Source organism: Cryptomeria japonica, chromosome 3 (assembly GCF_030272615.1).
Source record: "Cryptomeria japonica chromosome 3, Sugi_1.0, whole genome shotgun sequence".
Classification (NCBI taxonomy): Eukaryota; Viridiplantae; Streptophyta; class Pinopsida; order Cupressales; family Cupressaceae; genus Cryptomeria; species Cryptomeria japonica.
Genome location: NC_081407.1, coordinates 178,625,049 through 178,762,890, shown reverse-complemented (window position 1 = coordinate 178,762,890; position 137,842 = coordinate 178,625,049). Strand labels below are relative to the sequence as shown.

The 137,842-nt window shown below is 36.8% G+C and overlaps 1 protein-coding gene across 1 annotated transcript; it reads left to right on the top strand.

The window, feature by feature from the left end:
• Positions 1-30,129: 30,129 nt before the first annotated feature.
• Positions 30,130-86,234, top strand: LOC131037323 (uncharacterized). Its single transcript, XM_057969428.2, has 6 exons — positions 30,130-30,746; positions 58,427-58,513; positions 66,839-67,030; positions 67,163-67,249; positions 67,367-67,438; positions 83,793-86,234. The coding sequence occupies exons 1-6, from the start codon at positions 30,576-30,578 to the stop codon at positions 85,827-85,829; spliced, it is 2,646 nt and encodes an 881-aa protein (XP_057825411.2). The 5' UTR covers positions 30,130-30,575; the 3' UTR covers positions 85,830-86,234.
• Positions 86,235-137,842: the final 51,608 nt, after the last annotated feature.

Here is a 137,842-nt window from a genome sequence, read left to right as displayed (position 1 = left end):
CACCCATATTGTATTATTTTTTAATTTTTAAAAGATGAACGACACTTCGTTGCAAATATAAACATTCAAAATAACACTTTTTGAATTATAATTATAATAATATTTATTTTATTTCTTATTGTATTTCCTTGATTATTTGGAATGTAAAATTAAGTGTCATGAATATATATAATTTATAATATAAATAATGTAATATTTTTATATTTGAAATTTTAATAACTTCTTATAAGATATAAATGGACAAATTGAAAAATATTCAATTACTACTATCATATAAAAATAAAATATCTTTATCATAATACATATTAAATCAAATAATTTTATTTATTTATTATTATTTTTTTAAAAGGTAAGTGCTATCTAGTATGGGGATAGCGCCCTCTATTAAACTTCTGAAAAAATACAAACAATTACGCAACCCACATATGACAAAAAGCGGGTGAGTTGAATCTTCCAAACATTCCTAAATCAAATAATTTATATATGTGCGAGTTAAGATTAAAATTTTGATTTTTTTAATCAAAAATTATATTTAAATATTAAAATGACTACTTCATAGCATCCATCCTAACTATTATAAACTTAAATTACAAACTTATAAACAGATTGATCAAATCAATATAATAGAGAAAAAATTCAAAAAAATTATAAATTATATAAATATTATAAGAACAACTCAAAATATTTTTAAACTTTAATAAATAATCAGATGAAGACATTGCAAAACAATAATGTGTCACAAAAAGTACAGCCTGAGTTGGCCTAGTGGTGGAGAACTCGTGCTCTTGAAAGAGAGGTCACAAGTTCAAATTCCACAAGGGGGTAGGGTATGTACACCTCTCTTGGTGCATGCCAGGCTAAAAATCCTTGCTATTAAACTATAAAAAAAAAAAATAACGCATCACAAAAAAATTCGTAGAACTTGCCCAAACTATTACATTTTTTTGTACCTAATTCTGAAAAGAAAGTAGATTTGTCATAACCAAATACCCAAATAACCAACTTTCAATTTGATTCCCTCAAAGAAATTTAAAACTACTCTTATTTCTAAGATTACACAAATTATTTCCAAAAATCACTCATCACTGACAAAGACTTTCAAAACCAAATTTTTTTTTACGTGAAGTGTTATAAAAATGAAAATGTCAAGTTAATTTCACTTGGTTTGAAAACATTGATCAACACAATTGTTGAAACCATGGAAGCCTCGCTCTATCTTCTATGTCTCGTAATTTTATTGGGATGTTTTTCTCCACTCTTAGTAAAGAATTTGGACTTGGAATGTGACCTTCAACAGCTCGTGTGGAAGGTAAAAGTCTTGTTTCTTTTCCTCGTTCATTTGCGTGTTTTAGTTTTGATTTGGGTAGAAGGAGACAAATTCAATCAAAATGTACCTAACCTTGTGACTGACTACATACTGTTTTAGAAGGAGACAAATTCAATCAAAACATACCTAACCTATGTACCATTGACAAAATTGTAATATCCACCCTTGGACACTACAATTTTTTTTTTTTACATTCACGAGTACCAACTTAATCGACCAAACTTCTTGATCCAGCTTAGAAGTGGCAACTTCTTAATTTCACCAATTGTCATACCCTTGACAATTTTATACCACCACTTATGCTTGCAATCAAAGGTGGTAAGCTCTTGAGGTAAGGATCCCTATTAGACCTAGATTAAGCCTCGAGTGTTCATTCCCAATGACCCTGCCTATGTATCCCTTCGAGGGAAGTCAAAGGCTTCGTAGTTCGCCCTTGAAGTTTAGAGGGGGTTCATTCTCCTCTCCTATGAGATCTTTGATCTCTTTAAACTAGGACTATTTATTAAAATTTAGCCCAACAATAAATAAGCAATATCTCATTGTGTTCAAATATTGTACATAAAACAGAATCCCACTGGGGTTCATGCACTTCCAAATTTTTTGATTCCTTAAAGAGTGATTCGATCACACTTCCCACTAAAACATGGTGATTAGCTCGTACACATCACACACATGATGACTAGCTTTGCCTTACGTCACATATACAAAATGACTAGCTCTAGCATACATCCCTTGTTCATAAGGACTAGCTTCAATATACATCTCTCGTAGATAGTGACTAGCTTCAGTAGGCATCCCATACCTAGTGACTAGAATTCACACAGTTAGTAACTAACACATCCATAACAACAAGCTACCACTTGCCCATAGTGCGTCCTAGATAAGAGAAATATAAGTGCATTGCACACTACACCATGGGACACATTCTTTTGTCTAGTCTTTTGCAACAACGAGCAAGTAGAAATATGGTTCGATGTATCCCATGCTACATCGAGTGTCTATCCTGGTCCTAACAAAGCCAAGTATACCATTTCCACATCAAGATACGTCCAAAACTATACACTAAGATTGGTCCAATTATTACCTACCTATTCTTCATTAGAAATTCTCATCCTTGCAGTCCATGGGATGGCTAAGCAACAAGGACATCCATCGTCGGCATGCAACTGGCCCCCAAGCCTACATGCTCCTAGCAGTATCTATCCAATTACCCTAGGTCATCACACGTATCCCTCGCTTGCATGCAACTGGCGACATCCACATGCTAACTAGGTGGTACGACTGACAGTCTATTGGCATAGTATGCTCCTTGGCTACTAGCAATCTCAAGCGAATAAGCTTATCTTATGTGGTCCATAGGATTTATTCTTCGGTGATCACCTCAGATAGAAAGGACTAATCTATGTGCTAGAGGAATAGAATCTTCTACCTATGCCCTCGTAGGATCCTAACTCTATCCATTGTCGTAAAAGTCGGCACTTGTGCATGGCTTAGCACTATAACTGGAAGAGAGGTTCCTAATCTAGAATAAGTAGATTATAACCAAGATAGGTCTAGGAATATTCACAAAATGGCTTATAGGTCCACGATTAAATTTCACTTAGATCCAACTCAAGATGACCTCTACTCAATAGATAAACAAACCAACTATAAGGTGGTCTACCCTTTCACTTAATCAAGTCAACATTCAAAAACACAATATATATTAAATACGAGTTATAAGGCTTTCTTAAATATTTCATAATCTTCTAATGCCTATTCAGTCCCATCTAAAGACTACTAAGAGGAAAGGTCAACAAATTAGGTAAAACCCCAAACCTTGGAGTTATTCCCCCTCAGACCCTACACCTACGAACTTGAGGTCACAAGGGCATTCTTCACCCGAGGACCACCTACGTTACTGCTTCCAAATGGGTCAAAGTCACAAGTAGTTCTCCTTACGAGGTCTCTAAAAGGACACCTACACACATGTTCCCAAGGTTTCATCATATCGACTTTTGGGCTAAGCCTACTACTCAACACAAATTACCTTAGTTCAGACCAACTCATAGGAAAACAGTTCTATTTGGAATACATATATTATGTTCTATACTAAGGTTCTTCACTGAAGGGGTCAATAAAATTTCTTTACCCCAATAACCAAATACCACTCTAAAATTATATAATATGTCTTATTATTTCATTAAGAAAGGAAGATAAAATAACATTAAATGAGCTTCCTACACATATTGCCACTAAAATTGGTTTTTTCAATACTTAGTTGATCAATATGGTTATGTCTAACACTTTTCCAACTCGATTAATTTGTTGGTCACATATACCCCAATATAGGAGTACAAAACCCTTCAGAGTTTTTCGCAAAGGATACAATGCTATATATATTGATATCAACGCATATGATAATTAATGCATCATCTTAGGTTGAAGCTTAATAAGATAGTGGGCTATATATATAAGATCAGTTTACGTTAATACCCACATAATATCCAATCTTATCAAATAATAGTAGTCAAATTTCATAGCTACCTATTAGGACTCCTTTCACTAATTATCAACTATGATTAGTGCTTAATAATATGTAGAGAAAGTCAACCCTATTCCCAAGTTAAGATAATATATATAAATACTTTGCAACCATTTTGTTTCATACATGAGTGAGATATGTACCTTGAGGTTCCACAATCCTTGACAAATAGTTACCCTTGAGAAACCAAAGATGGTCAAGTAATGAATGAAGACCATGTAAGGAAAACAATAAGAACACATATACAATGTTACTATAATGAATTAGTTCAATGTGAGAATGGGCATTACTATGATTAAGATCTCCAAACTTCTTTATATTCAATAGTCACAATTGTAAAACATCTTATAATTAACTAAGTAGTGAACCATCACCCATCTTCAATGACACACTTTAGACAATAGGCACTTATAAGGACAACTTGCCCAAATCAAATCCCTACACATAAACTAGGCATAATAGAATAGCTAATATAAAATTAATCTAATTTATTTGTAGTACCCATCCTACAAGTCACATGATAATTCTTATATCTAGGATCTCATCTTCAAGAGGATGATAGACCTTTCAATCACATAAAGCCTTTACCGTGGTATTAAAAGATTATCAAAGTACAAAGTTTTAGCATTAGAGATATATTTAGTAAGGTTTGGTTATAGTGCCACTATACAAGTCATCCTCACAATATTGTATAACTAAGAGTCGAGGCACATACTAATTATATCTTATGCTCGATTCATACTATAAGGTTATCTTATACCTAAAGAATTCATCTATAACTCTTTGCCATCTTGTTTCTCTTGAAATTCAAACATAAAGTTATTCAAATTATTGACATTTTGTTATAGTAAGATCTTAGTTAGTAAATTTTCCTCATTATATCCTAAAGGTTTATCTCCATAACACTGAGGTTGGGTTGATTACTTAACAAGATTTCTCATAGTTTGCATGAACTGTACACAATCATCGGTCCATGACACCATTCCATGTAGTGTATGACTTTAACATGAGGTTTCTTTATTGAATTCATAATTACCACATCCAAATGTTATGTTGTATTTCCAAGCCATGTAAGGTTTAATTGGCTAGCACACAAGGATAAACAACACCTCATGGGTATCATATATATGATTGAGATCCTTTACTATTCTAATTCAACATGTCACTAATACATTGGAAAGTACCATTTACAACATGACACCCTTCCATCACAATCCATTCCTAAGAATTTATGATGAAGGTGAGGTCATCAAGTTTGTATCAATGTTATGATCATGATATGGTGTAGACTTTTATAATTTCTACGTGATAGATTATCAATATCCACAAGAATGATTTATTCAAACTTAATTAAAGTTCTATCATGATGCATATCCATTCATCACTTCTAAATTTATACATTAGTAATAGGGAACCCATAATAGACATGGCGGATATCCTTGAATTATAACAATATTGTGTTGCATGTATAATATTATATTCATCTCTCCAATAAATCATTAAATTGACCTTGACATTAAAATTTCACTATTTTATGATGCCTATAACCTTACTTAGGAACTATCATAACTAATCTCTATTGTTTGTCCAACTAGAAGTATTACAATTGTTGTTCACATAATCAGCTCAATATTTGCTAGCTTAATAATATCATTCATACATTATCATAAGCACATGCCTTTGATAAATTTATCACAATATCATCTTAAACAAAAGTTATTCAACTCCCATCATGTAATTGACTATTTTCAACAATGTATATGTGTGAATGAACAATCCATTGTCATTTATAATGAGCAACACTATGGTTTAGCATCTAACTTGGCAGCACCTAGTTCTCATCTAGGAGTATGCTGGCAGCTACTGCAGAGCCCGACTTTACACCTACGAATTACATTTGATTAAAGTTTCCAAATCCTTTTCAACAACTCTAAATTGTGCATATCTTACAATCATCGGATTCCATGAAACCCCCTTTCTTTAAGGCATTCTGTCAAACAATTTGCATGCTTTGTCTATGCTTCTAAAATCTATAAATAGGTCTACCAGAGCAATTGCCACTACAAGGATTGGCAAGATTTTTCTTGCACTTGTCTTCTCTCCAGCTTCGACTTTCATCTTTGTGATTTTATCCTCTATGCTCTGATGTGGGTTTACTCCCCATTCTAAATCTCCCATTTCAGCATACACTGGGAGGGTGTGGGCATCAACTATGATATTTGACATTTACACTTGCCAAACCTATTCACTGCAATGAATCTCTTTCATTCATAGGCTACCCTCTATTCCTTCCATTCTCTCTTTTGGCACTCTCTCTTTTCTCTACATTCTCCTCCTGTTGCTCACATTGTGAGATGTTATTTTTTTCTCTGCAAATATTGCCTTCACGTTGCTCCCATTTTCTCCCCTAAGACCAATCTTTTCCTTTCATTTTTGGCTTTTCAATTACTGATTGCCTTTATCTAAAATATTTTGAGCCCTCTTTCCCAATCGATTCACCTTCTTCTTCCCTTCTGGCATCCCTCTTTGAAATAGACCTCAATCCCCCTCCATGAATAGGGATGCCATGCTTATTAATGGCTCAGCTTCCCATTACAAGTTGGACGAAAATAATGAAGGAGATTAGGGTGATATACCTTATTAAATGCATGGCCATCCCTATGTTTTATTGTGCGTTTCCTCCTAATTAAGATGTGTCTACCAGTCATCATTCCTCCTCTTGATCGTTGATGGTAGGGATGTGACAAAAATGAAACAGAAAATGGGAGAAAGAGCGCAGCTTAAGAGGGTCCATTATGAGACACCTAAGCGGTCAAAGCCATGTCAAAGCTTAATGTGTGCTCATTAAGTCGGGTCTTAATCTGCGCCCATTGCTCCCTAAGCAATCTCAATGCACAAATTTACAATATAAGGATAAGGAACTTGAATCTCGAGTTCAAATCAATAAAGAAAACTGATTATAACAAGAAGATTAGGGGATTCTTTATTATAACAAGAAGATTAGGGGATGCTTGTGATGGATGAACATTCTAATGCTTCATGCCATATTATTGATGTTTTTTTGGGTTGTTCAAATGAAGGAAAAATTAGATGATATGTTCCATAGTATTGGCCTGGCTACAAGTTATTGAATTGCAATGTGCTCTAATTTAATTCCTCCATCACTCTATTGTTTATAGAATTGTTCTACTATTGGGCCCACCACTTGGATGGATTTACATTATACCTTATTTGATTATGTCAAGGTCTAATAGCTATTGCTATCTCTCGTATATTGTATTAGATCTTCAATTGAAATAGTGTTGCAAAAATTGGGAATCTTTCTTGCCCATTCGAGAGAGGAGACCACAATGGTGCAGAGCCTTTGTTGGTGGGATATCTGAAAGCTTTAGAATGTTGACCATTTATGCTCAATAGTAACCTAAAGCATGCATCACTTAAAGGCAAGAAATTAGCGGTAGATTTGAAAGCTTCAAAGTGAAAGTTGTATTCACACATGCAGACACTCAATCAAGACAATACTTATTATTGTGAGCACAAGATTTTTGTTAAACCTTCATATCTTGCTAAACAGATCACATTAAGGCCATGGTCTCTACATTGCTCAAACAAAGCTGGTTACAAACCTAAAATATGTAGTTATGCAACAAAGAGTCAATAAATATGAGACTCATAGCATTGTAAGGGGGGGGATTTTTGCAAGGGGAAATTCTAGAGAAATTATTCAGAGATATTTTGAAAAGCTTTATGTTTACACTATGTACAAAAAGGATTTTGGAATTGTATAATTTCAAAGATAATGAAGAATGCAGTTTAGTTTGTGTGTTCTAAATGTTTTCCTATGTTATCATTGTTAATTTATTGTATGTTAAGTTCACAACCCTTTTTATTCACATGTGTAAACACATTGATTATCCGTGTGATTGATGTGATGAAACACACTCAGCTCCTCGTATCTTGATTTGGATGTGCTTGTATGACCTATTTCTTCATATGTTGAGGTTGTTATTTTTCTTTCGCTATCATTACACACAGCCATATTTCTATCCTAAAACCCTCTTGTGATATGTCTTCATTTATGGAATCCTACTAGGTATTTGTATGTCTTTCAGTAGGGTTTTTGTTATTCATCCTCTTTTAGTTTTATGTTTTCTCCTTTATGTACTTTTAGGTTAAAAGTACGCAAATCTTTAAAACCCCTATCATATGAGAAAGTCGCCCCTCTCAAACATAGAGGAAGATTGTGGTTTCACCGTAATCTCTCCAACTGTTGGAACATTTGTCACTATTCTTCAAGAAAACAGGGTCAGATTTGGAGAATCAATCGCAATGACAAATTTGTTTACCAACAATTTTATTTTTTTTGTGAAGGAGAAAAATGGGATTGAGTAAACTAGGGCCTAATCCCACTTTCATCCATACATTAGAATATGAAAGAGCCTAAGGAAGTGATTCACTTTGACTTTCTCTTGTGAAAGAGAGTCAAGGAATACTTTTAGGGTTTCTATTCCTTTTTTGATATGAGGGAAATGAGTCAAATGTAAAGTAATGATAAGCTAAGCTAATGAAATGTATGAAAGCAATTATGTTAGTTGCAATAACAAAAATATGCAGAAATGAAACTGAGACACAAACTATAGATCTAATAGAGGAATTCTAATGTGCACCTGGTACTGGAAACTGGACTTGATTGAGTAGGACCAGAATGTTGGGCTCTCTGGTCCCTGTTACTATACTGAGCTAAGATTCAAAATTGTGCAAATTTAAGTCCTAAAAACCTGAACTGACAAAACTTGCCACCAAAGGCAGAGGACCAGGGTGTTGGGTGCTCTGGTCTCAAAGATCTGAGACCCTCTTCTAAATTTGGATTTGTACCTGTTGATTCTGGCTTCTCAAAAGTTTGCAGCTCCATCGGAAACCCATGCCTATGCCTGCAATTTGAAAAATGGTGTGTAGGTGGCTATATAGGGTTTTGCCTTAGTCAAACCCCTTTTTTTGGTGATTTCCACCTCCACAAATAACCAATAAAGTATTGAAAAGTGTGTGTGCCCTAGAATTTCATGTGTTTGTAAGATTCCTAAGAGCTAAAATGCAAAAATAAACTTCTACCCTATGTTTGGAGTAAAAACCCTAAATGAACATAATGTAAATGCTTCAAATCACAAATGCAATATGGATCCAAAGCAATAATGTGAATTTGAATATGATATGTATATTTGAAAACTCACATAAAGATATGAAAATAACATGAAACCATACCAAACCCTAAGGGAAAGGTGCAAGCCAATCAACAGTCGGTGATTTCCTTATTATTCTTCAATATCTCCTAAGCTTCAATGGATGTTGAAATTTTTTTACGAAGACTTGATTGATGATGAATTTTATGATTGTAGACTGTAGGATTTGAGAAATACAAATCCACAGAACCCAAAAGAAACCTGCATGCAAGAAACCTGTCACAGAGAAAGAGAGAGAACGAATACAAGGGTTTTGGCTCTGACAAAGAGAAAAGATGTATTATCAGAGAAAAAATGAATCAAGAATATAAATAATACAAGAGATCAATCCTTATAAAGGAGATCAACACCAAAAGGAAAACCTAACCCTAAGGTGAGAGCATTTAATAATTAAATATTAATTATTAAATGACTAATGTATGCATAAAGAGAAATCTTAAGAGGAGAGCAAAGTTAATTAATTACTTTACTCTAACAACCCCCCCTTAAGATGAGCTACAATGCAGCTACAAACAATGCAGAAAAAAGCAAAGGAACTACAATGCAAAAGAGGGTCCCGGCAACAAGGCCTGATGAGGTACCCGAATACAAGAAAATCTCTATAAAGCGGAGTAAAGGAGAAAACCCAGTGGGAAAAAACTCCTCTCCAAAAAGAGATAAAGAATCATGCTGAAAAGAAAACATGAAGGAAGGAAGGCCTCACTGAGACCCCCCAAGGACAACTTCCTTCACCCCAAGCATTGAGCGCAACTGAAGATAGCGCGGAGATGCCAAAGGTTTAGTGAAGATGTCAGCAACCTGCTCCTCTGTAGGAATATACTCCAAGATGAGAGAACCATCCTGAATCAACTGTCTGATGAAGTGCATGTGGATTTCAATATGCTTTGTCCGCTGATGCTCCACTGGGTTGCGTGAAATGTGAATGGCACTCTGGTTGTCACACCAAAGAATAGTGGGACAATCTGGAGGAAACCCAAACTCTGTCATCAACTGTCGAAGCCATAAAACCTCCTGACTGGCTAACACTGCTGCACGGTACTCAGCCTCTGTAGATGATAATGCAATAGCAGATTGCTTCTTGCAAGACCATGTGATAGGACCAGAACCAAGGCAAAAAACGAAGCCAGAAGTAGACTTATGATCATTGACATCACCAACCCAATCGGAGTCAGTGAAGCCAATGATGTGAGGGGATCCTGAAGAGTAGTGAATGCCATAATGTGTGGTGCCCCGAATATATCTCAAAATACGTTTGGCTGCTTGCCAATGGCTCTCATGAGGATCATGGGAGAACCGAGAGACAAGGCCAACCGCAAAGGAAAGATCAGGACGAGAATGTGTCAGGTACAACAGACTGCCAACCAACTGCCTGTATAAAGTGGGGTCTACTGAAGGAGTAGAGCAAGTGGAAGACAAAACAACACCTGACTGAAATGGAGTGGGGGCAGACTTGCAATCAAGCATGCCAAATCGCTGAAGCATATCAAGAGCATACTTCTCCTAAAAAATGGAAATCCCATCCGAAGACTGAATAACCTGTAGACCCAGAAAGAAGTGCAAGAGACCAAGATCGGTCATCTCAAACTGCTCCATCAAAGCTCTCTGAACACTCTGAATCATGGAGGATGAGCTACCTGTAATGATGAGATCATCTACATATAGCACTAGAATCAAAAGATCACCCTCCTGACGCTGAATATAGACTGTGTGATCGGAATGACAGCGTGTGAAGTGCGAGGAAAGCAAGAAGGAGTCCATCTTCTCATACCAAGCCCTGGGGGCTTGTTTGAGACCATATAATGAACGTCGAAGTCTGCAAACCAAAGAAGTGTCCTGCACAAAACCCTGAGGCTGCTCCATATAGATCTCCTCATGTAGGTCTCCATGCAAGAAGGCACTCTTCACATCCATCTGAAACACTGGCCATCCCTGTGAAGCTGCAAGTGAAAGTACCAGGCGTATAGAATTCATCTTGGCGACAGGAGCAAAGGTCTCAGAGTAGTCAATACCCTCTACCTGAGAAAACCCCTTCGCAACAAGACGAGCCTTATACTTATCAATAGAACCATCTGCAACATACTTGGTACGATACACCCACTTGCACCGAACCAACTTTCTTCCCTTAGGAAGAGGACAAAGATCCCAAGTATGATTCTTCATCAAAGAAGAATACTCCTCATCCATGGCCCTATCCCACTCTGGGTGTCCTGTCGCCTCTGAAAACTTTTGAGGATCATCTGAAAGGGTATGACTCAAAAGACTAGAACCAGATGTCTGAGCACGAGTGCGACGAGTATCTGAAGGATCACCTGCCAAAGAACCAGCTGCATCAACAGTATCACGGGCCCACTTCGGCAAAGACGGAGCAACTAGTGGTGGTGGAGATGGTGGATCATGATCTACATCATCCTCAAGAGATAAGTAATCCTCAAGAGATGAAGAGGAAGGAGTAGGCAATGAGGGAGAAGCTGGTGATGGAGAATCCATCTGAGGATAGCACTCATCAAACTGGACATCCCGCCGAAACAAGACCTCTCTGGAATCAGGATCAAATAACCTGTATGCCTTAACATCCTCATAGTAGCCAACAAATATGAGTGGTCGGCTCTTCCTCTCCATGGCTATCCGCTGAGCATCAGGAATAAATGCCCAAGCCTCACTACCAAAAACTCGGAATGTAGAAACATCAGGCTTGACATGGGTCCAAGCCTCCTCAGGAGTCATATGTCATAATGCCTTATGGGGCATCCGGTTCTGAATATAATTGGCACAATTGACTGCCTCAGCCCAAAATAAAGAACTCATAGCTCGAGACTGTATCATACAATTTGCCATCTCCCGTAAGGTTCTGTTCTTTCTCTCAGCAACACCATTCTGTTAAGGGGTATAAGGAACTGTAAACTGATGCTGTAAACCATGCTCAGTGCAAAAATCTCTGAAAGTCTGATTTACATACTCCCCCCCATTATCTGTGCGTATCCTCCTAATAGAAAGTCTAGATTGCTTCTCCACAAATGTCTTAAACTTACTGAAAGAGTCAAAGACATCAGACTTGTACTTAAGAAAGTACACCCATGTACGTCTGGAGAAGTCATCAATAAAAGTGAGTACATAACGGGCCCCTGAAAAAGAAGGAGTCGGAAAGGACATAAGATCACTGTGTACCAACTCTAGGGCTGCCCTAGCACGAGAGGCTCGACCCTTAGGAAAAGGATCTCGATGATGTTTGCCAAGGACACAACCACGACATACACCATCTGTACAAGAAATCTGTGGAAGCCCAATCACAAGTGCTTGTGTACTCATCTGCTGTAGATATCTGTAATTGACATGACCAAAACGTTCATGCCAAAGCCTGCTCACTGAATCTGCATGTGCTATAAGAGAGGAACCAACAATGTCTGAACTCTCAAAGCCATCAAAACTATATAAGTGAGATGCAGAATCCACACTCCCAGTAGCCACAACCAAGTCAGGATCATGAAGATCTCGAATAACCACATCATGTGGAGAGAACTCAACTGTCTTACCAGAGCCAGAGTGGCAAATCTGATAAACGGATAGAAGGTTTGTCGAAATGTCAGGAACCAAAAGCACATCCTGAAGACAACCACCATCCAATGAAACAGTACCTGAACCCTGAACGGAAAGTTGTGCTGAGTCACCAACTGCAATATGTCTAATGCCTGTAGGAGCAAGAGCGGTGACCAAATCCTGTGTGTGTGTCATATGGTGAGAGGCACCAGAATCTAGAATCCAAGTGGACGCTGAGGACAATGCTCGTGCAGAAAGAGCATGACCTTTCCCTGTGGGCTGTGAAGGAGGCTGTGGTGCACTGATATTATGCTGCTGCATGGCTTCCTCCAAAGCCTCTAAACGTTTCCAACACCTGGAAACGGGATGTCCTTCCTTGCCACAAAAACTGCAAGGATCACCTGATTTCTTCTTAGTCTTGGAGGAAGACTCACCAGACTTTGAAGATTTGCCCTGTTTAGAATTGAATTGTGGTTTTGAATCAGACTTAGGTGGTGGCTTGGAGGGATTCTCACTAGCCTCTGAATCTTTCTTAGGCTTCGATTTCTGCTTCTGTTTTCCTTTGGAGGATTGGGCTACCAATGCTTGGTTCTGTGAACCTGAAAGTGAATCCAACTGCTTAAGCTTAGCTTGCTCACGAGTCAGACGATCACAAAAGACCTCAAAAGAAGGCATGACATGTCGAGCACCCAAGGCATCCATGGTGGAATAGAAGGTCGAAGAGAAGATCTGAAATGGACCCCGAAGCTTGGAGAGAATCAAGAAAATGCACTCTGTATCAGTCTTAGTCTTACCACAACCCTGCAAGATAGATCTTTGCTGTTTGAACTTCATCAGAAAGTCCTCAATAGAAGGAAATGAATCAGGTACCAAGGAAGTTAACTCTGCCTCAAGCTGCAAAGCTCTGAACTCGTTGACAGTACCAAAAAGTCCCTCAAACTTGGTCCAAATGGCTCGAGGAGTGATACAACCTTCAAGATGAAACTGGAGACTGTCGGAAATGTGTAAAGCCATCAATCCCATAGCCTGATCCATATTGTTCCTGTGCTGCATAATCTCAAAAGGACGCGTCAACTGAGGCTGAACCTCATCCAAACAGGACCATAACCCTTTTGACTGGAGAAGAGTCATCATGCGACCCTTCCAAGTGTGGTAATTATGCGGTGTGAGAGATTCAATAGGTCTGTCTGCCATCCTGTGAACTGTGCCTCAACTGCTCTGAATTTTTAATTATTATTAAGTGGTCTTTCAGAACTAGACAGAAGATGCAAAAGGGGGTTTGATTTTTTTTGTATTGGTGTTTGTAAATTCTAGTTTTCTGATGTAAATAACAGAAAGCAAGAGAAAACACCCCCCCACAATGCAAAAAACTAATCCCCAGTACAAATTGAAAGCAAGAAAATGATAGAAACCAATAACAGGTTGAGACAAAATTTGGAGCACCTGAAGATTTTTCTGATGAAATAGACTGTAGATCTGGAAAGAGCACAGAACCACCTTTCCGATGCCTATTCGCTTTCGAAAAACGGAGTCCGTATGCAAAAGATATGGCTCCTGGAGTGCAAAAAACTTGTTCTGACTTTGACTGGCAAAAAACACTACAAAACAGCAAAATCAGAAAAAAAGTCCTGCATTAATTAGATCGGGCTCGGAACCAGCTTTCCAACGCCTATTCATTTTCGAAAAATGGAGATCGGACGCCCAAGTTATGCCCGATTTTGTAAAACTGCTCCTAAAGGGACCCAGATGGGCCTTTAAGCCCTCAAGGGCTTAAAAAAAATAAGCCCCTGGTCCTCTGGGCGACCAGGGGCGGGCGCAGGGGGCGGCGGCACGGGGGCGGCGCTGCGGGCGGCGGGCGGTACTTTCGGGCGGCGGGCGGCGCGCAGGTGGCGCCCGGGCGGCGAGGTCTCGGCGGGCGGCGCGGCGGGCGGCGCCTAGGCGCGGGGCTGCGCGTGGGCGGGTTACCGCTAGCGGCGGTGGCCGCCGGGTGGCCGCTGGGCTGGGCGGTGGCTGCGCCCAAAATTTTTAAAAAAACTGCATTTTTTTGATTTTTTTTATTTTTTTCGCCTCGGTTTTTGTGCCCTAGGGTCGTACGGCCTTGGGGCCAAAATTTTTTTTTGCCTCCTGGAGCAACTGTGTCCAAATCAAACGAATTTTATATGGAAATAGGGGTTTTTGGGCGCTACGAGCTCAACGGTGAGGTCCGTTTGGGCTCAAAGTGCACCGAAAAAAAAATATCCCCCTATTCCAAAATAAAAAACAGAAGACAAACACAGATCTGATGCAACCAAAACCTGGATCTCAAAATCTTTCAAAAGTCTGAACAAGCTGCAGCAGATCCAGCTCTGATACCATGTAGGATTTGAGAAATACAAATCCACAGAACCCAAAAGAAACCTGCATGCAAGAAACCTGTCACAGAGAAAGAGAGAGAACGAATACAAGGGTTTTGGCTCTGACAAAGAGAAAAGATGTATTATCAGAGAAAAAATGAATCAAGAATATAAATAATACAAGAGATCAATCCTTATAAAGGAGATCAACACCAAAAGGAAAACCTAACCCTAAGGTGAGAGCATTTAATAATTAAATATTAATTATTAAATGACTAATGTATGCATAAAGAGAAATCTTAAGAGGAGAGCAAAGTTAATTAATTACTTTACTCTAACATAGACTTCACATAAAACTTGCACTTTCACTTCATAAGAGTCTCCTTCAATTGCTTGATTTTGGATCCTTCAAATGAGGAAAGAAAAGGTTATATATATGAAACCCTAAGTTTCATTTTGATCATAGGCCGATCTAGGATTGATATAATTTTGCACAAAGCGAGATTTGAATATTATAATACTGCCAAAACATGATCCTGAAATTTTAGGAGAAAAAGTCAAGACCGGTGAGGTGGCCACACACTAGTCCAACCAACTTTCTTCCAAATTTTTAGGGATGCAAGGTATCGCAATTACAAAGTCAAATCCAACTTGGTGCATCAATCCAAGGTGTTTAGATGAGTTTTGAAGGTCAAAATAGGACTTTATTAGGATAAAATAAAAATTAATCAATTAAAGAAGATGAAATAAAAAGGGGCACACTCAGGGTTAAGGGCCCAATTTTATAATGTGTGGAATGACAAGGGGGGACCTTACATTTAATTAAATTAACAATTAAATGCTTAAAAGTTGTTAAAATGACAAATGCAACATGCTAAGGTGGGTGCTAACCTAAGCGTGAAATGGGACAACCCTAATTAATGGTGTACAATTTTCGACACTACAATTTCTTTTTTGGTAAACAGATTTGTCACTACGGTTGTTTCTTTGAAACTGACATTGTTTACCTGAAGAGCAATGACAAACGTTCCAAGATATTTGGCGACTCTACTAAGGATTCAAAATACCAATACATTATATTCCTCTGAATTTTGAAGTTACCTTCCCTGGAATGAAAGTTGGAGACTCTATTTGAAGTGATTGGAATATTGGACTCGACATAATGGTTTGGTATAAAGGAATCAAATCAGAAAGTGAGACTGATAGTAATGCTAAAGATCAATGTTTTTCAAGTTACTCTTCTTAGACAAATGAAGTTCTTGATGATCCCAATAAATTTGAATTCTTAAGAAGCTTCTATGGTGGCATACATCTTGCTTCCAATAAGATTCACCCTTCCTTGCTGCAACTTTTACAAATAATTGATGAAAAAAGATAAAAAAGACAATCAGTTTCTCACTCATTATCAAGAACCTTTATTAGAAAGAGGTCTTCAATGCAAAGATAAAGAAAAAATTGTTGAAATGCATCATTCACCTCAATTGGTGATGCATAATAATATTGATGAGGAAAATGATCCTTCTCTCACATCCTTTGGTCAAGAGAACCAGGTACTTGACGATCCTAAACAAGTCAACTTTTTGAAGAGTTTCTATGGTGGCTTGCAACTTGCTCCATATAAGATTCATCCTCCTTTTCTTCAGACTTTACGAAACATTGAAGGGAAAGATGGAAGGGAAAAATAGTTTCTTGCTTGTGACCATTCACTTGAATTAGTGATAGACAACAATAATGTAGAGGAAAGGGATCCTTCTCCTGTGCCTATTCATCAAACAAATTGAGATCTTAATGATCCTAAAAAAGTTTAGCTTTTTGAAAAGCTTCTATGGAAATGTGCATCTTGCTCTTGATAAAGTGCATCCTTTGTTGCTTCAAAAATTGCAAAATATTGAACAAAATGACGAAAATAAGAATCATCTGCCTAATAACAAGATGTCTTGTGAGAACAACATTGAAAGAAGTTCATTAGGATGCATAGTTCAAGAAAAAGGTCTAAAATAAGTAAGGGAGGTGGAAAGGGGAGGTTGCATTGTAGCATGCCATAAATATTACAAAAAAATTCATAGCAAAGAAGAAGTCTTCCATCAACCTTATATCAAGGAGCATAATGAAGAGATATCAAATATTTTCAAGACTTGCATACAACATGAACAAGAAAAGAAAGATGAAGGAAGAATGCTTTAGGAAGAGCCTCATGAAATTTGCATTCCTACTTGGTGTCTAAATGCTTATGATGATGAATTTCTATGTGGAAAATTGTTGGCAACACTGGAGCAAACTGAGAGGGGGGGTGAATCAGTTTACTCTCAAACTCTAGACAACTCAAACTTAAATTCAAATATGATAATGAAAAGTAAAAGCATAAACCATCACCACATCAATAACATGCATAACACCAAGATTTTTGACGTGGAAAACCTGGTTAAGGGAAAAACCACAGTGGGAACCTAGCCACAATGAGATAATACCCTATTAGGAGTAAGTGTGAATATTACAATGGGGAATGCACATGCATTCAGGCACACTGCCTAGAGCTCACTACTCAAATCACAAAACAAGAAGGGCTACAACCCCGGGGAAGGCTCATTGCCTTACAAAAACATTCAAATTACATCTGGAGGATCATGAACTGATGAAATAGCATCTTCTCATGCCTGGTTACAAATTTGGTTAAGCAGAAAAATTAAACTATGCTCTTCCACACTTCTTCACACTTCTCCTCTGCTACTGAAAGATTGAGTCAATATTTGCACATGCAGATACCAAGCAGATACATCTGCAACATGACAATTACATATATTTATACAAATCATCAATCTATATTTCAAGGTTGGTTAAACCCTCAACACAAATTGCAAAACAATAACCTCACATGCTACAACAATACATGCAAACCAAAAAAATGTCATCTAAGACATAGTTTGGACCTAAATCAACACCGTACGCAAGAAAAACTTCCAAGAACTACGCCTCGAACATTCGCAACATGCTACAATCATCATGAATATCACATAACACGAAGAACACCATCAAATCAATAAAATGATCAATAACGTGCACAATGATCAATGCAGACCATCAACATAGATAGAACATGATCTAGAAATATCCACAAGCAACGTGAATCACCACAACAACAACCGCAACATCACCACTTACTAGAATCTTCATCATCATTATATCGAAACTCAAGAATATACGTTGAACTGACTAACAAACTGAAAGATTCACTTGTAGACCTCTAAATCATGAACCATCTAAATTAAGGACACATATGAACGTCCCAAACACTCTGCCAAATCCGCAAACCATGATATTGCAATTTCAGAGCAATGTAGAGCAACATATAGAATACCGAATAACACAAATAACTAAATAACCAACCTCAATACCGCATCTCACAACTCGATCAAATAACAATGCGAACCTCTGAAACTTTTGTTGAATCAACTAGAGATAAGTATATCTAAACCCATTAAACCACAATAGCTCAACTGCAACACATTGATCAAACCAACCCATCCAATCTGATTGCAACATTGGAATACACAAAAGAATGTGTTGACATTAATGACAACACATTATTCTAGCAAACTTCTCAACAATATCCAACTAGAAGATATTCCTATTCATCTATCACCAATCACTGACGAGGAAAGATTTATCAATGAATCAAAAGTATGCCACCTAATAGAAAATCTTGTACTATCATGATCGATGGAGAGACAAACACAAGTGAAATATTGCCCTTCTTCTCCTTAAAAAATGGAGACTTTTACTTTTGAGGATATCAATGAACTTCAAATAAGCTGCAAAATTGATAAAAAAAGAGAGTCACAGATCAACTCCAAAAAGAAGAGAATGAACCATCAAGTATCCAATTTTTACCATACATGCAACCTGAGTATAAAAATTCCAAATATTAGGCAGGGTGTGATGGAGAAGGATTAGTGAGGCAAGAGAACATAGATACCAACAAACAAGTTGAGCAAGAAAGTTGTGAAGATATATCAACACATGTATTTGTCTCGATGAAAGTGCAATTTGTGTTTTATGGAGCATTCAAAGTTCAAAGCAATCCTCTTTTAAAATCTTTAGATCAAGTGTATGCCCCTATATCAAAGGATATTTTTGGGGACTATATCAATGATGAAGCAAAGAATGAGGTAGTAGACAATCTAATAGAGGAATTCAATGAAGTTGAGTCTCATGATGTATGTATCTGAGGTTGGTGCTTGAAAGGTTTAGATGATGACTCCCTTCGTGGCCAAGGTGTCTACCTCAATCCTTTATTTGTGGATGAGTGCATTTCTACAAATGATTCTCAAGTTGACATTCAATAAAAGGATTCAATGGTTGTGTCTATGCAGGTTCCTTCACATCACAAGTTATATGAAGGTTGTCCAATTCGTGGCTTGATTTCCTACAATCCAAACAATAAAAAAAATGTTCAGATCGAGGATATTGGCAATGCCTATGTGAGAAGCTATTTTTCTAATGATTGTTGGTATTTAGGCGAAAATCAACATCCAAAAGAAACAAAGGAAGAAGATCAACTTGTGCATGTCAAGGCTAATGAGAAAGTATTTTCAAATCCAAATCTCGAAGTCATGGAAATGGAAGAAAAAGAAAATTAAGCATCAAAAGAGAAAGATATTATTGATGATCAATTAAGAGAATATAACATATATCATGCTCCTATTGGTGTATCTAAGGTATTACATAAAAGTTATTCTTCCTCTGACAATCTCTTTTATATTGACCCAAGCCGCTCAATTGTAGATCTAGATCATCAAAGATGCATTAAAAAGTTTGAAGTTGTAATACTTCATATCATTTAACAAGAAGTGATCATTAATATGAAAAGGGAGGTTTTGTTGATTTTATATTCTGATTTTTTTTATGGGCACTGTTTATTTGGATATGTTGCCTCTTGCAGGGAAGCTACACATGCCAGAAATATCAGGACTCTAGTTCAAGGAGAAAACTTACAATTGAGTTCACAGGTACCTCAAACTTGCCACCTATTATTCCGCCATGGAATGTATTTCTCTTAGCCAGTCAATGGGTTTGCATAATCCACGCGGAGTTGTTCTCGAGGTAGGTGTACCTACCATGTATACATTTTTAGTCAAAATTTTGTTGTGTGGGTCCCATTTTTTGTTTATGTCAAGTTTCTCCAGAGAATCCCTATGTTGTGTCTTTTGGTCTTAGCGATTTTATTGCCCCATGGATAACACATTGATCTCTAATGAGATTCTAGGTTCATTCAACATACTTTACAGAGTTTCATCCCCAACAGAGTCACCAAAAATTTGTTGGTAAACAAATTTGTCACTGCGGTTGTTTCTTTGAAAATGACCCTGTTTACCCGAAGAGTAGTGACAAACGTTCAAAAAGTTGGAGAGATTATGGTGAAACCACAATCTTCCCCTGTGTTTGAGAGGGGCAACTCCCTTGTACGATGGGGGTTTTTGGTATTTTTGTGTACTTTTAATCTAAAAGTACATAAAGGAGAAAGAACAAAATTAAATGAAGATGAACAAAAGAAACCCCAGTGGTAGACATATGAGTACCAACTGGGATCCCACAAATGAAGACAATCACAAGAGGGTTTTAGGATATAAATATGGCTAGGTGTGTAATGATGGTGGAAGAAATATAACAAACCATAACATACAAAGAAATAGGTCATACAAGCATATCAAAATCAAGATACCAGGAGATGTGTGTGTTTCATCACATCAATTACATGGATAATTAATGTTTTACACGTGCATAAAAATGGTTACCAACTTAGTCCTGCAACTATAATGTCCCATGCCAATTGGGAAGGGAATACCATCTACTTGCTTACTTTTGTATTTTTTTATCATTGACTTCAAGAGTTTTTATTAATTTTAAACTTCTCCATCTATGTTTTTGGTAAAATAAAGCAACTTATCGATAGTACCCTTATTGCCAGTGGTGTTCAAATGGTAATTTCAAAACCAGCTCACAACTTTCCTCATTTCGGTGGTCTTTACAAGTTCGGCAACATCGAATACTTTCATAACTTTGTGAAAAGACCAAAGACACTTGATTAAACTTCCTTATCGACAGAATAAAAACTTACCAAAAAGAACCTCCCACGATGAAGAATCAAGAAAAATTGATCATTGTTTACCCGAAGAGCAGTGATAAACGTTCCAACAAGAACTTATTCCCAAAAGTTTGGCCTGATTTTTCCAGACCCTGGTCGTTTGAATTTTGCTTCTCATTGTCAACTCTTATTAGAATTCTTGGGTACAACTCCTAAGCATGTTCTCTGCACACAAAATGAGTAGACGAATGTTGTGGATAGGAGTTTTCCTTAGGTCAAACCCCAATTTAAGAATTAACCTTGAATGAAATAATGTAAATACTGAAGTAAATGCTAAGGAGATATACCTCAGATCTGCAATTGTTGATAGAAGGATTGATGATGCAATGGTATTTAGATTTAATCACAAATTTTGAATGTAATGCATGACAAACACGTGAACATGAAAACCCTAATCAAATATACACGATTGCAAGAAGATTGATGTAACTTTTCTCCATAATGCTTGAAGGATGAAATGTTGTCTTGAATCTCTGAAAACGGCTGATGATAAATGACTCATAGATGCATGAATATTATGGATAGGTAACGGATGTCAAAATGAATTGATAGGATGTATTTATATAGGGTTCCCTCAATGGTCAAGTATAGCCACAGAGAATGGAATTCATCGGGGAGGGAAAGGGCTTGCCCCATTTCAAATTGGGGCCTATTTAAGGGGACTGGGGTATTTTGGGGCACCTTGGTCTAGGACCATGGCACTCCATGACTTGGTCCACCAAGAAAAAAGACCCATCAATCAGAAAATAGGAAAGAGATCTCCAAGATGGGCCCCACTCAGCGGTGCTCATGACATCAAAGTTGGAGAAGGGGACCAAAATGGACCTAGAGAGGGGGTGGAGATAGGACACACTAAAGTAGGAGCACAAACATGAGGTTTGAATTGTATCGATTACAATTTACGACACTACATTTATCCCTTACTTTAATGGAGTATGAGTCTATGCAAATACTCTTAGTAAAGTAGAAAGATGAGAGAGAGGAGCAATTAGGAGCAAGATCACAAGGAGACAAGACGTAACTAATTTCGAGGAACCAAGCCCTAAATCTTAGGATCTTAACTCACACAAAACAATACAAAGATAAAAAGATACACAAAGACAAGCAAAGACAAAAGACACACAACACAAGGGGTTAGTACTAAAAACAAAAAAAGCTCAAAGTCAAGTAGTTGAAGAGACTAAAAACCAAAAGGCTCCAAGACAACTAGTTGAAGAGACCTCGATAATCAAAATGTCTTGGCTACTAATATCATTTTTGGAATGCTATTACAAGAACTCAAGTGATCCCATGAAAAGAGCAAGAACATGCATCAAATGATAAACCATGATCCACAAATATAAAATCTATGAGCTCATGGGGAAGATAAAGGGGAGAACATGGATGCCATTGGCTAGAAATTTGTGTTGTGCTAGGTGATCCATGAGAAGAACAGAGAGGTCATGAAATCAACATTCTAGCAAGTTGTGTTATGCTAGGTGACCCATGGGAACATGAATACACACAAGACAACAAGTTGTGTTATGTTGTGTGATACATGTAAAGAAGAAGTGTCAAAATAGTATAGCAAGTTGTGTTATGCTAGTTCCACTCACTGCACAAGGAAGGTTGAACGGTCTATAAATTTGTGTTATAATAGTCAACCTACCTAAAAAGGAAAGAGTTGAATGGTTTAACACGTTGTGTTATGCTAGTCGACTCACCCTACTACATATATCGAGGTCTAGTTTTAGGAGTTAAGAATCTCATATAAGACTTGTACGTCTGGTTTGGAGCATGAAACAATCTGTATAAGATATGTAATAAAAAAACAAACATAACTGGTTTTGGGAACATCTTGTACATAAGAGCTAGGGTTTGGTTTTGAGAATGTATACCTTACATAAGATATATAAAGAAGTTGTATCTGGTTTCAAGAATGAAGCATCTCATATAAGACGTGAAGGTCTGGTTTCGAGAATATACACCCCATATAAGACATACAAAGTATAGTACAAAGAGGGTGATATGTATGACTCCCCCTTAAGATGACAACATAAATATATGTTGATGTCTTAAGGAATCTAGAAACAAGGATACACACCTTCAACACTGAGGAGATATCCTTTTGGTAACAATGTACATAAATCCAAGATAAAGAGGTATAACTTCTTATAAGCAAGGAAAAGATGGTTGTAAAAGAAATATCCTACAACAAGTGTACATAGAATCCCTAGGAGGAGGAGAAGGAATAGATGCTCAAATATATCTACCTCCAAGAGGAGATTTTGAACAAAAATAACATCATTGACCCAAAAGGAAGGAGAACAAGAATTCTCACTGTCTTCCTATTGCTATAAAAAGGATTTCTTGATGAAGGATAACACACTTTTGACCCAAAGTGAAGGGTTTGTTTATAATAGATATACATTACCAAGTGAAGAAAAGGTTGTAGACAAGGATACACACCTACTGTATAAGAGAAAATCCTTGAGAAAACAAACAACTTCACACAAGGAATAACATCACATCATAGGAAAACATCACTCAATAAAGGAAAAGTGGATCCTTACAAAGATTAGGAGAAATCAAAACCCCCAAAGCATGGGGACAAAGAGAAGGACTACACAACCTTCAAAGATAGATTATACATAAAAGATGTAACGTTTCAAGCAAAGGAAAAGTCCTAAGCAAGGATCACACATGTAGTCACAGGAAAGAAGATTCAATGCAAGAAAAAACATCAAGACATGCAAGATACATCTCAAAAGAAGAGGTAATCTTCAAAAAGAAATAGAAGAAGAATGCATTATCCTTGCTCCCCAAGCAAGAAGACAAGGAAAAATCATGTTGCTACCCAAGTATAATTGTTATTGAAAATGTATCACCACTCATGACAAAGATCCCTTGATGAAGTGAAACCACTAACATTATAGGGTGAGGAAGCAACATTACAAGGTGAATGGAGTGTTAAGGCAGTACCTCTTCACTAAGAAAAATTGTAAGGTCGGTTGTAAAAGCTATGCAAACTCAATCATATTGGTATCGAATAAATTATTTAAAAGCCTTATAATTTCCAAGAGAATGAGACTAACAACAATGAAAAAGACAATACTCATCACTTTGTTATTCTTACAACTATATTTTATGAAAAGCAAAACAACACTCTTATCATACTTCAATCTCCAAAAGATTCTTGTAGCTAGATTTCCTTAATTTTCAACAAGGGTAGGTCTTATCTCTTGAGATGTAGGACAAGGTATGATAGAAGGATAATGATTGTTTTGTATTATTTTGATAGTTCCATTATTAATGAATCCCTTTATTCCATATTTAAAACCAGGACAATAATTTGCACGATGATCATTAGTTTGATGATACGAGCAGAAAATATTATTTGAGGAAGAACCACCTTTAGATGGACAATAGAGTTTATGTTCTAGAAATTACTCCTTAAGCTTTTGAAATTTAAGGAGATCATCCATAGGTGAATGACGAGGATGTCATAGATCTTCTGTACTAAAGGAGGGTTTATAGGGACTTTGATTCCTTGTTCATATTTTCCAAGTCTTTGTCAACTATAACCTTGTTTTAAGATTATATTCTATCCGCTCCTATAATAATTTTTGAATTGTGAAGAAGAAAGACTATTATCACAAATTTCTTTAAAATTTGCAGTGTAAGGACACATAGAAGAGTCAAAGGGAGAAGTAGATGAAGAAGTAATATCCTTTGTGGAGAGATTATCCATTCTATCATCATTCATTTCCTCTTTGGTAGGTTGGGAAGAAAAGTCCTTATCATCTAAGGCTTCATCTTTACTTAATGCTATGTGAGGAGATAGACCATGAATAAAAATGCATAACATCATCTTCTCTACAAACATGTTGATGATTAAGATAAGATCTAGGAGAATAAGGAGGATCTAAAGAGGTTGATACACCAACATTTTGATCTTTCCCCCCTTGCACTAGAGTGATTGTATGAGAAGAAGATGGTGTCATGTTTCTCTTCAATGCTTGCTCTCCGTTAGAGAGATCGTTGATATGAGTATTGACTTTTTCTTAATTCTCATGAGACACCCTAGGAGAGGTACAAGTATTAGCTTTTTCAATGTCATCTCTAGGATTATCTACAAAATCTTGTATGTGATATACACATATAATGCATTTTCTTAAAAATATCATCACAAAACCACATGCAATATCTTTGAAATTCTAAAGATGTAATATACAAGAGTACTCTAGGTGAAAAGAAGTAATGTAAAGCGAAAGAAACCATTATCCAACACATGATTTTGATAAATGTAACTTAAAAGAAATTTAATCATATGTGAAATGACAAACCAATCAGATTTAGTAAATTTCATTATGAAAAACCCCAAATCAGATCTGAAAACACATTGAACAATTATGCACCCACAAGCCAATATTGTTGATAGAAGGATTGATGATGAAATGCTCTTTAGATTTAATAATGAATGTTTAATGTAATGGCATGACAAACACATGAACATTAAAACCCTAATCACACACACATGCTTGCATGAAGATTGATGTAACTTTGCTCCATAATGCTTGAAAAATGAAATGTTGTCTTGAATCCCTGAAAATGCCCGATGATAAATGCCTCACGTATGCATGAATATTATGAATTGATAGGATGCCTTTATATAGGATTCCCTAGGTAAATTACCAATTAGGCAAACCTGCAACGATCAAGTGTAGCCACAGGGACCAAAAACCATCGGGTAGGGAAAGGGTCTGCCCCATTTCAAATTAGGGCATGTTTAAGGGAAACTAGGGCATTTTGAGGTGCCTTCATCCAGGACCATGGTGCTCCATGTCCTGGTCCACCAAGAAATAGGACCTTCCAATCATAAAACATGGAAGAGATCTCCAAGATAAGGCCCACTCAATGGCGTTCATGACATTAGAGTTGGAGAAGGGGACCAAAAAAGACCAAGATAGGGGATGGAGATAGGACACTCTAAAGTAGGAGCATGAACATGAGGTGTGAATTGTACTATTTGTAATTTATGATGCTACATATATATCCCACTTTAACGGGAGTACGAACCTATGCAAATACTTGTGGTAAGTAGAAATATGAGAGAGAGGAGCAATTATGAGCGAGATCACAAGGAGATGAGACATTACTAATTTTGAGGAGCCAAGTCCCCAATCTTAGGATCTTACCAAAATCAAGATGAGGGTTTTTGGGGGCAATGCCCCCAAGACAAAATTTCACATATAATCTATCATTGTAAATCTTGACAGTTTATCATTAGGTTACAGATCTAACGGTGGATATTTTGAGCACTGCATTTCCCTTAGAAGGTAACCCTATTTTAAGAGGGGATTGTATATTATGACTATTGTATTGTGATGTGTTATCAAAGTTTGATAGTTGTTGATTTGCCTTTGGATCCTGTTGGTGGTACTCTTGTAAGAAGCTTGCTTTGTAGGTATATTGTAATTTGTTGTTGATTTCTGAATAATATATTGGATGGCTTTTGGAGTGTGGGGTTTTTCTCCCAAAAGGATTTTCCCCACATAAATCACTGTGTTGCGATATGCATGCTATTTATGTTTATTTCGATTAAGTTTTTATCGTTGTTGTAATGATCTGTAAAAGTTTTTGTATTACCCTCCTCTCAAGGTTAGTGTAGGAAGTTGTTTTACTACTTAACTTCCTTACATATACAACCAATTATTGAGATGCTTGGATTTTCCCTAGACGCTCCATCAAAATTGAGTTTAAACTAGACTTTAGGGGGATGATCCATCATATTCTCTATCTAAATTTTATTGTGGGATCGATGTTAGGATAGGGTGACATTAACCTTGTAAATACTTTGTTATTTATGTGTCTCCACGTTCCTTGGAAAGTGTTCCCTAAAACATGAGAGAAAAATATTTAATATTTATACTTATGGAAAATTATAATTGGATTTTCAAGAGGTGAACATGTAACAGTGATAAGAACAAGATAAAATGGATAAGATTGTAAAAATTGATGATCAACCACAAGAGCCAAGAATCATCTACAAGCAAAACACCTATCACACAAAAGAGATCAAGCAAATGTTGTATGCTCTATAACAACCAAAGAATTATGTATTATTGCACAAAAAAATTGAAGATTAAATATTGAAGGTACGATGTTGGAAGCACTATTACAATGAGTGAAAGAATTGCTTTATAGAAAGCAAGAGATGCCCTAATCCTAAAATTAGAAGAAATAAAGAAATGCAAAGTAGGAGCTAAATAAGCTTAGCAAGAAGCTAAAAAAACTAACTAGAAGTGCCTCTAAGTGAACTCAACTAAAAAAACATAACACCTTGATAAAATAAAATACCTAAGTTTAGCTTAAGTGAAAAGGCAATTAAAGGACATAATTAATAAATAATTAGATAATTGTCCTAAAATTACCCCAACAAAGGTTCCCTCTTCTAGGCATCCACCTTGGGGTATGAAGAGTCATGCTTTGGATGCCCAAGATTGAGAGTTGAAAGGTTGTTCGTTGGGTCATTAAAAGAGTCATCAAGGATTTACGAAGCATGGAGGAAGCTAAATAATTGAGTGGGTATGGTTTAGGTGCCCACGTTGGATCCATTTGAAATAAATTAATATTTTATTATGTCTTGTGGTTGTCCACTTTCCTAGGTGTGGTTTTTACAAATAATTATCTACTTCTTATTTTAGGTTACCACTGTAGTTTTCCCTCCCCCAATTTGCTACAAATTTTAGACATGGTATAGTAGTTTTTTACAATTTATTTTAAGGTATCTAGATGCACTTAGGTTCGATTTGACAAGTGAAGTGAAGTGTATTATTGTAGAGATCTCTTCTTTAAAGATTAATAATATACTTGCCCTCTTTATCTAGTGGAGTTTTTTGTCAAAAGGGTTTCTTCACATAGACATAGTGTCTCATATGCTTGTTGTTTTTTTACTCTTGTTGAATTTTTCAATCACATGTTTATTTTAGTTTGGTAATCTAATTTTTAGATTTGCAATCTATAGCGTCACAAATTGTCATCAAGCCAATTTACACCTCATGTTCCCTACTTTGACATCTCCTATCCTCATCTTCTATTTAAGTCTGATTTGTGCTCGATCTCCAATTTTGATGCCATGTAAACCCACTAATGAACTTCTGGAGGGGTATCCTTCTTCGTAGGGCTTGATTGTGGCCCCTTGCTGAGAAGGACAAGGGTGCCCATGCATTCATTCTAAACCAGAGCACCCATGTCGTGGTCCCTCTTAGTTGGGCCCTATTTTTGAAATGGGGCAAGGGTTCTATCTCTCCAACAAGAATTCAATTATGTGGCTCTGTATGGTCGTTGAAGGTCAACCTAATTGGTAAAAGACCTAGATACCCCTATATAAAGACATTTGATTCAACCTAATATCAATTCAACTTGAGGGAAAGAATCTAGGCACATATAAAACCCCCAAAATCTAATCAGAATCTAGATCTATCAAATTCTATCTTTCCCTAATGTAATTGATCCCTGAGCAAAATTAGTGGTTTTATTCCCTTAGTGGTGGAAACCCTAGTTTTCACCACCTTTACACAATCACATAAAGAAGTTAATATTGCAAGCTTTCTTCACCTTGTTTTCAACAATCAATTCCAATATCCATCCCACTATCCCCACAAATGAGGGAATAATATCTAGATACATTACTTACATATACATAAAAATAAATATATATGTATAAAAGTAATATTTTTCACTTATATATGTATGCTTTATTGTGAATGATGATAAGGATTCAATGAGGGGCATCACTACCTTAGGATATTATATAATTTAGTTTGATGAGGCTTTATTTTTGATGAAATTTATAATGACTATCGAATCACCCTTGTCATGCACTTGTTTAAATCTATATTATTCACAAGTTTGAAGGGCTAGAAGAAGTGCTTGCACTTCTACTTCATTATTGGTTCTTGGCCCTAGTTTTTTCAAGGTTGTTCTAACTGTTGTCCTCTTATGATCCCTAATTATACAACTAGCTTTTGAGATGGTAGGATTTTCCCTAGATGCTCTATCAAATTCGAGTTTGAACTAGCCTTTGGGGGGACAATTCATTACATTTCTTGTCTAATGCAGGTTGTTGGATTATTCCCACTATCCCCATGAACATGGGAATAATATCTACACAATGCTTACACACACACACACACACACACACACAGATAGATAGATAGATAGATAGATAGATACATACATACATACAATAGTGTTAGGTTTTTTTGAGGTTGTTCTAACCATCTTCTCTTAGTAATCCCTAATTATACAACCAAATCCTGAGATGCTAGGATTTTTCCAAGAAATTCCATCAAAATCAAGTTTAAACCAACCTTTAGAGGGGATGATCTATCACATTCACTATTGAAGGTATGCCATACATTTTTTGGTTGGATATATTAGTAATTATTTTAAAAAAATCTATGTAAAATATGCCAAGAGATATCATATTAGAGGTACTTTTTTTAGTTAGATTTATGATTTAAATGGAAGAAGTGTCTAAAGAACGATACCTCTTATCATTATTTATGTAGATTTTTCAAAAACTAAATATACTAATTTATGTGAGAAAAATTATTACTCATAAATATTATTTAAATAATTGAAACATATTGATTAAATCTTTGTATTTTTAAAAATTTGACTTAATGTAAATATATTTAGAATTTGATTAAATCAATTCCATATTTAAAAACAAAATTATATCAAAAAAATTGAAGAGGAGATTTTTAAAAAATTCTAAAAAGATAATCGAAATAAAATGTACAAATAAATATTATATATATTTTTAAAATTTTAATTATTAAAAAGATAAAAGAATTGAAAAGGAGAGAGCATCCCACAAATCTAAACAAAAAGTTTTAATTTAGTGTAAAATAATATGTGATAAAATTTTTAGTATAAAATATAAAAGAATGATATTATCCTAATATATGAAAAAATATGAAACTGAGAAAAAAAAAACGAAGTCAATGCAATGGCAGTATCAACTCAAAATTAAAAACAATCAATCCCAGGGTCACATGAAGCGGAGGAGCCAGTCGATTGCAATTTCATTTACACTCCAATATAAATATGCCAAGGGAGAAATATAGAGAGGCAAAGGCAGCCTCTTTTCTAGATTTGCACAACAACACGGACAAATGGGAAAAAAAATACACAATAATGGAATGAAGCCTGTAGCTGTTGGAATCACAAATGTCTGCTGCTAAATACCTGGAGCCAACTTCGCTATAAGTAGTGGAGATAATTACTCCTGAAAATTTGAAGTAGCTACATTTTTTTCCAGCTAGTGAAGCCGCAGCGGCTAAGGAAAGGGATAAACAAAAAACAAAAAATTAAGGGAAAAGAAGAAAATATTTGTAGGTTTGCTGTGGAGGTCGAGGGTTCGAATCGTTGTGGATTTCTTTTTCCCTAAATTTTGATACAGCTTTCTGGGTATTTGTTTGATCCGGTGATGGAAAGTTTGGAGCCCGTGCAGAGAGAAGGTTCGCCTGAAGGTGATGGTAATTTATCGGCCAGTGCAACCCTAGCAAGGGACGCTGCCGGTTTGTTTCAATCTGGGCACTACCAAGAGTGCATTGGCGTTTTGAATCAGCTATTGCAGAAGAAGGAGGACGATACTAAGGTTGGTCTTATTTTTCTTGAGTATTTCTCGCTTTTATGTCAAGGTAGGAAGGATTTGGTTCGTGGGAGGGTTTGCTTTTGTCTGCTTCCTTTTTAATCAAGATTGGTTATTTGCTTCTTAATTACATGATTTTTTGTACTTACTCTGTCAAAAAAAAGTGAGCAGAAACATTCGAATTTCATACTCAATGCTCAACTGTTGAAGCATTGAGTTGCAGGCCAAATGATTTTCTGTCCTTAGTGCAGGACATTTCTCTTCGAAATCACTTGATTTGTTTGACAATCAAAAGAATAACAACTTTGAGAAATTACTCGGGATACTAAGCAATCGGAAGCATGGCATTTGAGTGCAAATCTCTCAGGGTATGTTGTATAATTTCTCTGTATGTACGAGTTAAACGTTATAGAAGAAATGGCTACTCTTTTCTCTTCTAAGAGATTGCTCTCTACTAGTAAAATAGGAAAGATTTCCACGAAGATAAAATGTCTTAAAACGCAATATATGTCGGGCTAGGGTTTTGTGGTAATGTTGGGAACTGATCCCTTTAATGATCTAGTTTCAAAATCTGATAGATGGTGAACCAATCACTTGGAGATGTGGGTGTGGTGACTGGGATGACGTTTTGAAAGAGACTGAGATTATATGAACAAGGTTGTAACTATACTACTTTTAAATGTAGTCATAATGAAATGTAGGTATGTCTACGGGGTGGGATCATGTATCGGAACCCAAGCTTCCTGGTGACTGTTACATAGTCAGAGCTCTGGTGCATAGTGGTACATCAGGTCTTTATCATCACCACAACAAGCCAGTTTCAAAATGTGCTGGATAAGAAACATTTTAAAGTGGGAAGGCTCTAGTCTAGTGTTAAGGCTTGTCTCTTAGTTCTACAATGAAATGGAGTGTCAAATCCTGGCAGGCTAGGAATACTTTGTGATGGGACAACTGTGATTTAGTGGAAAGGTGGGGCACTCCATGTTGCCGCACTCACCTAGTTTCAACACCTGGTGGATAAGAACCCTGCCAACATTCTAGATTGTCTGATGCAGGTTTTGGTTTCCAACACATAATTGGTTATTTTCCTTGTGCATTACTTGATTAGAGTCACAAAAGTGGAACCAAATGTTCGCATAAATTTGAATTGAACTGAAATATATACCAATAAAGTTAGGTTTTAGTTTGAGTTAACAGCCAAAACTAATAAAACAAAACTTTAATTAAAATATTATTGTAGTGGGTGCTGATTTTAGGTAATCAGATGTTAATCTAGTTACTTAAGTTATAAACAGATTGAGAATAAGCAGAAATAACAAGAAGAACACACAACACAAGACACAAGTACCCTGAGAAAACCTCCCTCTTGGAGGAAAAACCCAACATGAAAGATTCAGATCAGATTCTTAATTATGAGCAGATTACATGAATCAGATTACTTATCTGATTTGGTTGCCAATCTAGGGCAGACTGAACCTAGCATATGCAGCTGTAGTGTGTCTTCAGGGAGAGTAGAATATCGACATCAATTGAAGAGGGAGATTACTGAAGTATAGCGCATCACCTTGCCCAGCAAGTTGCCCAATGGATTCGCTCTCTAAGATGCCTGATTTGCTGACTGTTCTTGCATAAGGCTGATCGCACTTTATTAGGATATTTGTTGTGTAGAATGAATCTTGTTTATATACAAGATTCATGTTCAAGTCTTCTAAGTTGGCCTTAACTAATTTCCTTTATTTTACATATTTCACTTTGCACTTTGGCACCCAATTTGGGGCCTACATAACTTGCAACTTGTGACACGTTTCTTGTTTGGGGCCCAACCCTATGAAATGCTTAACCACATGTTTCATTGGGGCCCAGCCCTATAAACATAAATTGCTTAACCACATGTTACATTTAGGTGTGTGTTTCACACGTTTCATGTGGAGGAATACATAATGTGTTGCGTGTGAACATTTATGGGTCCACACGTTAGGAAATGGTCCTGTCATAATACAACGTATGGTTATTGGGCCCAGCCCATTACAAATGAACAATACATAACTAATTCACACGCCACATAGTAAGAATGGGTCCAGCCCTATTACTTAAATTGAATTCTAATGTTGCCTTCGGCAATCAGAATTCAACTTTTATTTTTGTACCTAGTTACAAAAACCAACACTCCCTTTTAACTAGGGAGGAAAATAAATACATAATCAGAATCTTTCAACCAGATTACATGATTAGGGCCCAGCCCTAAGTAATACATACAATATGCAATTTGAACACAAGTTTACACAATATGGACCTTTCCATGAAATTCCTCTTGCAATGCCTGCAAAGGATGAATCCAAAACTTCATAGCTTCACACTTTCCTGGGACCTGCATATATCATCAGAATTTCATGATCTTTCTTCATGCACATCCACAAAGGAAGAAAGAGACCTTTCCTTATGCATTCCTGCAAGAATGAATACTTAGATATATACATAAACATACAACATGAATCATGCACAACCGCAGAGGATACAATAAGCTTCTCCACTGAGAAGAACGACCTGCCACACCGCAGAGGGTGAACTCACCTTGCACTCTGCAGAGGGTGAGAAAGAATTACCACCTTGCACTCCGCAGAGGGTGAGAAAGAACTACCACCTTGCACTCTGCAGAGGGTGGATGATACACCCAATGTATCATAGAATAAAACAAGAACACCCGTTAGTTTCAACATAAAATATGATAGAAGAAAGGAAATAACTTTGCTATAATCAAGTAGAGATCATACATTAGACATATTCTATTAAATCCATCATTAGAGCTGAAACACAAAGTTTAGAAAACCAGCAATAAGATTTACTGAAATAAGGTATTTTGACAGTATCATGAGACTCCCTCTAAAACCCTATCTAGATGATAAATCCACAACAAATTTCCTCACTTAAAGTTGGAACCAATCCTAAATCTAAAATAGAATTTATCAAATTTGTATCCTTAATAAGGAGAAAGTTTGAGTAGACTTTCAAATCTAAATCCGATGGCATGAGCTGAAGTGGGCCTTTTTGGATCATGCTTGTAAACCTGATAATTTTCCTTCTAGAACAGCTGCAAGGATTAGTTTCCAATACATCATTACTGAAATAAAACAACAAGATCAGAAGTTTTAACTTAAGGATGGATCAACAAATCAATAGATCAAAAGAGAAAATCTTCACGATTGTGGGGATTTGATACTTCATTTATGTTTGCATCTTCTTGCTTGTCCTGAGTTTGACAGTCCCTTGCAAAGTGGCCAAGCTTGTTGCATTGGAAGCATCAGATGTGAGATAAGTCTCTTGGTCTCTTCCTTGAATAAGTGGTAGAAGAGCTGAAATCTCTATTTCTCTTGAGATCATTCTTCTTCCAAATGCTGCCTTCCTTCTTAGCCAAGAGGACATGTTGCTCATCATAAGGGTTCTTAATTTTTCCTTTCGCAGCCAGCCGAGACTCTTCTTGAATGCAATCTCCCATTAATTGATCAAACTTAGGAAGCTCAACTCTGGCACTGATTCCTTGAACAAACGGTTCCCAAGAGGGAGGAAAACCATTTAGGGCAGTCATAGATAAGTCACTGTCTTCAACGCTCTTCCCAACGGTAGCAAGCTGATCTCTTAGCTCAGAGATTTTCATGAAGTAAGCAGCAACAGGTTCTTCTTTCTCTAATTTGATGTAAGAGAGCTGATTCCTTAAAGCAAGTATGTAGCTGGTATTGTTGGGGTATATAACTTAACATATCATAATGCAGAACACATCATATTATTTCTTTCTAAGTCATTACATTATCAATTGACAATCAAATACATCAGAATTCTGTCCTCTTAAGGTGTGGAACTAATCCCTAGAATGACCCAGTTTCAAAATCTGGTGGATGGTAATGACTTAGAGTTGAGGGTTTGATCATGACTGGGATGGCATTTTGAAATGATACATGATTAGATGAACATGAATATGACTGTTTTACATTTGGGAATGATGCTAAGGGGATGTGATTGCATGCCTATACCCAAGTTTCATCGTGACTGTTACGTAGTTAAAGCGCTAATGTATGGTGTCTCAGCAGGTCACATATCATCACCACAACAATCTAGTTTCAAATTGTGGTGGGTAAGAAACATTGTAAAGTGGGAGGGATGCAACCCTGCCAACTTTCTAGTTTTTCTAGCGCAGGTTTGGGTTTCAAGCACAAAATTAGTTATTTATCCTAGACATCCCCTGATTAGAGTCTCAACAATGTAACTAAATGTTGGCATAAAATTAATTGGAACTGAATTATATACCTACAAAGTTGTTTGATACTGTTAACATTCTTAATTCAGAACACAACACATCATTTCTTGATATGTCTTTATATTATCAATCAATATTCCAATACATCAGATTTCTGTCCTCTTCTTCTTGTATACATCCTATTACAATTTACATATTTATTGCTCATACATCTTTTGTATTTATCTATTACATCATTGTTCATGTAACAACAAAGCACAACATATATATGAATGTACAAGTTATTGTGTCTATCCCTTGGCTGACATAGCTTTCCAATTGCCGACGCTTTCTATAACACGTCTTTGATCTATGCCTGCTGTTGGTAGGGCTTCATCCTTACCTGCTTCAACTTCCTTTTATTTTTAGTCAACGATGAAATATCATTTTAATAAGCTTGGTCAATCTTTAGTGCATCTTACTATACATTGTCTTTGGTTTCATCTTGTATGAGATCATCACAATACACATGGATAAGTACTTATTTGGTAGACCTTGGACGGGAGAGGTAGGGAGGCGAATTCAAACAAGGATTAAAGAGAAGTGTGTGTAAATTTGTCTTAATACAATGGCAAAGTTGAATTTGATCGCGCCACTCAATTGGGACAAATACCACTTTTTTGTTGAAAAGTTGTGGGAATTGCTGTGAAGATTACTTCTAGAAAAGAATAATTTAGGAGGTGGTAGAATTGGTAAGCAGACTAATAATTTGAACAAATATGGGACTTCAAACATATTTTTTTAATAAATAGTTGAGTTTTGCATGGCGATACATGAAATTGTTTTGGTCCTTTAAGAGAAATTATATATTAAAAAAAAGAAAACTGGAATTTACGATGCATTACACTTGTTGATCATGTGTTTCATGGATGTGATTTGTAAGGTAGGTTTACACTCTTGAGAAGAACCTTTTTCACTAGCTATTTTAATGTGAAGCATTGCATAAATAATATATAGTGTAATGTTTCCATGGTCGATTGAAGTTGGATCTTTGAGTGAGGATATGCAAAACTAAAAGTAACAAATTATTGGCTAGCACTAATAAATAGACCATATTGGGTGTACTTTTTAGAAATGGCCTCTTGAAATATGGAAAGCCCAGTGATTACATAATAAAGAAACATAATATTCTAGGTAAATTTTCTCAATATTTAAATCAATTTACAATGGATGTCAAGTTTTTTTTTCAATGTACCAATTTATTGGCATTTGAATGACTAAATTTTCTTGTCAATTTATAACTTTAATGGTAACTCAATGTCTAAATTTTCTATCAAAATATGAGTGAACTAGACACTAGTGAAAACCTAAAAATAGCCAAATAGCAAAATACAAACACCCTTTCTTTTTTTTGGGAAAAAAATTATATTAATAAAGATTACCTAAACCAAATTACATCAAAAACATTTCTAGATGGCAATAGCTATCAATAAAACCAAAATAAGGAAAACTCAAGGAGGTATTTCACGATTCAATCACCCCTAAGAAATAGAGCGAACAATGATCTTGACAAAACTCACGTTCCCAAGGGCTGCAAGGAGGAGTGTGAGATTTTGCCAAGATCAAGAGGCAATGGAAAGCACAAATAAGAGAGAACAAAATAGATGATAGAAATAAACTGTATTCTATCAAGATGAAAAATATGATCAACTGGATCATTAAGCATTACATACAATGAATATAAGTTTGCTTATATAGGCAAGGCTAGGGATATGTGAGCACACAAACATGACATGTGGCTCAATAAGAAACAAGGGTAGGTAGGAAATAGGTGTGGGTAGGTAAGAGAAATAATATAATAGTCCACATGAGGTGGATCACCCACTGAATGTGGAGTGTAACAACAAGAGTGGAGTGTAACAACAAGATCAACACCATAAAAGGTGGAATTTCTCCTACACACACTATCCCAATGTGGCACAAACACCCAAGTGTCTCATACCCAAACTACTATGAAATGCATTATCCTAAGTAAACTTAAGTAAGGTGTAATAATATCCATGATGAATAATTATTTACACCAACACCCCCCCTTAAGTGCAACTTAGGGGAATGCACTCAAGTCTACAATGCAACTAAGCAATGCAAGATGGGTCCCGGCTACTAGGCCATGTTAGGTACCCATGTACAAATGCAAATACATGCAAACCAATGCAATGAAATCTCTCACAAAGTGGGGAAAGAGAGAAAAACCCAATGGGAAAAAACCCTCCCCCAAAAGAGAGATGAAAACATACAAGAGAACTCTCATAGAAGAATGTGAAGGACAAAACCCCATGTGAGGAAATAGCCCCCCCCCATATGAGAGAAGAAGAGAAGCTAGGAAGCCCCCCCTCAATGTGGAATCTGCACCAATGATAGAAGCTCGATGTATGAAGAAACTGCTCCACGAACATCGAACAACATTCCTCCCCTTAGGAAGAAACAAAACCAAAGGCGTATCCATGAAGTCTCCCCAATCATGAAGGGAAGATGTATGAAGAAAACTCATGATGAAAGGAATCTCTGAAAACTGCTCAAGTGTCCCCATGTCGATGCTGAAAGATACCCCCTCCAAAGGTGGTAAACTGTGCCACACTGCTGAAAAAGGCACTCCAAGATCTAGTGGAGATGGATGTAGAACATGTCTCAAAGACTCACATGTCTCCTCAAAACATAAAGAGACCTCCTCCAACTGTTGTACATAAGTATCCACAATCATGTCAACCTCGAAAGAATGATCATGTAGAGAATGGACAAGAGGGTCAGAGTGTGCCCTCGCAACAATCGAAGAAGGATCATCTTCATCAAAGAGAAGATGAATGTCATCAATGATGTCTCCCAAATCTGCAATGTAGGATTCCATAAATAAACCTACAATATCTGTCAAGTAATCATCCCATGAATCTGAAGCTGGAAGACAATGAATATCTGCTGCACTGAATCACATGAAGGCAAAACTGTCGCACTATTTGCATCATCAGGTGCAATAGGTGATGTGATATCAATATGAGGAGATGAAATACAAGACTCAAGAATGGGGTCACATGTGAGAATCCCCATGTTCAAGTGTCCAAAGTTCTCCTCAAAAACTGAATCATCACAAGAAGTGTGATCATAATGTGTAGAATCATCAAATGTGAAATCATCATCATTAACAAAATCTGAAAAAGAGTATAACTGAGATGCATGATCAACCACCCCAGTCGCAATGATAGCTCTAGTCTCCAAGTCTCTAATGAAAACTGACTCAGGTGTGAACTCCACAACTCTCTTAGTTGTGCCATGTGTGATTTGATAGATGGAAAGGAGATTGTTTGTCAAGTGGGGTACACATAACACATCATTGAAGGAGTATCCCCAATGTCAATAGATCCCTTCCCAATCACATCCATGTATGTATGATTGCCCATCAAAATCTGTGGCATGGTGCAAGGCTCAAATGTAGAGAACATGGACTACGAAGATGCCATATGATGAGAAGCCCCTGAATCTAGAAGCCATCTCTCTGAATTATGACTGATAGTAGCACATAGAGCTTTTCTTTTTCTTGTTCCAAAAGAGTGAGTCTTTCCACTTGTAGAAGCCATGAATGCTTGCCCTTTTCCTTTTGAATGTGAGGAAGTGGAAGTTGATGAATCATCCTTCTTGTAGACTTTAGGCAAATCAATGTTATGCTTTTTGATGATATGTGTGAGCTCATCAATCTTCTTAGAAAGGCAACGATGCTCCTCATGACCAATCTTTTTACAATAAGCACAAGTAGGTCTCTCCCTCTTTGGTGAATTATCTCTCTTGGAAGAGGATGAATCTCCTTGTTGTGGAGAAGATGATGCTTTGTCCTTAGGCTTTGATTGCCATTTCTTCTTGTTTGAGTTGTCCTTTCCTTGATTTCCTTTGTTCCCTTGATTTGCCACTAATGGTTGAGACTTAGAAGCCTTAAGAATGCCCATGCTTATCAACTTAGTTTGTTCCATCATCAACATTTCATTGAAAGCATCAAATGTAGGCATTTTGTAGCTTGAACCCATTGTCATCCTATGGGTTTGGAAACTAGAAACAAATGCTGCATATTCTTGTGGAAGCTTGCCTATCAAGTTGAATATCAATTGAGTATCCTTCTTATCAATGCCACAATCTTTGAGTTGTGCCCTCAACTCATTTGCCTTAGTGACATAATCTTGTATAGTATCAAAGTTCTTGGGATCTAACATGGTGAGATCACTATCAATTTGATATCCCCTAATCTCATCAACTTGACCATACAAGTCTTGAAACTTTTGCCAAGCATCCTTGATTAGAGTACATTTCTCAATATGAAAAATGAGATCCTTTGATACATACTTTCTTAAGGTACCAATTGCCATGATATTTTTAGTGAGCCAATCTAAGTGACCAACTGGATCAACCTTAGGATCAGCGGGAGTAACAATAGTTCCATCAATGTAATGAGTGAGTCCTTTTTCCATAAGTTTACTCCATGCATCAATTTTCCACGTAGCATAATTATGTGGAGTTAAGAGAGGAAACTTAGAAGAACCCATAGCAGCAAAAAGGAAGGAACACGAGCACAAAAGCACAAGAGACCCCCCCGCCCCCCAAATTCACTCAATCAAAGTACCCCCCAAAAATGATGATTTTGACACTTTATATGTAGTGCATGTACAATAGGCCACTTGCAAACAATGGCAAGGTGGACTTCTGATTTCAATTTACAATTTCTCAAAATGAGATCTAAGAGACTTCAACAAATACTGCTAGTGATCTAAACTGAGATCCAAGCAAAATGCAAGTACCAAATATGCCAAAAATGGCCAAATAATGAAAGTACAATTTCTACTTAAAATTACTACAAACAAATGGCAGATTATAAAAGTAGATGAAAAAATATGCACTTTCAAAAAAACTGGCACCTGAAAAAGAGTCCATATGAGCCCAAACGAAGCCTCCAAAGTTGTAAAAATCGGGATTTCACAATTTTCGAAAAACCTATATCCAAAAATCAGAAATATTCTGCACCACTGTACAGATCACGAAATTCTACCCCAAAACAAAAAAAATTGCTCGAAAAAACGAGTCTGGATGAGTGAGATATCGCTATTTGAAAATTGCCTGCAAAATTATAATTTCTGGAAAATTTCCGTCGCTACTTCAAACTTCAAATGCCTCTAGATTTGGCCTCCGAAGTCCGATTTGGATGAAACAAAAGGCAAAAATGACTTTCTTGGACCTCCTCAATCCAATGGTAACCTCAGATTTGATCCATCAAGCTTCAATAATAACCTGCAATAGAAAGATCCAAAATGCAAACCCCAAATAGCATCAAATTTCTCTCAATTGGCAAACCAATGACACTCTAATGGCTCTGATACCATGTGAGATTTTGCCAAGATCAAGAGGCAATGGAAAGCACAAATAAGAGAGAACAAAATAGATGATAGAAATAAACTGTATTCTATCAAGATGAAAAATATGATCAACTGGATCATTAAGCATTACATACAATGAATATAAGTTTGCTTATATAGGCAAGGCTAGGGATATGTGAGCACACAAACATGACATGTGGCTCAATAAGAAACAAGGATAGGTAGGAAATAGGTGTGGGTAGGTAGGAGAAATAATATAATAGTCCACATGAGGTGGATCACCCACTGAATGTGGAGTGTAACAACAAGAGTGGAGTGTAACAACAAGATCAACACCATAAAAGGTGGAATTTCTCCTACACACACTATCCCAATGTGGCACAAACACCCAAGTGTCTCATACCCAAACTACTATGAAATGCATTATCCTAAGTAAACTTAAGTAAGGTGTAATAATATCCATGATGATTAATTATTTACACCAACAAGGAGGAATTAAGCTTGGTTATGATGAATAACTTGGAGAATATTGCCTAGATTTATCCAGTGGTAGAGATTTCCAACTAGTAACATTCCAATTGTGATTAGCATTAGATGCCCATTTAGCCAAACAACCCACAACAACATTCCATTCCCTACGAATATGGACAAAGGAAATAGAATCAAAATGCGCAGTGAGATGAAAAAAGTGTTCTACCATAGAGTTCAATCTCTAGTAAGACTCATGCAATTACCTTTTAGTCAAAGAGAACTAGGATTATATAATCTATTTCGTAGACAACTTTTTTCCAACCTTCCTCTCAAGAATGGCATGAGCCTCCATTTGATTATTAATGCAATACCCAAGGTTGCATCGAGATAGGGGTCCTTGGAGACTTCGGATATTGGTATGGTACCATTACGACTATTTTTCAAAATTGGAGACGGGGCTACTGTTGTGACCAAATCACACATCGCCCCATCTCAAATGGGGATACCCCTCTTTGCTTTTTGTAGTAGTCTTAGAATAAGTGTTGGGTGTGTCTTTCTTTATATAAGTCAGCAAGAAGTCGGTTTGTAATTGCAATGGTTGAGTTAGAGCAATTCACCCTCAAAATCCAAAATTTGGCTATGGCATAGAAATCAACCCATTTTAGGCTAGAATGCTTCCATCCTTTGACCAAAGCTACCTGTTCTAGATTAGATTGCTTCCGTCCTTTGAATAAAGCAACCTGTTCTAGTCTACAATGCTTCCGTCCTTTGACCAAGGCTGCTCGTTCTAGGCTTGGACCATCTTGTCCTTTGACTTAAGCTACCTGTTCTAGGCTAGAACGCCTTGTCCTTTGAACTAAGTGGCTCTGTGATGGAAAGATTTCGCCTGGCAAAGGCAAGGGTTGCCTTGGGATGTAGTGTTCAATGAAGATAATGTTGCCTTGGAGAAAGCAATCCATGTGATGAATGCAATGAACGAAGGTGATGATGTACGTGCAAGGCATAGCATTGATCTGGTAATTTCACATAATGTGTGGCATGAATAGATGGCTCCTTTTCAAGATTAAACCATCACGCCACTATATTGTCTGTACAAAGCATATTCAATGTAAGTTTTAAAACTCAAGAATGATTTCAAATAATGAATGTGATGTGTTAAATGAAAATTGACATATGAGAGGAAAGCATTTAAAAACTGGCAACCACGAATTAATTGGATCAATGCAAGACATTCAATCTGATATTGCCGGTTGTTTTCATTTAATTTGAATTTTTAAGTTCTAGACGCAGGCTATAAATGATGATTACAATGCCTTCAATACATGCTGATTGCAGCGCATTTGCATTTTGGACTTGGGTTTTAAAGTTCGAAGTTTCCTACATATGCATTGATCGAACCTCATTTAATGAATGACATCTTCATTTATGAATTTATTGCAAGATGTTCAATTTGGAAGAGTGATTTGTATCAAACAGATGCCACGATTTTGAATAAGGCACTTTCATTTAAGATGAAATTGATAGCTATGCAACATTGAATGAATGCAACCAGGATGCCTATGATGAGGTATTGCAAGTGATTTTATATTGATCATTTCATTTGATCAATATCACCTTTAAGCTAAAGAGCAGCGATCCAACCTTCAAATGCAATATTAGCGAAAAGGACAACGAATTTGTCTTTCACATGCAGTGATTGCATCCTAAGCCAGAGCGAATTCATCTATACATGCAGTGACTTCATTTAGAGATGATTGTTCATGTTCGATTGCACCCTGAGCTACAGCGAACTCATCTTATTTTGATCTGCGAATTAACTTCATTTTGAACAGCGAATCTGATATTTTAAGACAGCGAGTTGATCATACATATTAGTCGAATTTATCGTTGATAGAGGGGAGAATTTATTCTTTGTTTATCAGCAATTTTTATCCAAACAAAAGGCGAGACTGCTGAGGCGTCAAATTTGCTCATTATCCCCAGCAAATAAAACCTCTTCACAGTGAGTCTATCCCAAGGCCAGCAATTCTAATCTTGATCATATATTGTCATGTTTGCCATTGGAGACTACAGTTAATTGCTATCAAGAGGCAATGTGGGAATCAGACTATCAAATATACATCAGAATTTGACAAGATCTTGTGGTCAATCAAAGGTGTAGTTGCTTGAAGGACATACGATTTGGCCAAAGGAACAATTGAATTGATATATCAGGTTTCAGGTCTGAAATAAGGATCATTTCATCATTCTTACACAAAACCAGGCTTTATTTTGTGACTGATCCAATTCCTTATTTATTGCCTTCATGAGGTTTTTGTCTTGAATGTGGTAATTTAATGCATTTTGATCATCTTAGAACTTTTTACAAAGAATTATCATAAGCTTACGATGATCATATTCAGCTGAGAGTTAGAAATGCAACCTAGGGTTTTAGGCCATTCTATGGGATTTTGATTCTAGGGTTAGGATTCTTAGCCTAGGTGATTGATTTTTACTTGTAAATCAAATATCATTTACAAAACTAACTTGGACAACTCTCACAAGTGAAGGATGGCTGGAGCACGACAGGTCCTCATCAAAAGAAGATTCGAAGAATGTCATAATGGAGTCCAAAATAACAACGTTTTGGGGCAGCGTGGGTGATCTTAACCCAGGTCAGATCAACATGAGCAAGTTTCAAGGCTCATTGTGCACCATCAAGCCGACAAGGTACTCCAAGATGATGATATACAACGACATTGTGAACGTGGCAGGCTTCCCCTTGGCATTACAGTGCAATGAACTCATTGTGGAATGTGCTAGGCACTATGACCCAAGCAAGAGGATGATCGTGGCACCAGATGGTAGAGAGCTTGCCTACCTTTTTGAAGATGCAATCAGCGAGGCCTTCCACGTACTAGAGTTCAACAACATGATCTATAAAAGCAAGGATGCGGCAAAGGTAGTTTATGATGATGATCCCGACAAATGCCAAGAGTTAATCAACAAATATTGGGTACTAACCCCGTCAATCTGATATACAACTCAAGAGGCTTGAGCGGACAAGGACATTCTACATGGGTTCATATGTCATATATTCACTCGCTAGGGCTTGTGAATACGTAGGATTGTTATATGGAGGCCCAGTTGGTACGAGGTCAGGACAACTAAGAGTATGTGAGTCATATGTGCAGCTGCATTATCATAATAAGACACATTACAAGAGAGTGAATGATGCATTCACTATGCACATCACAAGGATATTACAAGGAGGTATTCATCAAAGGTTATCACTAGAGGCAAAGGAGTTAATTGAGAAGTTTGGTGCATGGTTCATACAGTTTCCTAAATTCACCTACATAAGAGTTCAAGGATGCTCTTGCCCACCTCTTATGTTACCAAGATATCCTATCGACAAATTGATATTACTTGAGTTGGTGAGGCAACTGATGGCATATAACAAAGTACAGAAGAACAAGTTGAAGACGAAGATTTCGTTTCCCATTTCACTAGGATGATCCTCGAAGGTGTGTCCATCCTTGCAAGCGGATGAGAAGGTAGATGAAGAGTTGAAGTCTTTCCTCCTAGTACCATACACTCTTAGAGACAACTTTGATCCCTACAACAACATCCAGAAGTCTAGCGGAAGGAAGCACATGCATAAACTACAATTAGAAGATCATTTCATGAATGCAAAAAATGATTTGGAGATAAGAAGGAAAATGTGTTCAAGGTTACCCATCGAGATTGTTAGAGCAACCAAGATTTTTTAATGTTCCTGATTAAACAAAGGACAGTGTAAAGCTTCTCCTACTAGTGTACGAGAAAGAAAAGAACAAGGAAGTGAAGGTCAATTGGATTGAGGTAGAGTGCACAGATTTGAGGGACTTGATGAAGACAGTCTTATCAAACACAAAACTGTGGTTGGAAGCACAAATCCATATGTTTATTGACCGAGGTGTTCAAGTGACCTTTCAAATGATGGGAGAAGTAGAGTTTGCTAGTGAAGAGATGGAAAGTGAAAGTCAGAATGAAAGTGCCCCTCAATTAGCTCATTCCAAGGGATCTAAGCAAAAAGAAGACAATGTAGAAGAGCATCCAAAGAAGAAACACAAGTCAAGTTCAGCACCTCGCCCTTCCACCAATACCTCATCTGTACACCAATTAGAATTGAATCAGTTAGTTGGAATCAGTAGCAGTCACAAAATGAACGATAATGGAAAACAACAGGTGGTCCAATACAAGGTAGCTTCACCCAAACCAACTAATGACAAAGCAGGCAGTGACACATATGTAAACATTGAAGATGATGAACAAGAAGTCACATCTCCTCCACGACAAGAACAACAACTGAATGAGATATAGGTTGGAGAAGAAAGATCGGCTATACCTGCATGGCTAAGAGAAAGGTTATCGAAGAATGTGGTTATAGAAGAGGAACATGATCATTTTGATCTAGGTGACTACTTGGATAGAAATCAAGAACATGAAAAGAAGGTAGCCACCAGAATGTCAAAGATGATGAGAGATGAGGAAGGATCCAGGATCATACAAATTGCTCCAAGAGTAGACAAACTAGAAGATGAAATTGCAGTTGAAGAATTTATTGTGGAGACCACAAGTCTAGGTCCTCCCATCACTGATCAAGCATTGTAAGATATGAATGATGCGGTGGAGACAGTTTATGATATGCTCAAGTTGGAAGTGGAAAAGAATAACAGGTTAGAGAAGGAGAACAACATATTGCGAGGTCACCTCCAACAACTCAGATTCCCCTTGAGGCAACATTATCCATCAAATTCACTATCACCATTACCTCCTCCTTATTAAGTTGATGATTTTGGAAAGGTAAAGGGTTCAACACAATTGATGGATGCTTGGATCACTAAGACATATAGAAGAGCAAAGGCATTCATAAGGGAGTTAGTGAAGATATTTGATAGAGCTATGGGATTCCTTGAAAGGACTCAAGCACTTAAGGTGGCATATGACGCTTTCGTCTACACTAGATACTTCAATATACCTATCTTACAAGTAATGAAGGCCACACCAAGAGAGACACTGATAAGTGAAGGGATATAAAGGAGGGACAATCACCTAATTTCCGGCTGTGGCGTAACTCGCTTTGCATGAGGAGGCTCATATTTGAAGACATCAACGGTGGATGCACTCAAGTGGATCAAGCAATCAATTCAATACATGATAAGATTTTAGAAGGAGCTAAAGATTATTCTTGAGAAAGAGAAGAGTGAAGGAATTGATATTATTGTCGAGGGGTTGATGGAGAAAGTGAAGATCATCTTCTCTGTGACAGATGGAGCAGCTTCAAAAGGATAGCTAGACTCTATCCTTTCATTCGCCATACTTGCTATCAAAACAAGAGACTTTGGGCCTAAATGGGATACAACCTCCGCTACAAGCCTTGATGAGATCAGCTACTTCGAAGAGCAATTGAAGAACTTGCCTGCAACTCCAATAATTGAAATAGAATCGATGACATCCAAATTCGTTGAATTTGCAAAAAGAGAAAAGGATAAGGGTAACAAGATTCTAGAAGTAAGTTTGTTATGATTCTATGTGGCATCATTTTTCCTATTGGAGGATATTTCCTTGTATTTTGTGCCAAATGGATGTCATATGCCCATTGGCTGATATTTAATGCTTTGCAATAAGTTAGGTATTTTGTAATAACAAACCCTAATTAGGGTTTAGGTGGCAAAATTTGGGCCCTTGATCTTGATGTAATCATGGCCATCCATTGTAATTGAGAGCTCTATATAAGTTCAGCTCATTTCATTTGTATCTCATTAGAAATTAGAAGTTGAGAAGCAAAAACTAAGAGATTAATCAAAAGACCTTGAAGAATTGTTGCTTGATGTTTCAGAAATTAATAAAATCATTGAAGTGTCGGTGAAGTATTGAGTTTTGGGGCATTTGCTTGTTTCTTCATTCCTTTTGTGAGAGCTTATAATAAAAAAAGATAAAAAAAAATAGAATAAAATTTGCTTTGAGTATTTTAGATGAGTGTAAGATGCATGTGCATGATTGATAGTGAAGCTCCATTATCCATACTACTAGCAGTTTGTTGATTGCAAACTCGCCTTGCGTGGTCAATTGGAATCATTCAACTAAAGCTTAACTTCAATGCTATTCATCATCGATATGCTTCATCTTGAAAGTGTCTATGTTTGAAGTTAGTAATTTGAAAATCATCAAGCTATCCTTAGAAGATTACACTAGCATTGTGGAGATGTTCATAAGATGTCAAAGCAAAGCTTAGTTGAGCTCACTTAAGATCGCCATTGTCTTGCATTCTTAGTTTAGAATAGCATTCCTAAACCTTGCCTTTTTTCGCTTTTTTATCAACAATCAGTAGAGTAGAAGAGAGCAATATTGCAACATCATTTGAAGAACTTCATACCATTGAGATTGAATCAAGATACTACGTAAGTCCCCCTCGCAAGGTACAACAAATCACATCATACCATTGAAGCTATCCAACATGTTAAGACCTAACATCGAGAACCTTGGAGTCATCTTAAGTGATCCTTTTTGCACATCTTCAGCATTTGGGAGTCTTTATTCAAGGGAGGATAGAGTGCCTTTGGTATTTTATTTTGCGTTGCATAGTGCGTGAAAACACCATCAACAAGTACTAGGAAACATTGATTTTTTTTAATATAATTTAATTTATAGAAAATTTGAAAACAATTGTTCTTTTGTAAAACTAAATATGTATATAGACAAAATGTATACGGAAATTGAAGGCAATGGTCAAAACTAACAAATTGAATCTTTCAACATTGCAAATCCTTTTGCTATTCTATGTGATTATATATATGAGAATGTGAATATATATTATATATATGAGAATGTGAATATAGATTATATATATGAGAATGTGAATATAGACATACTTGTTAATTTTGTGGATCAAAATTAAAATTTATCTTGTTCTATGTATTATCTATCACTGAATTGTTGTATAAATCTGATTGTCTTCTTTTATGTTGCAGGAGAGGAGGAGCATTTATTAATTTCAATGTCCATTCTCACACATTTCATTTGGTATATGTAGTGGGCTGGGTACGGTAAAGCGATGCCTTGACCGGCCATGTCTTTTGGACATGGCCAATCAAGACATCACTTGATCGTGCCCCCTCACGTCTTTTGGACATGGCCGATCAAGACATCACTTGATCGTGCCCCCTCACGATAATAAATGTTTGAATGAGATTTATCTCTCATTCAATCATTTATCTTACGAAGGCTATCATGCATTAACACTCCCTCTTAGCTAGGTAAGATAAATGTAAAAGGTATTGGGAGCAATATTCATAACTCGTATGATGCTTATCTTGGGACCATAGTTTCAAGATGTGAATTGCCTCTGTCGGCGATTCTATTCACAAACTCTTGAGTGGATTGCCTTTGTCGGCGATTCTATCCATAAGCTCTTGTGTGGATTGCCTCAGTCGGCGATTCTATCCACAAGCTCTTGTGTGGATTGCCTCAGTTGGCGATTCTATCCATGAGCTCTCACGTGGATTGCCTCAGTCGGTGATTCTATCCATGAGCTCTTGTGTGGATTGCCTCAGTCGGTGATTCTATCCATGAGCTCTTACATGGATTGCCTCAGTTGGCGATTCTATCCATGAGCTCTTGTGTGGATTGCCTCAGTCGGCGATTCTATCCATGAGCTCTTACGTGGATTGCCTCAATCGGCGATTCTATTCATGAGCTCTTGTGTGGATTGCCTCAGTCGGCGATTCTATCCACAAGCTCTTACGTGGATTGCCTCAATCGGCGATTCTATCCACAAGCTCTTACGTGGATTGCCCTAGTCGGCGATTTTATCCATGAGCTTTTAGGTGGATTGCCTCAGTCGGCAATTCTATCCATGAGCTCTTGTGTGGATTGCCTTTGTCGGTGATTCTATTCACAAGCTTTTACGTGGATTGCCTTAGTCGGCGATTCTATCCACAATCTTGAGTTATTGTAAGATCGTCATCTTCCAATTGATAAAATCTGAAAAGATTATAAACCCAGAAAACTAGTGCAAATGAATAGATATCTAAACTATGAATGCAAATGATACAAAATCAAAGTAGCAACATAGAGTTAGTCTCCAAGAGAGTAATGCAAATGCTAGAAGCAAAATAGCATTAAGAGGATGCAAAATCAAGAGATTCCAAATACAAGCCAGGTAGCATGCTTTTATAGACCAGGGAGAGGGAAGAGGTGGCAATACCGACCAATCAAGAGCAACCATCTCTTGGACTAAAGATAGCAAGTATCTTCCCAAGATAGAAAATGGATGCACACATGTAGGAAGGTGACACCTCATAACCACTCACCTAATTAAGCATGATTTATTAACCTAAGCTAGATTAAAAGAAGTGTAGAAAAAACCTAGGAATATAGGGAAAAAGTAAATAACCCACTAGGAAATAAAAACCTACACTAACACCCCCTCATAAGCGAAGCTTAGGTGGATGTAGAAATGGGTCCCGACAAATCAAGCCTGATGAGGTACCCATGTACATAAAATTCCCCCAAAAAGAGAGAGAAAAGAGACCCCCCCAAGAGTAGAGAGAGTCAGGACTCCGAGTGAGAGGAAGAAGCCTCCCCAGAAGATGAAGCATCCTGCACCCCCAACAAAGCTCGCAAATGAAGGAACTTGCTCTCAGTGAAGGGTTTGGTGAAGATATCAGCAACCTGCTCGGAAGTCGGGCAGTAGCGAAGGTCGTTGACGTGAGATCTGAATGGCACTCTGGTTGTCGCAAAATATGACTGATGGCCGTCTGATCTGGATACCAAACTCAGTGAGGAGATTTTGAAGCCAAATGGCCTCAGTGGCGGCATTCACAGCCCCCCGATACTCGGCCTCAGTAGAAGATAGAGCAATAGCAGACTGCTTCTTGCTCGACCAACAAACAGGACCTGAACCAAGTGAGAAGCTGTAACTTGAAGTAGACTTGCGATCTTGAGAATCGCTCGCCCAATCTGAATCTGTGTAGCCCACCAAGTCAAGCTCAATGCCCGTTGCGTAGTGAATCCCAAAACTGTGAGTACCCTGAATGTAGTGAAGGATTCTCTTGGCTGCTTTCTAGTGCAGCTCATGAGGCTCCTGCATGAATCGAGAGACCATGCCTACAGCATATGAAATGTCAGGTCTCGTATGAGTCAGATAAATGAGACTCCCAACAAGCTGTCGGTACAAAGTGCTATCGACAAGTGGAGAAGAACACTCTGAGCCTCAAGTTTGACTCCTGAAAGAAAGGGAGTCGGAGCAGGCTTACAATCAGCCATATGAAACCTCGAGAGCAAATCTAGAGCATACTTGGACTGGTTGATGGTGATCCCAGAAGAAGACTGGTAGATCTCAATCCCGAGAAAGTAATGCAACAAGCCCAAGTCAGTCATCAAAAACCTGTCATGAAGGGCAGTTTTGACAGCCCCAATAGTGGATGAAGAACTCCCTGTGATCAACAAGTCATCAACATACAGAACCAAAAATAGGAGTGAATCATCCTGTTGCAAAATGTAGACATTGGGATTAGAATGGCACCGAGTGAACCCAACTGATAGAAGGAAGGAGTCCATCTTGGCATACCAGGCCCGAGGGGCCTGTTTGAGGCCATAGAGAGACTTCCAAAGACGGCACACAAGTGAAGAATCCTGAAGGAACCCCTGTGGCTGCTCCATGTAGATCTCCTCCTGAAGGTCACCGTGAAGAAAAGCACTCTTCAAATCCATCTGGTGCACTTCCCAACGATTAGCTGCAGCAATGATAAGAACAAGTCGGATGGAATTCATTCGAGCAACTGGCGCAAATGTCTAAAAGTAGTCAATCTCTGGTGCACTTCCCAATGATTAGCTGCAGCAATGATAAGAACAAGTCGGATGGAATTCATTCGAGCAACTGGTGCAAAAGTCTCAAAGTAGTCAATCCCAGGAACCTGGGAGAATCCTTTGGCGACCAAGCGAGCCTTATACTTGTCAACCGATCCATTTGCTGCAAATTTTGTCCGATAGATCCACTTACATCGAACAAGTCTTCTTCCCTTAGGAAGAGGGACGAGATCCCAAGTGTGGTTCCTCATTAAGGAACTATACTCCTCTTGCATAGCTGTATCCCACTCAGGAATACCAGAAGCCTCATGAAAAGACTGTGGATCTGAGGCAGTAGCAATGAAGACATGTGGAGCACCCTGGAACTGTGAACGTGTCTGCCTGGTGTCTGATGGATCCCCAACCCAATCACCTGCAGATTGCAAGGTTTGTCTAGCCCAAAGTGGACCGAAAGATGGAGAATTTGGAGGAGAATCATCAACCTCTGAATGATGACTAGGAGAGGAAGGAGGTGAGTCCTCTGAATTGCTCTTTGCATCAGAAGTGGAGGTAGAAGACTACTCAGGTGAATCTGACTCATTAGAGGAGTTGTCATGTATCCCAAGTGACTCTAATGTCAAAGTAGAAGGAGTTGGAGAAGTGGTAGAAAGTGAGCTCGAAGAGCCCACCTCAAACTGAACACTCCTCTCAATGAACAACTCATATGTAGTAGGGTGGAGCAACCGATAACCCTTCACACCATTAGGATAACCTACAAATATGCAAGGTCTGCTCTGTGGATCCAAGGCCTTGCGTTTCTCTACAGGAATGTGGGCCCATGCAGAGAGCCAAAAACTCAGAAGTGCTTAACTGATGGTTTCTGACCGCTCCAAGCTTCAAAAGGAGTGACTCCCTTCAAGGCTCAGTGAGGAACACGGTTCTGGATATAACAAGCACAGTTAATGGCCTCTGCCCAATACTGTGGTGCAAGAGATCTGGAGTGAATCATGCAGTTCGCCATTTCCTTCAAGGACCTATTCTTCCGTTCTGCCACATCGTTCTGCTGAGGATTGTATGGAACTGAATGCTGCAAATCAATTCCCTTTGAAGTGCAAAACCTCTCAACCCGATGGTTGACATACCACCATTGTCAGTGTGCAAAACTTTGATGGCTTTCCTGGATTGCTTCTCTACAAAAGTTTTGAAGTCCTGAAACTGATCAAATACCTCAGACTTCTGTTTGAGAAAGTACACCCAAGTATATCGAGAAAAGTCATCAATGAATGTGAGGACATATCTGGCCCTGCTGAATGAAGGATGCTGGAATGGACCAATCAAATCACTGTGAACTAACTCCAGTATCTGTGAAGCTCTCCATGCCTTTCCTTTATCAAACTTTTCCTTAGGATGCTTACCAAGTATGCAACCTTGGCAAACACCACTTGAAAACTGAATTGAAGGCAACCCTGTGACCATACTCTGTTGGTTGAGCTGTTTCAAGTAGCGGAAGTTAAGGTGGCCAAACCGCTCATGCCATAATCTACTCACATCATTGGAATGAGTGAGCAAAACAGTCGAAGGAGGATTTGGAGCAAAGTGAGAAAACAGATAGAGTCGTGACTGATGATCTGCTTTCCCAACTGCAACTGTAGAATCACTGTGTAACTCACGAATCTCCACTGAATCAAGGGTGAACTCAACCCGCTTGCCTGAACCTATGTGAGTGATCTGGTATACTGATAGGAGATTAGTTGATAATGAGGGCACACAAAGAACATCATCAAATGTGCCATCCCTCACATCAACAGACCCTCTCCCACACACCTCAACAGGAGTGTCATCACCCATCAAAATAGAAGGCATAGTACACAGCTTCAAAGATGCAAATTCTTCCTTAGATGAAGCCATGTGGTGTGAAGCACCCGAATCAAGAACCCAAGTGGATGGTGAAGAAGCGAATGCAACAAGGGCCTTGCCCTTTCCTTTCCCCTTGCTGTTTTCTTTTGCCTTGTTAGACCCCTCACTAGAACTCTGTTTAATTGACTCAGGAACACTGATATTATTCTTCTCAAGAATGTGTGTCAAGTGATCAATTTGTTTCTTCAGACATTTATGTTCATCATGACCAGGTCTTTTACAATAGGCACATTGGACCTTCTCCTTCTTAGGCTTGTCGCCCTTGGAAGATTGGGTCTCATTAGTTGCTTTTAAAGCAACTGATGTCTGATCCTTCTTCAACTTGCTATTCTTCTGTTTCTTATCCTTACTATTGTTATTACTACTTTGTCCTTTCTGTTCTTTTGTGCCCTGGTTGGCAGCCAGGGCATGTGACTTAGAGGACTTAAGAGTGCCCATCTGAATTAGCTTATCCTGTTCCCGAGTGAGAGAGATAGCAAAATCATCTAGAGATGGCATGGTAAATTGTGTACCAAGTGCACCCTTAGTAGCATAGAAGTTAGAAACAAACACAAAATATTCTGAATTTAGCTTAGAGAGAATACTAAGAATCAATTGTTCATCTTTCTTACTGCAGCCTTAGTGATTTCAATTTAGTGAAGAAATCCTGGATTGTGTTGAAATTGCCTGGACTTAAACTAATTAGTTCATTTTCCAACATATGACCCCTCATTGAATCTTGTGTGCCAAGTAGTGTTTCTAACTTTTTCCAGATTTCATTTGGCGAATTTAAAGACTCAATGTGAAAGAGCAAGTCAGGAGAAATAGACAAACACAATGTTCCATATGCCTCATCACATTTGTTAAACCACTTAGGCTTATCTTCATCTTTAACAGGTTCAGTTTCAAGCCCCATAGTTATTCTATGTAATCCAGTTTTCCTTAAGTAGATTGTCATGCGTGATTTCCACTCAAAGTAGTTATATGGAGTTAGGATAGGCACTATTGTTTGATCCATGATGAAGAAGTGTAGAAAAAAAATGCCGAAAGGAAGAGAACACAATCAAGACCCCCCCCCCCTTTTCACTCAATCAAAGACCCCCCCAATAAATTATGATTTGGTACTTTATATTAGTGCGTTTACAACTACCACTAGCAAGAAATACTAAGTGGTCTTGATTTCAATGCATTACAAAATCCTCATGAAAAGCATATGCTGAGAATGAACTTTTGGCACAATATCCAGAAAAAATAAACAACACCACTGCAATCTACACGAAAAATCATGCACTTTCAAAAAAAGAATCACCTCGATATGAGGTCGTATGTGAAAGTTTGATCCTCCGAAGTTCACAAAACGAGAACTGTGCAGTGTCACGACTGAGAATCCGCAATTTCGGAAAAATCTCTGCATCAAAATAAAAAAACGGCTGCACTAGTGCATAGAGCAGGAAAAAATATCCAAAATAAATAAAAAATTCGTGGAAAATGGAGTCCGTATGAGCAAGAACGAAGCATTTGAAAACGGCCTTCAAAACTGCAATAGCCAACAGAGAGGGGTCCTGCTGTAACTTTCTGAGTGCATTTCTGCAAAATATACAGTCTGCATGCAAAAACTAAAAGATACCCAGATGGTTTTTTTTGTGCTGCGAACAAAACCCAAAAGGCATTTTTCTTTCTGATGTATAGAAGATGTAGATCCAGTGTAAATAGAATGACTTTAGATACAAAAAACGACCCTAGCAACCAAAAAAATGCATGCAAAGGCTGAATTAGCTACCAAAGTCAAGAGAAGGGATGTTGGAACCTACAATATTGATTGAGAACACCAAATATGCAAGATGGTTGTCAGATTTGATCTTGAAACCCCATTTTTGCAACTGTGTATGACGATCTTTGATTTTGGTGAAACGAAAGCCAGATTTGACTTTCTCAAGCCTCCTGGACACGTTGGAACAGACACAGATGTTTCCAGTATAACCAGAAATGCTACAATCACCTAGATTTCATAAAACACATGTGCAAACCCCAACGAAAAACTATAATAAGATTTATTAGCGCCCCCCCCGAATCTCTCAAATATGGAAACTAAAATCTACTCTTGCACATAGAATAGCTCTGATACCATGATAAAATCTGAAAAGATTATAAACCCAGAAAACTAGTGCAAATGAATAGATATCTTAACTATGAATGCAAATGATACGAAATCAAAGTAGCAACACAGAGTTAGTCTCCAAAAGAGTAATGCAAATGCTAGAAGCAAAATAGCATTAAGAGGATGCAAAATCAAGAGATTCCAAATACAAGCCAGGTAGCATGCTTTTATAGACCAGGGAGAGGGAAGAGGTGGCAATATCGACTAATCAAGAGCAACCATCTCTTGGACTAAAGATAGCAAGTATCTTCCCAAGATAGAAAATGGATGCACACATGTAGGAAGGTGACACCTCATAACCACTCACCTAATTAAGCATGATTTATTAACCTAAGCGAGATTAAAAGAAGTGTAGAAAAAGCCTAGGAATATAGGGAAAAAATAAATAACCCACTAGGAAATAAAAACCTACACTAACACCAATAACCTAAAAAATACAAGTGGAAATCATTTGGAAGTCGTCACTTCCTTATGATTTACACAGGGCCCATAAAATAATTATTAGTATTAATAATAATAATCAATTTTTACAATTTTTACCTCAGAAGTGCTCAATCTTGATTAGTAAGCTCCCTCTCAATCACAAGGTATCTTGAGTTTCTTCTAGAGAACATATTTTTCTGAACATACGTCTGAATTTTTGACTTCAGCAAGGGACGCTTCTAGTTTAAGTTTGAGAGGACAAGTTCTTGCAATGTGGCCTCAATAGTTTCCTAACTTGAATTCCTTATTTTCTACCAAACTTGCATGATGAGACCCTAATGCTCGTGGAATATCCAATGTTTCCACTATAGTTAGATTTGCCAAATAATAAAAATATGACTAAGATCCCATACAACAACCAATAAAGAAGCCAATTCGAGAGGACCTATCCTTACCCGAAAATTGGGTAAAGAAGTGGTGTGAATGATAGATCTATTCCACCTCTTCCACCATTGCCTCTAAATGTCCAAAGAGAAGAGGCATATAAAGAAAAAAGTGAGCAATATTTTCTTTGCTTGTACCACACAAAAAGCACATTTGGAAAGACTTTGAAATCCTCTTTTAATATTATCATAGGTTTGGCAATTGTTTTGACACAATGACAAAAAAAGAAGCCGACTCAAGAGGAGGACCCATCCTTGCCCAAAAATTGGGTAAAGAAGTGATTTGAATGATAGGTCTATTACACCTCTTCCACCATTGCCTCTAGATGTCCAAAGAGAAGAGGCATGGAAAGAAAGGTGAGCAATATTTTCTTTGCTAATACCACACAAAAGACATCTGGGAGGACTTTGAAATCCTCACTTTTTAATATTATCTCAGGTTTGTCTCTTGTTTTGACACAGTAACCAAATAAAAAGATTACACTTGGGCTAGTTGAATTTATTCCAATTTATTCCATTAGGGAAAATTTCTACTCACACCTTTATTATACTCCCAAAATTGATAACCAAGAGTAACTGAATATTTTCTTTGCTAATACCACACAAAGAGGCAATAGAAAGAAATGGTGAGCAATATTTTCTTTGCTAATACCACACAAAACACATCTGGAAAGCCTTTGAAATCCTCACTTTTTAATATTATCTAAGGTTTGTCTCTTTTTTTTGGCACAATAACCAAAGAAAAAGATTACACTTGGGCTAGCTGAATTTATTCCAATTTTTTCCATGAGGGAAAATTTCTACTCACACCTTTAATATACTGCCAAAATCGATAACCAAGAGTAACTGAATAGGCTCCTTTAGGATCATGGCACCGTGCAAGAATGCCCCATCCCTCTGGGGAACAATAAGGCTGATCAACCAAAATGGAAGCAAGAGTATCCTGAGCATCAAACATTCCTCCTCTTGACCAACTATTGGGTCCTTCCAATGATATATCTAGGAATTTCTCAGCTTAAAATGCACAACTTTAGACTATCTCATAGCTTGAAAAATTTCACTCAAAGGTTGGAGGTGGGGAAAGGATGAAAGGATTGGGGGGTGGAGATCCCTTGAATCATTCCAAAAAAGATCTTAATGGAGGCCCCCTTCTCAGTAGTGTTTCAAACCATATAACCATTCCCATCCAGATCCATTCGGCGTATATCTTCATTTGTAACTCTTCCTAAATACTTGAAACTAAGGATTTTCACCTAAGCTCTAGGCGCTTGCATCATCTCCAATATAATTTGGTAGTTAAAGCTTGACAATTTAATTTAGAGTGCGTTAGGCCAAGGTCTTCCTGTATTTTAGGACTGTAGACTTGGTCCCAATTGACTAAACTCCATTTTTGGGACCCTGCCCATAAGAATCTCTGAGAGAGATTGTCGAATATTTTAGAAAAGCTCTTAGTGGCTAATGAACCTAGATATTTGTAAATAGGGAGAGCCTGTACAATAGATTTTAGAAGTGTCAACTGCAACAACAGTTAACCACCTTAAGGTTCAGTGACAAACCCTAGTGTTATCTTTCATTGATATCTTTTAAGGTTACCTAGTGTTAAGGGGATAGCCAAATAATCTAGAGGGAGATTCCCAATTCTAAAATGAAGAGTATGTGCAATTCTTTGCTGGATAAGCACGGGGGTGTTAAAGAAAAAATATTGAATTTATCTTAATAATTTTGTAGACCTAAAGTAAACAGATACGTATCCAAGACTTTCTTGGAGTTGATCACCTCACTAATTTTTTAAACCCCGATCAAAGCTGTATCATCCACAAATTGAAGGTAGGATTGAGAGTCAAGGTCCCTGTCCAAGACAATCCCTTTATGAAACAATTAACTCGTTGGCTTAATAAATCTGCTCAAGCTTTCCGCCATTAAGATAAAAATGTAAGGAGTTAGGTTGTCTCCTTGCCGAAGACCCTTGGAAGTAGAAAAAAGAGGAGTTTGAATACCACCACTAAAAGTGTTTTCTGAGCCTATATATTGTATAACTTTTTTAATATCTTTAATGAAATTTGAAAATGGGTATATTGAATTCACACCTCTAAGATAACACTAGCTATTGTTTGAAACTCAGTTCTTTTGTCTTCTCAATGTGGGTCAAGTAGAATTTATGTAAAATACCTTTTCAATAAAAAAGTACGATTGACATAAACATAAAATTCATTAATTGACAAATGTAGGGACTATCGAAATTGTTAATGAGACACATAAGTACCTAAACCAATACTGGATCAGATTACTTTTCACATTGCAACAATGCCCCTGCATTGACAAACACTTATACATAAAGTTACCTATAAGCAAAATATTAGATCAAGTTATCATTACACATTGCAACAGTATCCCTGCATGGACAAATTGTCCTACATGTTAGATTCGTAGTCAGGTTCTGGGGAGTTGATGATAACTGTTACCATAAATGGCTTCTCCTCTATAGGAGTTGCATGACACCTTCCCACATTGTTTTTTAAATTTATTGTAATTTTTAAATTCTCACTTTACACCCTTACATTACTTATTTCTTCTACCGTCTAGTATCTCAGCTAGTATGGACAATTGCATGTTATGGAAACTTTCTTTCACTTTGGATGCTCACTATTTTGGTGGCACAATCTTGTTTTGTTTTGTTAGTATGACTTTCTTCCATTAAAAACCACTAACAGTGCTCTTTCCATTTATGACATTTCTAAATAATAGCATTCATGCTTTTTTCTTTTTAGAATTTGGTGTAAAGTGGCTCCAAATTATGTTAAATGTTGTCCAGTTTGTTTAATATTTTTGATTTGATGGAATGGCAGGTCCTTCATAATATTGCTGTGGCAGAGTATTATTCTCATGGGTGTACAGATCCACAGAAACTGCTTGAGGTTCTTGACAAGGTTAAGGTAAGCAACAGGGATTTTAACTCCTTTTCTTCTTTCGCTTATCCAAAATAAAGGTTCAAATTTAAAGACATTACATAGAATGATAAAAACCTTGGGCAGAATGATTGCATACCTGTGACATTCATAGGTTACTATATCCATGGGGACCAACAAAATAAGTTCTAATACAGCAATAGAAGAACATCTTCTGCTAGTGCATATAAGAAAAAAGGAGCAATGATTATTGCACAGACCAATTTTTGGAAAATAATCCTCTTGTGGATTAGAATAAGCAAATGGAAGAAAGAGGCCACTTTATCTGATAGGCATTGTGTTTCATGAGTCCCATTTCTACTCTAGGATAATCTCATCTAACTTAGTAGCCCTGCTATTGCTTTGGTGCTTGATGCCATTGAAAAAAAAGTGACCTTTTGTCATTTTTCTGGTGCATGTACAGACATTGTTAACACTAACTTCAAATACTTAGATGACTAAGGAAGTGGGAGAATGGATCCAATTGAGGTTCAAGGCTTCAAATGCCACATAGGTAAAGGCTGATTTGTCAGATTGGGTAAGTAAAGGCCCCTCGGATCTTTGAATAGGGTTGCAGGATTACTGAAGAATACAACCTTGGTTCTTCTTTTGAACATTGTGAAGCATGCAATTGTTGTTGTTCCAGTTGATATGTATCTATCTGAAAGGATGGACTCCATGGCAGCCTTTCTATCTGGCATTGGTTCTTCATATTTCAAATCCTTGATTGTCCAACCACCCAAGAAATCTTGAGCTTGTTGGTCTGCCAAATACAACGTAATTCTGATGCTTCTAGAATCCAAAGTAATTACAGAATTCTAACCCTAAGCATTTACCTAAGATAAACTTTAGAACGAGTCTTGAAAAGAGTTAATATCCAAGTAGTGTTAGCAAGTTGTCTGAAAGAAATATCCTGCCCATTTCTAAGCTCATTGGCATTGGGACTTGACTATTAAAGTTACATGGCTTATTTGAATTGGCCAGAAAAATATAAGTGAGGCTGTAGATTCTTGAGATTGCACTCTAGAAAAAAGGACAAGTAAATCAAGGGCCAGGCAAACAACCTTTCTAGGCTTGGTTTGGGGTTTTGGATGCTCCTAAGTACTTTCAAGTATTTTATCCAAGCTGAAAAACTGCATTGAAACATCCACCTGCCATGGAGCATATTCTCTGTGTCAAGCAAAGGCTATTACAACTGGTAAGATTCTACAGGCTTGTGAGGGAAAGAAGCTTGCCAGTTTCCAACACCTATCACATTATAATGTGTAAAGGATCTAACAAGTTTATTATCGTGAAGAGTTGGGAATCAAGTTTTAAATTTTGAGAAAGGGAATTTGTCTTGGTTTCAAGCTTGAACTTAGCTGTCATCTTCTTCCATGGAATCCAATTACCAGGCTAATATATAAACAATTTCCTAATAGCTTTACTACATTTATAAAAGTGAAACGTCTGAAATCCAGTGATTTTCAGCTTCAGTATTTGGGAACAATACAGCTGATTACTGAAGTTAGTCGTTTCACTTTCCATCTATATTAAACTTGCATTCTAAAACTGGTCATCTTTCTATCTATATATTCTTGGGTTTTAGATATAAACAAAGAGAAATTGTGAACTGTTGTAAAGATGTAGAAAAGCTGATTTCTTAACGTCAATTTATTCTTCTAACAAGGTTGCATGAATATGAAATTCTTCTTGCAAATACAATGTCCACTATTTTGTGTAATATATGTTATAGAAAGATAAATAAATTATATTAATGTCCACAGATATCCTCAAAAGCCCAAAAGGTCAATTGTACTTGAACATACAAATTTACAATCATCATAGATAGCTTTGTGAATTGTGAAGAAGCCCTCGATAGAGGCCATGACCAAAACTATGATACTTGTTACTATGATAGTGGTAAAGATAATTGATAATTCAATGCTATATGATATATGCCATGCTATAAAACTAAAAAAAAAAGTAAATATCATAAAAAAAATTTAAATAAATATTGAAATTCATAAACTTACCTTCAACAATTCCAAATGGGAGGAGGTCTTGAAGACACACTGTGACATATGATGTTTTGTCACAAGCGTTTAAATCACCTCTCTTGAATCTCATTTATTTCATACAGTCTATTTGACTGCCAGTATTTTGCATCACCATGTTGAGGAAGTGGATGGTACATGGTGTCCAAAAAATTTGCTTGTACCTTTCCTCAACAAAAGCACCTTCTGCCCTGAAATTTGTATGTTGTCCACTATGACCTGGACAACTCTCTTAGCACCAGCCATCTTATGGAGTCAACGAGGATTTTGGAAATGAATCCTTGATTGATTTTAGTGATGGCTCCATGATTTTTTTTCCTTTGCCAATAAGGTTGTCTATACCTTCTTATACTTAGGACTGGTGTAACATGAGGGTGTTTGATTGATTGCCATCACCATTTGTTGCCAATATGTTGATTTCACTAGGTTGGAAAGAAGATCATTGGCATCAATGCAACATGCAATGTATGCATGTACATTGCTACTCACTTCATTTTAAATGTCTCATCCAATGGGCATCTTTTGCGAGGAAAAAAGAGGGATATTCTTCTTGGAAAGATGGTTTCTCCACGAAAAGAATGCTATAGGAGGAGCCTTGTAGGTGGCATATGTGATACTTTCTTCGATAAAGGATGATCTATCTTAAATTTGCTCTCTCTCTCTCTCTCACTATCAACTTCTTGTTCTTTGATATATGTCATAGTTTGTTCATCTGGTAACCCCTCCGTGTTCAACCCTTTACAAACTTTAGTTCCATGGCTGGTCATAACACATAAGTGAGCTTTCACTCAATTACACGAGTTCTTATATTTGGCCTAGTAGTGACTACAATGCCAAAGAAAAGGCCCACCTCCTAGAAGTTGTTCAATCATTGTAATTGTTGGGGTGCAAGATCCTCAACCCTTGCTTGGTTTGTATGTTGCATGCTCATTGATAACTTAAGCTATTGGTGTGGTGGTAGTTGTATGTGACCCATTGTTTTGGTGTCTCTAGTAGGGCGAGGTCGGGCACAACATTATTCATTATTTTGACCCCACTCCTGTTTAGTTGTAGAACAACATTTATATGCAAGGAACTTGGTAAGATAGACTAAGGGCAAAGATTATCTAAAATCTGAGTTTCAATGTGAGACTTACAACACATCATTAACCACTATGACGACAAATGTAAGATCTGATGATATTCTTGTGAGAATAGCCAATACCTAAGGTTACTGAATTGGGTACAGATATAGGTATGGGTACGTAGATACTGAACGTGGGTACGACAATACTTTTTTGAGAAGGTTATGTATGTCAATGAAGAAAACATATAAAATATATAATTTTAAATATATAAATATAAATAAATAAAATATATATTTACAATATATATATATATATTTTTTATAAGGGCAAGCGCTTTTGATTGGAGCTATGAACCAGTGAGATCACATGGGAGGACCTCATCTCCATGTCGTGAGTCAAGGCATCCTCGATGAAGCACCTGTACGACTTGAGAGCACCAGCCGTCATTTCCATTGGCCAACAAACAGAGAGAAACCATCAATTGAGCCATTGACAGTGAGAGCCGACATCAAACTTTACCCTACATTTGTGCTAGGCCTTTCTCTTGATATGGGCTACTAGATTGGTCTGTTGGCACTAGCGGGGCAGAGCAGATGTTTTTCTGGGATGGGGGACCTACGGACAGTCACAGTCAGCAGGGGGCGGGATAAACCTCCACCTCACCGTACCACCCAGCTGGGACGGCATGGCTCGAGGCTCGGGGGTTTCGACCCCGAGACCTCCCACGCAGCCTACAACCGCTGCGATACAGGTACAACCCCACAATATAATATATATATATATATATTATATAAAAATAGTTCCAGATTATTTTTTTGTATATAAAAAAAGTTATATTAATAGAATACTATCTAAATCATAATAATATTTTATTTTTTAATTTATTTAAAAATATATATGAATACTGAATAGTAACTAAAGTTTAATATTTATAGCAAAATAAATATAATTCACCCGCGCAACTCAACTAATTGTAGTCATTGAAGAATTGTATCATTATAATGGGGGCATAGGCAACTACACCGGGCATGGGAATAGCTGGGGTTGGTTTAACAACAATCATCCCTTTTGCATAGAAAGAGGCTTAGGATCTTACCCATTCGCAGTCATTTGTCTGATACAACGTAGGGCTTCTTCGAATCCAAAAAGAAATTAAACTTCGAAAATCACACCCATCCTAGAATCACTCACTATGAATCAGTTGGACTTGACTGGCAACGGGAGGGATCATTTTGAGTGCAAGAAAAAGGAGCCTTGATCGAATCCATAGGTGATTTAAATGAGGATCCGATTGTGAGACTTTTCCTATCCAAAATTGGCCTGTATATTTGCTGATTCGGTAACCTAGGCCAATGCTAAGTGGGCTTGGCTGGCTTATCTTTGGGCGATCCAAACAATGTCTCTTGGAGACTCCTAAAGTCCATGGATGAAGAACATCCAATTGTAGAAAGGAAATAGGTGATCCTCTAGTAGTCATACTAGTATTAGAATGACCTTGCAGACTAGGTAACATTGGATTGATGTTGTCTAGAATGCCATTGGGGGAATTGGAATGCTTTAGCAATGCATTTGAAGAGGGACATGGTCTTACTAAACTATGGGTGAGAATTGACATTAATTGAGGAGTGCTTAGTTTCTCCTATGTGTTTGAAAGAAGGATGTATCGGCCTGGAAGCTTTTGGGGCTCTTGTAAGGATCTATCTCCAAGAGTATTAACCTCCCAAAGCACCATTATCTTGGCACAAACAATAAGGGGCTCTTGTAAGGATCTATCTCCAAGAGTGACAACCTCCCAAAGCATCATTATCTTGGCACAAACAATGACCTGGGTCTGGTGGTAGAGAGATAGGAGACTTGAAATAAGGCACTTCCTAGTCTGATTTTATTTGAGTAGGGGCAACAAATCGAGTCTTCACGTAGGATATGGTCATCTTCAACTTAAACTTAAAGCTGTTTGGAGTGTATATCTTTAATTGGCTAAGGGAAATCCTCAAGCCGTGTGTCTAATGACTATCAATGATGAATGACGGTGCTAGCCAAAATCTATAAGAAATACTTAACATGGAAAGCCATCTTAGGTTTGAGCTGTTGTGGAAGTAATTGATCGGTAATCAATGGTTTTATAAATTATAACCCTAGAGATACATAAAACACAACTTATCTTAAGCTAGGTCTTCACTTACAAGCCTCAGTAACCTGCCCTAAGGATTTAATCAACTTGCAGAAGTATTTAAGTGTTTAATAACATAAAGGAGATAGCAAGGCATACAATGGGCAAAACACACACACTATAGATTTTCATACAGAGAAAATCCAAATGGGCAAAGAACCCCAGGTTGGGTATGCTACAAATGTCCCATTCACTAAATCAGTTGCAATACCTGGAGATTTGCCATATTGGTCTTAATGGAGCTGTACGTTAACCCTACAACCTCCTCTGTCTCAACTTTGCTCCTGTGTGTCACTAGAACCCTAAACACCTTCTTCCCTTCTTTGAAAACAACATAGAGAGTCTCTAATGAACCAACCAAGCCGTGCCAAAGACTCCTTGATTGACTTAAACCCTCCCCTGGCCTCTTAGCAGTGGAAGGTAAGTGGTTCCTTGGTATGCCAACTGTTTCCCATGAGTATTTGCTCAGCTGTCTGGCAAACTCCTGTGTGGTCAAGTCAAATGATCTCTTAGGCATAACAACCAGTGGCAATACCGGGACTGTTGCCTACCAAAAGGAACAAATCATTGCGTCTCCTTGGCAAAGAAATAGGCTGACAACGATGCACAAATCAGCAGACACCCTAACTGACGCAGTCAAGATTGAGAAAATAAATGTGGCCAAAACAAAGTCAAATAACTGCTTTTTATGAGACCAAACTGTTACTTCTCATAATCATCTGCCTTAACATTTTCCAGCTGTTGCTTTTTGCCTCACACACCATTATGATCTTCTGGAGCACTTCAAAGATGCCTGCAAAGCCATTTTGCACTCATCCTTTTTGGCACTCGAAGCATTGCTGAAAGTAATGAGAATTGCTCCAGTAATGATTCCAACAGAAAAACACTGCCATAATGACCTGCACAAAATCAGGAACAACTCTTTAAGAGGCTCCATGCCGTTTAGAGTGCAAACATAACACCTGCAGTGGCGTACTGGACACCTACAGCATGTTTCTGAAGACCTGCAGCAGCCTATTGTTTGCTTGCGGCATATACTCGATTATGAAATCTTCCTGATCTGTATAACCCGTCCAAATTTTGGATCAGTGAACTCCAAGTGCTCTGAATGGATTGCCATTTTATATCTTTTTTGACAGCTCTATTGATGATTTCTTTCAAGGAAAGAAGGCAGTCAGGGCACCCTAGGAATATCCTCTCTATTTTGAATAGAAAGAAGATTTCACTACTTGTTAAGTTGTTACCAAATTGTGAATTAACGTGTTCAGCTTCTTGCCATTGGTAGTCCAAATTGAAAAATATCAAACCAGTTGAATTCTAGTAGGGATTTTTCTTCAGATTCCTAATTTTCAGTTAAATGGCAGGTCAATAATGAGTGTGTGAAATTTGGATTGATTATTATTGGGATGTACACAATTGACTACAACTAAAGCACAAGTAGGGTTGCTCAACCCTCAAAACTTCTAATGGAGTGCAAAACCTGTTTTACCAACCCTGCTAGTGTCTGGTCAACACTTTGGCCATGATGTTGGCCCTTCTTTTTGCTTCACAAACACTGTTTTCAAGCCCATGTGCATGCTGTCTCTTCTTTATACTCTTCAACCAATGTGCTTTAGAATATATAGATTACCGTATTGGTATTGGTACTGCAAATTCATCATACCAGGGTGGTGGTACTTATTGTATTTGTCAGTATCAACTCGTTTATGTAACAAATTTTGGATTTTAAGATGTTAAAATTGTCATTTTAGAACCTACAGGCTGGAATGTCTATACTGTAGAAACTTAAGAGCTAAAACCACTTTCTCTTTACACACATCACGATGAATCTGATTTCTAATTGCTGTTTAGCTTGTCTTTGGAATATCTCTTCTAATCCATTTTTTATTTAACTTGTTACTAATTTTGAATGTTATATAGTTTCGAATTTGCATGAAATTTTAAACTTTGGTGAACCTCTGCCCTTCTTGAACATGACTATTTTTAAGCCTTACAACAATTTAAATGAGAACCAAGTTCCCTGCATAACTTTTACTATTCCTTTTCTAACTTGGGTCAACATGCTGGGGATCCCCATAACATAAATCTTTCATCTATGTTTTGCCTACCAAGTCTCTCATTGGTTGGACTGCTTTCTATAATGTTTTTCTTTACAATGAATTATTTTAAACAGTATTCCACGGGGACGCGTCCCCCCCCCCTTCTTTTGGCTGCGTCTCGGAGACGGGGACCTCTCCGGGACGGGGACGCGACGCCCCCCGCCGTCCCGCCACCGCCACCCAAGCGCTGCTGGAGATGGGGAGACGTCCCCGCGTCTCCCCGTCCTTCGACGCCCAAACGTCTTCCATCGCCCCCACGTATATGCAATTAAAAAAAAGTGACTTTTTTGGGGGTTAAGGGGAAACCCTAATTGGATGTGGGCCAATAGAAAAATAACACCCGACGCCTTTAGAAAATAATAAAAGTATTTTTGGCCTCGCGGGGCGCTGCCCCTCAACCCCGCCCTGTATCGCGACGCGCAAGGGGCGCTGCCCCTTGACCCCAACTTGGGGGTGCTGCTCCCAAACCCCCGTTGAAAAATATAGGGGGAGACTGCGCCGATAGAAGTAGGGAAAATTTAACCTCCGAGTCTGATTAGGCTCCTTATTACAACACAATTAGCATTGAAGAAATCTTGGTATCTAGATTTAGTATTTCAAATTTCCTATAGTCTCATTTGAAATGTAATTCTTATACTGTAATACTGTCATACATCTTTTCAAAACTAGTTTTTCAAGTACTATATGTATATGTATAACTATATCAGCAGCACCACCCCGCCACTCCCCCGCCGCCGTCCCCAAACTTAGGCCCTTGGTCCCCCTGTCCCGGAAACGCGTCCCCCCGTCCCCAACGCCCGTGAAACACTGATTTTAAATTTATGGTTATTTATGGATTTAATAAAATTGTAATCTCAGTTATAATGAGAAATTGAAACTTGACAATGATTTTTTATTTTATTTTAGTAGTTCATTTTAAAATTATATGCATGTCTGTGCAGAAGAAGAATGAGGAACTTGCCCGTGCAGCTGGGGATCAAGTTGAAGGAATAAGCAACAATTCAAACAATAGCAGTACATTGGTGCCTAAATCCAGCAGTGTGCCTGGTGCTCAACAAGCATCCACGTCTTCTAATTCAGATGGTGTTACATACTTGGAGGAATATGATACATCCATTGCCACACTTAATACTGTATGTTTTGTGAACTGATATTTGCGTGTAGTTATTTATTGGAACTTGGAAGTACTCTAATTGAATTTTCAGTTTTGTGTTCCAGATATCTGTTGTTTTATTATAGCACTCTCATTTTTTGTGTGTCTGCAGGCAGTTATCTTATATAATCTCCAACATTATGAAAATGCCATGTCAGTGTTGGAACCAGTATATCAGAATATAGAGCCAATTGATGAGGTATGTTGCATGGTCTGCTTATGCCTTTTTATGTCTATAGTACTTCTCTCAATGCTATCTCAATTGGTTTGAAAATGTTTCTATTCTCATTTGGCAAGTGAATATTTATATGTGCAGACAACAGCTCTACGTATCTGTCTTCTTATGCTGGATATTGCATTAGCTTCCCATGAAGCAGCAAAAGCTGCGGTACGCATTTGTTGGCATTTTGTTCAAGATTCTCACTGATTTTATTTTAAACATAATTGCATTCCATATTCAAAATTTGATAATGATTTTGTAGCACATGTTTTCATGACAACTTGTGAGTGTCTGACATCTGTAGTTATCATTGCTAAACAAGATAAGCCACAGGAGTATGTTTTAATTCAATATGAGAAATGTATCTTTTTATGAAAGAGTATCCCCAAAATTCTTTAAGAACTTATTGTACTCTATAAACTCTTAAAGTGCTAGTGGTGCTAAACTCAACATATATGCCAGTGTTGTTAAACTCAGAATTATTGCTGTTTCAATTCTTTTTTGATTCCAACAACTTAGGGAAAAACATTCAGTAGCACCAGAGTTGTGCACTTAGGGGACACAAATACTAATTATGAATTCAGTCTTGCAATACACTCATATTGGATCATTTTAATCTTGTGCGTTTTTCCACCCTTAGTGAATTTCCTGGCTCTGCTTAAAGAGATTTTAGCATTTTTGTATAAATCTCCTTTGAGTTAATGATATATAATACCTAAGATTGTCTGACACTGCATTCTGATTTCATATTGTGGGTCTGTGTTTCATATTGTGTGCCCGTGTTCCATACTTAAGCGTTAACCTTATATCATGGAAGAACTCTTGTTCTGCAGGTTTACCTCAAGATATCCCCCTGGGATCAGGATTACCAGTATGAGTATACCGAGTGTCCTGTTGAATGAAATCAGAGCATAGGAAACATGAGGTTTCTTCTTGCAATGTTTCCTTATGCTGTCCAACTTAAATACCCTTGATCTAGATTATGATATGATTGAGATGCTCTACAAACATAAAAGATAAATTATACAAGCACACTGCTTCAGCTTCTTAATAAGATTCCTGGATGTCAAACATACTTTGTCAATGCTGGTGACAGTTCTTTCAAAGTTAAAAATCAATCTTAAATATCTCAGTTTAAAGGGTAAGTGCAGATGCCTCAGAAGCTTGGAAATATTCTTTACATTTTGTTGCTGGGAACATCACTTCTGGGCTTAGTGGGTGAACACACCTTTGTATGAATGGTCAGTCTATCTCAACCTTTCTGGTCTGTGTGGATTGAGTTTTGGGGATGATGGCTCAGAGCCTAAGGTTGGGAATGATGGTGAGGGGGTGACACAAATACATATAGTTCTTGAAAATTTATTTATAAAAAGATGCATAAGAAATAAGTATAAGAACTGAAAAATACAAATTTACAAATGAAACTTTGGCTTACTAAGTAAATTAAAGCTGCTAAATATTAAACATTGCAACGATTGCATTGAACATTTGAATTGAATATTATCAACAAAAATGTTGAATTTATAATTTATATCATAGTTGAAAAACTCAGACTCTCGACAAGCCCAATTTTTTTTAAAAACTCGAGACTCGCCAAAACTTGGGGAAAAGCTCGGCAACTTTATCGAACATTTGAAAATTCATTTTAAAAAAAAAAAATTATTCAAAAACACACATTTGCACCAAATTTGTAGAACATTTACTGATTTCCATGATATATAAATCAAAGTTTGAGTTAAATACATATAGCATAAACCAAAAAACAAGTGCAACATATGAATTAGAGTTCAATACATAATAATGTATCATAGTGACATAGACCACAAAACAATTACAACCTCTGAAATTCCGATTACATATCAAGTTCAAGTTTTGGTATCAATGAAAATGAGAAATCATAAATTGCGCCTACGACTAAAGCTCAAAACAGATTGTTGCCGCTGGGGGGGTGGTGTTGAAGGTGTGGCAACATCCTCAATAGGTGCCTTTGTTGCATGATCAACCTCACGCTCCTCCTCACGCACTGCCACTTCCGCATCCCATTCCTCTCCTGCCCTCTACAACTCACTTAGCTGCTCATCGATAAGGAATGGATCCAAATCATTATCAGCATTATCAGGAGCAACAACCCATTCTATTGAATATGGATCAGTGTCATCCAAGTCAAGTGCCTTATGTGAATCTTGCCCTTGCACCTTCTGTAATGTCCCCTTCTCAGTGATGTGCATTCAGTGGTCCATTGGCCTATTCTAGAGACCTGTAGGCTATTTGGAAAGGAGAATTAGTGTTTCCAATTTTTGTGGAGTTCTGCACGAGCTTTCTAGGGTTTGTCAGGAGGGAATTCTTCAGTTCTGCTTATGGTTTCCTTCTGGGTTTTCCATGAACTCCAGGGTGGCATAACATGCATTTGATTCTTTGGTGAAGTCAAAACTTACTATTTTTAGTAAGTTAGGGTTTGGTTGTTTGGTTGGTGCAGTTCTATTGAGCTTACCAAGCTCTTTCTCTGGGTGCGAAGATTATGTTTTTCGGAGCAGTATTTCTTGACTTACTATTTTTAGTAAGTGGTTGTGTTGAGCATTTCTATTTTTAGCAGTCTCGGATAGGGTTCTGACTCAGCACAGTTCAGTGGTCTTCATCACACAACTTCATCCTTGATTTTGGTATTAATCAGTGTTGGAGTTATAAGTTATTTAATTAAATATTAATTCCTTATCCTAAGGTTTGATATTTAATTATTTTATGTTGATTTTCCTAGGTTTTATTGGATGTATTTTAATGTATATATCTGATTCAATCTGATACTTGCATTCTTGGAATTCTATGTGTTCTCAAATTGAATAAAATTATACTATATATATTCCTTTGGAGAGGCATGTCCTTGAACGGACATGTCTCTCCTTTAATTATAATAATTTAATCAATATTATAATGTTTCATCAATCAATTATTAATTTAGAATAATATAATAGATTAATATTGAATATTAGATTTTATATGATTAATAATAATATAATAATATAACATAATAATATATTATTATTAATCAACATATATTATATGTATTCTAAATGATCATTCGACTGAAGCTACAAACATTAACATTTTATTACTGATTAATCGTGTTTTGGGTGACTTAGGGAAAAGGGATAAATATATGCTACTAATATCATTATTTCCCTTAGGTGGCACTGAAAATGATTAAACATGTCATGTTCATATTGTTTTAATATTGCAAGTTGTTCACCTAGCAAAAGTTCGAACTTTGCCTAGGGAGTTGGAAATAAGTGGATGCCATTTTGAAGGGGCATGTTTAATTAAATTCAAATGTGTTGGGTGCATTGGAGGACATGTAATTTGGGCGAATTTGTGTGCATTTGCATTTGAATTTGGTGGAGCAAGAAGTTATAAATAAGAGCCTTGGGCTCTCTTTTTGGATATCAAATGAATTTGCATTGTTATGCTGCCGAATTGGCGATTGAAAAATCTGAGCTTCGAAGTGTGGCTTCCTAGCTAAGTCTCAGTTTCGTACTTGCAAGATAGTACCTAGTTGTGTTCATGTATTCCCAGTGTTGTTGGTGAGTGAGTTCTGATTGAGATTGGAGTGTTTTCTGGTTGCTGGTCGTGGGACTGCTGAAAGTGTATTTTGCTCACACCTCTTGGCCAGGTGATTCCATCATTTTGAGTACCGTCTCATCCTTCCTTCCTACCACTGGTGATGCATATTGTAAGTTTTTAGCATCTTATTTTGAGTGTGGATTTTTTATATTGAAAATCGAACTTCCCAGGTTAGGCGTGGGGTTTAGTTAATGCATTGGGAAGCGTGCAAAATAAATATGGGTGTTTCAATGGCTTTCCTTGGGTGTGTTCTCATTGTGGCGGGTATAGCAATTGTTTAGAACAGATTTTGGGTGAATTGGGTGAGTAATGAGAGAGTTATGAGCGTTTGAGTGAATCCACAGGCTGCTGGTTTTGCAATTCCAGCCTGCAGATTTTTGATGTTAGCAGAAATTTCATGTTCTTAATTGGATGTTTAGCATTACTCTCTTCTCACATTATCTTGATTATTGTAAGGTTAAGTAGTAGTACTACCAACCAATTCTGCCTTGTAAATCTCACCCTGCTGAAAAGTGGAAGAGGCTGGCTTGCCGCCTATTTTCAAGTAAATTGTAATTCAATCCTCCCACTGCATAAGTGGTCGAGTGATGTCTGATTGTAATGGTCCTCCCGCTGCATAAGCGGTTGAGTTGAGTTTGCTTTGTAATTTCAGTTCTCCCGCTGAAATATTGCGGTCGAGTGATTTGTGCCTTGTGTGTTTCTCTTGGCTGGTTCACCGCCAAGTTTCTTGCATTCCCGCTGGATAAGCAGAAGGGGCTGGCTTGCCGCCCAACATTGTATTTCATTTCATCTTTCAACAGTTTGAGATCTAACGATCCCCTCTTCACTATATGCTCTCACCTTCCCACATTGGGCACTTGGTGATCAAAAAGTGGAAGGGTTGCAATCTTCAACAAGTTTTCAGTTTATGTTTTCTAACCTTAACGGGTTATTTGTTGTGGATGGTTGTTATTGGCCTAAAAACAAAAAAAAAATAACTGGGATATTACACCTTCTCATGCAATCAAAGGTTGTACTGCACACAAACAAGATCATTCAAGCGTTGTTGAGTCAACCTATTGCACTTTTTTGTGTGGATGGCCTCAAAAGCACTCCAGTTGCGCTCACAACCAGAAGCACTACAAGGCTGCGATAATATGCGGATGGCAAGCTTTTGAAGATTAGGCATTGTGGCACCATAATCTTCCCACCACAAATCTGCAAGGATAAAAAATGTCATTTATAACTTGTAAAGATTTTAATAATCTTAAAGATAAATAAATGGTAAAATAAAATTAAACATATGTTTTTTTTTACCTAGTTGTAGGGTGTCTCTCCTACGTTTGCAATCAGGTGAAGAAAACAAAGGCCCTGTGGCCTTCTTATAGCTTGGCAACTCATAAAGTATCAGTCTCGAATGTTCTCATCATCAACTAATCTCCGAATGCATTTTTTGAGGCAAACTTTAACCTTTGCATCTACTTTGAAACTCGGGGTGTAGAAAAACTTGGGTTTCAAGCAGTAGGCAGCAGCATGAATATGTTAGTGGAGTTGATGGTTCCACCTCCGATCAATTATGCGCCATATGGGTTCATACTTGGTCTTATTTGACCCATACAAGTGTTGAATTGCCTCTTTGGGCTTATCCATGGCCTCATATAGGTACCCCATGGAGTTATGATCCCCATCTACCATTTGTAGCAACCTCACCAAGGGTTCCGACACCTACATATAAAAAAATTAATAAAATCAGCAGATTGTAATATTAAAAAATTACATAATAAATCATCAATTAAAGTTTCAAAACTTACATTGATGATCTCCTCCACCGTCTTGGCAAAATTAGAATAAAAAATGGCAACCACAACCTTGAGTTCTTCAGGCGCGTAGCATAAGGACTCCCCAACCATCTTTCACTCACGAACATCCGCTTCAGGTTGGGCAATGCAACTAGTATGCTTTGCAAGGTGAGGAGATTGGTAGCAAAGCGTGTGACCCTCGATCGCACAAGATCCTTACCATCAGTGTGCTCTCTCATAAGATTCAAGACCCATGTGTGATTGTAGATTTATTTGGTGATATTCCTTCCATCTTCAACCACTTTCTTCACCCAACTTAGTTTCCCTATGTCCTCAAGGAGCAAGTCAAGACAATGGGCAGCACAAGGGCTCCAAAATAATGTCGGATGCCTAGCCATTTGAAATTTGCCGACTGCCACATATGCAACTGCATTATCAGTCACAACTTGGATGACATTCTGCACTCCCACGTCCATCACCACCTCATCCAACATGTTGCACAACGTCTCTGCATTCTTCACTTCATTGGAGACATCAATTCATTTTAAAAATACTAACTGTCCCCTTGAAGTAGCTAGAAAGTTGATGAGTGTCCTATTCCTACCATCTGTCCACCCATTAGAAAGAATGGTGCAGCCATTTTTTTCCCAAATACTCCTTTGCTCTTCCACTAATGCCTGAATGTTTTGGACCTCATCCTGCAATAATGGCCCACTCATCTCATAATGACTTGGGGACTTGAACCTCTTACCTGCCACAGTCAATGCGGTGACCAAATGGTTCCAATATGGACTAGAAACAACATTGAATGAAATATCATTGTAGATCCAAAATCTAGCACACGCCACCTTTGCCTGTTGGTGAGCCTCTTTATTCCATTTAGTGCCTTGCAATCCAGGTTGTGCACCAAGAGTGTTACGTGGAACAAAGTAGTTTTCCATATGTCTGCCCACACTTTCCATTCCTCATATCCGTGGCCCAAGGGAAGAACTAGATGCCCCCACATTTGTATGTGACCCTATAGAACTCAAATCTGCCCTTGGGGTTGCCATTGCCTATGCTGTTCTCCTTTTTGTTGCCTTCCTTTGATCATATGCATAAAGCGTTGCTATTGCATCCCTCGTAGCCTCTTCAGGATATTTAGTACATGGTCTGATATCTCGGCATTAAATCTTTGCAAGGTGATATTTGAGTCGATTAATGCCACCTTTCATAAGCTTAGTGCAATGGATACAAATGACCTCTCCTTGTTTGTTGCCTGGTATCACATATTTCCAACAAGGGTCTCTCTTTCTGCCACTAGACCCACCATTTCCACCTGTAGAAGCCATTTGCTTTTAGCAAAGTAGGAAGGGAACCTAGCAAGCTGCAAAACAGAGAGCCAACATTTAGAAAAAAAAAATCCAATTTCCTACATTACTAGCTATATTACAATAACACAGTTATTAATAATAGACTAATAGTGAATAACAGTGTTAATAACAATTTAATATATTAAGTTATTAACACTGTTATAAAATAACAGTGTTAATAACTTAATATATTAAAAACTTAACACTGTTATTTTTTAATAACAGTGTTAAAAACTTATTAGCACTATTATTTAAAAACAACAGTATAAAATAATAGTGTTGTTAATAAGTTTTTAACACTATTATTAAAAAATAACAGTCTTAAAGTCTGAATAAACTTAATAAATTAAATTTTAATTGTTAAGTTATTAACATTGTTATTTTTAAATAACAATGTTAATAATTTAATATATTAACACTGTTATTTAAAATAACAGTATTATTATTAATAATACAAAATACTAAGTGTTTAGATCGTATAACTGATAACACTAAACTTAAAAATTTAAAACTTAGAAGTTTAGAACACTTTTAAAAACTTTAAAATTACAGTGTTAAATTAATTAATCATAGAAAAAAACCCTTGTTCAAATCTGCCTTGAAACTTGAAATCATGCCTTAGTTGCACAAATATTTCCTCCAATCGTGCCCTAGTCTGGCGGATTTTTGCCTCGCCATCATGCAAAAGTTGTGTTTTTATCCGCTCCTGTCGCTTGCCTAACGTCATGCAAAAATGAAATGTCGAAATAGGTTTTCTGTTTTTGTGACTTAAAATTTTTTTTAAAATTTTTTTTGGTGACGGGTTTTTGGACGAGTTATGGTGATTTTCGGCGATTTAGACGGGAAAAAATCGCGGCAAGTTTTTTTTGAACTCTTTGCCGAGTTTTCCTACGAGCGCCTCGCGCTTGACTAGGGCTTGCAAGCACTCGTGAGTTTTCCAGAAACCCACAGAGTTTTACATCCTTGATTCATATTATATTCAACATTTTATAATTATGATTACAATGTTCAAAATGACTGAATGGCCGAAATTGATGCCTTTAATCATCCCTAAACTCCTCATCACTAGAAGTGTTAGACTCCACATGCTCAAGCTTCTCCAAAACTATATTAACTAGACCTGTTTGTGTAACATTATCATCAACCTGTGATAGTTCCTTTGGCTCTACGTTCCATCAATAATCTGGACTCTCATGCTGGACTCTCCTTGTACATAAGTGTGTTGCAATAAATGAGATGCAAGGCACTATTTACAACCACAAGCTTATCTATCCTCCTAGAGGTAAACCTGATCCTCTTAATGGAGTAGACTAAGCTATAAGTAGACTGATTCCTCTCAGTAGGAGAAGAACTAGAAACTTGGGATAGCAAACAAATGGCTAGAGAAGTTGTCAAAGAAGTAGGCCCATACATGACTGACAACAAAATTGGGTCCTCCTGTGCCACAGTCTCTCTATCTATCTTGGCCTCATTAGATCCCCTAAGAGTGACAAATTTTGCCCGCTCCACAAATGATGTTGGCATATGTAGAATCATACACCTTTTGAATAGCCTTTTGAACCTTGCCCTCTCCTCAACATCTCATATAGGTGTTATTCTATTAGGCCTTTGCATGTACCACTTCGAGTTCAATGCATGGCAGCCATGTACAAGTGAGTGGTGAGCTTCTCTCATTTGTGATGAATGACTGGTTGAATATATTCATTGTAGAATTGCAATGTGGGGTCTCTTTGATTCACACCAACCTTCATTTGGTCAAGCATAGTATCAACTCACTCATGCAGCTCTCCAAGGTTAGGTGCATCAGCATCCCCCTATTTAATCACTTTAAAAATTGGAGTGTTGATGGAGACAATAAAGTTTGCATCACCCAGGAAACATCACTCTTCATCACATCCTTCACCCTCTTCCTTGTACTTTGTATATTGGACATTCTGTTGTCATAACCATTAGTTGCAATGCCTATTGTAAGTCAAGCATCCTTTCCAAGAGAATAAAATTTATTAATTTAATGCATATCTAGTCTCTATAGGTTTTGAGAATTCCTTCTTGGAGAAGCTCTCAAGGAGTGCATGTGAAGTGTGGTGGTTGTAGATGAGCATTTGCACAGCTCTTGCATCATTAACAACTGTTTTGATCCAACAATTTTTTTCCATGTCCTTAAGTGCATTATTCATGGTATGCACATAACAAGAAGTCCAAATATCTATAGGTTGCCTCAATTAACTTCCCTACAACTTTGAACACATGGGTCAAACATATCACTACTCGCATCATATTTTGTGGCCCAACCTCCTTTATATCATTTTCAAGGATCTGAAACCGAACATCAATCAACATTACACGATGCCTTGAACAATCAACAACTCTTGGAAATATGGGCTTTCTATGCATGTAACCATGATATTGATGAACAATACCTGATATGTCTACCTATCCATGACTATGCTGCATCCACTCGTGACTCATGGTTCCTTTATTTTCTGTATTAAAATATTATATTGGAATATTTCTTATCCAAGATTGTTGTTTTAAATTTAGTCTCTCCTAGTGGCACATGTGATGGTCCCAACCTTATTAACTTTGCCACAACCTCCTTATAATAAGGATAGCAAACCACATGGAATGGAATGCTTTTGGCAAAAAATAATTTGCTAATGACATTATCTACCTCATCCTTGAATTCCACATTGAATAAATCTGCAAGCAGGTTTGGAGCATCACTAGTCACCCTCCATTTTCTCTTAGACTTTGCTGCCCGGGGTCCCGAGCCAAAAGGAATTAGAAAATGTGTCTGTGGCCTTTGCAAAGTAGTAGAATTAAGAACTTTGAAGGGCCCTCCTTCTTAATGGCAAAGAAGCAGATGTAGGTGCAATTTATTCATTATCTTTACTTATCTCAGCTTTATATTTCAAATTTTGTGTCAACTTTTCACATGGTGAGCATTAACTTTGGTAATGCTATCTTGAATTCAAGTTTACAAAAGTGGCACTTCTACGACCTAGTGCCCTTAGTAGCAAATTGTTTTAAAGTGGACTTGGGATCAGAAGGTCCCTTAGCATATTTTTTGCAGCATTTTGAAAGGGCTGCTGACATTTACACTTTATATGGAACTAGTGACTTCACCCCTCTTTGCTTTTGTGCTTTCATTAGGTGCATATTCGGTTTCAATTTCAAATTTTTTCTTGAACCTCTTGAGGCTCAACCTCATACTCAATGATAGGGACGTTGCAAGAAATGATTTAAAATTAAAAATTCAAATCATGCATAATGCAAGGGATTAAGACATTGTTTTTCTTACTTCAAGTCACATGATACACAAACCCTTGTTTGGATACACGAATAAGAATCCTTGTTTCTAACCTTTGTCAAACAAGGATTTCACTTTTATTTTTCTTAGTTTAGGTTGCATGGAGCATAGAAGTAAAGGATAACAAAAGTTAAAGTCTTAATTTGACAAAAATATTGAACATCTAAAAAAAATATCATTGTTCAAAATTTTTTAAAATTAAAATTTGATCATTATTTACTTGTAAAATGAAAATGATGTATTGAAATTGAAATTTGCAACAATGTAAATTGTAAAACCCTAAATTAATTACTAAAGTTGTCGACTGAAATTAGTATTTATTTATTAGTTACTAAATCGAACAATAGATAAAGTCACGAAAGAAGCCTACCTTGTTGCAATTTTCAACTTTGTTGTTGAGACTTTGGAGTGAGTTGGAATGAGGCTTAGATGTCTATTTGTAAGTTTTTGTGAGTATTTAGAGTTTAGGTGGGGCTCATAGGCCATTCAGGTTCGGGCCTATGACATGCATTTCAAGAAAAACAAATTGTTTTTTTTGTGTTAAATTAAATTTTGTAGATCCACCGTAAAGGATGTTTGGATGTCTCTGAGACGTTCAGGAAACTCTTTGGAGTCATCTAAAGAAACGGGAACATCCTGGAAATGTCTCTCCAAGTATTGGGTGGTGTGTGTTGGAATGGTGAGGGGACGTCCCCTCCAAGTCCCTGCATCTTGGGGATGTTCCTGTCATAGAAACATGGAGATTTTGGGGAGTAGATGCATCCCCGTGGAACATTGCTTTTTTCCAACACCATGAAATATTATGTTTCTTTATTAGCCAAAACCACCCATAAGCAATCAAAATTTGAGCTGTGGTGTTTGTTGAAGCCTCTAACTGTTTTTTCTTTGTATAATCTTTAAAGGGAGTTCTACAGCAACGTTTTCAGTTAGTTAGAAGATAAAATTTTTAGTGGATCTCCAACTAGTTTGATGTAGTCTTACCTTCTAAATGATTTACCAACTAGGAGGAAATTACTGTCACTATATTTAGAAGTCATATTGTCCTCTTTGTGCTGGTTTGATATGTCAATTGATTATATGTAGGGCCCTTATTTCCTTAGAGTTGTTGATTGTTCAGGGCATCCCAAGGATGTTGATGTTCAGTATCAGATTCTTAAAGATGATATAGAGCGCAAAAAGTTTGCTTCCATTTTCCTGCACTGGACTTTCCATGACTACTCGCATGACTCTTCCACAATGTGAAACAACTCTTCTTCCACACCATATGGTATTCTTCAATAAGGTCCTCAATTTGTCTAGGTTTAAAATTTATTAACCTCACATGATCAACATTATGCAGCTGTACGGGATTTAAGTCACTATTTATTAATGCTTATGTCCTCGGCGGCGTACTGTATGAATTAGCATCATGTGGTGGCCGATCCTCTTCATCTGCCAACTCAATATAGGAAGGGGCTCAAGTCCCATCCAAGTCCTTTCTTTAACCATACACCAGTTCCTCATCCATGATTACATCTTGGAAATCATCCGACCTTTCTTGATTATTATCATTCGTATGATTGCAGCCCCAGTTTGATAATAAATCTGCCACCCTATTACCATCACATTTTATATGAGTAACTTTGAAGTATATAATTTTAATAAATTTGTTTAGTTTCCAATTTTGCTGTTCACCTTTTGATATTCCATCAACAATTTTGTTAGAGTTTTCCTCTAAGTTAAGCCTACAAACTGATAATTGGATTGCCAGATTAATGGCAAGGAGGGCAGCCTGCGCCTTCGCTTCATTATTTGTTCTGTCCACTATTTTTTGGGTGCCAATTGCTAAAATGTTTTCTCTTGCATACCCTAAAGGGTCAATGTTTTTGAAAGTTATGGATTGAGGGGTAGATGAAAAATGCACAATTTATTGTTGGCATCCTTATCTAGTGTATTCGAGCTCGAGAAGTGGGTACTCAAAAATATCGTCCAAGTCATAATGGACATGCAAAAAATTGTAGAGTGGTTGGTATGCGGCTTGAGATATGGTTCTCACGTGTATTTTGGACACATTGTGCTATGTATTCGCTCAACCTCATGCTATAGAAGCTGGGTACGAAAATATATTAGATCAAGCAAATCTATTTTGAGACTGTAGAGATCTAAATTTTCATCACAAATCACCACATCTCATAGGGCATATTTAGATCATTCTCACAATTAGAGCTACTAAAGGTAGTTCAAACAATGCAATTTTTTTTGATGAATATTCCTATTAAACATTATATTGTGAACAATAAGATAGTACAATATTCACAAAAAAAGGCAGAAAGTCACATTCACAAAGTCAAACAGGATTGAGTCCTGAACAAAGACAAAAACAAACAAAGGCCAAAGCCCAAAGAGCACCAAGCAATTAATAAAATGGCAATAGAGGGATGATCTTGACCATCAGGATTTCGTTACACATCTCTAGGGGCAGCATTATTAACTGGCTCCCAACTAGTGAGAGCTCCATCTTCTTTTTTAGGGTTTTCCTTGGCAGGTGGCTAGGCATGAATTGGAGAAATGGTGAGTTGGAGACAAAGGGAACTTGCTTAAGTCAAGCTTGACTCTCTACCTCTCCTAGAGGTTGTTGATGTGGGAGTAGCCATTCTGCTAGATGTACCATGGTGATTGAGGCTTTCACTCCTATGCTCCCTTGTTCCAAAATTCTAGGGGTTCTACTGCTTGTGGAGGATGGCCCTAAACCTCTAGGCAACCCTTCACTCCAACAATGCAATCTTTAAATTTAATGTTTTACTTTAGTAACTTATTTAAAAAAAATTTAGTACACATTCCTTTTTTTTATTAAATTTTTTATTTTCAAACAGGTTGTTGAGTTTAGATTTGCATCCATCGCAATTGTATTGAGATGACTTGTGAAGGTGCAAGGGGTGCTTTCTGGTATGGTCATCAAACAATCATGGTCCATATAAAGCTGATCCAACACTGAGAGAGTAGCAAATGTAAAGTAAGTGATTCTAGATGACACTTGGTGGGATAATGTGGAATAGTTTCCTAGTTTCACTGGGCTCATCATGCATATGATCTGCTTTATTGACATGGATATGCCATCCTTGGGAGAGGTTTATGATGGCATGAACTTGATGATTGAGAAGAGGGAATCCATCATCAATGCAAAAGAGCAAGATCTTGAAGAAACCTTTTTCAAAGAGGTGCGATCAATTTATTGTTGAGTGGTGGAACAAAATGACCAGCCAACTCCATCTTATTGCCTTCACGTTGACTCCCAAACATTACAACAAAGAGATCCTTGCCATGCCAACAAGGGTGCCACCATACCTTGATATGGAAGTTAGTGAAGGGTTTAGGAAAGCACTTACTAAACTCTTCCTTGATCCTGATATGAAAGATGCAGTTACAAGTGAGTTTACTCATTTTGTAGCCTCCATTGGTCAAAAGTATTTTTTCTCTTTGTGACAAGTATAGGAAGGGTCCTTACTCTTGGTGGTACCTCAATAACTGAAAATTGCCACACCTCCTAGTTCCTGCAATCAAAGCTTTATTGCAAATAAGTTTATGAATTTTTACCCCCTCTCTAAATTTGTTTTTTTCATTTAAAGTTTTACTATTATGAAAATATGAAATTTGATTTACAATTGATTGGTTTAACAACTCTAATGAGAGTTCCCTTTGCTTCAATAGGTAGTTAGGTCTTCTTCAACTTAATGGAATAGGATTACATATTCCTTCATCTACTCAGTAAAGCACAACTGCCTGGCATGAAGTAAAGCAGAAGAGCTACTTTTCATGCATTCCAATTTGTATCTCCTAACTCACAAAAATGATGAGTACCAGTAAGGGGCAACAAAGTTGTGGGGTGTAGAACTGGAGTGAACTAACTTGGATCTATGTTATGTTGCACATGCAGTATTCGAGGAGTTGAGTAGCCAGCATACTTTAAGCCTGAGTAGCAATGGGGTTCCTTGTGGTTCTCCTAATCTACTTGCATCATCTAGTGTTAATGTTGATGATTTTGGTCTTGTTGATGACCCATTTTATTATTGAACAATGATTATCTATCACGACATTCAAGATTGATCCTTTTGATATTGAATTACTAAATTTAAATTAGTATATTATATTTCAAAGTTTGAAATTTGTAATGGTTTTGTTTAGCATATGCATGTTATATGGCATTCTAAACTTAATTATATTTATAGGCTGAAAAACTGCCACCGCCTGTACACATGTATCCATACCTGTACCCAATTGGGCAACTTAGGAATTATACTTTTTCACTATGTCGGTATCTTTAGGAGGCAAATTATCTACTCAATTACTTATTTCTACTGACAATCATTTCTTCTAGGGCCTTCCATTTATGCATTGGAAATAATAAGGCAAGGAACACGAAACTTTTTAGTCCTGCTTACAGATGTCATTACAAAAAAAAACTGAGGCTGATGCCATACACAAACTGAATAATTGTGGTTTGGTTATGTAGCATCCAGTAAGGTTTTCTTCTAGTATTTATTTTCAAAGTTACTGTTGTGTTAGCTATATATTTTTTTTGTTTTGTTGTATTAGCTTTTTATTCTCAACAAACAATGCTTCTATGTGTTTACCTCACTGGGTAAACAGGAAGAATACAGAAATCGAACAGTAATGCACAATGCCAATACAAAAGAAGTACCAGAATAAGCTTGCCATTAATGTCAAAGGATGTTCATATTATAATCTGTCGTCAATGTTACATGTCCTCCAACACCTGGGGGTGGTACAATATATGACAGCCGAAGGGGTGCGACACAACCGTCGCGACTCCAACTACCTACCCGTCGGCTAACTAACTATCCATAATTAACATTACTAAATTATACACTTTTTCCCGATAACATCATCCCCCCCAAAAAAGAAGTCGTCTCCGACGACTAACAACAAAATGGAGACAATGTAATATAGATATACAACCAAGATAAAGTCAAGGAGGGGAAGCACAAGCAAGGGCGACGAAGGGGAGTTATGGTGCACGGACTGCCGTACCGACGGACACACCAAGGGGTCTTGTCCGAAAAAAGCATTTTGCGATATTTGTCAGATTGCCGGGCACCTTACCAAGGAGTGTCTGTACAATATGAGGACACGTAACCAACAGGTTCTCTTTACAGAACCATCTGCGTCAGCCGGCACGTCCCAGCCTGCGAGCAACAACGCCTCATCTGGCGGCTATCGAAACAACAGGCGAGGAAGAGGTAATAATAACAATACGAATAATAGAAGCCGAATCCAATACGACGCTAAAGGGCGGCCGATGATACAATGCCGAGCTTGCAATCACTGGGGGCATTTTGCCAGAGACTGTATAGTGGAGGAAGCACCACAAAAACTTTGCAAGTGGTGCGGTCCGGGGGACCATGATGATGGCAATTGTCCCAAATCTGGCGTGAACCTGTTGAATGTAGAAACGGAGGATGTACTCGCCATAACAAGGTCCAAGACGAAAGCAGCCACTTATCCAGATCCCCGGCAATGGCGCCAAATGTTTACCTCACTGGGTAAACAGGAAGAATACAGAAATCGAACAGTAATGCACAATGCCAATGCAAAAGAAGTACCAGAATAAGCTTGCCATTAATGTCAAAGGATGTTCATATTATAATCTGTCGTCAATGTTACATGTCCTCCAACACCCAGGGGTGGTACAATATATGACAGCCGAAGGGGTGCGACACAACCGTCGTGACTCCAACTACCTACCTGTCGGCTAACTAACTATCCATAATTAACATTACTAAATTATACACTTTTTCCCGATAACACTATGTACACCCTGTGCTTATGGAAGGATAAACATAGGATATGGATAATATTAAATGGATGGATGTGCAGCATAACGTTTAATCCTTAACTTTGAAAGTTTCTCGTGGTGATGGGATCATATCTATGTGGTATGTTTTTTAATTGGCTAGCATAATATTAAATGGATGAATATATATATAAATACACACACACACACACAAACACGTGCGTGCACACTAGACTCTATCTCATGAAAATATTAAATGGATGGATATGCAGCGTCACATGTAACCCTTAACTATGAAAGTTTCTCTTGGTGATGGGATCATACCTATGGGGTATGTTTTTTAATTGGCGATTAAAAAACAAGTAAGTCTTAACCTATTAAGTTTCTTTGATCAGGTTTACTTGAGATGCTACATATCCATCCATTTGATACTTTGCATGAGACAGAGCTTAACTTATCGATCATTCCTCTTTTTGATTTTCCCTTCAGTATTAACTCTAAAAGAGCAGTGTCAACCTAGTTTTGACTCGACAGTCCACAGTTACTGTTTCTCATAGTTCTTTAGAATGGTCATTAGATTGTTCTTATATTTCAGATTTCTGTGTGTACTTCTGCTTTACATGTTACTTGAAACTTATTTTAAAGAGATATTTTACACTTGATAATTTGTGTGCAGGATGTGGTACAATACATGGAGAAAGCATTTGTTTTTGGTTATGTAGCAGAGAGTGGGAGTAACGTGCAGTATCAGTCAACAAATCAACCATTAAAGCCTTCTTCAACCCCAGTGAATTTAACAGTAGCTGAAGCTGCCAGTGGTGCGGCAATTATGAATACTTCCACTGCACCTGTTGCTATAGTCAATAATGAGAGCAGTCTTACGCGGACATTATCAGATGAAGCCTGTGACTATGAGGCTCTATTGTCAACTTTTGACAGTGATAGTCAAAATCTAGGAAGGTCTTCTGCTCCTTTGTCAATATCAACTGATTTAGCAAGACCAACTGTAGAAAGACCAGCACCTGCAAATGACTTGAAACTGCAATTGCATCTTTACAAGGTTCGGCTTCTCCTTCTTACTAGAAATCTGAAGGCAACAAAACGAGAAGTGAAATTGGCTATGCATATTGCCCGTGGGAGGGATTCATCAACAGAATTGCTCTTGAAGGCTCAGCTGGAGTATTGTCGTGGTAATCACCGTAAAGCCATAAAACTTTTGACAACATGCAGTAGTAGAGCAGAGCAAGGGATGTCATGTATGCTCTGGAACAATCTTGGTTGTATTCATCACAAATTGAGGAAAGACAATATAGCAGCTATATATTTCAAGAAGGCATATCAGAGTATTGCATCTCTTGGTGCTGAACAGCCCCTCAATCTGTCAAAATTTTCTCAGGATAAATCTCAATCTATCATGTATAACTGTGGTATGCTACATTTGATGCGTGGGAATCCAACTGTAGCAGCTCAATGTTTTCAACTAGCTTGCTGCCTTTATTACAATCAACCTCTTCTATGGCTACGTCTTGCAGAGTGTTGCAATTCTGCCCAGGAAAAAGGTCTATTAAAAATGCCCAAATCTGATTCAAGTGTTAGAGAGGATTGCCTGAAAGTAAATGTTTTTGGTGATGGGAGGTGGCGTCATATTGTGTTACAGGATGGAATCACCACACCCTTTTCATCAGAAAGCAAGTCAGATTCAGATGAAGGTTTTGATAATCTGAGCCCATTTATTCCTGTGGAGGAAACATTTTTCCAGCTTGGTCAACCAGTTAAACTTTCTATGTTATTTGCACGGCAGTGTTTGCAGATGTCATTATGGCTTCTTAAGCGAAATGACAATAGCCTTATTGAGTCAGTCTTATCAACTGAAAAGACAGAAGATGAAGACTCAAACCAAGCAACAGTAGGTTTTAGAAATCATAATCAAAACAGTACATCAACTGGAGAATCAAGAGGGGCATCAAATACAACTGCAGGATTGACAAACCAAGTGAATGCAAATGGTGATGCCAAAGAATCCAAAGGCAATACTGGTTCAGGCAATGCAATATCTTCCTCAGTTGATACTTATGAAGAAATGCGAAGGAAGGAAAACATGTTGGTAACTCAAGCTGTTTTGGCAAGCCTTGCATATGTTGAACTGTCCCTTGAGAATCCTTTGAAAGCATTAACTACTGCAGAGTTGCTTTTACAGCAGCCAATGTATTCAAGGGAATACATATATCTTGCTCGCATATATGCAGCTGAAGCTTTGTGCCATCTAAACCGCATCAAAGAAGCAGCTGAGCAATTGTCAGTTTGCATGGAAGAAGGCAACAGTATTGATTTAGCTGTCAATGCCAATGAAGATGGCCACAAGTGGAGAAGTGGTGAAAATAGTGAAGCCAGTGGAGATGGTGAAGATAATTCTGTGGTCTACCATCCATCTTTAGCTGGAAATTTGGCTGAATCTCAAAATATCTCTCATATAACAGGAGGTCGAGCGCGTTGCTCTCTTTATGTAAATTTAGCTGCTGTGTCTGCAATGCAAGGTGATTTTCAACAAGCACACCAATATTCAACACAGGCCGTGTCACTGATGCCTACAAGTACTATGGCTGTGTTGTCAGTAGTTTATGTGGAACTTTTAGAAGGTAAAACCCATGAAGCAATTTCAAAATTGAAGCAATACAGGCATCTACATGTTGCATCTCCAACAATAGTGTCATGAAGCAGTTGTGATTTGCATTTCAATTGTTGTATTATGGGTCTATTTTATGACAAGGTCATAGAGCAGCGACTTTAACTGTACACAGAGTTTATGTCGGGAGTTTGAAGGGTTGTGTAACATAAATCATTGAGCCCTGAAATAAGTCTAAATTTACAGATGTCGCTATATGCTATCTTTAGGAGCCAGAATTTGAGAAATAGAGGCCTTAGGTAACTTTTGATAACTAATCATTGTCATCATAGTTCTGTGACTGAAGCTGTGGTCACTGCAAGGAGGGTTACAACTTGCATTAATCAGAATGCATCAGCTTTTCCATTGTTTCTTATTTGTGCTTAGCCTAGACATTTTTTTAATATACTAAAATTAGTGTTTTAATTGAAATAAATTCAAGTCCTATTGAAGTTCTATCATGTTAAGCTGAGATTCTAGACGTTAAAAGTAACATCATTTGAAAATCAATAATATTGATGTGCAATTCTAATTTATTTCCATCACTAGCAAGTCCATTATTTTAAATAAAAATTGTATTATTTCACTACTTTTGAAATACAGTGATCGTAGATGGTGCAAATATGAACCACATCATATGGTCTCAAAGGTGATATTAACCAGACCTTAATCAGCTGAGGTTGTATCTAGATTAACATGAGGCTATGCATTATGTTTTAAGGTATGCATTCTTTACCTAGGGTTTTCAGTATCACAGTCTACATGCGTTGTACTTGGGATGTTATAATACAGTTCCCAAGATTTTTGAGCAGAATTGAAGAGCTAAAGACTATTAAGGATGAAAAATGTAGCAGGCCGCTTGCTATAAAAATGCTGCTTGTGATCACTTTTGCAAGGCATCATGTATTCTTTACAGTCCCAATGCAGTACAATGTTACAAAAATGATTATGGTTCAGAGCAAAACAAAAAAATGGTCCATTCTATTACCTAGAATGTATATTTTGATTACTTGGGGACTGCAAATTATATCATTTTAGAGGGAATTGCCATGATTTCTTTAGTTTAGTCTAATTCAATAGTCTTGCATATAATTTCTCTTGATCGGCAACCTTAGTTCTTACCATTGTGTTGTGCTCATTGTGTATAAAGACCTTATTTTACTAGTTTGCCTTAACCTATCCATAGAGGGTCTATGTGTATTACTGATTGTACGATCGATTGTATTTGAGATAAAATGAATAAGATAGATGCAGGCTTGGGAATCTTCTGCATGAACAAACAAGTTAAGCCTGTTAAGTTTGTTAGTTTTTAACTTCTCGATGACTTCAAATAGTTTCCTGTGGCAGTTAAATTCTTTGATAACATAGAAGAAGATTTACTGGAAGGCATTCATTATACCAGGGTCCAGTGGCCTTCTAAACCGACTGTTAGAATTGAACGTGCTTGAATGCAAATGCAAAGCTTGAAATAATAGATATTGTTTGAATCTAGCTTACATTGTTGGCTAATGCAATTTGGCCATCAAACTGGATATCATTGTGCTCGACCTTTCTTACTTTGGAGAACCAAATACATTATATATAACTTGAGCATAGTGTACAGTAATATAACATACCAACAGGCATTTTGAGAACCCCAACGACATGCCTTGCTGGCTGTGATAATTATAATCATGAATAGTCAGAGGAACTCAAGTTCCAACATTTTCATTGTGCTCTTAACCTTCAGGTTCATATCTTCACTCGACCTATTGGTTGAGTCTCTTCATTCTCGCACCTCAAGTGAACTAGAAATAAAGAACACTTTTTCATTGCTTTTTAGCTATGAGCAGGTTGATTTTTTGTACTAATGCATGACAACATGATGAAACTAAAAATTAAAATGCCTCCTCTTTCTTTGAACTTCAATTCCTTTTCATGCTACATGATTAAGGTCCAATCTAAATCAAGTTTTCACAGATCAGAAATTAGTTATACCAATCATAGGGAAAGATTTTGATGGATTTGTTAAAAGCTTACATGACAAAAACCTTGTGGCATAATTTGATTTGACTTTCACTGGCATCAATGAATGCAAATTAGTTGAAAGAATAAAAGATCTGCATCTTGAACAATATGGATCAGTATGGAGATGACACTTCTATTCTGTATTGAAGGATCCTAGACCTGCAAAAAATGGGAAAGCAAATGCACACGCTCACTGATCACCTCGATTTACTCGGGGATCGCCTAAATGAGATAGGAATTTAATGCTCAACCAACGCCGATGGGTAAGAGATGCTCAACGCAAACTATGTGGAGGGTAGTTTGGCTTGACCAATGCTATGAGAGAAGGTTTCTTGGCTTGACCAACACAATGGGAGAGGACTCCCTTCGCCCGAGCAACACCAACACAAATTGTTGATCCCTTGGAGGGTACTCTTATGGATTGGTGTTGGCCATTTATGTGCCTTGCGTTATTTTAGGTCAAGGAGGCTGAGTTTTGAGTGGAAGTGAACAAATCAATTGCTAGGTTGAGAGTCAAATGCTTGGAAAAAGAAATTTCAAATTCATTGATAGTGAAATTTATCACTTTAAATCAGCTTATGCAAATGAGGATTTTGTAGGTTTATCATAATATTGCTAAGTATTTAACTACTAAGTTCATGAATAACAAACTAAAATTTGAGAATTGATGTCTTATTTTGAGTTGACAATCTTCAATTTAGCTTAATGGAAAGAGGGAGGAAAAATCTCATATAACATTGGAGGTCTTTAGAGCCAAATATGACTTGAGAACTTGGTTTGGTTGTTCAGGTCTAGGTCTTGCAATCAAGCTATTGATGGACCAAATAGACCAAGTAGGGTCAGTGATGCAAGAGTCATTTATAAGAGTTTCATTCGTGTTGTGCTGCTGTAGGTGTTTGCGAAGGTGCTGTAGGTATTAAGTTACATGCTATAGGTGCCTTATAATTGTCTAATAGGTTGTAGGTTTTCAATAACATGTTACGTGTGTTTGGTGGCAATACTTTTGGTAATGCTGCAAGTGATATGGGATCCTTGTTAGCATCCATTAGATCACTTTAATTTGTTGGAGACACTTAAATGGGATGACGATATTGCTTGTAACAATGTTGTAGATTGCTCGATTGACTAGGAAGGTATTATGGAGTGTTCAGATTGGCATCATGGTACACCAACATGTAGTGACAAAAGATCGGCAATTCATTGGATAATTGACCCTAATTGTTCATTAACTATGCAAGATGACTAGAAAAATGGCAGCATAAGGATACTAGAAGCATGGTTTTTCTCAATGTCAATAGTACTCTATATTCCTAACAAATTAATGATTTTTTTCGTTCATGTAGTAGTAGTAATATTCATAAACAATAAATGAAACATTTGAAGAACAAACAATAATAGAGCGGAAATCAAATCCTCAAACTTATTCTTTATCCACCAGTTAGCAATGCATAACATAAAAGAATATAAACATGAAACAAAGAATACACAAATCCACAACACTGGAATTTTTACGTGGAAACTCGGAAAGGGAAAAACCACGGTGGGGCAGGAACCCACAATAGTCATATACTATGGCCAAGAGTACATAAATATTACATAGATGGGGAATGTACTTGCATTCAGGCTCACTGCCTAAAGCTCACTGCTCAAATATAGTTGCCCACAGGCTACAACCTTTAGGGAAGTCTCACTGACTTACAATTTGATTACAATGAGAAAATACAATGAAATAAACTCCCAATTAGAATCTGATTATGCAAGAATGTGTTCCGGTTAAGCACTGAATCTCTGACTGTCTTTGCTTTGCTGAATACTCCATTTCTGTTTTAGTCAGCTACTGGTTGGTCTGAAAGCAAAGTGCTAACATGAAACTGTGCTCAATCGCACCAAAACGGATCACCACACCACTAACACATCGAAAATCAATCGCCAAATCGATCTTATATATCCGGTCTTAACACAAAAGCAATCTCCTTCAAGTCAGCTTCAAGAAGTGTAGCGTGTAGCTCCAAGTCGGCTTCAATCTCGAACAAAACATAGCACTGGACCAAAAGATTACAATCACACGCTTTCTAAGGGTCTTCCCAATCATTGAGATCACAATAACAATCACCAAAAACATCGCAATCATCGGAAATCATTTTGGACCAAAACATTACCGAAATACCCTGTTATACCGATTAACTGCCTAGCGGTTAACTCTAGCTTCCGGATAAGATGAATCACGATCGCTAGATCGAATCACCAAGAAGAGTTGCCATCAATGACAACCCTAGACCATAAATCAGGGATCGAAAGTCACCGGATGAGTGTCAATTGCCAAAATAGATGCTCATAGATGCTATCAAAATCTATAAGATTCAACCCAATAAGATCATTTCCCAACTAAAATCCTCTCAAAGTATCTTGCTTCCCAAGCAAGGACTCTAGTTGAGTCCAAATCTGATTGGGTGTTGTGGAAGATTCGACATGAAAGAGAAGATTTGTAAACATAAACACGAATAATGTCCCAAAACCCTCACCACCCATGTGAAACCACTTTCTCTTTTTTGCAACACTTATGGGCTCAAGTTTTGCAACCATGGTCACTCTGTACAACCTTTGTTTCTTCAAATGAATCTCCATTTGTTTTTCCCAACCATATTATTTGAATGGACTAAGAGGAGTAATATGATTTGGATCCATGATATTTTGATGAAAAAAGAATAGAATTGAAATGATACATCAATATGGACGCTAACAATTCAAAAAAGTTCCTCTTTTGATATAAAAAATGACTCGATTTGAATGATTTCCAAGAAAAGAAATCAAAAAATAAAATCTGAGATCTAATCAAAATAACAGGTACTTGGTATTTTATTCGTTTGAAAAAAATAAGCCTCAACATGGTGTAGATGATTGAACCAGCTTTATGATGCCATAAGAATCATAAAAAATGAAGTCCGAGTGTGCAAGTTGTGGACTTGGAAGTTCAAACTTATAGATCTCACTTCAAGGCCTATCAAATGCACAAAAGAGAAACAAGGAAAAATCACTTATATCATTAGATTGGGCTCATAACTAATTTTCAAAACAATATCTTGTTTGAAAAAAAATAAAGCTCATACACCCAAGTTATAGCTGATTTCGTAAAAATTGCCCTATTTGGCTTAGAAGGCAACCTGCGGGCTTAAAAAAATAGCCCTCGGTCCTATCACAAAGTAGGAGGTTGGTGGTTGGGCGCTAGTAGTGGGGGCCTAGCCCCTAGTTGTCAATATGATTGCAACAAAGGCCAAAGGGGTGTGCGGAGGTGGAGTGGAGCACAAGCAACATTATGATGGTGCAAGAGTGGTAGGGAAACAATTCGATGGACATAAAATATCCATGGGAATATTCTTTGTGAATATTCCATTGCCCCTAAAAATGCCATTGGATTATTTTCATCGTTGCAAATTTTTCCTAACTACAATTGCAAATTCTGCCACACATGCTTGCGTCAACACAACACAAAATATAGATTTGTACAACCATAAAGATCTGTACGACTACAATTTCTTTGCCTTGTAGAGCATGCTAAAAAAATCCCCCAAATTTAGTTGTCAATATGATTGCAACAAAGGCCAAAGGGGTGTGCGGAGGTGGAGCGGAGCACAAGCAACATTATGATGGTGCAAGAGTGGTAGGGAAACAATTCTATGGACATAAAATATCCATGGGAATATTCTTTGTGAATATTCCATTGCCCCTAAAAATGCCATTGGATTATTTTCATCGTTGCAAATTTTTCCTAACTACAATTGCAAATTCTGCCACACATGCTTGCGTCAACACAACACAATATATAGATTTGTACAACCATAAAGATCCGTACGACTACAATTTCTTTGCCTTGTAGAGCATGCTAAAAAAATCCCCCAAATTTTCTTGTCATAGATTTTGGCATATGAATAGTTGATCTTTAGGTTTTTGGCTGCTTCATATGCGATTGTGAGGTTGGTTTTGCCTCACTGTGCACCGAGGGTCACCGTAGATCTTGTGCCTTAAAAAAAATCCCAAAAAATCAATTGCTTAGTTTTTGATGAAAAAACAGTGGATCTACAAGTTTTTGGTTGATTTGAACATGATCACAATGTTTGTTTGAGTCCAAAGTGCACTGAAAAATTCCTTAAGGCTGGATCTTTTGAAATTGGAATAGGAATTTGTAGATTTGGAGCTCTGGTACCATGTTGGAGTTGATAGATAACTCCACATCTCCTATTTTCACCACAACAAAAACTCTATCACATTTGAAGAGAAGCTATGGTTGATGTTATGCAACCTTGAGAGAGATTGATCCAAGAAAGCATGGTAAATATGCTTATATTGATTGATTGTGAATAAAGCTGGATTATAATTTGGATACAATGAATGCTTATAAAAAACATAAAGATAAAAACCTAGATGAAATCTTTAGGAGGATTAAATTAGAGCATGAAAGGTTTGTTAATCATATGACTTGATACAAATTGTCCTATAATTAGCTCAATTTAAAGTTTAGATTGAGTGTAATAAAGTAATAATGGGCCTAAGTAATTAATGACCGATTAATGAACTACTAAGGTGATATCGTACTTACTCCAACGCCTTCTAGGGTGCAAGATATGACAAATACAACAATCCATTATCACTTATAAAAGCTTGCATGACGCCTATAATAGTTTGTCCGATCCTTAGAGTAACTTATGTGAGACTTTTGACAATTATCAAGGAAAATTAAGGTTAATGGACAATAAAACATTCAACTTAGTACTTAAATCTGACTAAACCACTGTGATAAATCACAAATAAACAAAACCATGAGCAACAATACGATTATAAAAATTGCAATATTATTCACCAAATAAGAACATTGATACATGTGAGAAAATTTATTTGGGTTCAACACCCACTAGAAAATAGAGGAGACACTTATATTAAAATATAAGATAAATGCAAGGTGGATCAATACATTTAACTCCATTCTTCAATCCAATAACATTGTTAGTGTTGGAGATTGCTGATAGTATGTTGCAAATATGTTCTTCAGAATTATTTGAGGATGTTTGAGAGATGTGTTGTTATTGATGTCAACATATTTCTCTGTCTATGGCAATGATGCAGTGATTTCAATGAGTTGGTTTGTTCTGTACGGTGATTATCGGAGTTTGCGAATTAAAGGGTTTTTAGATGGATGTGTATAGATGATTCAGTATAATTTTTTAGAGGTCCGCATAAAGATTTGAGTAAGTTATGGATATCTGTGTTGTGGCTGGTTTTTCCGTTGTTCAGTGATGCCAGAGTGTTTAGAATTTTGATTTGCATTGCTCTGCATTGTAATATCTTGATCTGCGGATTTGGAGGAGTGTTTGGGATGATGATGGGTATCTACATTTTAATTGGTTCGTGGTTTGGAGCTCCGCAAGTTATTTTTTCAGGTTGAGAATCATTCTAGTTAGTATTCTTGAAGTTCGGTATAATGATGATGTGATTCTAGTAATTTGAGTTGTTGCGGATGTTGTGGTGATAATTCATGATGCTTGCGGATGTTTTTGGATCGTGTGTCTCTTGTGTTGGTGGTCCACATTGATCATTGTGCATGTAATTGATGATTTTCTCCGGTGTGTTAGTGTTCTTCATATTTGTGGCCGACCAGATGCTTGTAGCGTGTTGCAGATGTTCGTGCATAATTCTTGGAGGTGTTTCGCATTCAAGGCGTGTGATATGGGTCCGTGCTATGTCTTAGCCGACATTGCTTGGTTCACATATGATATTGTAGCATGTATACTAATGATGCGATTCTAGTAATTTGAGTAGTTGTAGATGTTGTGGTGATAATTCATGATGCTTGTGGATCATGTGCCTTTTTTGTTGGTGGTTTGCATTGATTGTTGTGCGTGTAATTGATGATTTTCTCTAGTGTATTAGTGTTCTTCATATTTGTGGCTGACTAGATGCTTGTAGCACGTTGCAGATGTTTGATGCATAATTCTTGGAGGTGTTTTGCATTCGAGGTGTGTGATATGGGTTCGTGCTATGTCTTAGCCGACGTTGTTTGGTCTGCATATAATATTGTAGCGTGTATGGTTATATTTTTGTAATTATGTTGTGTGTGTTGAGCCGACCTTGTTGATCTTGCCAAGGTTGATGTCATGTATAAATAAATGTAACATCTTTGTAATTGCATGTATGCCGTGGATGAGTGTATGTGCGGATAATGTCTTAATCTTTCGGAGGTAGAGAAGAAGTGTGAGAAGAGTTGCTATGTGCTTAACCATAACTGTAACCAGACATTAGGAGATGTTATTTTCTTAGTTCATGATCTTCCGGATGTGATCCAAACTTGTTTGTAAGAAAATGAGTCTTCCTTGTGTTGTAGCCCTTTCTTGTTCCTGAGCAGTGAGCTCTAGGCAATGTGCCTGGATGCATGTGCATTCCCCATTGTAACATTTTATATACTTCTAACAGAGTATCATCATATTGTGGGTAGGTTCCCACCATGGTTTTTCTCTTTACCGGGTTTTCCATGTCAAAAATCTTGGTGTTATGTGTGTTCATACTGTATATCTGATTTATGCTTTCATGCTTAATTATGAGATCTGAGATTAAGTTTAATTTTTGTGAGTTTTTGAGACAATTGATTCACTCCCCCTCTTAGTTGTTTGCCCAGAATCAGACCTATTTCATCAATTGGTATCCGAGCAAGTTGCTCTGGAGAAGCTTAATTGCTAAGAACTCCACCTACATGGACTATATTTAATCTAGTATTCACTATAACAACATAAAACGTGTTTCCTACAATATTAGCACAAATGAACAATTTACCTATTTTAAAAATCATTATATTCAAGACATTTTTTGATAGAGAGTTAAATATAGGTAAAGGCTTACTCACTAGTTTACTATCCTACATATCAAGTTTGTAAAATAGTTTCAAAATATTTAATCTAATTTACTCAAGTATAATAGCTTGATCCTTGTTGAATTCTATATTCAAATATTTTTTTACAACTCTTAAATCCTTCATATCAAATTATTTGAAGACTCATTTTTATGTTCCTTACTCATTTTCTTATTGTTTCTAATGAACAACACATCGTCAACATTAAGATGATTAACAAATGACTATAACTTGTTTACAATAAACACAACAATCAAATTTAATCCAACAAACTAGGTTAAAACAAAAATATTAGGCTTTTGATACTACTTCCAAGATGATTGCTTCAAACCATTAAAAATATCTTTAATTTGGAAACCAAATTTTCTTTTCTTTTACCACAAAATTAATATGTTTCATAGAATTTTTTTCTTCAAGGTCTCCACGCAAACTACAATTTTAACATACATTTACTTCAAAATCGTAAGCATCAACAATTGAAATTGCAAACCTAATGGAATTTGTTTAACAACAAGAGAAAAATTTCATTGAAACCCATTCTTTCAACTTGAAAATGACTTTGTACCACTAGTTTAGCCTTGCACCATTTTAATTTTTTTAAAAATTCACCTTCATTCTGTAGGCTTTCTTCCTTTATGCAAGTCAACTAGATCCCAAGTGTCACACTTATTTACAACCACCATTCTTTCTTCATGGCTTCCTTCCAAGAATTCCTCTATTTTAAAGAGAGATATTTATTCACGTATATAGGTTCATCATTAGTGTAATAGAAAACACATACTTAACCTTGGTGGGATACACCTTTTAGCCTATTTCTATTGTCTTGTGGAACTCGTAAGGGTTGAGCAAGAAACGTTTCCTGTCTTTTTTTTGAACTATACTCTAAACCTCCCCCCCCCCTCTTTCTCTCTTATTGCTTGTCTAATTTATTCTTTCAGCCCCTCTTTCTCTCTTATTGCTTGTCTAATTTATTCTTTCAGTAGTGTAATTTCTTGCTTCTCATTTTTTTTATCAACCAAGGGTCGTTCTTGCCTCTCATTTTTTAATCTTTAAATGTATTTTTTAATATTTCGTCATCCTTTAGTTGTTCTACATAAATCAAAAACTCCAAGTTCCCTCAAAATCACATTATTGGAATAAACCATTTTCAATACTAGAGGATTTGAAAGTTTATAACCTTTAATATTTTCACCATAACTAACAAAATACACTTTTTAGCCTTAAAATCTAAATTAGATTGTTTTTATTTAGGCACATGATCATAAGTCTCACAACCAAACTCTAATGTGTGAAATAAATGACTGTTTATCTTTTTGCACCTAAAATAATGTCTAATTGATTAGAGAGAAGTATGAGATCTATTTACCAAATAACAAGCAATACTTACAACTTCTATTTTGCAAGAGTAATGGAAAAAAATACCAATAAAAGCATCAAAGCATTAAACACCCATAACATTTTTGTATCAACGAATATTATCTATGTTCACTATCTTAATAAGTAATTCAACATCTTTATTTGATGCACCAACCTTGTTTATATGGACCCTCTTATCCTTAACCATCTTATGAACAAACTGGTACTTAATATCAATATTTTTAGTATAAGTATGGTAAATTGAATTATTTGCTAAATAGATAACACTTTGATTGTCACAATTGATCCTCACTATAGCTACACCACTTTCCTACAAGCATGTGTTGCAACCATATACTCCATGTTTATAGGGGAAGAATAATTGTGGTTTCTCTTTTATTAATCCAAGTACATCTCCAAACAAAGAATTTAGACATAGCTACATGTAGGCCTCCAATTATTTGAATTGTCAATCCAATCTAAATCCACAAAGCATGTATTATGATAACAAATGTAATGATAAAAAGAATAATGTAAATATATAAACACCTTCTTCGCATAGGTCCAATTCTCCCTATTAGGGTTAAACATAAACATGGTAAGAACTCCAACTACATGGACAATATTTAGTCTAGTGTTCACTATAACAACATAAAATGCCTTTCCTACAATATTAGCACAAATGAACAATTTACTTATTTTCAATATTTTTATATTTAAGACATTGTTCCATAGAGAGTTTAATGTCATAGGTAAAGACTTTCTTACTATTTCACTATCCTACATGTCAAGCCTCTGTAAAATATTTTAAATTATTATATCTAATTTACCAAAGTATAACATCTTGATCCTTGTTGAATTCAATATTCAAAATATTTTTTACAACTCTTAAATCCTTCATAACAAATTATTTGAACACTCATTTTTAAGTTCCTTACTCATTTTCTTATTGTTTCTAATGAACAACACATCATCAACATTAAGATGAGTAACAAATGACTATCACCTTGTTTACAATAAACACAACAATCAAATTTATTTTTAACAAACGAGGCTAAAAACAAAAACATTAGGCTTTTGACATTACATCCGAGGTGATTGCTTCAAACCATGAAAAACATCTTTAATTTGGAAACCAATTTTTTCTTTTCTTTTACGACAAAATTAACATTTTTCATAGAAATTTTATCTTCAAGGTCTCCACACAAAGTATAATTCTAACATCCATTAGCTTCAAATCATAAGCATCAATAGTTTAAATTGTAAACCTAATGAAATTTGTTTAACAACACGAGAAAAATATCATTGAAGCCTATTCTTTCAACTTGCAAATGATTTTTTACCACAAGTTTAGCCTTGCACCATTTTTAATTTATTTAAACATCCACTTGCATTATGAAGACTTTCTTTCTTCAAGCAAGTCAACTAGATCCCAAGCGTCACATTTATCTACAACCATCATTCCTTCTTCATGGCTTCCTTCGAAGACTTTCTCTATTTTTAAGAGATATATTTATTCATGTATATAAGTTCATCATTAGTATAATATAAAACACATACAAAACTTTTGTTGGATATACCTTTCAACCTATTTCTATTGTCTTGTGGAATTCCTCAGGGTTGAGCAAGAAACTCTTCCTATCTTTTTTTTGAACCTCTCTCTCTCTCTCTCTCTCTCTCTCTCTCTCTCTCTCTCTCTCTCTCTCTCTCTCTCTCTCTCTCTCTCTCTCTCTCTCTCTCTCTCTCTCTCTCTCTCTCTCTCGTCTAATTTATTATTTTAGTAGGGTACTTTCTTGCTTCTCGTTTTTAATCTTTAAAAGTATTTTTTTATTTTTTATTATTGTTTAGTTGTTCGACATAAAATAAAAACTCCAAGTTCCCTCAAAACCACATTATTAGAATTAACTATTTTCAACACTAGAGGATTCCAAAGTTTATAACCTTCAATATTTTTCAGTGGTTACAACAAACATATTAATTTAGATGGCTTCAAAGGGCTTTCAAATACTCTAGGGGATTCTTAGCTAATTAGGGAGAACTTTAAAACATTGACATCAAGGTTCCCTTACTTTTAAATACATCCTTGAGATCAACCAAACCAGTGAGAGCCTATTCTTGAAAACCCTTAGTAGAAAGAAGAAATTACCAACCACCATTCAAGTCAAGGAATATCTCAATGTATTATTTGTAAAACTAATTGCACAAAAATGTGGGGACCTAAGTAGCCCTATTATTTTGTTGACTATAAAAAGGATGATAAGCCCTTTTATTTCATTGAGATGTATTAATTAATTTGGGAGCTACCATCAATGTAATAACCTTAGACACTATAGATGGTTTTTCCATGACTAATATCCAAGCTACATCCATAATTATATGGATAGATGATCCATGTAAAGGGGTCTTGGAAGACATCATTATCACAATAGAGACATTGTAATATCTTGTAGAAAAGAAATCTAGTTATCTAATTATTATGGGTCACCCTTGGTTAGCTACAACAATAGTCCTCATTGTTTTCCAATTAGAGAGCATGATCATCTCAAATGGGATCAAGGTAAAGAAACTATCCTTTTATCCACCTACTAAACCTTTTATATAATACAATAACAAGTTATAGATAGATGACACTATAGACTATAAGGAGGATGATTCTACTTTAGCCATGGTTACAATAGATAAACACTTGAAGGATAATAAGGCTATCATCCTCAAGTGAGATATAACAAGATGTTTACAAATGGTTCTAGAGGACTCCCAAAGACGTATTTAAAGTGTTTAACTAACCATATGTTGTCCACTTCACCTCAAGTGGCATACCAACCAAAAGCATGTTGCATCAAATCATCCTGAATGATTCTCCCTTAAAAATGTTAGTCAATCCTTACAAAAACGTTCATTTTGTACAGATAATAACATACCATGTCATTGTCTAGCCAAGCAAACACTTATCCATTGATAGTCGGTTGATAGACAGAGATGAAGCATAATTGAAAAACATATTAAAGGACTACACACAAGCCTTTATATGGGAATACAAGATATGGAGGGAGTTCACCTAATTATTTATACACACGACTGTTGGCAATTGACACTCATCTGGTGATTTCATGAGACTTCTGGTGATTGATTAGTTGTTTAGGTTTTTCATTGATGTCAAATCTTCATGGTGATTCAATCCGACAGTTGTGACTTAGTCTATCTGGAAGATGGAGGTAACCGGTAGACAGTTAACCGATAAAACATGGTATTTTGATAATGTGTTGATCCAGAAACATCTCCGTTGTTTGCGACATTTGTGGTGATTATTTTTGTGATCTCGATGTTTGGTAGGACCTTTAGGAAGTGTATAACCTAAAAATTGGCTATGAGCAATTAAATAAATATTTTATATTTATTTAATAATTATTCTTCTATTAAATAGTTAATTTGAAAAGATTAATTTATTTAATTCATTTTCATGTCTTTCTATTAATTAATATTTTATTAATTAATTCATGTATTTTATTCCTCTAATTAATTAAATATCTAATATTTAATTATCTCCTCCAAGCAATTAAATATCTAATATTTAATAGTTATTCTCCTATCCTATAGTCTCAAACATTAAATAATTCCTAAATTATTTAATCCCTTATCCAACTCATCCCTCCATCTCCACTTCATCTTCCCTTTGCCAACTCATCAAACATGTGGCCAAGAAAATTAATATTTCTTAAATATTAATTTATCATTTATCTCCAACTTCCAAACTCAATGAAAATTATGTACGTACACATATTTCATAACCATTTCTTATATTCTCTCCAACACCCCCTACATCTTAGGAAGGACTTGAGTCCACTTGTCCTCTCATGCCTAAATTTCCTCCAACCATCCCTAGATTCTCTCAGTCAGCAACCCAGTCAAGGTGAGATGAGTGACACTTGTCTTCTCCTTCCCCCTTTCTGGCAACCTTCACCTTTGCTCATAGCCATTCAAATCTGTAGATCTGATCATGACCGTTGATTTGAGCCACATCATCTTATCCTCTCAAAGTCTATAAAATCAAGAGCTTCAGTTGAGAGAGTTAGTCTTCAAAATAGTTTTCAATCAATCATATGCATCCATGAGTTTTTGAAGCAATTAGCAAATAGTAAATATCATTTTAGCATAATCATGTAACTTTGCATATCACACTATCAGTTAACTACAAGTTATCAGTCCATTCTTCATATGCCATCTTGGAAGCCAACAGTGCATTGTCTGAGAGCACACCATCTGCAACCAGGAACAATGGAGTTAGGACACAATGAGACATAAGCCATGAAGGTAAAATAATGTTTTATTTTAGTATGTATTTCATGTAGTTTCATTGGTGGATTTTGGATTTCCTGTATGCATTTCCATTGTATTTTGTGAAACTAACTTATTACAGGTAACATTCTGAGGATGAAATTCAAGCTCACACATTTTGGCTCCCACCGTGGGGCAGGACCTCGCATATACCTTTAAAAATCTTGTAAAAAGTTAAATCAACGCATTTGTAATGCAGATTCACGCATGTGTGAATTCTGACAGCGCTTTTGTTCGACAGGTAAGTGCATTTGCATCATAGGTTAGCGCATATGTCATGCAGGTTAGCGCTTTTGTCTAAAAAACTGCGCATTTGCATCATAGGTTAGCGCATATGGAAAAGAAATCATGCTTTTGTATCCACAGAGCAACGCTTTTGCAGCCTAAGTTAGCGCTTTTGATCTGCAGGTTAGTGCTTTTGAACAGAGAGATAACACATATGTTAGGTTAGCGCTTCTGTTTATAAAACTGACAAAATTTTCTTGCAGGTCCGAATGTCCAAGAAATCAGATTTTTCAGATTACTAACATGCGTGTGCAGGATGGCATTTAAGACAAATTTTGTGCATTTTATCATCTATCTAATTAAAAGTCTTCATTTGGGAAGTAATATATCATATCTTGTTCACCTAGTTTAACTAAGAGGATGAATTGACAGCATGCAACTTGCATTTTTGGTATTTTCTCTAAAATAGTTGCACATAGACTTTTAAAAGGGCTAAAATGAACACCATGCTTGTTGGAGCAACATCTCCAAATAGGACTTAGCCAATAATTGCTTTGAAAAGGAGAAAAAGAACACTTGTATTCCGTGTCTCGAAAGTGGTAGGTATATGCTCTTCCCTTAATTGGGTGACCAAGAAGCCAAACCCACTCTTTTATGCTTTCTTTACTTTCAAGCAATTAAATCCTTTTAGAGGGCCTACCTTCCCGAGCTGCCTTGAGGGGGCCAGTGAGAGGGGAACGACCCAAAGTGGAAACGGGCTAATACCGAGTCCTTCCAATCCACTATAAATAAATCATGTTTGTGACGAAAGTCTAAACAACATGTGTTGATAAGTTCATACCGACACTATGTTTCCCCATAAACCCTATGGAGTGTAACCTCTATAGACTAGGAACCTTCTGTATTTACAGAGCTAAAAGTGCCGCATGTATGGCCACATGACCGGAAGCCTTTACTAAAAACCACTTGTACTAGTTGCCAAAAATCCTTCTAGTTGTTGGCGTAGGAGGTCGGACCTCTAAAGCGGCTCACATACATACGGTTCCTAGTAGAGATATAAAGTTTTCCATGGGGAGTTTTCATGGAAACTGGTGCTTGGCTACCTCGAAGAAGTGAGTGCCGAGGGTGGAGCCAGTGGAGTCAAGCATCTAAATATCCTCTTTGAATAGCGTAGCCTCGGGGGAAACTCCATGTGTGATTCAACAACTATTGTCTCAGCCTGCCACAGGGATTGTACTTGCTTGTGCATTTTGTTTATTAAACACTGTGTCTTCTATGTCTATAACATGTTCCAAATGGTCAAAAATTGAAGAAAACTATCATCTACAAGGGAGCAAAAATCCAACAAATTGCTGAAAAAATTTGATCAAAAGGGTAATACAAAAGCTTTTCAACACTTGAAACACCAGACCAAAATCAAAGTGTCAAAACATCAATATCAAAATAATTCTTGAAGTAGGTTTGTCTCTAAACCATCACATACTTTTCAAACTAGCTCGAACAAATAGGTTACTAATCCAACAAGTTATACTCAGAAGATTCTATAAACATCAACATTTAACAAGCTATCGATTCAACTATCTTAAGTGCAAAAATCAACATCTTTGTCAAGTTTCTCATCAGGATAATCAAATCCTCCATCACGAAGCTTGATCAAATCCATACTAGGTTCTTAATCTTGGATATATCTTTCCTATTTTGAACCTAGGTTATATCAAACCAAAATTGCACCAACTTTGGAATCAAACAAACTTGTGAAATTGTCAAATGCTTATATGACTTTTAAGTATCACCTTAAGAAAAGAAAACCTAGTTATAAAGCTACTCAGAAAAGGATAAGATTCTTGTATATCAATTGCAAGATCTTATTGAAATATAGGACATTCTTACATCGTTTTCGTCACTACTTACGTGGCTGCGGTACAAAATTTGACGGTGAAACTCTACAAAGACGTGCCTTTCAACAAAGAGACGCTTTATCCCAACGAACAAACAATAGTGGTAAGATCAACAAAGCACATCTTCCTAAACCAATAATTACCTATTGACTTTGTCCTTTGGGAATTTCAACAACATTGAAATAATCACATGCCAGTTTGGACTAGAGCCCAACACGAGCAACTTAGAAAACAACAACAAATGGAGGAAGAAGATACTCCTGTATTCCACACTTTTGGATTTACCGCTGTTGACGAAGAAGCAGTCAATAGAACCATTAGAGACCTTGAGCAAGATTTCAATTTTGATAGGCTAATGGAAAAAATGTTGGCAAAACAAAAATAAAAATATCTCTTGATGTTGGCAAAATCTGGAGCTAAACTATCACAAGACTTTAACGTGGAAAGCTTGAAACAAGATGCAAAGACAAGTAACACCCAAAACACAAATGATCCAAATAATGAGGACATAAACAAAGAAAGTAACAGAGAAACAAGGAAAGAAAGGGATGATAAAAGAAAAGAGCATAGTGACAAAAAGACTCAAGAAGAAACAAGAAGAAACTATGTAGATAATCCCTTATGAAACCTTACTCAACAAATACAAAATCTTCAACAACAAATACAAGACATGCAAAATGGGACAAGCTCCAGGAAATATTCATTAGAAGATATATGCCCATATCCTTTTGATAAAAATTTGAATATGATACCATTTCCGCAACATTGCGAGATTCCTAAATATGACAAATACGATGGAAGATCTAATCCTCAAGATCACATTAGGGAGTTTTGTACTATGAGCATGAAATTTGCTCACAATGAAACTTACCTTATATGTCTTTTTCCTAGGAGTTTAAATGGACAATCAATGGAGTGGTTTTCAAGATTACCATCTGGAATCAAATCCTTTGAAGAACTTGTGAATAGGTTTATTTCACAATATTCCTACAATATAAGGAATGAAATAACGATGATAGATCTTTGCAATGTTAAACAAAAGAATGGTGAATCCTTTATGATTTTCTTACAATGATGGAAACGCATGTTTAATAGGTATCCCCGAGATGTACCTGATCAAGAAAAAATGGACATATTCATTGATAATCTTATCAGTGAAATGAGTTATCAACTAAGGATGCAATGTCCTCCCTCTTTTGCAAAAATGATCGAGAATGGACTAAAAATAGAGAACGCAATGGTAAGAAAGGAGAACTAAAACTTTACAATAATTCATACAACAACAACAACAACAACAACAATGACAAACCCAAGTTCTGGTCAAAGAATAGGAATGTCAGTAATGAAGGGAATGACGATAATAGTAATACAAAATAACAACAACCAATTTTCAATATATCAAGTCAAAACCCAAGCAATAACAATCTAGAAAACAACAAAGCTAAGTCCTTTTTCTCCAATCCTCTAAGAAAATTCACAAACATTGGAGAATCTTTAGAATTAGCTCTAAAAACTTGACTTGGTAATAAATTGATTGTTTTGCCAGAAACAAGAAATTATGAACCACCAGTCAAGCCCAATTGGTGGAATGACAATCATTTTTGCAACTATCATTGGAATAAAGGACACCTAACAAATGATTGTCAGAGATTGAAACACCTTATCCAAGATCTAATCGATAATGGAACCATTACAGTGGATAGCCATAAAATGAACAAATCACACTTGGCTTTCAAAACTCCACTCCCAAATTATGACAAAGGCGAATTGTCCCAATTAAAAAATGACAAAGGAAAAACCAAGGTGAATTACACTTATACATACGATGATGTAGTGAATGTGATTATTGTTAACGAAGATTCATCTTTAGAACCAATCAATGTTATCATGAGAAGCAAAGAAAAGGTTACCTTTCCAGGTGTAACAAAAGATCCAAAGCCTAATCCACAACAATACAATTTAGTAGAGCAATTACAACGAATACCCACTCAAATATCGATTCTGGAACTTCTCAAGATTTCACCTATGCATAAGGACATTTTGGAAAAAGCTTTAGTGGAAACAACAATTTCAAAAGATTTGGATATAGATCAGTTCCAAAATATGGTAGGACACCTCATAGCTCCTCATTGCTTATCATTTTCTGAAAATGATGACACATCCTTGCAACATCCTCACAATGCTCTCTTACATGTTGAAGTCTCCATAAATAAAACTCATGTCAAACGTGTGCTCATAGATGGAGGAGCTGGATTAAGCATTTGTGCATTAAGTTTGATAAAAGCTTTGGGATATTCAGAGAATGCAGTAGACCCGAAAAAGAAAATAACCATCAAGGCTTATGATGAAGCAGAACGTTCTTCTAAAGGGACTGTTGTGCTACCAATAAAAATAGGACCTGTGGAAAAGGATACATTGTGTCAAGTTTTAGATTTGAACCTCTCCAACAATATTCTTCTGGGAAGACCATGGATTCACAAGATGCAAGCAGTTCCTTCTACATATCATCAATGTGTGAAATCTCCTCATGAAGGAAAAGAAATCACTATAATTGCAGATTCCAGTCAATATTGGAATAATTTGAAGCCAACACAAGATACAAGAGTTCCACATAACAGAGAATCAATATATCCTGCTAAGGTAATTCAAGCAAAGTTATGGGAAACTTTTGAAGAAAGGCTCAAGTTAAATGATGAAGGAATAGGAAAGTATTCTTTGCAAAATTTTCCACTTTCCCCTAAGTCATATGGGAAACCTACAGATATTCAATCAAAGGCATCAGGAAAATCAAAACATATGTTAAAAGGAACCTTTGTTAGTGCTGGAACTCTTGAAGAGGAAAATTAAGACAAAGACATTCTTGGTTTGTTATACAAAGATGAAGATAAAACTATAGGAACAACAACAAAAGTCAATATTCCCATAAAACAATATGGCAAAGGATATGAAATCATGCAAAAGATGGGATATGAAGGAAAAGGACCAATTGGTAAACAACATTAAGGTATTTCAGAACCTATTTGTCCACACTCACAATCCAGAAAAGATAAATCCGTGCTAGGATATCTGAAGTCTAATCAAAATCAACATAATCATCAACAGCAAAAATGGAGAAAAAAATCAGTTTCTAAAGAAGAAAATTGGCAAGAAAAGCTACATCAAGCGGCCGAAACAGTAACCAATAAACAAAAGAAGCAAGAAGAACATGAAAAGAAAGAGAAGGAGATCATCATCCAAGGTGAAGAAAAATCTTGTCAACAAGTTATGAAAATACAAACAAAGGCAAAATCTTCACAAGATATTCCAGACGCAGTAAAAATAGAGATGGCAGAAATCAGGGAACTCTTTGCACCATGCGACATTCCAGTATGGTATAGTGGAGTAATCTTGGATCAAGATTCAGAAATAGACTCCAATGAGTGTGAATAGAGTCCAGATGTCTTATCCACTACATCAAGTATAGAAAATAATGAAGATCAAGTAGCTATCACGAAAGAAGACTTGTCTATAGCAGAACAAAAGATGAAGTTAGAAAGAAGGCAAGAAAAACTCTGAATCCAAAGAAAAGAGGCGTATGCAAAAAGGAAAGGAAATGACAAAGACAGAGAAGCAATGCCACAGGAAGCGCAAACACAGATCAGATATGGAAGAACCATGGAAGAGCTAACGGATAGTCAAGTTGGACCAACTATTAGTCCAGAAGAAGCTGAGTTTGAAAGAAGACAAAATCTATTAAAAGAATCTACTTCATCATGTGCACAAATATGTCAACTCCAAAATGCAAATGAGGTCAATCAAGAAGGAATTTGCAGTATCAAAGATGTGTGCGTGGATATAATCCATTTGTTTAAGGGACAAACACCAGTTGAAGAACCACTTGAGTGTGAACTACCAAATGCTAATATTAATCTTGTTAAGACTATTTCGGAAATGCTTGAGAAAGACAATTCTCACAAACATTTAATCTATGACAATATTTATTCTACGCCAAGCTATGATCATTATGTCATGAACATTGAAACACCTAATGACGACAATGATTATGATTTACCCCTTCTGCATCTTGAACTAATTGATTGGGATAATTTAGACAACCCCGAACTAAATGTCTTTTCCAATGATCATGACTTAGTCATGTACCTTAACATTGTTGAACCTATCCATCCTAAGATATCTTCCATTGCAGAATCAAGTGATGCTTCTCATAGCCAGGAGAATGCCAAACTTTCTAGTCACAAAAGTGAAATAAAACAAGGAAAGAGACCTATTGTTGAAAACCATTTCATGACAACATTAGATCAATCAAAAGAGAAAACAAAGGGCGTATCTAATGATGAAAACCTCCTAGAGGCACCAGAAGATGGAAAGTTTGACATTTTTCTTGCATATTTTCAAGAGAGATCTGGTATCCCGATAGAACCAATAGAAGCAGTAAAGATTGATACATCAAAAGATCCTAAAATACTTCATTTCGCTGCCTCATTATCAGAAAGAGAGAGGAAAGAGTACATGGAATTCTTTAAGCAAAGACAAATAAATTTTGTTTGGTCTTATGCAGATATGCCAGGACTTAACCCAAACCTTATCATGCATCATCTTAATGTGGATTTAAAAGCAAAACCTGTTAAGCAGAAGCTAAGAAAGATGCATCCGCATATTGCTCTCTTGTCAAAACCGAGCTTAAGAAGCTATTAGAAGTGGGTTTCATAAGAGCAGTTTCTTATCCAGAATGGGTCTCAAGTATCGTACCAGTATCAAAACCAGATAAGAGCATAAGAGTCTGCACAGATTTCAGAGATCTAAATAAAGCATGTCCAAAAGATGATTTCCCCTTACCAAACATTGATATCATAGTGGACTTATCAGCAGGCCATGAGATGTTTTCATTAATGGATGGCTTCTTAGGATATAATCAAATAAGAATCACACCTGAAGATCAAGAGAAGACAACTTTCACCTGTGCATGGGGAATGTACTGTTGGAATGTTATGCCATTTGGGCTTAAGAATGCAGGAGCGACTTATCAAATGGCTATGACGACAATTTTTCATGACATGATGCATACATTCATGGAAGATTATGTCGATGACATACTTGCAAAATATCACACAAGAAAAGAACATTTGAACATTTTAAGCAAGATTTTTGACAGGCTGGAAATATATCAATTGAGATTAAATCCAAAGAAATGTGCATTTGGAGTAACCTCTGGAAAGCTCCTTGGATACATTATATCAGCTTGTGGCATCGAAGTAGATCCTGGAAAAGTTAAAGCTATCATGGAGATGGAGTCACCCAAGAACATAAGTCAATTGCGATCTTTACAAGGAAGGTTGCAATCAATCAGGAGATTTGTTTCTCAATTGGCCGATAGATGTCTTCCATTTACCCATCTTCTACATAAAAATGTTCCATTCAAATGGGATACAAAATGTGAAGAAGCTTTCTTGCAAATAAAAGAATATCTTATGAGTCCTCCAGTACTTATATCAGCAACCAAGGGGAAACCATTGTTACTCTATGTCTCAGCAACAAATGTATCATTAGGCGCTCTCCTAGCTCAACATGATGATGAAGGAAAAGAAAGAGCAATTTATTATATCAGCAGAATGCTTGTTGGCTATGAGTTAAATTATTCCTCAATTGAAAAGATATGTCTAGCAATTGTATTTGCAACCCAGAAGCTATGATATTATATGTTGATTCATACTGTAAAACTAATAGCAAAGATAGATCCTCTCAAATATCTATTGAGCAAGTCAACATTGACAAGGAGACTAGCCAAATGGGTTATGATACTGAGTGAATTTGACATAGAATATGTTGACCGAAAAGCTATCAAGGGACAAGTCATCACTGATCAATTGGCTGATGCACCTCTACATAATAACATGCCTTTGCACATCGAATTTCCTAATGCAAATATCTTGACAGTAAGTACAAACTTTTGGGAATTGTACTTTGATGGTTCTTATACTCAATATGGATCAGGTGTAGGAATCTTTTTCATCACACCTCAAGGACACACAATTCCAAAATCATATAGACTACAATTTCCATGCACCAATAATACTGCAGAGTATGAAGCATTGGCTATAGGGCTTAAAATGGCCATTGAATGGAATCTCAAAGAACTACATGTCTATGGCGATTCACAACTTGTCATAAATCAAATAAATGATGAATATCAAACAAAGGATTATAAGCTTATTCCATACAAACAGCTGATAGAGGAATTTAAAAGACACTTTAAAGAAATCACATTCACCCAAATTCCCAGAAATGAGAATAAAGCAACAGATGCAATGGCTACAATAGCATCTCTCTTGGAAAATAAAGAGAATCAATAGCGTTACGAATTTCTCGTGGAAGATATCTTAACCCCTACCATCCAATCCTAGCATACCTATCGAATTTTCCATATATCAGGAACCAGTGAATCCTTATACGGTCAAACCTACCAATATTTGAAAGATCATATCCTTCCTCTAGAATTATCTCGTAATCAATGAAGAAACTTTATCCGTTAGTCCTCTCGCTATACCATTATTGTTGATATCCTATATAGGCATGGTCTAGATGGTACATTGTTGAGATGTCTTGAAAAATATGAATCTGAGAGAGTTCTTAATGACATTCATGTGGGTATTTGCGGTACACACTCAAGTGGTTTAACATTGGCTAAGAAACTTATCCGTATGGGTTACTTTTGGCCTACTATGGAAAGAGATTCATTCACCTATGCTAGAAAATGTAAATAGTGTTAGATCCATGGAAATCTAATCCATGCACCAGCACAAGAGTTATATCCTATGACAGGATCATGGCCATTTTCACAATGGGGCCTTGAGTTGGTAGGAAAGATCAATCCCTCATTTTCTAATGGACATAAGTTCATTTTGATTACTACTGAATATTTTACTAAGTAGATTGAAGCAGTGCCTTTAACAACAGTGACAGGAAAACAAATATCATCATTCATCTTGAATTATATAATCTGTCGCTATGGCGTTCCTATGACCATTATCACTGATAATGGAAGGCCATTCAAAAATCAAGATGTGAAAGAACTATGTGAATAGTTTCATATCCAACATAGGTTCTCTACTCCATATTATCCACAGGGAAATGGTCAAGCCAAGGCATCAAACAAAACTATCTTGAAAATCTTGAAGAAAACAATAAATGAAGCTGGAAAAGACTGGCACATTCAGCTAAATCCTGCTCTTTGGGCATACCAAACTAGCGTCCGCACTCCAACAGGGGCAACTCCATATTGTTTGGTCTATGGATCAGAAGCTATATTACCTATAGAAATAGAGATACCTTCTCTACGTGTATCCTTGCACAGTCTCTTACCAGAACAAGAACAATGAGTCTCTCGACTCCAAGAACTAGAATTGATTCAGGAACGTCGCCAAAATGCAATAGAACATTTGAAATTATACCAACAAAGAATGGCAAGAAGCTATAACCACAGACTCAAGCCATGTATTTTCCAAATTGGAGATATAGTTCTAAGGGAGAATCCAAGAAATCAGCAAGACTGAGAAAAGAAGGGAAAATTTGAACCAAATTGGCTAGGACCTTTTGTCATAGTAGCAACATATGGATCCAGCGCATACAAGTTATCTACCCCTGAAGGTGATTGGTTTGATGAACCTATCAATTCTATCCATCTCAAGAAATTTTATGCTTGAGATATAAAGTCCTGAAAAAATCAATAAAAAGCATATAAAGTCCTAAAAAAATCAATAAAAAGCATATAAAGTCCTGAAAAAAATAAATCAATAAAAAGCATATAAAATCCAAAAAATGCAATAAATTTAGATAGTGGAAACCTGATAAACAAGCGCTATCTAAAAAGTGAGTTTGTCCATCTATGAAGATCGCTTTGCACACCTATCAACTCCATCCTATCGCATCTATCACTTCCATCTATCTTAGCTCATCCATTTTATCTTTCACACCCATTTCTCTGAACCATTTAGCAAGAAATATGCAGGTTACCAATAGTTATAAATCTTTTACATACTTGTCGCAGTCACTATCTTAGATTTTATCAGAATCAATCGTATCTGCATTTGTATCCCGCCATGGTTTGGATCTTGATCAATTGATACATCCATAATAAATTTTTGTTTCCATTAGGGGCAAAATCTTATTTCCTTTTGCTAACGTGATCTTTTGAATCTTTGAAAATCCAAAAACATTCGAAATACTTAGAAAAACCAAAAACACCTAGGGTTTTGAAACAGATAAAAAACAACAAAGCAACAAAAATCAAGGCATTTCATAACAACTAAATCGTCAAACTTAGAAAATGAAGAATCAACTAGCAAGCTATAAAGGATTATCAAAAATCATTCATTAAGATGATTATATCAGTTAATGACCATTAGAACATGTGAATGACATACAAGGTTCAATATTTATATCTTGATTTGATTGCTAATCATGTACTCTATGCAACTCAAGGATGTCCATGACTAGAGAAGCTATGATGGGACATGATTATTTTCTTTGATTGTTGTTTGTGGTTTATCTCTTACTACGGTATGAACTTGTCTCAGGATATGATCGGCAAAAGATCAAGGAGGATGTTCCAAGTCATGCATGAAAGGAGATACTTGTTGTCTGTTCTGCAAGCAACACTTAGGTCAACTTGATCCATTATATCAAGTTGCTTGTATTAACTTGCTATATCAAAGTCCATGTAAGGAATACTCAGGTCATCTTGAATCATTATGTCAAGCTGCTTGTATTTTCTTACAACATTTAAAGCTCAATGATGAAATCAAGCACTGTTACAAGATCACATATGAAGAATGGCAATACAATTTTTAGTTAGATCATTTCATTAGCTCATGATTCGTCTGCATTATAAGCATTCATTTTCAAGTTACATTATAAGCATATCATTTCATTAACAAATCAACGGTCATAAATAAAGATTGAGTATTCTTGGACAAACAAAAATAATTTGCATTTAATCATTATAGATGCATTTTAATCATCATTCATTTCATTTAGTTGCATTTTATCATTGCATTAGTTTGCATTTAATAGCGTGCATTTCATTTATCATGTAGTGTATTATCATTGTTATTTGCATTATCATTTTTATAACGATCATTTAGTTGCATCTTTACACTTAGATTCATAATCATCATAAACATTACATAAAAACACAAAAATATTTCATATAGATCATTTGCAATTGCATAATCAAAAGCAAATCAATAATTCACTTGCATTCCATATAGATCATTGCATTTGCATAATTTAAGATAGAAATCATTTTCATTTGCATCCAAGATCATCGAAAATCAAAAACATATAATCACTACATCCATATAATCAAAGCATATAGATCATCAAAGCATATAGAGTCCATATCTACATATAGATCATCATAAAACAATAAAAGTCCAAGTATACAATGATATCAGATAAAATGCCTCATCAAACACAAATCAAGTCAAGGTTGTCCTGTACCACTGCCACCTGACTCTGTCCGTCTCTGTAGCTATGGGAAAGAAGATCCTCCAGATTCGAGATTCCTGTCACCCATGCTCACCACTCCTCTAAGGAGGTCCCATGACCCCACCACTGTTAGTATCCATCAGCATGGTGGTATGATAACTACCTGCTCTTTGGCTCTCTGCAACTGCCTCCTCATATCGTCTTCGCCAGTAGGAAGTCTCCTTCCCGACCCGAAATAGTTCTTTAACAGTATCTGCAAAGAGAGTACCTGATCCAACCTGCTGAATATGATCTAGAAGACCCTGAGTATCTTGTTGTCTCCTAACAACTCTATCTCGCTCAGTAATAAGACTTTATACCCGTGCTTGAAGCTGATCAGTCTGTGCTCTCAGACTATCAATAGTATCCTACCCTAGCACATCATGCTCTGGTATAACCACATCTGGCACATCATGCACTGGTGCAACCTGCTCTGGTACATCCTGTTGTGGTGCATGAATCCCAATCCCCTCACCACCAACCTGTCAAACTATTGGAATCTCAGTACAAGTAACTCTCTGAATCCGTCGTCTAATCAGGGGAACATGATCCTCAGGATGCTCATCGTCTCCACCATGCACTGCAATAACTCGAGTATTTGGCTGAATCTGTCCGAAATCAATGCCTCTCCCACAACCCCCATCTAGTCCAGTCACCCTGCCTCTTGTCAATGGCAACCCTCTCGGTGATCTCATCCCAATCCTGCCATGCTCTCTCCCAATCCGCCCAACATCTCTCCCACCCATAGGGAGTTCTCTCTCAATCATGCCAGCCGGTCCAAACGGTCCTCCACGGACTCTCAATCGACCTCGCCTTCATCCAGGTCTCCTACCACCACCTCCATCCCCACCATCATCTCCACCTCCCCCAGCCTCATGAGCACCTCTAAGCTCTCATCTCCGTCTACATCTTCTAGAAACTGGATCATCTGAATCATCATCATCATCTCCTGAACTAGGAGGAAGATCTGTTGGATCAGTAATGCGAGGAAATGGATGAGCTAGTATATATTGAGCATACTTTGTAGTAACCCCAGGATCAAGAATGTGTAATCTCATATCATAAGCCACTCTCAAAGTAGCAACAAACTCTACACGAGCAATCTCAAATGACAACGAAGGTCCCCAATCTCATCTATCTCTATACCGCTGAGCATATATCGTCACACCAGTAGGCATAGGTTGGATGATACCCAACTGTCTCAAAATCTGACCAATCAACTGTCGCTCAACAATAAATGGTGTCTGACCAATGAGATATCTACTCTGCATAATACATGGTAATGTATGTGCGTCATCCATCCATGGCTCACAATCAAGATATGGTCTCTAAGTGATGTTGTCTAATGAATCAAGCACCCAATGACAATACTCCATCTTACCCAGCTTATGCTGAGTAAGGATACCTACATAGAAATATATATATGGCTGCCTCTCTCCACGCACTCTGTGATGGATAGGCCGAGTAACAGCAATGTGCTCCCAACACCAGATCTGCAATAAAGTGCATCCAGTAGATAAACTCGCACGCTTATCATATACTACCTGATGAAGATCATGATATAAGTGTGCCAGCATGCAAACACCCCACGCATATCGAGTATGATGTTGAACTATACTAAAGAGAATCTCACCCCATCCAACCGAAAAACCTCGCGATCTCCTATCAGGACATATAAATCCTCCAATCAAACCAGCAAGAATAACAAGAAGAGCCTCATAATACATCACCATATCAACCCATCAGATCTCTCCTCTACCAATGCTCTCATCAGCAAACACAACTCTGCAAGCCTTTGTCCCAACCCGATCCTAATAATCATACTTGACAAGCTCGCCAGTCACTGGGATATGCAGAATTCTGCAGACATCCTCCAGAGTCACACTAATCTCACTCGTCGGCAAGTGGAAAGTGTTATGCTTGTTGTGACATCTCTCGGCCAATGTCATCAATAATCCTCTATTATGCATAATCTCAGGAATATACAATAAATGGCGTAAACCACAGGCATCTATATGTCTAATCTCAGCCTGGGTCAACTCCGAAACTAAATGATGCATTGCGGGTAATTTCTCCCGATACTGGAGAACATCAAGTTTCTCCTATTTTGTCAAGAGAAATCAATCACATCAAATTGAATAATCAAATCTATCTATCTATCAAATCAAATTGAAGCAACTTACGCTGTCAAAACATTTTAAAACCTATCAATCATGGTTTTTTATCAAACACTGAGTTTACTCAAAAACTCTGCTAAGCTCTTACATCAGAAACTAAATCGGTTTCTTAAAGCTACTCAATCTATCAATCAAACTAATCAAAGCTATCTATCAATCAAGCTAATCAAAGCTATCTATCAAATCAAGCAAATCAAAGCTATCTATCAATCAAGCTAATCAAAGCAATCCTATCAATCAATCCAATAATCAAAGCTATCTATCAATCACGCAATTGCTAAATCAAGACCCTATTTCATCATCAATGCGTATTAAACATGTTAAATATACTTATCAAAGTGATTTTTAGCTTTTGCACTTATCAAAAATATCAATTCAAGCAAAAACGCTATCCTATTGAGCATTTGCGCCAAACTACAACAAATGTGCTAAAACTAAATGCAAATGCACTAACTTAGTGCATATGCACTATCCTTTTTAACAAAAATGCTAAAACTATAGGCATAAACACTAATCCATGCAAAAGTGCTACCTTTCTAGGCATATGTGCTAACAAACAAGGCATTTGCGCTACCCTATGCATATGTGCTAACATCTTGAACATAAGTGCTAACATACCGAGCATATGCGCAAATCTAAGCATTTGCGCTAAACCTAGTTGCATATGCACTAAAACAAACTACAAAAGCGCTAAAATAATGCCGAAAAAATCGAAAAAATCCAAAAAGTGCTTAAAAACATGAAATTTTGAATTCAAACTTGAAAACAAGGCTCAAGATAAGATACATACGGGATACCCATACTTGATAGGTTGCTGGTAACGCCAAACTCGCTCAAATTGATGACACTCCACCGGAATCACCATTTCGCCACCTCAGCAAGAATATTTTCAAACAAAAAGTTGACAAGGATAACAATGAAGTTAAAATTAGCCTTGGTTAATTTTATATTTACTATTTTGAAGAGTAATTAATTTCAATGGGGCAATTTAATTTGTTTTTTCCAAATGAATTTAATTGACTAAATTTTTATTATCATGAGATTAATCGTTCAAACCAGAATTTTCGACAATTTCACAATCAATCTCCTGAGGGGGCACACAATCAAGATTTTTAATCTCCATCAGGCGCATTATCAAGACTTGATTTAATCTTTGAAACAATGTTGTTTTCACATCATTTCAAAGAGGGGCAAAATGTATACACCTAAAAATTGGCTATGAGCAATTAAATAAATATTTTATATTTATTTAATAATTATTATTCTATTAAATAGTTAATTTGAAAAGATTAATTTATTTAATTCATTTTCATGTATTTCTATTAATTAATATTTTATTAATTAATTCATCTATTTTATTCCTCTAATTAATTAAATATCTAATATTTAATTATCCCCTCCAAACAATTAAATATCTAATATTTAATAGTTATTCTCCTATCCTATAGTCTCAAATATTAAATAATTCCTAAATTATCTAATCCCTTATCCAACTCATCCCTCCATCTCCACTTCATCTTCCCTTTGCCAACTCATCAAACATGTGGCTAAATATTAATTTATCATTTATCTCCAACTTCCAAACTTAATGAAAATTATGTACGTACACATATTTCATAACCATTTCTTATATTCTCTCCAACACCCCCTACATCTTGGGAAGGACATGAATCCACTTGTCCTCTCATGCCTAAATTTCCTTCAACCATCCCTAGATTCTCTCAGTCAGCAACCCAGTCAAGGTGAGATGAGTGACACTTGTCTTCTCCTTCTCTCTTTCTCTCAACCTTCACCTTTGCTTATAACCATTCAAATTTGTAGATCTGATCATGACCATTGATTTGAGCCACATCATCTTATCCTCTCAAACTCTATAAAATCAAGAGCTTCAGTTGAGAGAGTTAGTCTTCAAAATGGTTTTCAATAAATCATATGCATCTGTGAGTTTTTGAAGCAATTAGCAAATAGCAAATATCATTTTAGCATAATCATGTAGCTTTGCATATTATACTATCAGTTAACTACAAGTTATCAGTCCATTCTTCATATGCCATCTTGGAAGCCAACAGTGCATTGTCTGAGAGCACACCATCTGCAACCAGGAACAGTGGAGTTAGGACACAATGAGACATAAGCCATGAAGGTAAAATAATGTTTTATTTTAGTATGTATTTCATGTAGTTTCATTGGTGGATTTTGGATTTCCTGTATGCATTTCCATTGTATTTTGTGAAACTAACTTATTACAGGTAACATTATGAGGATGAAATTCAATCTCACACAGGAAGCCTGTGGTTGCAATATTTTATTCCGGTGCTATGGTATGTTCGAGATTGGAGCCGACTTCATCTACACATTACATCTATTAAGGCCAACTTGAAGGAGATTATTTTTGTGGTGAGACTGGATATATAAGATAATTGTAGTGGCTAATTTTAGTAATGTTATGATGTGTTATATGTGTAAGCAATCAGTTTTGGTGTGATTGAACATGGTTTCATGTCCGCATTTTGGTTTCAGATCAACCGGTAACTGACTGAGATCGAAATAGGGTAATCAGCAGAGCAGAGACAGTCATTGATACATAGCCTAACCAAAACTCAATTTTGCATAGTCAGATACTATTTATGAGTTCATTCCATTGTAAATTCTCATTGTAGTCAAATTTTAAGGATGTGATCCTTACTTGAAGGTTGTAGCCTTCCGAGCACATATAATTGAGCAATGATCTCTAGGTAGTGAGCTTGAATGCAAGTGCATTTCGCATCTAAGCAGTATTTATGTACTCCTGACCATAGTATATGAATATTGTGGGTTCCAACCCCACCGTAGTTTTTGGGTTACCACGTAAAAATTCTGGTGTTGTGGATTTTTGCTTTTATTATTGCATGTTTATGTTCATATTTGTTATGCATTGTTAACTGGTGTATAAAGAATAAGTTTGCAGTTTTAGTTTATGGTAGATCACTGATTCACCCCCCCTCTTAGTGATCCCTGACTCCAACAATTGGTATCAGATCCCTATACCTCCAAGGAAGATTAACTGCTTGAGGAAGATCTGAGAGATTGATTCAATGGATACCGATTTTCAGAGACAACTCAATGTGGCACTTGAGGATCTTGATGCTGCTAGAAGTGAGGTCTATACATTGAAGAAGAATCTGAATGCAACTGATGAATTCATTAGTGCGCTGAATGATCAAGCAATTATCTGCAGAGAAAAGAGAAAGGAATTAATGGACAAGTTAAAGGAGAAAGAAGATCAGATCATGGAATACCAGGACAAAGCTGATGAAGTGGCCAAGCTTGAGAGAGAAAATGTTGCTTTGAAGAATGAGATGCAATCCACTGTGATGAGACTGACCATGGAGATTGACGACCAGAAGAACAACGAGGAGAATCTGGCACAATCATTGAAGGAAAGAGTTGATGAATGCTTTAGGCTTACCTATGAGAATGATCAGTTGAAGCTTGAGTTGACACAATCAAGAAATAATGGTCAAGAACTTGAAATACATGTTGTTACCCTAAGGGATAAACTTGCTACTGTCAATGAATACAAAGAAAAATTCAAATCCAATTCAACAAGACTTGATGAGATGCTTGAAAGTCAAAGACATGGAAAGAATATGCAAGGTCTTGGATATGAGAAAGGTGAATCCTCCAGATCTGGACAAGGCAATTCTAAACCTGATCAAAAGAAGAGCAAGTATCCTCTGGTAAGACAACCTAATGCTCATAAATTTAATGGCATATGTTTTACTTGTAATAAATTTGGTCATATGGCAAGTTAGTGCATAATTAGGATGAATAACAGAATGATGAACAATAACAATGTGATGAACAACAATGTTTCTACCTTTACCAGTCAGTGTTTCATATACAATAATTTTGGACACAAGTCAAATGTGTGTCGAGCTGTGATGAATAAATTTTAGAACAAAAGATGCTATGCCTGTGGAATGTTTAGACATATCTCTAATCAGTGTAGGATGAGACCGAATCAGATGAACTTCAGATCTATGAAGAATAATGTTGTTTGCAAGGCATCCAACAAAACCAGTCACATTGCAAAGTACTGTAGAAGCAAGAACAGTGCTCTGGTAGACAAGAATAAATCAGATGAGAGGGGTAAAGTAGATGAGAAGTGGAAGAGATCAGAGAGAAGCATGAGAAGATGTGGGTGAGAAAGGATGAATCTAAGGCAAATAATGGATCTGTACCTATATACGCTGCAGGATCTTCATCCGGTAACTAGGGCTTTTGGCCTTAGTGGGAGGCAAATCAATGAAAATATTGCAAGTACCCCTTGATGAGATGTGTGGTCTATGGATTACATATGGCAGTTGATATTCGAAACTCGGATGGTTGATTATGGCATCTAATACCTGAACAGGGCATCCAGTTGAGTATTTGAGGTGCATTTATTTCAAAGGGAAATTAGGGCTTGTAGAGTTAAAAGGGCAAATAAGAGAATCATACTTCACCTTGCAAATAATATTTTCGAGCTATCAAAGTTTTCAAGCTATCAAATTTTCCAGGAGATCTAAGAGCAAATGACAATCCGACAAAACAATCTAGGGCATTCAACAGTTGTTCAAGGTATTTTCTTGAAGGGCATTAATATGAGTCTTATTTTTTGAGATTTTGCAATGGCATTTGCATCCTCTATCTCTACTCCATTGGTGGTCGAAGTGAAGGACAAGACTCATCCTGTATTCAAGAAACATCCATACAAGTCCATGGAGGACGACCCGATAGGTGCATTTTCCTTCATTCCACATGGTGTTCTGCATGTTGATGATGTTCATGCTTATATTCATTGTGAAATTGAGGAGATTAGGTCGAAAGATATTTTGGATCTGTACATAGACAAGATCATGGACAATATCGACAATCCTAAGCCAAAATTCGCACAACTAAAATGAAAGTGTTTCACCTAATTTGTAAACTTCCCGAATTTCGACGAGAAGGAATGGGTTAGGTATGTGTTGAGCAGGGTTCATGCTGAATTTATATGGCCCGAGAAGCCATACAAGATCACTGTGGAAGAAATCAAAGCAGTTACTATCGTGCTCTATGATGTGTGTGATACCTGCAGTTGCAACATAAAACACTCAATAGTTCATTACAAGCATGGTTAGCAAATCATAAGCAAAAGAAACATAAAACCATGACAAAGCGATCTATCGCCTCCTAAGAGATGCGAGTATGGATTTTCTCTCAGGTCTGGATAAGCAATCCCAGTGACTTGACTACACCTAGACGGAGGATTTGAAGTGATAATGATATGCAAAGATGAGATTGATTGTGCTAGATTTATCCAAGAGACTAATTAAGCTAATGATATGCATGATTAAGCTATGATGATGATGCAATTAAGCTAGAAAAGAGATTGATTAAGCTACATGATTCAACAATTATGCTAGAAAATGATCAAATTAAACTAGATCTAAGATGCAAATGCCTATAATTACAATGCTCAAATGATATGCTAGAATGGATATGCCTTTAGTAACAATGCATAAGATGAAATGAGATGGGATCCTTATTGCTCTAAAATGGGGGATATTTATAGGATTTCCAAGGCAAAGGGTGAGGTGGCAGGAATCAACGGTGAAGATTGAGTCTGGAGATATCAAGGGTGAAATTGGAGGAGGTTGGAGAAGAGGTTGGAGGAAGAGACACTTGTCATCTCTGTGGTGACAAGTGTCAAGGAGCTTTGCTCATAAAAGGGCAAGTGTCCAAGAGAGGAGACATGTGGCCAAAGTGCCATGTGTCTCAAGAAGAAAATATCCACACCATAGGAGGTTAGAATGTTCAAGATAAGATAGGGTTATTTAAACCCAAGGTTAGGTGGAATGGGTTAGGTTAGAGGGATGGTTAGGAGTTAGGAGGCATGTGGGTAATTTGAATTTAAAAGTTCAAATAATAGGAAAAGACTAATTAATTCTCAACAACTCATAAATTGATTTGTTTTAATTAATTAGAGGATTAGAAGAATTGATTGAAGTGGGAGGAGGATTAATTAATTTGAATTAATTAATCAAAGGGGACTATGGTAATGAACCTATTAAATAAATCCTTAGATTTATTAATAAGTAGATGAAAGGGAGAATTTAATCAAATTGCCTATTGAATTCAATTAAATTAGGAAGGGGGATTAATTAAATAATTGCTTATTTAATTAATTATCTTCAGACCATTTTTAGGTGTATACATTTTGCCCCTCTTTGAAGTGAGGTGTGATAACGCTTTGATTCAAAGAATAATCTCATTTTGACAATGATATTGGTTCGATAGGATGCCCCAGCTATTGATTGATACATTGCGATATGATGATGCCCCCTCGGGAGATCAATTGAAATAATTGACCTTTGGAGTTTTTGGATCTTTGCGAAATTGATATCCTGATTAGAAATGATTTGATTTCTACAACTGTGGTTGATGAAAATGCGATTTCTACGATCATGGTGATGTGGTTCTTGATTATTGATAAATCTTGATTGATTAGATTGATAAGATCGAGATTCAGTCTTGTTTCAGGAATGACACCTCCTGTATAAGACAAAGATGATCAAAGCGTCTGGTTTCAGGAACGATATATCTTGTATAAGACATGATCAAAACGTCTGGTTTCAGGAAAGATACATCCTGTATAAGACATGATAGGATCGATTTAGATGCGATTGATTGATAGAATTGATTAGATTGATTGGATGAAGAACTGACAGTTTGTTGATATCAAGTTGCAAGAAAATTTAGATATGCTGATGTTGGTTTTGTTGAGGGCAGAGTATAAGATTTTCACCGAGTCGATAATATCTGGAGAGAGATGAGTCATAATTCTGATTGCGTATACACTTATGATTATACCTTGATGATTCCTGCGATAGATTTAACCTTGGATAAAATGAGCATGCGGGATCCCATGCAAGAATGAAATGCAAGCTAAATGAAAATGGCAATGCAAAGCTATGACCGGACCCGACACTGGGTTATTGCGTTTTGTCATCATTGAGATTTTTTAAAATGTGGGAAGTGAGTGCAAACATCGATGGTATAATTAAACCATGATGACCTGAGCACGACTTTCTTGGATTTTGATATGGCAAGTTAGCACAAGCATCGAGGTATAATTGAACCAAGATGACCTGAGTGTTGCTTGCATAAAACAGGTAGTATTAATCATTTCAATACGTAAATCGGAAATGTCTTCGATGATACTTTGATGATCATGTCCTGAGACAAATTTGCACATATTAATGATTAATTTACAGACAACAGACAAGAAAAATATCATGTTCCTTCCTTGTTCCTCTAGTCAGAGACATCCTGGAGTTACTCAAAAATCAGGATAGCGAAAATCAAGATAGAAAAGTTGAACAAGCATGTTTAAATCATTATCCAAAAGATATCATTTGTGTGCTTAGACTGAATTTGTGATAGTTTGATGGTTGATAATTTGATCTCATGTTCAACGTTGGATGTGTCTCAATTTTCGCTTGATAAGAGTTGTCCAACTGTTGTCCTACCTGTTTGATTAAGCTCAAAATGATAAAAAAATTTGCCCCCAGCTAGGTGCGGGATTTTGCCCTAAGCCTAGAAACAAATTTAGTATGATATACCCAATGATCTAAACCATGGCAAGAAGTCACCCGGGATGCCTGCGTTTGTACAAGGCTTTATTATGGATATGAACAGTGCTGAATGAATGCAAGCGGAAGGATGCATGAACTAATAGATGGAAGAGCTAGCTGACAGATAGCGCCTGTTTGCTAGGTTTTCACCATCTCTTTTTAATACACTTTTTCTCATATTTGATTTTTTTTTTGGATTTTCTACTTTTTCACTTTTTTTGGATTTTTTGCTTTTTGACTTTTTTTGGATTTTTCTTGCTTTTTCACTTTTTTTTGGATTTTTCTTGCTTTTTCACTTTTTTTCGGATTTTTTATTTTTTCAGACATAAAATTTCTTCAAATGCATGCTATTGATGGGTTCATCGAGCTAATCTTCATCTTGTGTTGATAGCTGATATGCTCCTGACCCAAATACTGTTGTGACCACAAACGGACCTAACCAATTTGATTCAAACTTTCCTTTCTTTTCTCAATCTTCCTGGTTGCGTGGATTTTCCTTTAGTACTAGTTCCCTAATTTGAAATGTTCTCGGTTTGACCCTGTGATTATAACTTTGGCACATTCTTTGCTAATATACCTTTAAATGATCAAAGGCATTTTGTCTTTGTTCGTGGATCAATTCTAACTCCTGCAATCTAGATACTTGTTGTTCTTCATCTGGGATAAGACCTTTTAATGATACTCGTAGAGAAGGTATCTCTACTTCTATTGGCAGTATTGCTTATGATCCATAGACAAGAGAGAAAGGTGTGGCACTTGGTTGTGTACGGATACTGGTACGATAAGCCCATAGAGTAGGGTTCAATTGAATATGTCAATCTCTTCCAACATCATTTACTATCTTTTTGAGGATTTTCAGAATAGTTTTGTTTGATGCTTCTAGTTGCCCATTCCCTTGGGGATAGTAGGGTGTGGAAAATTTGTGTTGGATCTTGAATTTCTCACATAGTTCTTGTACATCCTGATTCTTGAACGGTCGCCTATTATCAGTGATAATGGTCATGGTTAGTCCATAGCGACAGATGATGTAGTTCAAAATAAATACAACAATTTGTTTTCCTGTGATATTTGTGAGAGGTATTGCCTCAATCCATTTTGCGAAATATTTTGTAGCGACAAGGATGAATTTGTGACCATTAGATGAAGAAGGATTTATCTTTCCTACTAGATCAAGACCCCATTGACAGAAAGGCCAAGATGTTGCCAAAGCATGAAGTTATTGTGCTAGTGCATGAATCAAATTTCATGGATCTGACATTGTTTGCATGTTCTAGCTATCTAAAAAGAATCGCGTTCCATAGTTGGCCAATAATAGCCCAAGTATGAGTTTTTTTGAAAGGGTAAGACCACTTGAATGAGTGCCATAAATGTCATTATGGACTTCATGTAACACCTTCTCAGATTCTTCTTGTTCGAGACATCTTAAAAGAGTACCGTCTAGACCTCGTTTAAACAAGGTATCCGCGACAAGAGTAAAATGGGAGGATTGGTGAATAATGTTTCTCTTTTTGTTTTTTGATAAGTTAGGAGGGAGGATATTATCTTTCAGATATGTGTAAGTTTGGTCATAATGGGAGGAATTATGCCCAACAAGGTGACATATAGTTTGAGAATCAGGACAATTATGAGCAGGGTAAAACAACTCTTATACCAGGAATTCATAACGTTGTTGATTTTCCTGTGTCTGAAGGAGAGAATCAAGTGTAGCCATGGCATCTGCTGCTTTGTTGTCATTCCTTGGAATCTGCTGGAAATTTATTTCTACAAAGTATTTCTTGATATCATCAACCATATTTTTATAAGGCATTAATTTTTTGTCCTTTGTTTGATAATCGTCATTGATTTGATTGATGACGAGCTGAGAATCTCCAAAGACTTGAAGTTGTGTAATGTTCCATTCTATAGCCATTTTGATACCTATAACCAAAGCTTCATACTCTGTTGTGTTGTTGGTGCATGGAAATCTTAATTTGTATGCTTTTGGAATTGTATGACCTTGTGGTGTGATGAATAGAATACCTGCTCCTGATCCATGTTGTGTATGTGAACCATCAAAGCATAATTGCCATGTTTTTGTGGTGACCGTTAGGATATCAACATCAGGAAACTCTATCTGTAAAGGTTGATTATCTTGAAGCAGTGCCTTGGCTAGTTGGTTTGCAATGACTTGTCCCTTGATAGCTTTTCTGTCTACATATTCAATATCAAACTCACTTAGGATCATGATCCATTTTGCTAGTCGTCCTGTTAATGTTGCCTTGCTGAGCAAATAATTTAATGGATCGATTTTAGCTATCAACTTGATGGAGTGAGATAGTAGATACTGTCTTAATTTTTGAGAAGCAAAAACTACCGCCAAGCATGCTTTTTCTATTGGGGAATAGTTGAGCTCATATCCCACTAGTGTTCTACTAATGTAGTAGATGGCTCATTCTTTTTCTTCATTATCCCGTTGTGCACGAAGAACCCCTAATGATACTTCAGTGGTCGATACATAGAGTAATAACAACTTTGCTGAAATTGGTGACATTAGGACAGGTGGTTGCATGAGATATGCCTTGATCTTGTTGAATGCTTCCTCACATTGATGGTCCTACTTGAAATGATCATTTTTATGTAATAGATGAGTAAATGGTTGACATTTATCTACCAGTGGAGCAACAAATCTTTTGATTGACTGGAGTCTTCCTTGGAGTGTTCTGAGTTGACTTATATTCTTGGGAGATGCCATTTCCATGATTGCTTTTACCTTAGTTGGATCTACTTCGATACCTTTAGCTGAAACAATGTATCCCAATAGCTTGCCTGAAGTGACACCAAAGGCACATTTCTTAGGATTGAGTCGTAGCTTATATTGTTCTAACCTGTCAAAGATCTTTTCTAGTATTCCTATATGGTCTTCTCTATTGTATGATTTTGCCAAGATGTCATCCACTTAGTCTTCCATGAATGTATGCATCATGTCATGGAATATTGTTGTCATAGCTCTTTGATATATAGCACTTGCGTTCTTTAGTCCAAAAGGCATGATGTTCCAGCATAAAGTACCCCACGGACATGTGAAAGCTGTCTTTTCTTGATCTTCAGGTATTATTTTAATTTGATTGTATCCAGAGAAACCATCCATTAGAGAAAACATGGAGTGTCCAACAGTTAAATCTATAATGATGTCAATGTTAGGCAAAGTAAAGTAATCCTTTGGACATGCGTTATTAAGATCTCTGAAGTTTGTGCATATTCTGATGCTTTTATTTGGTTTTGAAATATGAACAATGTTGGATACCCATTGAGGATAAGCTACAAGTCTGATGAATCCGACATCAAATAATTTCTTTAATTCTGCTTTGACCAGGAGAGTGATATGTGGATGCATTTTCCTTAACTTTTGTTTGACTGGTTTGGCTCCTGGATTGACTTTTAAGTGATGCATAATAAGCTCTATATTGTTACATTTCTTCTTCTGACAGAGAAGTTTCTGGATGTAGGATCTTTGGTTGCTCTGTTGTCCCAATGTTAACTACCTTTGTTGGCTCAATCAAATTGGATGACCTTTCTTGATAGTGTGCAGGTAAAGTGTCAAATCTCACATCTTCCGGTGCCTCGAGGAGGTTTTCACCGTTAGATGCATCCTTTCTTTTTACTTTTTCCCAATCTAATGTTTCCAAGAAATGGTTTTCAGCATTAGACCTGATATTGTTTTCTTTATTTTCCTTTTTGCGACTAGGAGATTTAGCACCCACTTGACTGGAAGATGCGTTGCTGAAATTCTTGGTGAGAGTTGTTGTGGGTTCGATTGCATTCAAATATATAGATATGGCATGGTCATTTGGAAAGGTATCAATGGCAGTATGTCCTTCATTTTCCCAATCAATAAGTTCAGGGTGGATTAGATGTAGGGGGTCCTCAGGTTGGGATGTTTCAAGGGTATCAAGGGTTATGATAGATTTATCAAAGTTTTCAATATTTATGTCGATGTCTAGAACAATATTCTCATCAGAATGACCTCACACAAGAAGCTCCTGATCATCCTTGGTTAAGTCCAAGTCAGCCGAATGTGATTCTAATTCAAGTGAATTAGTTCCTAACGTTTGTCCTGCATACGTGTGAACTACATCGACTTCTAAATCTTCTTCAAAGCAATTTTCTTCAGTTGATTCTTTAGAGTGATATGAATCCCATTCCCATTCATTATAATTTGTATCACTTGCAGCTTGCAATCTACAGATTTGTTCATATAGTATTTGATTTGTTTCTTCATCTTTTGTTGCTATATCCTTTCTTCTTTCATATTCAACCTCTTCAGGATTGAAATTGAGTTCTGTCAGCTTTGCTATGAGCTCTCCTTGATTAGTACTAGGTTCATGCTTGTTTTGATTGAAATTTAAGGTTGCTTGAGAGGTGCTTTTAGTTTGTTTTTCCTATTGATTTGAAGCTTGCTTCTTTTCCCATTTCATGTTTGCTTGTGTTTGTTGCTTAGCTAACGTTTCTTCTCTTTCAATTTCCAGTTGTTCTTGTTTGTTTTCATATTCCTCTTGTTGTTGGCTAAAAGATGTGTCTTCTGGTAAAGTAAATTGTCCATATCCTAAGCCTGTTTTGTCAATAGTCTGTTGAGTATGAGGTTGAATAGGTTCTGAGATACCTTCTTTTCTTTTTCCTATAGGACTTTTTCCAGTGTATCCCATTTTTCTGAGAATGTTAAATCCTTTTCCATACTTTTCTGTAGGTATGCAGACATTGTTGATCTTTTGTTGAACTTCTTCATCCTTGTATAGCCACTGTAGTACATCTTTGTCTTCTGTTTCCTCTGATAAGGTTCCATCACTAACAAATGCTCCATCAAATATTGGAAGATGTTTCACAATTGGTTGTTGTTTAGAGTTTGATGGTTTTCCAAAGGATTTAGGAGAAAGGGGTAATTGTGATATTGAATATTCTCCATTCCCTCGATCTCTTAGCTACATTTGTTTTTCCATACTTGACAAAATTGAGGCAAATGATTTTTCCTTGGATTGTGTGTTTGAAGATGATGCCTCCCTATTATGAGGAACAATGACTTCATGAGCTAGTTTGAGATTACTACAATATTGAAATGGATTTGAATCTGCTGAGATGTGATTTCTTGCCCATTGTAGGGAAATTTTAAGCACTGATGGTACGTTGATGGCACAACTTGTATGTCATGTATCCAGGGTCCTCCCAAGAGTATATTGTATGATAAGTCCAAGTCTAGAACTTGCCAATGCTGTGTCTTTCTGTAAAGGTCCCACTCTGATGGGTAACATCACAATTCCTTTAGAGGAACGTTCTTCTTCATCATATGCTTTAATGGTGATCTTTTTTCAGGGATCAACTGCATCTTTTAAATAACCTAGAGCACGGACAAGACTCAAAGAGAAAATGTTTAAGCCATCTCCTCCATCTATTAGGACATGTTTAACTCACGTCTTATGAATGATGACTTTGATATGCAAGGGAGAATTATGGGGATGTTGCAAGGACATGTCATCTTCTTCAGTGAATGATAAGCAGTGAGGGGTCATGAGGTGTCCCACCATGGTTCAGAATTGATCTATATCTAGATATTTAGACACTGTTGTATCTACTAATGTTCTTTCAAGAATTTCCTTGTGTGCAGGTGAAAGCTTTAAAAGTTCTAAGATGGATACTTGTGCGGGTGTTTTCTGTAATTGATCCACTAGATTGTATTGTTTTGCAGTGGATGGCGTATTTGTTGTAGGACCTGGAAAAACAACTTTAGCTTTGGTTCTTGTGATAGCATGAGTAGGTTCTTGATTTTTCTTTTCTTTAACTACAATCACATTTACCACATTATCATATGTATGAGCGTAGTTTACCTTCGCTTTACCCTTACCATTATTTGTTGTTGATGATTCACCTTTCTCATAGTTTGGAAGCGGAGTTTTAAAAGTTGTATGAGATTCGTTTGTTGTATGTCCATCCACTGTTATTACTCCATTATCAATTAAATCTTGGATGACATGTTTCAACCGCTGACAATTATCTGTGTGATGTCCCTTGTTTCGATGGAAATTGCAATAATGGTTATCATTCCACCAAGGTGGTTTTACTTGAGGTTTGTAGTTCCTTTCTTCTGGCAAAGTAATCAATTTGTTTGCAATAAGTGTCTTTAGTGCGGATCCAAGGGGTTCACCAATGTTTGTAAATTGTCTTCGAAAGAAATTTTTGATAGTTGCTTTTTGGTGATAGTTGTTTTGCTGAGCCGCTGTTGAGTGGTGGGATAAATTAAAAACCAGTTGCTTTGGTTTCACATTGTTGTTATCCACTATTCCATCGTTGACGACATTACAATTTCTATTCCAAAACTTTGGCTTATCATTGTGATTGTTGTTATTAGTGTTGTTAGGAGGATGAACTCCGTCTTTGTATATTTTCAACTCACCTTTCTTTATCATGGCTTCCTCCATTCTGATTCCATTATCAATCATCTTTCTGAAACTTTGATTTCCTTGCATTTTTTAGATAATAACTCATTTGATCATTTAGATTGTCGATGAATATGTCCATTTTTTCATATTCTGGCACTGTACGAGGATATCATGAAGCTAACCGTCTCCATCATTGTAAAAATGTCATGAAAAGTTCTCCACTCTTTTGTTTGACATTACATAAGTCTAGCATTGTGAAACAAACTTATCCACCAATTCTGAGAATGATCTGATTCCAAGTGAAAGTTTGGAGAACCATTCCATAGCTAGTCCAGTTAAGCTTTTTGGAAATAATCTCATTAAGTAGGTATCCTCATGTGCAAACTCCATACTCGTTGTGAAAAATTCTCGTATATGATCTTGAGGGTCAGTGCTTCCATCATATTTTTCGTATCTAGGAGTTTCACAACCTATAGGAAATGGTATCATCTTTAGATTTCTGTCGAATGGATAAGGACAAATTTCTTGAAGTGAGTGTCTTCTAACATTTCCTCTTTTTGCATATCTTGAATTTGTGTTTATAGTGTTTGTATTTGTTGTGTGAGATTTGTGATAGGATTATCAACATGATTTGTTCTTGCATAACCATGATTTTGTATTCTAGGAGGATTTGGATCGTTTCTTGTATCATCTCTAGCCCTTATTGTATCTTCATTGGATTGAAAGTTATTTAGAATTTCTACGTCATCTCTTGGGAATATAAGTTTCTTCATTGGTTCTGGTGTTACTAGGAATTGATGTGTCATTCATTTTGAGACCAAAAATATCTTCATATTGTTCGCTATTAGGGGGAGGGTCACTTTTCTTTTGTGTCAATTTGTTCACATCAAAATCTTGGAGAAGTGTAGCACCAAATTTTGCTAACATTAGGAAATATTTTTCTTTTTCTCCCTCCAATAATTTCTGCATAAATTTATCAAATTGAGGATTTTTTTGATGTCTCTGATAATTTGTTCTGTTACTTCTCCTTCAACTTGTATTTCATCTTCATGTTCCATGGTTCCATGCTCTTCAATTATTTCCAATGTTTCGATTTCCGTTGTTGCGATCTTTCGTCTCGGAGCTCTAGTTAGAATGGGAATACACGTGTGTTAGATATTGTGCTAGGATTCGATTGTCTAAAAGTTGTTTTGATAAGTGATCAACTATCAATGTAAATGTGATAGAGTGATATGACATGAAAAGATGGTTCAAGTGTTTTAAAAGTTTGCAAGTTTTTCAATCTTTGGTTTTGGAGTGCAATGATGATGATGATTTTGATAAAAACCAAGTCCAGTAGGAACGATATATCCTACGATGTGGGACAAAGTTATTCTGACCAAGCATTTTAGTTTCGTGATAGAGGATGATAGATCCTGGTAAGAAACTATGTTTGAGTGATTAGTTTATCAAAGAGGGTGATGATACACTTTGAGATGTTTAGATCTTGAACTTGTTGAATGTGAGTACTTGAAAATATTGAGGTGTTTATCTTTGGAATCCAATTTGACAAATGATAAATTGACCAAGAGAACAAAGGAGACAATCCAAGCACAGAATGACAGAGAACAGGTGTTTATGATCACTGTAAACTGACCAAGGAAATATGACAGATCAGAAAAAGATGTGCAAGAAGACAACCCTGGACCAACAAAGACATAAATTCGTACGATAGTTTAAGCAGCTTCAGACGACAATACATACGGATCCATACGACAAATCAGGAATCTCATATGACAAAGCACAAGCTCGTACGACAATTCCCACTAAGCAAAATGATAAACCAGAGGCCTCGTACGACAAAACTTACTAATCAAAACAATAAACCAGAGAACTCGTACGACAAAACTTACTGAGCAAAATGATAAACCGGGATGACTCATACGACAAAACTTACTGAGCAAAATGATAAACCAAAGGACTCATACGACAAAACACAAGCTCATACGACTCAAGACAGAACAGAGGTAAAAAAATGTTGTTTGGACATATTTTGATCATTGAAGTTTGATGTTTTGCTTATGTTTTACAGTTTTAAATGTCTGATTTTCTTGTTTCAAGGATGAAGACACAACAAACACACGATATGATAAGTGACCTCAAGCACATTATGCTGCCTAAGGAAGTTGGTTGAAAGAGAAAACCTTTGCTTGCAAGATTAGGTACACACCCAATAGCTAATCAGAATACGGTCGTTGAGTCTCACGCAATGGATTCTCAACGCTGTATTATCTGATCCAAATGCTAATGGGGGCACGATATGGAAAGTGTCTTGGGAGAGTTACTATATCTCTTGCACAAAGATTATCACCCTTTTGGAGGTGAATCGGGTAGCTTCTAACTTAATCGGAACTAGTAAGGGATCTGTTCGGCACATCGGGGTATAATACTCAATTAAGAGGTCTCCCAGCCTTGAAAACCAAGGTTTGATATACCTGAAGGTATGGAGGAGAGCTATTCCCGAGCACTGTCGTTGACTTGATTTTCATCAAATCACATTTATTTTATAGTGGGTTGGATTACTTGGCGTTAGTTGTTCCCACTTAGGTCATTCCCCTCTCACCGGCCTTAATGGCTAAGAGTTATTAGCTCCTCGGGAGGGTAGGCCCGCTAAATATATGCACTAATGAAAGCAAAGGATGAGTCTAACTTTCTGATCACCTAAGAAAGGTGAGAGCATACTCGCCTATCATCAAAACACATAAAACATGATTGTTCATTTCCATTAGCAAAAACAAGTATGCCTAGAAAAATTAAATAAGACATAGAGTTTAGTTGAGTCCTCCTAGGCAACCTGCAAAATAAATGCATTAGTAGTCATGATGTGTTTTGTTGAAACAAAGCTTTGACAAGCGTAATCTTCGACAATCGTCCTGCAAAAACCAATTAAGTTGCCGACAAACTCACAAACAGACCAGGGTTAGCATTAATAATAATCAAATTGAAGCATGAAAACCTTAAAATGCAATCTGCTTTGAAAACATAGAAGCAAAATTTTGTACGACACAATTTACCTGACCGTACGAGTATCCTTTCGGGACCGTACGAGTGCAAAATGGAGCTCGTACGACAATTCAGTCTCCTTAAAAGCTCATACGTTCAGGAAGGATTATCATTTCAGTGCATTAAGGAGCTTGTACGAGACTGAAAAGGGGCTCGTATGAGATTTTGATTCAAACCTAACCAAAAATGAAGATTTGATGATGCTTGAGAGGCCAAAAATGAGATTTCTGGCCCCATGGTGGGCGCCAAAATGTCGTGCTCTATGATGTGTGTGATACCTACAGCTGCAACACAAAACACTCAATAGATCATTACAAACATGGTTAGAAAATCATAAGAAAAAGAAAGATAAAACTATGACAAAGCAATCTATCGCCTCGTAAGAGATGCGAGTATGGATTTGCTCTCAGATCTGGATAAGCAATCCCGGTGATTTGACTACACCTAGACGAATGATTTGAAATGATAATGATATGCAAAGATGAGATTGATTGTGCTAGATTGATCCAAGAGAATAATTAAGCTAATGATATGCATGATTAAGCTATGATGATTATGCAATTAAGCTCGAAAAGAGATTGATTAAGCTACATGATTCAACAATTATGCTAGAAAATTATCAAATTAAACTAGATCTAAGATGAAAATGCCTATAATAACAATGCTCAAATGATATGCTAGAATGGATATGCCTATAGTAACAATGCATAAGATGAAATGAGATGGTATCCTTATTGCTCCAAAATGGGGGATATTTATAAGATTTCCATGGCCAGGGGAGAGTTGGCAGGAATCAACGATCAAGATTGAGTCTGAAGATATCAAGGGTAAAATTGGAGGATGTTGGAGAAGAGGTTGGAGGAAGAGACACTTGTCATCTCTATGGTGACAAGTGTCAAAGAGTTTTGCTCATAAAAGGGCAAGTGTCCAAGAGAGGAGACATGTGGCCAAAGTGCCATGTGTCTCAAGAAGAAAATATCCACACCATAGGAGGTTAGGATAAGGAGGTTAGAATGTGAAAGATAGGATAGGGTTATTTAAACCCAAGGTTAGGTGGAATGAGTTAGGTTAGAGGGATGGTTAGGAGTTAGGAGGTATATGGGTAATTTTATTTTAAAAATTCAAATAATAGGAAAAGACTAATTAATTCTCAACAACTCATAAATTGATTTGTTTTAATTAATTAGAGGATTAGAAGAATTGATTGAAGTGAGAGGAGGATTAATTAATTTGAATTAATTAATCAAAGGGGACTATGGAAATGAACCTATTAAATGAATCCTTAGATTTATTAATAAGTAGATGAAAGGGAGAATTTAATCAAATTTCCTAATGAATTCAATTAAATTAGGAACGGGGATTAATTAAATAATTGCTTATTTAATTAATTATCTTCAGACTATTTTTAGGTGTATACAGTTACCTGTTTGCATCAAATCGGTGAGAAGCTAGGGTTACAAAAGGTTACAAACCCTACCGTAAATAAACTATCTGGTGCAGAATTTGATAGACGAACAATGAAAATCAGTACCATAAGGGAAGATGATGTTAGGTTTGATTCTATGGTGATTGGGTACAAGGTGTATCAATCGAACAAATTGAATTCAGTTTCTAGCACTGCAATTCATGATGCATACAAAATAGTTAAGGAAGATGGTAACTATGGCCTATGCAGTGTGTTGTTGAAAGAATTGTTGATCAATTTGAAGAAGATTAAACAAGATAAAAATCATGTCTTCAAGTTTGGATCATTGATTATCTATCTTGACTTATATTTCATGAATCAAATCCCTAGAACTAGTAGAGTCCAGTTGATGTAGAGAGGATAGACTCTCCTAATAGGTTTTCTGACTCTCGATGTCTCTTCAAGTTGTCTCCTGAACCATCCAATGGTCCCACACTGTCAAACCCTCCAAGGGTTGTAGGGCCCACTCTTACTGGTCTTCCAAGGTCCTTAGACTAAGGTGACCACCTTTTGTTTTGTGAGTGTCCAACACTCCTCAACAGAGACCTTCCTTTCCCAACACATTCTCACACCTTAATCAAGAGTCCACCCCCTCAACTACAAGATCTTATTAACATAGGACCAACACTCTTAGGGTTGATTAGACTTAGTTTCCCAACCCTAACCCTTCCTTTAGGACATCGGAGTTTATCGATTCCAAGCTTTAAGGTCAATCTGCTCTTTTAGGTCTTTTGTTTAAAGGATAGTTACTTAGTCTACCCTTTTGGAAGCTTCATACAATATCTCAAAATTGGACATGGGTTTGGCCTCTAACCTTCCTAACCCTTACTAGGCCTAATTCCCTCCTTTTAAGCCTTCAAAATAGGAACTTGCTTGAATGTCTTCACCAGTCTAATTGCTAAAGAAATCTGGTGATTGTTTTGGGTCTATGCATCCATGAGAATGTCCAATCCAATCTTGTTTCATTTGCATCCACCGAGTTTACCCACCTAGAGCTTGCTGCCCATTATCCCCAATGCTTGCCAACTCAACATGCCAAGCCTAGGGTATGGTGGCAAATATGAAGTTTAGCCTCCCCTATCTTGAAATAAAAAATAAAACACGATATACAAGACCACCTAACATTTCCATAAGGCTTCAATACGGAAATCCACCATGGAATGCTAGATTGGGGCCATAGAGTCCTCAAACCCTGGTTTTAGGGCTTTAGAACCCGCCTGCAACAAAATGTATTCCAAAATGACCGATTGGCTTGGAGGTAAGTCTTGTAACCAGTCTACTTCTTTAATAGAAGCAATCTCTTCTTGATTTGCAACTATCTGAGACCCTTTGTATGGATACGAATCACACACATTGAAGATTGGTGATATGCCCAAGTTTGGAGGTAACTCTAACTCATAGGCATTATTGCCAAACTTATGCATTACCCTAAAAGGTCTAATCTTTTTCATGCATAGCTTGCTAGGTTGTCCCTTGGGTAGTCTCTCCTTCCTCAAGTAGGCCAACACTAGATCACCAACCTTGTAGTATACTTCTCTTCTCTTTTTATCTGCTAGTGCCTTGTACTTCTCATTGTACGGATGCAATGTCTTGACCTGCTCATGTATCTCTTTTATATTCTCTGCAAATTTTTCACCTTGTGCACTTCTATGGTCCGTACAACTGATATTTCTAAGCTCTAAGATGCCCCTAGGATGACATCCATATACTATCTCAAAGGGACTCTGGCATATGCTCCTGTTAACTGAGTCATTGTAGGCATACTCTACTTGACCCAATACTAGATCCCAAGCTTGTCCATACTGTTTGGTGAGACATCTTAGCAAGTTACCTAAGGATCTATTAACTACTTCAGTTTGACCATATGATTGTGGATGGTATGTTGATGAAAAAGAAAGATTTGTGCCTAGTTTCTTCCATAACGTTCGCCAAAAGTGGCTTACAAACTTAGTGTATCTATCACTCACAATGCTAAGTGGTAAGCCATGAATCCTCACAACCTCTTTGAAGAATAACCCTGCTATGTAGGAGGCATCATTAGTGCATTTGCAAGGCACAAAGTGTCCCATCTTGCTGAATCTATCCACTATGACAAAAACATTGTCATACCCTCTTGGATTCCTAGGCAAACCAAGAACAAAGTCCATACTCAAACATTCCCAAGGTCTGGTTCGTATGGCCAATGGCTGATATAACCCTGCATTGCTAGAGGTTCCTTTAGCTCTCTGACATATAGGGCATTGCTCCACAAACTCTCTAACATTTGACTGAATTTTAGGCCAATGATAGAACCGTCCAACATGCTCTAAGGTCTTGTCAAGACCAAAATGTCCTCCTAAGCTGCCTTAATGCTTCTCCTTGATGATATTGTCTCTCATAGAGCATTGTGGTATGCAAAGTAAGTGTCCTTTAAACAAAAGGCCTTCCTGCAACATAAAATCAGAATATGCAATATGACAAAGATTAGCAAACTTGGTACAAACATCATATGCTTCACCAAAATCCTTGTTACCTTGGTATAGGTCTTTGAGATCACTTAACCCCACACTTTGGAGCTGCACTTCTTGGATGGTAAGAACCCTTCTACTTAAGACATCTGCTAACTTATTGGTGACTCCTTTCTTGTGTTTGATGGAAAAAGTACAGGCCTTCAAGTGCTCAACCCATTTGAGGTGTCTTTGGTGCAACTTCTCTTGTCCATTCAAGAAGCTAAGTGCATGGTTATTAGTATAGACTATGAATTCCTTAGGGAGTAGATAATGTCACCATTTCTTAAGTGCTTGTACCATGACATACAACTCTAGGTCATAGGTGGAATACTTTTGTTTTGCCTCATTGAGCTTCTCAGAGAAAAATGCTACCGGATGACCTTCTTGACTCAAAACTGCTCCTATTGCCAACTTGCTAGCATCACACTCCATAGTAAAGAGTTGATTGAAATCATGAAGCCTAAGATAGGGTAATTCTGCTACTTTTTGTTTCAACAAATCAAACCTCTTGTCTATTGCACTAGTCCACTTAAACTGACATTTCATTCCACCTTTTATAGTGTTCAAGATAGGTGCACATACATGGCTAAACCCTCTAATAAACTTCCTATAGAAAGAAGCTAATCCATGCAAACTTCTCACATCTCCTATTGACTTAGGAGTAGGCCAATTAACCATTGCATCTACTTTTGTTGGATCCATTTTCAAACATCCTTGAGAAACTACAAAACCAATATATACTAGTTTAGTTTTGAAGAACTCACACTTGTCTAAGTTGATCATCAACTTTTCTTGATGTAGCTTCCTCAAGATTTGATCCAAATGTCTGATATGCTCCTCCTCTAACCTGCTAAAAATCAGAATGTCATCAAGATAAACAAATCACAAATTTACCAATAAACTTAGCAAGCACTTCGTTCATGAGTCTCGTGAAGGTACTGAGTGCATTTGTGAGCCCAAGGGAATCACCAACCATTCATGGAGCCCCTCATTGGTCTTAAAGGTTGTTTTCCACTTATCTCTAGGTTTGATCCTTATTTGATGATAACCTGATTTCAAATCCACCTTTGAAAAGTGACAAGCTCCACCTAGGTAGTCCATTAGGTCCTCAATTCTTGTCATTGGGAACCGGTATCTGATTGTAATCTTGTTTATGGCTCTTGATTCAGTGCACATTCTCAATTTTCCATCTTTGTTAGGTACTAAAACAATAGGTACTACACATGGGCTTAAACTCTTCTTTATCAACCCCTTATCTAGCAACTCCTGCGCTTGTTTTGCTATTTCCTCATTTTGAGTAGGTGTCATTTTGTAAGTAGCTTTGTTTGGCAAGGTAGCTCCAGGTATGAGGTCTATCTGATGGTTCACATCTCTGTATGGTGGTAAAGAATCTGGTATCTCATTTACAACAATGTCTTTGTATCGGTCTAGCAAGGTCTTCACTTCTTGAGGTATCACCGGTTTGGGTTCAGTCTTTGTCTCTTCTTTTGGTTTCACTATAATGACACATCCTTGGTTCCCTTCATGCTTCAACACCTTTAGGAACTCTTTCCCGCTATGAAACATAACACTTGAACCTACATGTCTTTCTTCTCCTTGATCAATCAAAGGATCCATTTGAAACTTCCTTCCTTCCTTGGTGATAACATAAGAAATCTTCTCCCCATCATGTATGGCTTTGACATCATATTGCCAAGGGTGTCCAAACAACAAATGGCATACATCCATGGGTAATACATCACATAGTAATCTTTCCTTGTACTCTCTAATTTCAAAGTCTACCCAAGCTTACTCATCAACTAACACATGTTGTCCTTTACTCAACCAAGATACCTTATAGGGATTGGTGTGTGGCAACCTTTTCAACTTGAATTTGTCTACCATCTCAACTACTACAATGTTCTCAGTAGACCCTGAATCCACTATGACCTTGCAAATATTACCATATGATCTGCAGGCGGTTTTAAAAAGTGTCTTCCTTTGAGTAGGTTCTTTAGCCTGCGGTACCTTCAACAAGGTTCTTCTTAGCATCAAATTTTGTCCATCTAGGACTGATCCAACTTTGTTGATTGGTGAGGTAACACTTTGATTGTCTTCCTCCTGCACCAATTGAGTTCTCCTTTCTCCCAGATGAGAACTTGAAGTCTTTTTAGGACACCGGTTCATAGTGTGGCCCACTTGATGACAATGAAAGCATTTATCGGTGAAGACTGTGGGTCCTCTTCCTTGAGTGCCAAATCTGCCTCTAAAGTTGTTTCTTCCTCTAGAGTTGCCTCTAAACTATCCATTCTTGCTGAAGTTATCCCCACTATTTTCAGATTGATTGCCTTCTTCATTCTTGCTAAAGTTATGACCCCTTCCAAAGGTGCTTCTTCCTCTGAATCCTCTACCACCCTTACCTCTTTGATTGAACTCACTTTTCCTCTTGATCTTTTCCTCTGCTCTCAAAGACAATTGAAAACACTTATGGACTATCTCAAGTGTCATCATGTTGATTTCATCTTGAATGTTTTGTCTAAGGCCATTTAGGTATCTTGCTACCTTCTCCACTTCTTCCTCTTGCTTCCTTGCTCTTAGAGTTAGTTTGTTGAACTCCTCTATGT

Coding starts and splice junctions, on each gene's coding strand:
- LOC131037323 (XM_057969428.2), top strand. CDS start 30,576: ATGGAAAGTTTGGAGCCCGTGCAGAGAGAAGGTTCGCCTGAAGGTGAT. Junction 67,031..67,162: donor CCATTGCCACACTTAATACT/GTATGTTTTGTG, acceptor GTGTGTCTGCAG/GCAGTTATCTTATATAATCT. Junction 67,250..67,366: donor ATATAGAGCCAATTGATGAG/GTATGTTGCATG, acceptor TTATATGTGCAG/ACAACAGCTCTACGTATCTG.